This window comes from Gobius niger (genome assembly GCF_951799975.1).
Source record: "Gobius niger genome assembly, chromosome: 2".
Classification (NCBI taxonomy): Eukaryota; Metazoa; Chordata; class Actinopteri; order Gobiiformes; family Gobiidae; genus Gobius; species Gobius niger.
The window spans coordinates 44986370-45130548 of record NC_136853.1 but is presented as its reverse complement, the minus strand read 5'-3'; the positions used below and the strand labels follow the sequence as shown (position 1 = coordinate 45130548).

Below are 144179 nucleotides of genomic sequence, written 5' to 3'. Positions count from 1 at the left end.
CACAGCACTGAGACAGCTCTGATCAAGGTGACAAATGATATCCGCATGAACACCAACGCAGGTAAGGTCTCAGTTTTAGTTCTGCTGGACCTGAGCGCTGCCTTTGACACAGTGGACCACGGGATCTTACTTCACGGGTTAGAAAACTGGGTGGGAATCTCTGGCACTGCTCTAAACTGGTTTAAGTCCTATCTCGAGGACAGGACATACTTTGTTGAAATTGGCAACTGTGTCTCAGACAAAATTGCCATGACCTGTGGAGTCCCCCAGGGGTCAATCTTGGGACCCCTCTTATTCAACTTGTACATGCTTCCATTGGGTCAGCTAATAAACAGCAACAATGTGTCGTACCACAACTATGCAGATGACACTCAAATCTACGTGTCACTGACGGCTGGTGAACATGGGCCTGTAGATACACTCTGTCACTGCATCCAACAGATCAGTCTGTGGAGGCAAAACAACTTTCTCCAACTAAACTCAGACAAAACTGAGATCATTGTTTTTGGCCCACAGGCACAAAGACAAAGTGTTATCAGTCACCTTGAGTCTCTCTCTCTAAAACCAAAAAATCAGGTTAGAAATCTAGGAGTGATCATGGACTCAGACCTGAACTTAAACAGCCACATCAAAGCCATAACATCAGCAGCTTTTTACCATCTGAAAAACATTGCTAAGATCAGAGGAACAGTGTCAAAACCAGACTTAGAGAGACTTATCCATGTGTTTGTCTCCAGCAGGTTAGACGACTGTAACGGCTGCTCACTGGCCTCTCTAAACGAGCTGTCAGAGCTACAGTACATCCAGAATGCTGCTGCTCGAGTCCTGACAAGAACCAGGAAATACGACCATATTAGTCCAGTGCTCCGGTCTCTGCACTGGCTTCCTGTCACTCAGAGAATAGACTTTAAAACAGCTCTGCTTGTGTACAAGTCATTTCATGGTTTAGCTCCAAAGTCCATCTCTGACATGTTACAGCCGTATGAACCATCTCGGGCCCTGAGAACCTCAGGGAGGGGCCTCCTGGTGGTTCCCAGAGTCAGGACTAAACACGGTGAGGCTGCGTTTCAGTTTCATGCAGCTAAAATCTGGAACAGTCTTCATGAGGATGTGAGACAGGCCTCAACTCTGACAATGTTCAAATCCAGGCTGAAAACAGTTCTTTTTACCCGTGAATATGACTGAAAGTATTATATCTGCACTCTTGCCTTTTACTGTAATTGATTAATTTTATATTGATGTCCAGAGGAGAAGGAGCGACAAAAACAGAGGTTAGGTAACTTACTTTTGAACGAGCAAGAAAAATAGTGCTCAAGACAGAGCGAAATAGTGCTCAAGACAGAGCGAGTCAAAACAAGACTTAAAAATGCATATAACTGAAAGTATTTTATCTACACTCTCGCCTCTTACTGTAATTGATTAATTCTATGTTGATGTTTTATTGATTGTATTTGTTTTATGCAACTGTGAAGCACTTTGAATTGCCTTGTGTATGAATTGTGCTCTACAAATAAACTTGCCTTGCCTTGCCTTTGGCAATGATGAAAATCGGCCTCCACGTCCTCCCCCTGACCTATATTATGCTATTTTAAGAATAGTTAAGCTTTACACTTGTTTTGCACTTTACAAGCCTGTATTACCAAGTTTCTCAAAGCGCTGCCCTGTCGTCATTATTCATTCACTCCATGTGGTAAGCTACTGTTGTAGCCACAGCTGCCCTGGGGTAGACTGATGGAACCGAACCACCAGCCACTCATTCCCCCAGGCTTCCTGACGTTCCCAAACGGTCTCACTTCCAAACACCGACCGGGCCCTTCCCTGCTCAGTCTCCGAGATCGAGCAGAGCGACGGGGGTGCGGCCATTTTAGCCATAAACTGTCAGCGTTTATTTGATATATTGCACCTTTACCACTGTGGGGTTCTCAGTATTTTCTGGGGTTCTTTTTCCAACCCGGAAGTCGAGACGCTGTTTTCATAATTCAGCGTTTGTTTTTCAATAATTAGAGAGAGTTTAGATTTTTCTCCAAATTGAATTCCCCCTTAACTGTTTTCAAACATGACCATATAAGGGCGATTCCTGCGATAGATACAGACGGCATCTCGTCATAGAAGGGGGCGTGGCTTCGCCGAGGGGGAAAATAGAATCTTTAAAGAAACACAATTTTCACTCTTTTCAGCCATTTTCTGGTGGAATATGAACTTATTTATCACATAAATAAAGTCAAGTGTAAATCAGGCCCATATGGATATTTTCTCACAGCAGATTGTTCAGTAGAAGTGAAAAAAACGCAGTTGTAGCAAGCGCTAGCTAACCATTAGCATTAGCCCGATGCTAACATGTAGCATCAAGTTAGCATTCTCCGTTATTCATCCTACTTATGGGCTGTTGAACCACTTTGCTCCTCCCCATGTCTTTGTATCTTTATTTAGTAGAAACTATATTCATAATTCAGCGTTTGTTAAAGTAGTTTTTGAATAATTAGAGAAAGTTTAGATTTTTTCAAAATTGTTTTCCCCCTTAACTGTTTTCAAACATGACCATATATGGGCAATTCCAGAGATGCCGTCTCTATCTATATAGCCACGTGGTAAATGGACAATGGAGTGTGGGGTGAATGAATAATGACCATGTAGCACTTTGAGGAGCTTGTGACACAGGCTTGTAAAGTGCAATACAAGTGTGAGCCGTTATTAAAGAAGCTATAGTCGAGACTGAATCACGGCTTGTTATTATGATTCATTTATTGGAAACATGTTCTCTCTTACATGCGGCCCGTTACCCGCTGTGGGAGCTGAGTTTTGGCCCACGACCCAAAATGAGTCTGACACCCCTGCAATAAATATTTCATGATAATTGCCATCAAGAGACTCTGGGAAGAGCAACCAATTATATTTTCAAACTCAAGTAACAGTTCTGTCATGTCAAGATACTTAAAGAGGGGGTGTTCTGCTTTTTTCAGTCACATAGCACCAGTCTATATCACACTACAATGATGACAAACCTTCTGTTGGTCTGTAAATGCAGTAAATTAGAATAACTGCCTTGTATAAAATGTCTCTCTCAAAATGGCTGTAGTGAATGTCTTGAAATAGGCCTCTGTCTCTTTAAGAACCTCTGAGCCTTTAGACACGCCCCCTCCACACGCTGTCTGTGGCATCAGTGGGGAGGGGGTTCTGCTGAGGAGCAGTGGTCGGTTACTCGGCCGGTGACGAAAGCTCGGAGGCGTCTCCAGGAGGTGGGGGCGTTCCTAGGAGGACTCAGGCAAACCTCTCCCTAAAATGGCCGCCATCAGAGTTTTTACAGATTACTCAGAAATACGTGAATGTGCCAAGGTAACGCTTCAGGCATGTTTTTAATGAGGGAATGACAGAATAACATGATGGAAAGCTTGAAAAAGTCCCTTTTGCATAATACCCCCGCTTTTTTTTTCTAGCAGTGGAATCAAAAACACCGCACATTTAATCATAAAGCATTTGTATCCATTTCATGAACTTACAGGCCCCTAAACTCGTCCTTGTGGAGAACCGGGATGCAGCAAATATGTAAGGAATGAGTCTGGACCACAACACACACCTGAAACAAAATGAATGCTTGTATTTTATTCTATCTATTGGTTTAGCTTCACGTCAATGTTAATTTTGACAACATATTTTAGTTTTAGTCTTTTGACCAAAATGTAATTTAATTTTAGTCTAGTTTTAGTCGACTAAATTTAAGACTAATTTAGTGGACTTTGCATTGATGATATTCATGATAATCATATTTAATGTTGTTCCTCTGCTTCATGGAGCTGATCCACATGAACAAAGCTCAGAGCTGATCCTTTAAACATGATCTGAGGCTCTTTCAGACGCTCAATAGAAGTTTGGATGATTTTAGTCTCTCCTTTTCATTTTTATTTAGTCTGATTTTAGTCGACTCAAATATCTGGACATTTTAGTCACAGTTTTAGTCTCATGAGAAACTTTTAATTTAGTTTTGGTCCAATTTTAGTCGAAATTGATTGATTGAATATTTTATTTCGAGCTACACAAAACAGAAACAAAAGCGAGAAAAACAATAATAATAATAATTACAACAACAACAACAAAAACATCATTCTAGCTCGAAAAGGAGTGGGAAGAAGACAAACTCATTAACTCCCGCCCCCTTTTCACTTCAATAATAATGTGGCTGCAATAATAACATATGGTTATTACATATTTACAGCAAATGCAACAACGCATTACATTAAATCAACAATCAAAGTATGTTACACTTTATAACAAGTGTATAATTTTATTTATTTTTATTTATTATACGGCTCTTCACAACGTAAGTAGAAGCTCCGTTGATTTGAATGGGATTTCCCAACGTTCTCCCGGTCATTATTTTCTGATAAAGGACGTCTGAGAAAAATAATGACGCTGCCAATGGCAACGGAGTTGGTGCTTTCATATCACTCCGCACGTACGTAGCAGCGACACTATCTGTCCCGTCACTGCGAGAGAAGTCGGGGAAAATTGCTCGTGAAGTTAGCGTGAGTTTGACTTTACCCAGAGATTCACCACCATTCCTCCAACTGCACCTTCAACTAAGTAGCTAGGCTAGCTGCTAGCCTTGCTGCTCCTAGCTTAGCAAAACGTTGCCAAACGCGCAAACTTTTGGGAACTATTTGTCGCGGAAGTCATTAAATAAACCTTTGGGCCTTCATAAAAGTGTATGAAGTTTATGTTGTGTGTGTTCAGTTGGAAAATGGCCGAATAATAAGCGGGAAAATGTATAGAACGCTGGTCATTATCGGGAAAATAAGCACCTTCAGGGCGAAACAAGACCGGTTCGTCCTGTCGGTGCTTATTTTCCCGATAATGACCAGCGTTCTATACATTATCCCTTACATATTTTTTTCCTTATGCCTTATTTATTACCATGTTAGTATCACTGTTATTCATCATCACCATCATCATCATCACAACCCATGTAGCATTACTTGTGTCAATGTGCATGAATAATACATAACACACTCTGCATTTATTCATGAAAGGTATTATATTAACTGACTGACTGCTCATGATAACATATTGATCTCACTTAAAAGGAATCGAGGTTCTGTTGTCTTTCTTTCTGAAATGAACACTGCTTCACGTGGAACTTGGGGATACAAGTACATGGGTAAAAGTACTCGCCTCTGAATATAAACTCACTGAAATCTAATGTTCTCTCCCAGACTGAGGGCAGATTTGAGCATGACTCTTTCAGAACATTCACAAAGCAGCATAAACATGTCGCTGAACAGAAGTTGAGCGTTTCTGCCGAACTTCACCTCCATCCCTTTTCCGAGCGCGGGGGGAGGACGAGCGCCCGACAGCCCTGACCTCCGCCTGAGAAACCCGAACCCGCTCTGAAATATTTAGAGGCCGGTTTATCCGCACTGCGTTGGCCGAGTGGAGCCGCAGCCTCCATGACGTAATGCCCCAGCGTCACGCCGCGCTCCCATTGGCCGACGCGGGGCAGGGCGATCACGTGACCCCGGTGCCGCTCTGGCCTTTTAAGGGCATCATCACCGCCGCGATGCTCCGTGTCTCCTGTGATGCCCGCAGTGACTGGCAGTGCGGCGTCGAGCCGGCTCCATTACGTTATCGTCAATTCAATATTTAACAAAAGTGAACGCCGTGTTCTCTGAGACGCCACGGCAACGCTGGACACTTTAAAAGGAAGCTTAAAAATCATAAACCTGGGACCAATTAAGGCGAGACACTGCAGGTGAATAGGGAAAAAATGTATATTTACAGATATCAATTTGAAACTGTTGCTGTCGATCACTGGCATAAATGTGAGAAAAAAACACATTGCAAGTTTTCTGTCATTTTATCTTTTCATATAAGAACAAGGTGTTTTATGCCTAAAAATGCCCCAAATTTCCCATCTTTTCGGCGACGAGATCTGAATAATGGACAGAGCTACATTCAAATTTATTGTTTCATTTTATTGATGAATGAGTTACCAAGACTTTCTCAGAGGGGATTTAGGATTTCTTGTTTAGTTTTAAAATAAGCAGTTTTTTTAGTGGAAAATTTTGTAAAAATTTAATTTTCGCCTTATTTTTTGACATTCAAAACTCAATAAATGGGGCTTAAGGGGAGACACTACAGGCAAAACTCACTTTTTTCAGTTTTCAGGTTTTGGGACAAATTGGTCTCTGAACATATAAGTTTTCACCCAGAAACAGAAAATATGCCTAATCTTCACAATAACATGTTTAAATATTGCACTGATTCAATGTTCCCCCATAGACTTATATGGGAGAATGCAATTTCAAGGGCCTTTTTCTCAAAACACATTTTTCTGTCATTGTGGCGACACTATGTCCACGTCAGTCGGACCTAAAGACTTCACATTTTCCAGCCTTGGACTGAACAATATTTGGAAGATTTTTTCAGAGGGATTTTTTATTATTTAATCCCTTAAGCCCCATTTATTGAGTTTTGAATGTCAAAAAATAAGGCGAGAATTACATTTTTACAAATTTTTCCACTAAAAAAACAGATTATTTTAAAACTAAACAAGAAATCCTAAATCCCCTGTGAGAAAGTCTTGGTAACTCATTCATCAATAAAATGAAACCATAAATTTGAATGTAGCTCTGTCCATTATTCAGATTTCGTCACTGAAAAGATGGGAAATTTGGGGCATTTTTAGGCATAAAACACCTTGTTCTTATATGAAAAGATAAAATGACAGAAAACTTGCAATGTGTTTTTTTCTCACATTTATGACAGTGATCGACAGCAACAGTTTCAAATTGATATCTGTAAATATACATTTTTTCCCTATTCACCTGCAGTGTCTCACCTTAAGGGATTAAATAATAAAAAATCCCTCTGAAAAAATCTTCCAAATATTGTTCAGTCCGAGGCTGGAAAATGTGAAGTCTTTAGGTCCGACTGACGTGGACATAGTGTCGCCACAATGACAGAAAAATGTGTTTTGAGAAAAAGGCCCTTGAAATTGTGTTCTCCCATATAAGTCTATGGGGGAACATTGAATCAGTGCAATATTTAAACATGTTATTGTGAAGATTAGGTATATTTTTTGTTTCCAGGTGAAAGCTTATATGTTCAGAGACAGATTTGACCCAAAACCTGAAAACTGAAAAAATTGAGTTTTGCCTGTAGTGTCTCCCCTTAAGAGCAGCTCAAGACCCACCTTTTTAGCTTAGCTTTAAGGCGAGACACTGCAGGTGAATAGGGGAAATAAAAAAATGTAGAGATGTCAATTTGTAACTTTTGCTGAACATCACAGATATAAATATGAGAAAAAAATATATTGCATTTTTTTTCTGTCATTTTATGTCATTTTGAGCATTAAAATGGCCAAAATTGCCTATATTTTGGGCAACGAAATCAAAATAATGAATTGAGCCAGATTAAATGTTATGGTTTTATTTTATTGACATATTAGTGACTAAGATTTTTTCAGAGGAGATTGTGGATATTTTGTTTAGTTTTTCAATAAACTAATCATCAGTGAAAAAATCTGTAAAAACTCCAATTCCGCCTGTTTTTTTGTTTGTTTCAAAGCTGAATAAATCAGGCTAGGAATTAGATATTAAAAAATCCCTCTGAAAAAACCTTCAAAATCTTGTTGTGTCTCAGCCTGTAAAGTGTGGAGTCTGTGGGAGCTTCTATAAGGGCTCAGGCTCTGCCCGAGTGCGGCTTCTCTCATTCAGAGAAAACCAGCCCTGAAGTTTTGTAGCGAGTGCGCATGCTCGGCCCGTTCTTCCACTTTTCCGCTCCAGCGTCTCGTAGGAGGAAAAACACCATATTTGGGTGAAAGCGTCATCACGGGGCCCCTTAGCAGGACACGTGGATGTCAAATCTGTCAATATTTATGAATGAAAACCCGCGGGAAAGACGGCCTTTCTACTTCCGGGTCGCCCCCACCTCGCAGACAAAACATCATCAAATAAACATCATCATTTTTATATCTGACATGAAAACTGAGATGTAAAGGGAGGAAAACAGATACAAATCTCCACTTCCACCACTGCGGGAAACATCAATACTTTCACCTGCCGTGTCTCGCCTTAAACTGACTAATCTATTTATTTAATCCTAATATATAAACTGTATATATATGGGAGGTTGTTCCAGGCGCGTTGTTTTAAATGTTGTAATCTGTAAAGCGCTTTATAAATAAAGTTTGATTGATTGATGTGTGTTTGCTATGATAATATTCTTCTCTGTGCGACAGTAACCTGAAATAACATTCAGGCCCATCGATAGGTTTCACTTATGACTTTTCCCTGTTACTGTACGGACGCCATTTTGAGGACTCATAGATACAGACGGCATCTCTGGAATCGCCCATATATGGTCATGTTTAAAAACAGTTAAGGGGGAAAACAATTTTGAATTTTTGTTGAATTTTTGTTGAAATTTTGTCACATTTTTGTTGATTTTTTGTTGATTTTTTGTTTAATTTTTGACTTTTTTGTCACATTTTTGTCTCATTTTTGTCACATTTTTGTTGATTTTTTTGTCACATTTTTGTCACATTTTTGTTGATTTTTTTGTCACATTTTTGTTGAATTTTTGTTGAATTTTTGTTGAATTTTTGTTGAATTTTTGTTGAATTTTTGTTGAATTTTTGTTGAATTTTTGTTGAATTTTTGTTGAATTTTTGTCACATTTTTGTCACATTTTTGTTGAATTTTTGTTGAATTTTTGTCACATTTTTGTCACATTTTTGTTGAATTTTTGTCACATTTTTGTCACATTTTTGTTGAATTTTTGTCACATTTTTGTCTCATTTTTGTCTCATTTTTGTCACATTTTTGTCACATTTTTGTCACATTTTTTGTCACATTTTTGTCACATTTTTGTCACATTTTCATTGCGTTTACATCCTTGTTTTCTTCTCATTTTTTGTGGCTACTTTGGTGCTTTTGTCCCAAGAAGCTTTTTGATTAGGGTAAAGCCAAACTGGAGAAAATGGGGTCCGTTCAGGTGGGAGTTCAGAGGTTAACTAACCCTAACGGCAGGTAACAGGTTAAATCACCAAACCCTACTTTCCAAACCAATGCTCTGGGTCACTGCTTTTCACTTCAACATTTGAGTAAAATACATAAATGTTACTCTAAGTATTTGGCTATACTTTCCCCACCTCTGAGTCTGTCCCGACGAACCCAGAATGTGAGTCTGGACCCTAATGTAAAGAACACCATTCAGTAACCCCCCCCCCCAGTCATTTGCTTTGATAGAAAAATAGGATAAATGAAGTGTATCCTGCAGGACAAGGTGAGCGTCTCACTCTGGGTAACCCAAATCCAGCCGCCGTATTGTGTGTGGAGCCTGTTAATCAGCGGGTCATGCATTAGTAAAGTCGTGGGGTAATTGTGTCGCCTCCTCCCTCCTCCCCCGTCGGCGCGCGAATGAAACGGAGCCCGAAACACGAGCGGGACACCGGACACTGCCTCACTGACCCGGGATGGGGGCCGGCTCAGGTGGGCCGGGATCCTGGCAGCAGATTGTAGGTTCAGACTGTTCAGACTCCAACCTCTTTCCATTAGTCGGGTTTAGGCTGTTCCCAAAACGTATGTCCTTTTGGTGAGTGAGCGTCCTACACTTATTATCATCAAAAAACCCGAAATGTGGGGGGAGAATTTCAGAGTTATTCACATCCATCCCGGATCTTTGGGTAAAGGAAGTGACGGACGAAGAGGGACATTGGAGAAAAGTCCAGAACATGCGACCATGTCATTGATGTCCTACCTGGGGCTGGACTGGGGGGTTAGGGTTAGTTAACCTCTGAACTCCCACCTGAACGGACCCCATTTTCTCCAGTTTGGCTTTACCCTAATCAAAAAGCTTCTTGGGACAAAACCACCAAAATAGCCACAAAAAATGAGAAGAAAACAAGGATGTGAACGCAACAAAAATGTGACAAAAATTCAACAAAAATGTGACAAAAATTCAACAAAAATTGAACAAAAATGTGACAAAAATGTGACAAAAATGTGACAAAAATGTGACAAAAATTTAACAAAAATTTGACAAAAAATTGACAAAAAATTGACAAAAAATTGACAAAAATTCAATAAAAATGTGACAAAAATGTGACAAAAATGTGACAAAAATGTGACAAAAATTCAACAAAAATGTGACAAAAATTCAACAAAAATGTGACAAAAATGTGACAAAAATTCAACAAAAATGTGACAAAAATTCAACAAAAATTTAACAAAAATGTGACAAAAAATCAATAAAAATTTCACAAAAATGTGACAAAAATGTGACAAAAATTCAATAAAAATTCAACAAAAATGTGACAAAAATTCAACAAAAACAGCCCGGGACTCTGACCAGCCGGGCCCAAATCAGCGTAAATGTGCCACTCACCCCCCCCCCGCCTTAACTGAGCGCATTTCCTCCAGTTCGGCTTTACCCAAATCTAAAAGCTTCTCGGCTGGAGAGCAACACTGTAACGGCAACGAGTGATTGTAACTTTTTGTCAAGTCGCCGCTTTTTTTTGTCATAGTTTTGTTGTTTCTTCATTACTTTTTGTCACTTTTTTGTCACATTTTTTCCATCATTCCTTTGTTATGGTTTTGTCACGTTTTTGTGGCCTTTTCGTTGCTTTGTCGTCGTGTTTTTGTTGACTTTTCATCCCATTTTTTGTCACTTTTTTGTTGCTTTTCCGGCACATTTTTGTTTTGTTTTCATCCTCTTTTTTGTCGCTATTTTGATGCTTTTCTTTTTAGCTTTTAGATTAGGGTAAAGCTCGGTTGAGGCGGGACCGGTGGCCCCTCTGTGCTCTTCCAGAATGGACACATGGCCGGTCCGCCCCTGTGTCCTACTATAGCAGCAGTAACATGGCCATAGACGGTAAAATAAAGAAAGCACTTATTGTGGCCGACTTCTTCCTGTAGCCAAAAGGAAACGGCTCCTGTGGACTCAGCACTGAAAGGTTAACTGCAATATTTGTGCCGTGTACGACTAACAGTTGTTCTGTGGACAGTTTCCCCCACCGGAGCTGCGTCTCTCCGCAGTTCATCCAGGGTCATCACAGGCTTCTTGGTAACAGCTGTGGTCAGTGCTGTCCTTGTTCGGTCAGTGAGTTCAGGAGGAGCCGGGTCTTGGCAGGTTTATTTCCATTCCTGTATGGTTTATTTAACTGTACTTTGAGCTGTGTTAATTTTGACAACATATTTTAATTTAGTTTTAGTTTTAGTCTTTTGACGAAAATGTAATTAAATTTAGTCTAGTTTTAGTCGACTAAAATTGCAAGTAAACTTAGTCGACTGAATTTAAGACTAATTGAGTGGACTTTGCATTGGTAATATTGATTCTAATCATATTTAATGTTGTTCCTCTGCTTCATGTTTCTGCTCCACATGAACAAAGCTCAGAGCTGATCCTTTAACAGAGAATTTACATGATCTGAGGCTCTTTCAGACGCTCAATACAAGTTTGGATGATTTTAGTCTCTCCTTTTCAATTTTATTTAGTCTGATTTTAGTCGACTAAAATATCTGGACATTTTAGTCACAGTTTTAGTCTCATGAGAAACTTTTAATTTTTGTTTTGGTCCAATTTTAGTCGTCAAAAATATCACTTTGACTAAAATTAAGACTAAATATTTTAGTCGACGAAATGAACACTGACTTTGAGAGACGTTTAAAGCTTTAGAAATCTTTTTATAAGCAAACTCAGGTTTATGCTTCTCAATAACTTTATCCCGGACCTGTCTGGTGTGTTCTTGGACTTCATGAAGCTTCTGCTCCACAATAGTCTCTTACAGACCTCTGAGACCATCACAGAGCAGCTGTGTTTGAACTGACATTAGAAACACATAGACTCTGTTTAGTCATTAGGGCAACATGTGATCATTCAGAAATCATCAGGAAACTTCTGAAGGAAACTGGTTTCATTAGCAATGAACGCTGTGGGTCGCCCTCCGTCCATCGTCCATTATTTAACTGTCTTTATTATCCGGCTCTTCACAACGTAAGTAGAAGCTCCGTTGATTTGAATGGGATTTCCCAACGTTCTACCGGTCATTATTTTCTGATAAAGGACCTCTGAGAAAAATAATGACGCTGCCAATGGCAACGGAGTTCGTGCTTTCATATCACTCCGTACGTACGTAGCAGCGACACTATCTGTCCCGTCACTGAGAGAGAAGTCGGGGAATCGCTCGTGAAGTTAACGTGAGTCTGACTTTCAACTTACCCAGAGATTCACCACCATTCCTCCAACTGCACCTTCAGCTAAGTAGCTAGGCTAGCTACTAGCCTTGCTGCAAAACGCGCAAACTTTTGGGAACTATTTGTCGCGGAAGTCATTAAATAAACCTTTGGACCTTCATAAAAGTGTATGAAGTTTATGTTGTGTGTGTTCAGTTGCAAATGGCCGAATAATAAGCGGATAGTGAATAGAACGCTGGTCATTATCGGGAAAATAAGCACCAACAGGGCCGGTTCGCCCTGTTGGTGCTTATTTTCCCGATAATGACCAGCGTTCTATACATTATCCCTTACATGATCATTCAGAGCGTTGAAAATTCCATGATGGTAACTATGGTAACCGTCAAAATGCAGATTATTATTATGACGTGAGGAAAAGTTTCCGTCACTTTTGTAGGTCTTAGCTTTCAAATGAGGCGTTACATTGTTGCTCTCCAGTCGAGAAGCTTTTAGATTTGGGTAAAGCCCAGTATTAAAAAAACATGAATCCAAAAACAATTCCGTGGAGTATGGTGCACCACAAGGTTCAGTTTTGGGACCGTTATTATTTATTATTTATATGAATGATTTTGCTTCTGTTTCTACGACCGCCTTTCCCGCTCTTTTTGCTGATGATGCCGATCAAAAAAATAATAATAAAAAGCAGAACTGGGGAAAATGCACTCGGTTTAGGCGGGGGGTCAGAGGTTAAAATATGTATTTGTGGAAGTGTCACAATTACGCTAATTTGGGCCAGGGCTGTTTTTCAGTCCCAGTCCAGCCCCTGCAGCAAAGGCACGTCTGTTTATACATTTATGAGGTATTTTTCCACTGATGAAAATATCTGTCATAAAATAAATGCTCCTATTTCAACTTTATTTAGTGGCTTTAAGAGCTACATGGAACATTTATTCCACTTCTCGAGCCGAATATGAAAGATTAAAGATTATTTGTTCTGCCTTTAAGCGCACGTGCATGAACAGCCCTGGGACTGATCAACTCCTCTATCCGCCCTTTTCCACCAAGCTGGTGCCGGTGCTGGTGCCCGGTTACTCTGCCGATCACTGGACAGCACAGACACTCGAAAACGGTACATTATTTGTAAGGATTAAACAATGAGGAGCTGCATTAGACGGTTATAATGCACGACGCGGAGTCGAGAACACCACGACACAGTGTTGTTCCTCCTGCATTAAAACGTCTAACGCGGCTCCTCGTTGTTTAATCCGCTTATACCAGGGTCCCACAAACGTAACATTTATAATAAATGTTTTTTTCATTGACTAAACTCACTAAATCTGCCAGACTACGGGACTATTTTGTGTGGGTTATTAGCCGGTCACTGAAGGCTGGTCTCAGAGCGAGTCATTCTCCGCAGCTATTACGAGGATCTCAGTCAGGCTCAACGACACAACATCAGCACAGAATCACAACACAACAGGACTAACCCGGAAACACTTTTCCCTGGAAGGAAACACCGATATGCGGCACTCGTGGGCAGGAGTTATTTACCTTTTACGCTGTTTAACCTGAAGCTAGCTAATGCACCAGCCAATCAGGATCCAGTATTCACCCAGACCATGGTATAAGTCAGGGGTGCCCAAAGTGTGGCCCGGGGGCCAAAGGCGGGCCTGAGACCAATCTTTGGTGGCCCTCAGACTACTTGTTGAATTTCTCCAGAGATAGTACTTTTTACTCCACTTTGCCCCTCCACGCCGTACACACTTCAATATGCGGCCCTTGATGATAAAGGTTTGGACACCCCTGGTATAAGTGGATAATAATGCATTTGTTTAAAAAAAAAAACAACTATAGGTGAAGTTGGATAACTTCCTAAGGCACAGCAGTATCTCCCTGAAAAACACTGGAACAGGAAACAGAGGGTAAATGCTGAACACTTCCGGTCTCCTAGTGATGATAACACTTTATTTCATGTTACCACCTTAACCAGAATGTACAGTGTATTCCCTAATAACAGCTGCCTCTGCTCAGACCTGCTCATCATTCGATCCGCTCCTCTCTCCACTTGAGCGCGCGTGTCAGGAGGACGCGCCGTTGGCACCTGCCGCTCCACCTGTGCCCGCGCGCGCGCCTCTGAAATATTCATCCGAGCCCGTATACTCATGTCCCACGCGATCCTCGGCTCGCGTTTCACGTTTTCCAGGTGGAAGCCGCGTACGTCAGCCCCCCCCCCCCCCCCCCCCTGGCACTGGCGCTATTCACCGCGCAGGAGTGTAACCGGAGCGCGCGCGCCGCATCGCCTCTAAATATTACACGAGCGCGGCCCCTCCGGTTATCGGCCTAATTATCAACAGCAGGTAAACGGACTCTGGTGCGCGGGCGGCCCATATATTAGGCCTCCCGCGCGCTCTGCTCCACGCACACCGACGAGGCCGGCGGGGAGCGCGAGGAGGCACGAAGAGAGAGAGAGAGAGAGAGGGGTCCACGTGAGGGGGGGCCACACTCTCTCGGCTTTCGACGCTGAAGCAGGTATGATTTAACCTCTTACCCCCCGCCTTAACCGAGGGCATTTTCTACAGTTCGGCTTTACCCAAATCTTGTGAACAAAGGGGGAAAAAAGAGGACAAAAAAATACCTTTAATTCATTATGGAATTTTAGACATGCTGTAACTGATGAAGGCGTTTTGATATATTTTGAGAAAGTGCGTTTTCTAAAAGATTCTTGCCTGGGAGTTCACAGCCCATAGACCAGGGTCACGCCTCATTTGAAAGCTAAGACCTACGAAACTAAATTGATCTTTTTCCCCACGTCAGATTTTTTTTTCATCACTTTTTTGGTTGGGCAGGCGTCTCATTTTTGTCACTTTTTCGTCAAATTATTCGCATTTTTTAGTCAAATTCTTATCACTTTTTCGTCCATTTTTTCCTCCATTTTTCGTCCATTTTTTCTCACTTTTTTGTCATTTTTTTGTCAAATTTTCGTGATTTTTTTCTCTATTTTTTGTCACATTTTTCCACTTTTTTGTCACATTTTTGTCCATTTTTTGTCAATTTTTCGTCATTTTTTTCTCACTTTTGTCACATTTCCATCCTTGTTTTCGTCTCAGTTTTATTGCTATTTTCACACCTTTTTTCCAGAAGCTTTTGGATTTGGGTAAAGCTGAACTGGAGAAAACGCACTCGGTTCAGGCGGGAGGTAAGAGGTTAACATGTCGTCTGAACGTTTTTTCCTTTATTAACCTCTTAACTCCCGCCTGAACCGAGAGCATTTTCTCCAGTTCAGCTTTACCCAAATCCTGTAGGCCAGTGTGACGCCTCATTTGAAAGACCTACAAAACTAAATGGATCTTTTTCCTCACGTCATCAGATTTTTTTTCAGCACTTTTTTTGTTGGGCAGTCGACTCATTTATGTCAAAATTTTGTGACTTTTTTGTCACTTTTTCGTCAAATTTTGTCAAATTTTTCGTTTTTTTGTCCATTTTTTCCTCAATTTTTCGTGAAATTTTTCTCACTTTTTTGTCAAATTTTCGTGACTTTTTTGTCATTTTTTTGTCAAATTCTTGTCACTTTTTCGTCCATTTTTTGCCAATTTTTTGTCATTTTTTTCTCACTTTTTTCACATTTTCCTCATTGTTTTCGTCTCAGTTTTGTTGCTATTTTCACACCTTTTTTCCAGAAGCTTTTGGATTGGGGTAAAGCCAAACTGGAGAAAATGTGCTGGGTTCAGGTGGGAGTTAAGGGGTTAATTGTTGTGGTCCGAGCTCATTCCTAACATAACAAGACACATATCCTATAAAAAGCTGCTCTAGTTCACGCTACACAAAACGGCACAGCTTTCAAATATCTGCTTTTTTTTACTTGTACGTCAGACATTTTTATTGCACTGAAGGGCCTAGGCTTGACCGTGTGAAACAAACACTGGGATAAAGCTCGGGGTCTCCGCTGGCAACTGACGCAATCAAGATATACATGTCCAAAAGTGGTGCCATCCATAAAAAAAATAATAATTCGGGGCCCTATAATCCCTACTAATAGGCTTTCCCTCCCCCCCTTCTTAAACCGACCACATGAAACAATCCAAAGTGTGAACGCGACCTGCACGCGCGCGGCGAAGACGTCACCTCACGGTCCGTTCTGGCCTCGAGGCGTCCGCACAGGCCCGGGCTGTGCAGCAGCAGCAGTAGTTACGCGCTCGGCCCATCATCGTTAGCCATCTGGACCCGGTCACTTGATCCTGCAGCATCTCCACGAGAAGTGCAGCCTCGACAGCATCAGCAGCTCAGAGGAGGGGGGGGCGGGGATTACGTGTCAAATTATAGGCCTTTGTATATATAGGAGAAAAAAACCCACCATATTCGGTCAGTATTGTTTGTTTGAGTAGTTTTACGCATTCCGTTTTACGCATTCCGTTTTACGCATGGGTTCACCCGCGCGCACCGGCAGTTCTGGGCCTTTTGGAAGTCTCGTGAGTTGCTGTACAAATTGGATAAATGAAGGATTAGGATGTCAGTAATTCCCCCACCACTTTTTTTTATTATTTTTTTAAACAAATCTGGTATATTTTTGATTTCTCCTTAAAAGCTACAGGCTGTGTTTACACCTTTGTCCACCGCGGGTCCATAACGCTGAATGCGCGGTTTGGGGACATCCTAAAGAAGGGGGGGCGGAGGTGTGTGTGTGTGTGTGTGTGTGTGTGTGTGTGTGTGTGTGTGTGTGTGTGTGTGTGTGTGTGTGTGGTGGGGGGGTTTGGTCCAAATTATTCGTCAGGAAATCGTTTAATCCGGAGAGACACAAGCAATCCTTATCCGCTCAGAGCTGATGGCGCGCGGGGTTAAAGCAGCGCCTCTATCGCGCCGCGGTCCCCCCCCCCCCCCCCCCCCCAGAGGCGCTCTTTTACCCGAGGCCCGCACTCACAGCGAAGGCCCCCCCCCCCCCCCTCCCTCCTCCTCTCCCCTCCTGTAGTCCCGCCGTCGCCCGTGGAGCAGGAGCCGGGCAGGTGAGAGCGAATGGGAGTCGTGGCGCGCGGCCAGAGCGCTGAGGTTTAGGCCGGGCACAGACAAGAAGGCTTTGTGAGCGGGTTTTTTTTCTTTTACCCTTCCTTTTTTTCCCTTTTAGGCCGCAAAATGTTAAAAGAAATAGAAAATATTTAGGGCACGTAAGCCATGCCCTGCCAGTGCGTGCTCTGAGGGGGGGGGGAAGAGAAGCTCGTTGTGTCTCTTTACGCACAGAGCTCGCGCAGGTAAAAAAAAAAGAGGAGGAGGCGCCCTGGAGAGAGAGAGAGAGAGAGAGAGAGAGAGGGAGAGAGGGAGGAACGGGGAGAGACAGAACAGAAGCGCGCGCGCCTCACATTGACATTTGATACTCAGGAAGTCGAGGACGCCGCTTGGATTTCTTTTGTTTGATTGTGATTCCGCAGTGCTGCCGCTGCGGGCGACGCGCTCTCAGCCCCGCTGTCCCGACGCCGCGTCACAGCAAGAGCTCCGAGCCCCTTTTCCCCCCCAAGTCCGGCCCCGGCGCCCGGACCCCGACGGGACACCGGGGACGAGCGACCAGGTACGGCACCTTTTTATTTCCCCCTCCTTTTTTTCTTTTCTTTTTTTTGTTTTCTTTTTTTTACCCCCTTCCTCCTCCTCCTCCTCCTCTTCCTCCTCTCTCGGCCCGTACAGGCAACGTGTGTTTTAAACAGGTTCTTTTCAATATAAGCCAGATCCGCCGCAGTGACTTTGGGAGTCAGGGGCGCGTGAAACAGTGGAGGCTGAGGCCATGTTGCTTTTTCTGTGGGATACGAGCAGATGCCACACGGATTTATACGAGGAAGGAAAGAAAGAAAAGAAAAGAAAGAAAGAAAGAAAGAAAGAAAGAAAGAAAGAAAGAAAGAAAGAAAGAAAGAAAGAAAGAAAGAAAGAAAGAAAAAGAAAGAACGAAACGGTTAATCATAGTCATATATTATAGTCTTAACCTATATATGGGTAAAGCCTCCGTTCAAACTCACTTCTCCCTCTCCAGGCCAAACACGCGCAGCCACAGCCGCGCGTTTCTGCCCGATGTCCGGGGGGATAATTTGCCGTTTGCGCCGCCCTGGACCGCGCGCACCTGCTACAAACGGCCCCCGTAAATAAACAGCCACCCTATAATTATCTACATAATCTCGTTCGTTTGGGATAAAGTTAAACATTCCCACCCCCCACCACCACCTTCGAAGGCCCGTGTGCGCGCGCTCGCTCCGTTAAAAGGCCCGGTGCTCGCGGTTTCGCATGAGATCCCGGAGAGAGAGAGGAGGAGGGGGATAAATCCTCCTGAAATAAACCGTGGAGTTGCGGACGCCGTTCTCACAAATGCGATTAAGAGTTGGGGCCTCGGAGTGAAGGGACAGCGCGGTGATGAAAACAGTAAAGTCTTGTTGTTCCTCTGGGCCTGGACCGTTCGTTCGTCTTTGGGGACTCGTGCGTAAAAGGCGCGCGGCCGCGTCTTTGATTCGACTCTGAATCTGGGCAAAATGTGTTTTATTTTTTAGGAAACAAGTGGGGATTTTGCGCTAGATTTACAATTGGAAGTTGTTCGGGGCCTTTGTTGATCATTCACACGACACAAAGTGATGTATTGATGAAATAAAATGACGTTTTTAAGTAAAATAATCAGTTTTTCTTAAAAGATCCTGAAAAAATCCAGGAAAAAAAACCCCATTTAGGCCCAATTAGATGTTTTTTTTTTCTTTTCACTTTAAATCCACTTTAAATGCAAACAGCAGATCATTTTAATCCTCTGTTTCAATCAAGAAATGTGTTGTTATGTCTCAAAAAATCATCCACAAAAACGACCTCCGCACGTCTCAGATCCATAATGACGTAAAGTTCATTTGGATTGTCGACGATGAGTGTTTTTTTTTAAAAGAACAGGTTCCTCTCAGCCCCCCCGGCTTTTTAGACGTATTGATCGGGGGCGCAGGAAATGGGCCCTTTCTACTCCAGGAGCCATTTGGGGCGTCTGAGGAATCACTTAAGTGCGAGGTTTGATGTTGGATCAATGCCGCCGCTCCTCCTCGCGCTGCGGCATCACAGGAGCGGCTAATGCGAGAGCCGGGGCAGGGGCGCGGCCCGGATGCCGGAGATGCGCCAGCCAGCCCGTCGTCGGCCGCCATTATCGGTGACAGGGGTCCAGAAGTTTGGGGATCGCGTCAGAGAGGCCCCCCGTCTTTTACTCAATGATGAATGTTCAACGCCGAGTTATTGTCACTGCGATAAATCGACATCAGGTCCTTCGTCTGACCCGGATCAGGCTGAGGGAAAAACACTTCAGCTTAAATATGAGCAAAAGTTCAGCTTAAGTCAAGATTTTCCTCACTTTGTACAGCTTTAGCCTCATATAACAGATACATATAAAGTACACGACTCAGGATGACACATACTTTCAGATACTCGTACTGCGTCACCGGCTTCCATCCAAAGTCAGGATCTTCAGTCATTTTCCCCTGACCTTAACCATTGCCCAACGCAACCTTGACACACACAGCATCCATTCGGGCGCCCCTAACGGGAAACAAGCGGTGAGGAACGCGTCGTTTGGTGGATTTAGTTTGAAAAAACGCCCAATGGAAGTGTTGCGAATGATGAACAGCTTCCTGGTGGTTCCGTTGGCGTCGATCGCAGGGACATTCGAAACTTATCCGAGCGACAGAGAGACTTAAAACGACTTCTAGCACAAGCGGATGAACTTAAAGAGGAGCACCACCTCATGACATCAGCAGGTGAGGAGCCAGTGTTGCTTAAAGAGGGGGTGTTCTGCTTTTTTTCAGTCACATAGCACCAGTTTATATCACACTACAATGATGACAAACCTTCTGTTGGTCTGTAAATGCAGTAAATTAGAATAACTGCCTTGTATAAAATGTCTCTCTCAAAATGGCTGTAGTGAATGTCTTGAAATAGGCCTCTGTCTCTTTAAGAACCTTTCAGACACGCCCCCTCCACACTCTGTCTGAGGAGCAGTGGTCGGTTACTCGGCTGGTGACGAAAGCTCGGAGGCGTCTCCAGGAGGTGGGGGCGTTCCTAGGAGGATTCAGGCAAACCTATCCCTAAAATGGCCGCCATCAGCCAAAAATTCAACAAAAATGTGACAAAAATTCAACAAAAATGTGACAAAAATTCAACAAAAATGTGACAAAAATTCAACAAAAATGTGACAAAAATTCAACAAAAATGTGACAAAAATTCAGCAAAAATGTGACAAAAATTCAACAAAAATGTGACAAAAATTCAACAAAAAAATGACAAAAATGTGACAAAAATGTGACAAAAATGTGACAAAAATTCAACAAAAAAATGACAAAAATTCAACAAAAAGTGACAAAAATTCAACAACAAAAAAGACAAAAAAAAGACAAAAAATTGACAAAAATTCAACAAAAAGTGACAAAAATTCAACAAAAAAAAAGACAAAAAAAAGACAAAAAATTGACAAAAATTCAACAAAAATGTGACAAAAACCTATCCCTAAAATGGCCGCCATCAGAGTTTTTACAGATTACTCAGAAATACGTGAATGTGCCAAGGCAACACTTCTGTTTTTAATGAGGGAATGACAGAATAACATGATGGAAAGCTTGAGAAAGTCCATTTTGCGTAACACCCCCCCTTTAAGATTCCACGTTAGGCGAAGCTCCAGGGAAACAACTTCATAGAAAAAGGCGTCGTTCCAGTTCCGAAGGCGGTCGGCGATTCTCCGAAAGTCATCGACTGGACTTTTCCCGGTAAATCTACAGGAGGCTCTAACGTGCGACTATTTATAAACCGGGATGTTCGGCGCCGCACTCTTAAGACACTATAACCCCTGACCTTGTTACTCAAGGCAGGATCAATGCCAGGCAGACGGTTCAGGCAAGTGCAAGGTGCCCTTCGGAGGCGACCCTATATCGATCGAGCCGCTTTCCGCTCTCCAACTCCAACACGATTCATCCGAAATGTGGAGAAACTGAACTCCAAGATCTCGTCCCGGACCCGGTGGCTCCTCTGGAACCGGAGTCTTTCATTTAAGGGCAGGTTTATTGGTGCTTTTTCGAAACCTTTTGGGAGTTTTTATCTGGTTCCTTAGCGCGAAAGATTAGGATGGCGTGATCAACCCGAGACAAGCACAATAAGCTAATAATCCACCAGAGCAAGTGAGTAATTTATACCTGAAGATTATTTTGGGGGGAAATCATGCTCCTGACAAAAATGTGACAAAAAATGTGACAAAAATGTGACAAAAAATCAACAAAAAATCCACAAAAATTCAACAAAAACAAAACAAAAACTCAACAAAAACTCAACAAAAACTCAACAAAAACTCAACAAAAAATCAACAAAAAAATTACAAAAATGTGACAAAAATGTGACAAAAATGTGACAAAAATATGACAAAAATTCAACAAAAAATAAAAAAAAAAATCAACAAAAACTCAACAAAAAAGTGACAAAAATTCAACAAAAATTCAACAAAAATTCAACAAAAATTCAACAAAAACTCAACAAAAAATCAACAAAAATTATACAAAAATTATACAAAAAATCAACAAAAATTCAACAAAAATTCAACAAAAAAAAAAAAAAAATCAACAAAAATGTGACAAAAATGTGACAAAAATTTGACAAAAATTTGACAAAAATTTGACAAAAATTTGACAAAAATTCAACAAAAAATCAACAAAAATGTGACAAAAAATCAACAAAAAATCCACAAAAATTCAACAACAAAAAAAAAAAAATCAACAAAAACTCAACTAAAACTCAACAAAAACTCAACAAAAAATCAACAAAAAAATTACAAAAATGTGACAAAAATGTGACAAAAATGTGACAAAAATATGACAAAAATTCAACAAAAAATAAAAAAAAAATCAACAAAAACTCAACAAAAACTCAACAAAAAAGTGACAAAAATTCAACAAAAATTCAACAAAAATTCAACAAAAATTCAACAAAAATTCAACAAAAAATCAACAAAAAATCAACAAAAATTATACAAAAAATCAACAAAAATTCAACAAAAATTCAACAAAAAAATAAAAAAAATTCAACAAAAATGTGACAAAAATTTGACAAAAATTTGACAAAAATTTGACAAAAATGTGACAAAAATTCAACAAAAAAATCAACAAAAATGTGACAAAAAATCAACAAAAAAACAACAAAAAAAACAACAAAAAAAACAACAAAAATGCAACAAAAATGTGACAAAAATGTGACCAAAAAGTGACAAAATTCAACATAAAAGTGACAAAAATTCAACAAAAATTCAACAAAAATTACTCAAGATTATTTGGGGGAAAATTGTCTCTGTGGTTCCTGACATTCCCACTGATGGGTCAAAAGCATCATAATCCCGTCTCTTTCTTCTGTCTCTTGAATTCCTTCTGCTGCACGACTTCCTCTCTATCTGTTTTTTTGATGTCAATAAATTGTCTCTCTCTCCTGTCTCCTCTCAGGCTGTAGTCTCTTTGTAGTCTTTTTTGTTTTGTTTGTTTTTTGGCGCTGATCGGTGGGTTAGGGGGCCTCTTCGAAACCTGTGGCCGACTTTGTACCTCCTGTTCTGTGTATGGCACTGGTAGAATTCACTGTGACAGCTCGATATCAGTGAATTACCATAGGGCCATAAACGGAGCAGAGAAAGATCCTCTGAGGAAAAACTGAGGTCTCCGTGGGGCAGGGAGGGGAGGGCGAACTCTTTCCACACAGTCTATACGCAGTCCCTCGAAACTCAAGCAGATCTTCCAGTCTTAGCAATACGTTTCTTCAGAGGGATTTGTCCTAATGCCTTATTCCTAACACCACGCCATTCCACCTGGGCTCTACCTTCTCCCCCAGCAAGTTTGAGAACCCACCGCTCCATAGGGCCATAATCAGGGAGGAGGGGAAAAGAGCCTCCCTGGGAATGATGCTCCGGGCCCTCCCTCTCCCCTCTCTCTCCTCCGTGGGTGTGGCGGCGTGATGTAACGTCTACTCCGCAGTTGCATTGGGCTTTTGCTGCTGTTGCTTTTCGACTCTCAAATAACAACATGCCCCCCCCCACACCCTTTTCCTGGTCGCCACCCCCCACCTCCCCGTTATACCTGCGCGCCTCTTCTTTGCCCATTTTGGCACTAGCACATTTTTGCTTCTGTATATCTACTTTGAGCAATTATGTGTAGTGCCAATATAGGACGAGACAGACTGTCGACGTTTTGCGCCGCCATTTTGTTTTTGATGATGATGATGTCACTCTTCCAGGAGCCGGCGGACTCGCATCGACTTTTAAATATGAAAAAGAAAACTGCGCGAATGTTAATCCCGAGCATTTTTTTTGGAAAAGACACAAGATCCGACATCCTGCCAGTGTTCGCCCGACATACTGTATTACAACACAAGCCCGGAGGATGCTGGGATGTCATCCGAAACCCACTTCCCGGCATCGATTATATGCTTCTTCTTTTTTTTTCTTCTTTTTTTTACAGTACGATGCAAAGATGAATCTAAATATGAGTTCTTGCAATGGGAATGTTTGACCTTGATTTGACTGGGTAAGTGAACTTATCTCCCAATGTCACCTAATCGTACCTGAAATGAGATTAATTGTCTTTTTTGCTCGATAAATCTCATTTTAATATAGTTTAATACTCCAGGCTTGTGTGAGAAAAGCTCGAATATCGAACTTACTGGGAAAGGTTGTTGTTTACACTGCAAAAAGTAAATATCAAGCTTTGGCTTAAATGACTTGAATTGAGGAAATGTTTCTTGTTTTGAGCGGTTTTCACTCATTTAGACACTTTTCCTGATCGGACCGAGTTTCCTTTGCTCGTTTGAGGACATTTCACACCAGTTCTAGGGTAAATCTCGCTTGAAATAAGAAAGTAAAATCACCAATGAGATAAGACCAATTTTCTTTCCCCATTGGCAAAGAAAATGACCTGAAATAAGGACAAAATGTATCGAAACGAGTCAGAAACATCTCAGAACAAGTGAAATAATCCATGACAAATGCCCAAGAACTTCTCAACTAGTCAAAACAACTAAAAATTGGATTATTATGATCAAATTGAGATGTTTATACTGATCTAGTTAACTACATTTTGCAGTGTATAGCAGTGGTTCTCAACCTGGGGGTCGCGAGACAAATTTGGGGAGTCACCAGATCATGTAATAATATTTTTTGTAGCTTGTGTTTGCTATTTTACCAGAGGGCCATCACATGTTCATAATCTGATGAATTTTATTTTAGCCATTTGTTTTTTTCTTCGTTTTTTAAGAATTACATAGGCTAATGTTCCGATTCCGGGGGTCACGAACCCCTTTAACTGTTATTAAGGGGGTCGCGGCTCCAAAAGGCTGAGAACCACTGTTTTATGCCGCATTGTTTTGTCCTTTTTCGAAACCATTTATGAGCTAAAAACGGTAAAGGCCGGACACGGCAGCGGACGAGGAAACAATATGAGTTAAAACAAATACTGCGTTCAGTGTTTTCTAATAGATTTGTGGTATTATTTTATGTTTTTGCAAAGAGCAGGGGTGTCTAAACTTTCTTCACTGAGGGCCACAAACAGAAAATATACAAACAACTGGGCCGCACTCAGGTCAGGTATATGACTTCTATTGTATTAAAGCAGCACTAAGTAACGTGTTTACTTTAATAAATCCTCCCCGTCGTCCCTGTGGGGGTGATACAAGTGTTTATGGGAGGATTGGAGGGTCTTTCATCGCCCCCTGGTGTCTCTGGACAGAAAACCATGTTTGCAACTTTACAGCCACCGGTCCGGAGAAAGCAATACACACTAATGGAATCACGAAGAAGAAGCTAACAGGCTAACGGGCAAAGCTAACTGCGGCTAACGTCACTTTAAACAGTATTTACAGCAAAGTTTGAGTGAAAAAAAATATTTCCATTGTATAATTGGATGCACAGTAACCCTCTCTCCCTTCGCCTTTCCTGTCAGCGTAGTATTTACTCTCCAAGACAATTAATACGTTAAAAAATTGTTACTTGCTACTACACCTGCAGTTGCACTTATGGCCTCTAGGGGGAAGAGTTACTTAGCACTGCTTTAAAGTGAGCAAATTCAATATAATGTTAACTATGCTTTTTAATTCATTGAATCACAGCTTTCTATTATTGGATTTTCATTTATTTTATATCTATACATTCAATTAAAGCAAAAAAGCAAAAAAAAAAAAATCTATTTTGTTTTTAGAAATGGCAGCGGGCCGATTAAAAGTGGGCCGCGGGCCGCAGCTGGACCGCGGGCCGTGGTTTGGTCGGACACCCCTGTCATAGAGCCATGTTTAAATGTTTGTGTCTGTTTTGTTGACATGTTTAATCATGTTTGTTATTTGAAAATGGTCTGTTTTTCTTTTGCCGTAATCAAGGCCGTGGGAACCCAGGGTGCTGAGGGCGCTGCAGCACCCCCTGGTGGATAGTTTGCGAACTGCAGGCAATATTAATAAATAGGAAATACGCACAGAAAAAGGGTAAATTTTGTCCCTCACAGTGTTAATTTCGTCGACTAAAATATTTAGTCTTAATTTTAGTCAAAGTGATATTTGTGACGACTAAAATTGGACTAAAACTAAATTAAAAGTTTCTCATGAGACTAAAACTGTGACTAAAATGTCCAGATATTTTAGTCGACTAAAATCAGACTAAATAAAAATGAAAAGGAGAGACTAAAATCATCCAAACTTGTATTGAGCGTCTGAAAGAGCCTCAGATCATGTAAATTCTCTGTTAAAGGATCAGCTCTGAGCTTTGTTCATGTGGAGCAGCTCCATGAAGCAGAGGAACAACATTAAATATGATTATAATCAATATTATCAATGCAAAGTCCACTAAATTAGTCTTAAATTTAGTCGACTAAATTTACTTGCAATTTTAGTCGACTAAAACTAGACTAAAATTGAATTACATTTTCGTCAAAAGACTAAAACTAAATTAAAATATGTTGTCAAAATTAACACTGGTCCCTCAGCACCCCCTAACTAAAATATCTTCCCACTGTTGTTCATTTGTTGTTTTGAGATTAAAAGTACGGAGACATGTACTGAGTTTAAGGAATGATATAAGAACTATATTTCTTTGCTTTCAATCTGGCCCCAAATCTGTGAGAAAAGTAGTGTCTCCTGCATTGTCTCACCGTGAATCACGTTTAAATTCTGCTTTCCAAAGTGGCGAGTGGTGGGGTTGGGTTCGGTTGGGCCTTCAGCAGTTCTCTGGTGGTGTTTGGCAATGGTAGAACTCACACTGGTGAGGTAGAAGGATCCGGTGGTTCTAGACTTGCCAACTACTGCCTGAGAGCGTCCTCCGGCGACGACAGACGGACGGCGGACTGACGTCACCAAGTCTGTACCAGGAGAGGAGGAAAAGAAGAAGAAGAGGAGGTGTTTGTTTGTGTTGGTCGCTGAGTGAGTGGCTGATGGTGAGGAAGGCGGAGGTTTTGCTGAGCTCTCCCCTTCACACCTCGGGCCTCATAGCTCCATGACTGATGTGGGAGACGTGCGAGATGGATGACGGGGTTATTTCAGTCCAGATCTGAACCCCGTTGAGAAGCTTGGTGATGTGCTGGGGATGCCTTTGCGTAGTGGTTCGACTCTCCCGTCATAGATACGCGTCAAACAGGGGGGCGTGGCCTAGGCGGAGGGGAAGAAAACCTCTCCTTTAAGCCGTTTTCTGTCAGATTACAAATATATTTATCTCACACCAATAAAGTCAAGCCAAAATCGGGTCTATATGGATGTTTTTTCACAGAGAAATGTTCAGTAGAAGCACAATCGTTGCTAATGTTAGCATGTGTAGCATGAAGCTAGCGTAGCTTCCTGGTTAGAATTGTCCATTTTATAAGTAGCTGTTGATCTTTTAATTTTATTTTTTTGTATTTATTTACATAATTACCTTTAATGTTACCCACACAACCATTTAAAAAAACAGAGTATTTTATAGCCATTTGAGAGACAACAGTTTTTTGTTTTTTTTTACCGGTCCAAACCTGATCTAAATCCTTCTAAACCTGGTCTAAACCAGTCTAAAAGTTGTCAAAAGAAGCATAAACCAGTCCAAACTTGATCTAAACCAGACCAAACTTGATCTAAACCAGTCCAAACCTGATCTAAACCAGTCCAAACTTGATCTAAATCAGTCCAAACTTGATCTAAATCAGTCCAAACTTGATCTAAACCAGTCCAAACTTGATCTAAATCAGTCCAAACTTGATCTAAATCAGTCCAAACTTGATCTAAACCAGTCCAAACCTGATCTAAACCAGTCCAAACCTGATCTAAACCAGACCAAACCTGATCTAAACCAGTCCAAACTTGATCTAAATCAGTCCAAACTTGATCTAAATCAGTCCAAACTTGATCTAAACCAGTCCAAACTTGATCTAAATCAGTCCAAACTTGATCTAAATCAGTCCAAACTTGATCTAAACCAGTCCAAACCTGATCTAAACCAGTCCAAACCTGATCTAAACCAGACCAAACCTGATCTAAACCAGTCCAAACTTGATCTAAATCAGTCCAAACTTGATCTAAATCAGTCCAAACCTGATCTAAACCAGACCAAACCTGACATAAACCAGTCCAAACCTGATCTAAACCAGTCCAAACATGATCTAAACCAGTCCTAACTTGATCTAAACCAGTCCAAACCTGATCTAAACCAGTCCAAACCAGCATAAACCAGTGAAAACTTGATCTAAACCAGTCCAAACCAAGTCTTTACCAGTCCAGACCAGCATAAACCAGTCCAAACCTGACATAAACCAGTCCAAACTTGATCTAAACCAGACCAAACTTGATCTAAACCAGTCCAAACTTGATCTAAACCAGTCCAAACCTGATCTAAACCAGTCCAAACTTGATCTAAACCAGACCAAACTTGATCTAAACCAGTCCAAACTTGATCTAAACCAGACCAAACTTGATCTAAACCAGTCCAAACTTGATCTAAAACAGTCCAAACCTGATCTAAACCAGACCAAACCTGACATAAACCAGTCCAAACCTGACATAAACCAGTCCAAACTTGATCTAAAACAGTCCAAACCTGATCTAAACCAGACCAAACCTGACATAAACCAGTCCAAACCTGATCTAAACCAGTCCAAGCTTGATCTAAACCAGACCAAACTTGATCTAAACCAGTCCAAACTTGATCTAAACCAGTCCAAACTTGATCTAAACCAGTCCAAACTTGATCTAAACCAGTCCAAACTTGATCTACACCAGTCCAAACATGAGCTAAACCAATTCAAACCAGCATAAACCAGTCCAAACTTGATCTAAACCAGTCTAAACCTGATCTAAATCATTCTAAAACTGGTCTAAACCAGTCTAAAAGTTGTCAAAAGAAGCATAAACCAGTCCAAACTTGATCTAAACCTGTCCAAACCAGCATAAACCAGTCCAATCCAGCATAAACCAGTCCAAACCTGATCTAAACCAGTCCAAACTTGATCTAAACCAGTCCAAACTTGATCTAAACCAGTCCAAGCTTGATCTAAACCAGTCCAAACTTGATCTAAACCAGTCCAAACTTGATCTAAACCAATCCAAACCAGCATAAACCAGTCCAAACATGATCTAAACCAGTCCAAACCTGATCTAAACCAGTCCAAGCTTGATCTAAACCAGTCCAAACTTGATCTAAACCAGACCAAACCTGATCTAAACCAGTCCAAACTTGATCCAAACCAGTCCAAACTTGATCTAAACCAGTGCAAACCTGGTCGAAACCAGTCCAAACTTGATCTAAACCAGTCCAAGCTTGATCTAAACCAGTCCAAACTTGATCTAAACCAGTCCAAACTTGATCTAAACCAGTCCAAACTTGATCTAAACCAGTGCAAACCTGGTCGAAACCAGTCCAAACTTGATCTAAACCAGTCCAAGCTTGATCTAAACCAGTCCAAACCTGATCTAAACCAGTGCAAACCTGATCTAAACCAGTCCAAACTTGATCTAAACCAGTCCAAACTTGATCTAAACCAGTCCAAACTTGATCTAAACCAGTCCAAACCTGATCTAAGCCAGTCCAAACCTGATCTAAACCAGTCCAAACTTGATCTAAACCAGTCCAAACTTGATCTAAACCAGTCCAAACCTGATCTAAACCAGTCCAAACCTGATCTAAACCAGTCCAAACTTGATCTAAACCAGTCCAAACCAGCATAAACCAGTCCAAACTTGATCTAAACCAGTCCAAACCTGATCTAAACCGAATGGCCACTTAATAATCCTAATTAAACCCAAATTACTCCCTCACCATGATAATAACTCACTCCATTTTAAAGACTACATCACATTTTGTCCCTGAATTTGACAAAAGAAATCCCCCACACTGGAACAAAGCTAAAGATTCCAGTTTGATTCCAAGATTCCAAACTAAAGTGACCAAATATATGCAAACCTTACATTTGATTTCTGTGCTCGAAACATCGCCCCAATAAAAACACCAGTTCTGAAATGGACGCCTGTTTGTGTAATTATTCATTTATTTCTTTTTTTTTTAACATTGGGTGAAATGTCGTGGCTTTGAGATGTGCGTTTGTCGAAGATGTCGCTCGTACATCGGCCTCTCCGGCGACTGCGGGGCCTCTTTTCCCTCAGCTCCGCGGTGTCACCTTACCCTCCTCTTTCAAAGCAGCCTTTTTCTGTCGGGCCGTTCCAAAGCGGTGGGCCGGGGTGGGGGTGGGGCGGGCCAGGGAGACAATGATGACCCATTATCGTTTGGTTTTTACTTTATTTCGGTCAAAAGTTTACACAAATTATTTACATTCTGTGAAGTTTTAATCTGTCTCGTTGTCAAGATAATATTAAGGGGAGACACTTCAGGCAAAACTCATTATTTTCCACATGTAAACAACTGGAAACAAACAAACAAACAAACAAACAAACAAACATGATTGCACTGATTCAATGTTTTGCAGTAGATTTAAATGGGAAATTGTAACTTCAAAGGCCACTTTTTCTCACATTGATAATCGCACCGACACTTTTCCAGCTTTGAACTGAACGAGGTTTTTTGTCAGAGGCGAAAAAATTCAAAGGTGAAATTTATATTTTTACTGATTTACTGAAGATCCAAAAATCGCCTCTGAAAAAGTCTTTCTAACTAATATGTCAACATACGAAGGAGCATTGTAGTCAGTGAAAAAACAACAACTCTGTTTTCACGAGAAAAGTTCTGTTTTAATGAGAAAAATTCTGTTTTGACGAGAAAAGTTCTGTTTTAAAGCAGCACTAAGTAACTTATTTACCTTAATAAACCCTCCCCGTAGTCCCTGTGGGGGTAATACAAGTGTTTATGGGATGATTGGAGGGTCTTTCATCGCCCCCTGGTGTCTCTGGCCAGAAAACCATGTTTGCAATAATGTAATCCCGAAGAAGAAGCTAACAGGCTAACGGGCAAAGCTAACTGCGGGTTAACGTCACTTTAAACAGTATTTACAGCCAAGTTTGAGTGAAAAAAATATTTCTATTGTATAATTGGATGCACAGTAACCCTCTCTCCCTTCGCCTTTCCTGTCAGCGTAGTATTTACTCTCCAAGACAATTAATAAATTAAAAAATCGTAACTTGCTACGACACCTGCAGTTGCGCTTATGGCCTTTAGGGGGAAGAGTTACTTAGTACTGCTTTAACGTGCAAAATAAATCCTGCTTTAACGAGAAAAGTTCCTCTAAGCAAAGTCCAGTATCCACTGTCTGTTTTACAAGAACTAGCATAAGCTGAATAGGGTTTCACTATCTCTCTGCCGACGCGAAAATGTCACAATTAAGCAGTTTAATTAGCTTTTATTTTGATTTAGGCTCACGCCATAGCGGTTCACGGCTGGGAACCCTTCACTCTCGTGGACCAACGTGCTTTACTGGAACAGCATGTTGGCTCCATGGATGACTCTCTGTTTTGATTACGCCTCTCGGAGAATATCACGTTGATTTCAATAAAACATGGTTTAACTCTAACAAAACTTTTCTCGTAAAAACAGGATTTATTTTGCTCATAAAAACAGAACTTTTCTCGTAAAACAGGATTTATTTTGCTCATAAAAACAGAAACTTCACTCGTGAAAACAGGATTCATTTTGCTCATAAAAACAGAAACTTCACTCGTGAAATCAGGATTTATTTTGCTCATAAAAACAGAAACTTTTCTCGTAAAAACAGGATTTATTTTGCTCATAAAAACAGAAACTTCACTCGTAAAAAACAGGATTTATTTTGCTCATAAAAACAGAACTTTTCTCGTTAAGACAGACTTTTATTTTTTTTTCACTGACTACAATGCTCCTTCGTATCAACACAATAAAACCATACATTTAATAAATTTAATTCACTGAAAATATGGGAACCCTTTGACATTTTCTTATTTTGCCTGAAAGGGACAATACTGAGTTTAAAAATGTTAAAATGAAGTATTTTCCTCCCCCTACATGTTCCTCCATGTCCTGATGTGTAGAATGAGCTCAGACCTGTTCACCACAACTGCCTCTAAAATCCTGCACTGTCAGAAAGTTGTTACTTCGGGTCTGAAGTGCCGTCATGCACGAGCTTAATATAGAAGCTGCAGTTACACGCATGACCTGAGGGGGCAGTAGTGAGTAAAAAAATAGCCAACTTGCATCTAGTCTCTTTAAAAAAGACAAGTAAACAACAGCAAACACTTCAAATTGATATCTCTAGATTTAAAAAGTCTCTATTCACCCGCAGTGGACAAATAATGTATGACTTAATTATAGACGTAAAAACATTGGTAGCATTGGTATTTTGCAATTTGTATTTGGAAATGAGCAATACAGAAGTAGAGGCTATACCGCAGGGGTCACCAACCTTATTTCAGCTGAGGGCGACTTTAAGAGCATTGCGTTGTTGGAGGGCGACCAGTTAAAAACAAATCCTAAAGACTTAAACGTACTGTTCACTTATAGGATATTGACCCCATATTATATTAAAATAGCTTTAGTTTAAACTCATACTGAGTCACAAGAACCAAAATAACTGTAATTTTAAGAATTAGATTCAAGAAAATGAAGTGTTTTACACTTTAGAAAAAGTCCCAAGGGCTACTGGACACGCCCCAAAGGGCCCATGGGTGCCACGTTGGTGACCCCTGCTGTAGCGTCTTTCACACAGTCACAAAGCACTTTACATGAGACATTTCTACATTCACTCCACACTCGGGGGTGTTGAGTTTCCCCTGGGGGAGACTGAGAAGCGCTGTCTCCACTGCACACGTCTGCGCCAACGGTCCCTCTGACCGTTCACTCACACATCATTCATCCTGGCCTATTGTACATGTTTTTACTGGAAGGGGAAACCGGAGGAAACCTACGCAGAAACAAGGGGAACATGCAAACTCCTCACAGAAAGACCCCGCCCAGGTGGGAATCGAAAAGCAACTTCCGGTTTTGATTAACGACGTGGTTTACAGCCTCACGGCGCGATTAACTCACTTTGGATTCAAGACGACTGTCATCCTGAATCCAAAGACTAACCATATAACTGTCTCTGTCGATATTGTATTTAAAATACCTTATATTTGAGCAGCTTCTGCTTCGTGGTTGTATAAGCTACGCAGCGGCCATTGTTAATTTCGTCGACTAAAATATTTAGTCTTAATTTTAGTCAAAGTGATATTTTTGACGACTAAAATTGGACTAATTTAAAGTTTAAATTAAAAGTTAAAAGTTTCTCATGAGACTAAAACTGTGACTAAAATGTCCAGATATTTTAGTCGACTAAAATAAGACTAAATAAAAATGAAAAAAGGAGAGACTAAAATCATCCAAACTTCTATTGAGCGTCTGAAAGAGCCTCATATCATTTAAATTCACTGCCAAATGAACAGGTTTGAGCTTTATTCACGTGGAAGCAGCCCCATGAAGTCGAGGACCTTGATTAAATATGATTATAATGATTATTATAAATGCAAAGTCGACTAAATTAGTCTTAATTTTAGTTGACTAAAACTAGACTAAAATTGAAACGCTTTTTTTGACTAAATCTCGACTAAAATTAAATTACATTTTAGTCAAAAGACTAAAACTAAAATAAAATATGTTGTCAAAATTAACACTGGTAGCCGCGGAGTGATCTGCTAGAAAATAGTCCCTCAAAATGCGATCTTTCATGTGATGCAGGTCAGTTATATTCCAAACATGATTCTATGGACACAGACATTTATATGGTTAGTCTGGTGTTATAAGTGATTTGCCTCAGGTGCTCTGTGGAGCGGGTCACACTGTTTTTAATGCAGGCTAGCTGATACCATAGACATGCACTAGCCTTGCATTAGCCTAGCGCCACGAAACTCTTCAAATATAAAAACTGCATGAATTAGAAAAACACTCTGGATAACGAGGAAATGAGGCCCTATGTCAAAAACCCTGAAACATCCCTTTAATGTGTGTCGTCCTGATCAAATAAATAAGTACAGCACGAAGCGCTGGCACAGTAGAAGAAGAAACAGCTCAATTTAACAGCCAAGGATTTCCCAAAACCGCATGAACGCGGTGGAAAAACTTCTCCATTTTTGTCTTTGACGAAGAAACAAGCTCAAAAAAGTCGATTTTGCACGATAGCTTCACTTCGCATACAATCCTTTTAGCTTCAGTCTTATTCCCGTCTGCGAAAACTCCATGGAAATTCAGGACTTAATCTAAAACCAACTGAATAGACTTGACTTTTGTGTCATTTTAGTTGAATATTACTACTGTGGGAGAAAGGGGGGGGAGGACAGAGATGCATGAGCAGATAGATGGACGGATAGATGGATCTGTGTGCGTCGCTTTGGGATTTTCCTGGGCGTTGAAAAGCAGCTGCAGCGAGCGGAGGCCAGATCTGGGTCAGGAGCTGCAATGTAGGTGACAGGGGGATCTGCAGATTAAAACCTCTTCATCTGCCTTCGCCTAAATCCCGCTTTATAGCCTCTGCACTGCAGCGCCGGCTAATATGATTTACATTGTTACCAGCGCGACCTTAGTATGTGAGAGGTGACGAATGTAGAGTAAAATAAATGAATAAAATAAAAGCCGCTTCTCGGATCTGACGTGTGTGGGCATTTTTGTTTTTGTTCATGTCTTTCCTCACTTTTTTGTCATGTTTTCATCCTCGTTTTCGTCGCCATTTCGATGCCCTCGGTTCAGGCGGGGGTTAAGAGTCAGAATCCCCGGCGCCATAACTTTGTCCAATTAGACAAGCTTTCCTGTGAGCCGGCAGGTCCAATCAGGAGGGGAGGGGGAGGGAGCCTGATTATCCCGCTCTTAAAGGAATAGGCCACCGTTTTTACATACTATATTGTGAGGCGTAATGATACGAGGAGCAAAACGTCCGTAACGTCAGTAACTCCTAATGGTTATTGACGGAAGTGAGCGGGGGGAGTCTTTAGGAGTTACTGCGCGGACGTTTTGCTCCTCGTATCATTACGCCTCACAATATAGTCCCCCTTTTTATCTGCTTATAAAATCGACATGTTACATTTCTGTGTAAATATACTTCGCATGAAAACACTTCACGTAACTTTATTTAAATAGGGAACACGTGGAAGAGCTTGGTAGCTTCTATCGTGAGCTTTTTTGGAGCTATATGACATGTGGGAGAGGCTGTGCTCTGTTTGCCTGGCAGAGCGCACGGACAAAGACCAGACGGGGATATATGAACTCGGCTAAAGTGAGCTAAGAACATATCTTAGTATGTAAAAACGGTGGCCTATTCCTTTAAAGGGATATTTCAGGATTTTTGACATAGGGCTTTATCTCCTTGCTATCCAGAGCGTTGTTGATTTCTGGAGGTATATTTTATTGAAGAGTGTAGTGGTGCTAGGCTAGTGCTAGTGCATGTCTATGGGAACTAGTAGCCTGCATTAAAAACACTTATTATACGGCTATATTATAAGTAGAAGCTCCGTTGATTTGAATGGGATTTAACAACGTTCTCCCGGTCATTATTTTCTGATAAAGGAGCTCTGAGAAAAATAATGACGCTGCCGATGGCAACAGAGTTGGTTCTTTCATATCACTCCGCACGTACGTAGTAGCGACACTATCTGTCCCGTCACTGAGAGAGAAGTCGGGGAATCGCTCGTGAAGTTAGCGTGAGTCTGACTTTCAACTTACCCAGAGATTCACCACCATTCCTCCAACTGCGCCTTCAGCTAAGTAGCTAGGCTAACTGCTAGCCTTGCTGCTTCTAGCCTAGCAAAACGCGCAAACTTTTGGGAACTCGCGGAAGTCATTAAATAAATCTTTCGACCTTCATAAAAGTGTCCGAAGTTTATGTTGTGTGTTCAGTTGGAAAATGGCCGTATAATAAGCGGATAATGTATAGAACGCTGGTCATTATCGGGAAAATAAGCACCTTCAGGGCGAAACAAGACCCCTCCGTCGGTGCTTATTTTCCCGATAATGATAATGTCCTTATATTTGAGGAGTTTAGCGGTGCTAGGCTAGTGCTAGGCTAGCGCATGTCTATGGTAACTAGTAGCCTGCATTAAAAACAGTCTGACCTCACAGAGCACCTGAGGCAACACCAGACTACCCATATAAATGTCTGAGTCGACTGAATCATTTTGGAAATATCACCATTTAGCCTTTAAAATAACTTATATTTGAGCAGCTTCCTGGTTGTAGCGACGCAGCGGCGGAGTGATCTGCTCGGTTACCGGATCTACAGTAGTTTGTTCATCTGCGGCCGCCATTACTACACGTTATTACACACAAAGGAGCTTCTACAAGTAAGGATTAAACAACGAGGAGCCGCATTAGACGGTTCTAACGCCAGAGATTCACCACCATTCCTCCAACTGCGCCTTCAGCTAAGTAAACGTTTGGGAACTATTTGTCGCGGAAGTCATTAAATAAACCTTTCGACCTTCATGAAAGTGTACGAAGTTTATGTTGCGTGTGTTCAGTTGGCAAAAGGCCGTATAATAAACGGGATAATGTTTAGAACGCTGGTCATTATCGGGAAAATAAGCACCTTCAGGGCGAAACAAGACCCCTCCGTCGGTGCTTATTTTCCCGATAATGACCAGCGTTCTATACATTATCCCTTACTTATAAAATCACTTATAACACCAGACGACCCATATAAATGTCTGTGTTGAGTGAATATTTTTTGAAATAGAACCATTTAGCCTTTGAGCAGCATCAGGCAAATCACTGTGTTGACTTCCTGGTTGTAGCTACGCAGCGGCGGAGTGATCTGCTCGGTTACCGGATCTACAGTCGTTTGTTTACCTGCGGCCGCCATTACTACACGTGGAATTCACAAAGGAGCTTCTACAAATCAGATGTGGCAAAGTTTGGAGGACGAGCCCATGATTTTGAAGAGGTTTTTAAAGCAGGCTAATAGTTACCATAGACATGCGCTAGCCTAGCACTAGCCTAGCACCACTAAACTCTTCAAATATAAGAACTGCATGAATAAAAGAGAAAAATAATCTCCAGAAATCAACACAGAAAACGGGACTTCTTATGGTTTTCCTTTAAAAATGCACTATAGAACAAACCACATGAGTAAAGTTTCATCTTCTAACATCATGTAAAGGGTTTTCAAACGTGAATCATCTCCGTTACCGTCTCCATCTCTCCGTCCCAGCTCCAGATCCATTGTGTTCGTCTGCTCTGCCGGTAACGATCCCCTCCGCAGCAGAAGTGCATTGTGGGATGGCTCTTGTCAATGCGAGGCCTTCTCCAGATGGGCCACAGAGCTCGGGTTACACCGCATTTCTGATGGAGCGGGAGGGGGTTTGACTCTCTCTCTCTGTCTCGCTCTAAAACAAACCAAAAAAAAACAGGTTACAATCTAGGGAGGATGATGTGATCGTGAAATGAAATAAATATGTTTAAACCGGCCTTAGAGCGAGTAATGTATGCGTGATGCAGGGCCGTGGGAAGATGTTTTGCCTTGGGGGGGCTGAGAGACAAGATTGTCCCCAAAAACGCTTATTTCCTATGTATTAAATATTGCCTGTAGTGCAGGGGGGCCCAAACTTTTTGTCTCCGAGGGCCAAAATGAAAAAGTGCCTGTGGGTCGCGGGCCAAACACAGCGATGTCAAGCGTGAAACATATAACTGCAAATAATAAAAGTTGCTTTATTTTCTTTTTTGGTATAGCTTTGCATTTAATTCAGTCTATACAATTAACCTCTTAACTCCCGTCTGAGGATCTTTTTCCTCAGATTTTTTTTCCATCATTTTTTTTGTTGGGCATTCAACTCATTTTTGTAACTTTTATCTCATTATTTTGTCATTTTTGTCACATTTTTGCCACTTTTTAGTCAATGTTTTCTCACTTTTTTGTCTCATTTCCATCATTGTTTTCGTCTCAGTTTTGTTGTTATTTTCACAGCTTTTTTCCCAGAAGCTTTTGGATTGGGGTAAAGCCAAACTGGAGAAAAAGTGCTCGGTTCAGGCGGGAGTTAAGGGGTTAAACATGCTACAAAAGCCTAGTTTTAGTAGAACAAAATCAATTATTGTGTATAGAGCAAAATGGAAACAGCACCACCTTTACCTGCAGTGACTTTAGCTCATTCATGTCTTTAAGTCAAAGAAAATGCCACATTACATCATTTTGAAAGTGTCAGTTCAGCATAAATTCTTTTATAAGTCATAGATGTCGAAGATTTTTGCAAAAAAAAAGTTAGAAAAATGGGAAAGTTGATGCTATGACGCTCTGTGATTCATAAATACCAAGACACCAGAACAGTGTTTCCTTAACTTTGCGAAAGGAGGGAAACAGCGCCCCCCAATTTTACGCTTGTGGTCAAAAAGTGAACTGCATCCATATTTACCATTGAGAATGAACGGGAGAGAGAGTTATTAACCAGATGCGGCGCAAAAGTAGGTCACCCTCTGGCGGGCCAACAGAATTTTTCCCCACTTTGGGCACCCCTGCTGTAGTGCGTAAATGATCCACCAGGGGGTAGCGCCCTAAGCACCCTGGGTTCCCACGGCCATGGCGTTATGTCTCCAGCAGGTTAGACTTCCATAACGCGGTAAGAAGCTGCAGTACATCCAGAACGCTGCTGCTCGAGTCCTGATTTGTGCCAAGAAATACCACCATATTAAGATAAGATAAGGTGGGGGGTGTTGTCCATGATGGAGGTGAGCTTGGCTAACACCCTCCTGTACCCCAGGGGGCAGCCCAGGACGGAGCTGGCCCTCCTGACCAGCTCGTTCAGTCTGTTCTTGTCCCGCTCTGTGCGGCCCGGGGCCCAGCACACGGCAGCGTAGTGGAGAGCAGAGGCCACCACAGAGTCATGGAGAGTCAGGGAGTTGGTGTTGTGGGACCAGTCCAGTTTATTGTTGAGGCGAACACCCAGGTACTTGAAACTCCTCCCCCTGGATGTTCAGCGGTGTGTGCGGTAGTGTCTTCCTCGTGAAGTCCATCACCATCTCCTCCGTCTCACTGATGTTCAAGCACCGGTGGTCGCGCTCACACCAGTCCACAAAGTCTGTGATGACTGACCGGTTCTCCAGGTCGTCCAGTGCTCTGGTCTCTGCTGGCACGTTTAGAGCCACATGAAGGGTCCCGGGTTGTGAGAACGTCAGGGTTTCAGTTACAGACGTGAGACAGGCCTCAACTCTGATAATGTTCGAATCGAAGCAGAAAACAGGTCTTTTATTGTTGTGACAACTGAAGGGATCCTATCCAGGCCCGCTTTAATGCACCCACAGGCCCCGGGGCTTAAACAGAATTGTAGGCCCCCACCCCCCGTCAGCGCAAACCCTAACCTATAACCCTAACTAATCCCACAAAAACCCTACCCCTGCTACTCCTACATGTGTCCCTCTGGCCAGGCAGGGCGGGGCTACTCCAGGTACACACTGTGGGCGATTCCACAGGAAATATTAAAACTCTAAATGTACATAAGGTCTGACTCCATAAGATCATTTTAAACACATTTAAACAGTTTAAAGTATTAAAGTATCAAAAAGGTCTCGCCAGCGTGTTCGTTGATCCCAAGGTCCGAGGAGAAACCACCAGAATTCAGCAGCTTTAGTCAAAGAAGATTTATTCCCTATAACAATTACAATTTCTAAACACAGGATATCTGAATGATAAAGTCCCGAACAATATACACGGTGCTCGAACGGGGCGTCCCAGGAAACGGCACCGTCTACCTGCGCTCTTACAAATATTTATCATAAAATGTGACGTTCACGAAGAGATAGGAGATGTGGAGCTCGGGCCGAGGTCATCAGGCCTTTCTCTCAGTAGTTTTCCACTAGAAGTGTCTTCCTGTTGCCTTATTAGGAGATATTTTTCCACATCTCCGGTGAGGGCGCCGAACGTCTCCACAGGTTTGAGCAAAAGAATGCAAAAGCAAGAAATGTGGTATTGTTACAGCGATGTGCGTGTGAAAAGATTGGTTCCAACTGAAAAGCACATAGATTAAAGGAACAGGCCACCGTTTTTCCATACTGAGATATGTTCTTACCTTAGCTTTGACGAGTTCTTTAGGACCTGTCTGATCTTCCCCCGTGCCTTCAGTCACGTAAACACAGCGCAGACGGCGTTATTATTTATTTATTTATTTATATAGCGCCTTTCACAGACATATAGTCACAAAGCGCTTTACATGAGACAATTGTACATTCACTCCATACTCGGTGGTGGTAAACTACGTTTGTAGCTTCAGTTTCCCCTGGGGGAGACTGTCAGAGGCGCTTTCGCGACTACATACGTCTGCGCCAACGGACCCTCTGACCACCACCATACATTCACTCGCACACATCATTCATCCTGACCTATTGTGCATGTTTTTAGTGGTAGGGGAAACCGGAGTACCCGGAGGAAACCTACGCAGACACGGGGAGAACATGCAAACTCCACACAGAAAGGCCCCGCCCTGGTGGGAATCGAACCCGGACCTTCTAGCTGTGAAGCGAGAGCACTAACCGCTGCGCTACCGTGCCGCCGTTAGCATTTAGCCTCTCCCTCTCTCCTCTATAGCTCCAAAACAGGTCAAGATAGAAGCTACCAAGCTCTTCCACGTTTTCCCTATTTAAATATGGTTACGTGAAGTGTTCCACTACAAAGTATAATTACACACAATTAAACAATGTGGATTTTCTAAGCGGATAAAAGGGGGGACTATATTGTAAGGCGTAATAATACCAGGAGTAATTTGGCATCCGCACAGTAAAGTGAAGGTTACTGCGCGGATAAAAGTTTAATTGAATAAAAGTTTAAAAAAATCTCCAGAAATCAACAACACTCTGGTTATATATTTTAAGGCGGGGGATTAAGAGATTAATGTAATTAATGAATGATCATATTAATGTTTTATGAATTTATTCGATCAGGCTTCTTTGTATACGATGTGTCCTCTACAAATGAACTTGCCTTGCTTCTCTCTTCTCTCTTTTGCAGTCTGAGTGAATGTATAACTGTCTCATGTAAAGCGCTTTTTGCCTATATCTATGAAAGGAGCTGTATAAATGAACCTCTCCCTCCCCTCCCTCTCAGACAGTGGATGGACTTCCTGGGGCCTGTGGGCAGTGCAGTCCTGTGCGGTCCTCCCAGTGCCGGCTGCACAAGCATTAGCCAAATAAGATTAGCTCCTACGCACTGTCTGGGCTGAAGGTGGACGAAGGTGTGGGGCGGACGGGGAGATGAAGCTTCCATTATCAGACCATTAGGTGAACATTACAGCTCAGCTTGCTCGATCAGCAGCGGTGGGTTTAGTATTGACGGCGTTAAAGGGCGGAAAGTGCAATTTTGTTTTGCTGTCGGATAGAAAAGAGTGAAGTTTGATGAATTTTTGTACCTGGGTGGGTTCAATTCAGAAGCAAATTTCCACATAATGACAAGATTAAAGGAACAGGCCACCGTTTTTACATACTGAGATATGTTCTTACCTAACCTTAGTCGAGTTAATATATCCCCGTCTGGTCTTTGTCCGTGCGCTCACACATACGCAGCCTCTCCCACATGTCACATAGCTCCAAAAAAGCTCACGATAGAAGCTACCAAGCTCTTCCACGTGTTCCCTATTTAAATAAAGTTACGTGAAGTGTTTTCATGCGAAGTATATTTACACAGAAATGTAACATGTCGATTTTATAAGCAGATAGAAAGGGGGACTATATTGTGAGGTGTAATGATACAGGAGCACAGCGTCCGCACAGTAACTCCTAAAGACTTCCCCGCTCACTTCCGTCAGTAGAAAAAAGGAAAAAGAAGAAAAATCCTGTTCTGCCAATGTTTAATAAACCTAAACCTAAAAACACTGATAATATATAAAAACACTGATAACACTGATAATATATATATATATATATATATATATATATATATATATATATATATATATATATATATATATATATATATATATATATATATATATATATGCACCTAACCATGCACGGAGGGTTCTACCCCAAATCCAGCACCCTGAGACTGTACGCTAGCCGTAAGGAAGGAGGCCGAGGACTAGTGAGTGTGAGAGCCACTATCCAGGATGAAACATCCAAGATCCATAAGTACATGAAGGACAAGGCTCCGACAGATGACGTGCTCAGTGAATGTCTCAGACAATGGGGAACAGAAGATGAGGTGCTGGAGGTCCCGTCATGGGAGGACAAGCCCCTACACGGCATGTACCACCGAAACATAACTGAAGTGGCGGATATACAGAAATCCTACCAATGGCTAGACAGAGCAGGACTAAAGGACAGCACAGAGGCTCATCATGGCTGCACAGGAGCCTTGAGCACCAGAGCAATAGAGGCCCAGATCTACCACACCAGACAAGACCCCAGGTGTAGACTGTGCAAAGAGGCCAATGAGACAATCCAGCTTTACATAACTGCAGGTGTAAGAACATAACTGCAGGTGTAAGAACATAACTGCAGGTGTAAGAACATAACTGCAGGTGTAAGATGCTGGCAGGGAAAGCTTACATGGAGCGCCATAACCAAGTGGCTGGTATAGTGTACAGGAACATCTGTGCAGAATATGGGCTGGAAACCCCAAGGTCAAAGTGGGAAACACCTCCAAAGGTGGTCGAGAATGACCGAGCCAAGATCCTGTGGGACTTCCAGATACAGACGGACAAAATGGTAACGAACCAACCGGACATCGTGGTGGTGACAAAGAGCAGAGGAGCCGCTGTGGTCGACCTAGCAATACCAAGACTTCAACATCAGGAAAAAGGAACACGAGAAACTAGAGAAATACCAGGGGCTCAGAGAAGAGCTGGAGAAAACCTGGAGGGTGAAGCATCAGTGGTGCCCGTGGTCGTTGGGGCACTCGGGGCAGTGACCCCCAAACTGGAGGAGTGGCTCCAGCAGATCCCAGGAAATACATCAGACATCTCGGTCCAGAAAAGTGCAGTTCTAGGAACAGCAAAGATACTGCGCAGAACCCTCAAGCTCCCAGGCCGACGGTAGAGGACCCGAGCAGGAGGAGAAAGAGAGCGCCCGCGGAGGTGAGGAAGAGTTTTTAAAAAAAATATATTTTATATAATTGGAAATAAATTCAGGTGTCAAGGGGTTAAGTATCCAGAATATCCTGAAGGACAGTTCCTCTCCTCTGCACACCTGGCCAAGAAGAGCCACACAAAAAACTGTGCCTTTTATCCCACAAGCTTTGAAGGAGCTACACCTATTTGTACAAAGAAACAGGGTCACTCACATTTCAAATTGCTATTTTCTGGTCCAAACTCATCTCAGACTTTCCTAATGCATTTACACACTGCCTTTTTTAAAATCTTCTTTTTTAAATAATTCTTTCACATTCTTTTTGTAACATTTAACACCAGGAGTAATTTGGCATCTGCACAGTAAAGTGAAGATTACTGCGCGGATTTCGAACTCCTCCTGGTATTATTACGCCTTACAATATAGTTCCCCCTTTTATCCGCTTAGAAAATCCACATTGTTTAATTGTGTGTAATTATACTTTGTAGTGGAACACTTCACGTAACCATATTTAAATAGGGAAAACGTGGAAGAGCTTGGTAGCTTCTATCTTGACCAGTTTTGGAGCTATAGAGGAGAGAGGGAGAGGCTAAATGCTAACGCCGTCTGCGCTGTGTTTACGTGACTGAAGGCACGGGTGAAGATCAGACAGGTCCTAAAGAACTCGTCACAGCTCAGGTAAGAACATATCTCAGTATGGAAAAACGGTGGCCTGTTCCTTTAAAGCTCCTGGATGCGTCTAAAATAGACATTGTGAGCTGATGCTTGATCGTAAAACACACTGCAAATCTAGATTATATATAATACTAGTTATTGTGTAGCCTTATATCACATCCGCTGAGTCACAGGGCTGCAGGACTGGGACATGAACAGCAAAGAACAGAAGCAAATATTCTCAAATATTATTACGTCATGCAGAGGATAGGGCGCAGCAGAGTATTTCTACTGCAGCTTTGCTTGGTAAGTAGTACTCTGCATGACCCTACAGTGGTTGAGGTTACGGCCCGTCCTGCCGGTCCAGGAGCGGGACACCAGCTTACTCTGGGTGGGGGCCTGCACCTTCATGTGTCGGGCCAGTGCGTGCAGCAGCGCGAGGGCCGGCATGCGCGTATTAAGAAACGATTAGAGAAGATTAAAGGCCTGCCGTGGGGGAGTCGGCCGCACAAGTCCAGGGAACAACCCCCCCCCCCCTGTTCTCCCACAGAGACGAGACATGTCCGCCGTCCCGGGCCAATCGATACTGACACCACTCTGCCCCTGAGCTGCCAAAACACCATCCAATCAGCTTCAAAGGGACCGGAGTGAAGCGACAGAGAAGACTTACACACATATAAAAAACAGAGACACACATTCATCTCTGATTCTGCATCAACGTTTAAACTTTCCATCAGGCTTCGTCTCTGGAAGTGCGATCCTGGCCATTTTCAGATATCATCACCATTAAACAATAAGCCACACATCCTTTTTATCTGTCCACAGTCAGACCGGAAGTGTGTCTCTGCAGCGATGGCTCGGTAGATTAAGGGCCCGCCTGCCCCAGTGAGCCGCGCAACAGACGGGACGGCCGTAAATCCCGCTTTAAACCAGGGGCGGTTCTGTCTCGGCTTACGTAACCCGGGGCCTTGTCTGCCCTAAGTGTGAAGGAACATGGATGGAAGTGTTTCCTGGTCCTTGATTTTGATTCGCTCGTCTTTCTTTGCGTGTTCTTCCCGTGTGGGTTTCCGCACAGTCCCAGAGCGAGGTTTTCCACTTTTATAAACAAGATTTCCAATAGGTTCCCGGTAATTGGGTTTAATCAATGGTAAAGGCTTGATGAATTCACAGGATGGGGCATTGAGGCCAGTTTAAGTCCCACTTAAAGGGATACTTCAGGATTTTTGACATAGGGCCTCATTTCCTCGTTATCCAGAGTGTTGCTGATTTCTGGAGATATTTTTTTTTGTTGCACAATGTGGCTACGCTAGTTCCTCTGAGCTGAAGCTGTGGGCGCTAGTACTTCCTGTTCGTATTCATTTCCATTAAAGCGAGACACTGCAGGTGAATAGGGAAAAAATGTATATTTACAGATATCAATTTGAAACTGTTGCTGTCGATCACTGACATAAATGTGAGAAAAAAATACATTGCAAGTTTTCTGTCATTTTATCTTTTCATATAAGAACAAGGTGTTTTATGCCTAAAAATGCCCCAAATTTCCCATCTTTTCGGCGACAAAATCTGAATAATGGATAGAGCTACATTCAAATTTATGGCTTCATTTTATTGATGAATGAGTTGCCAAGACTTTCTCTGAGGGGATTTAGGATTTCTTGTTTAGTTTTAAAATAAGCTGTTTTTTAATGGAAAAATGTGTAAAAAAATAATTTTTGCCTTATTTTTTGACATTCAAAACTCAATAAATGGGGCTTAAGGGATTAAATAATAAAAAATCCCTCTGAAAAAATCTTCCAAATATTGTTCAGTCCAAGTCTGGAAAATGTGAAGTCTTTAGGTCCGACTGACGTGGACATAGTGTCGCCACAATGACAGAAAAATGTGTTTTGAGAAAAAGGCCCTTGAAATTGCATTCTCCCATATAAGTCTATGGGGGAACATTGAATCAGCGCAATATTTAAACATGTTATTGTGAAGATTAGGCATATTTTCAGTTTCTGGGTGAAAGCTTATATGTTCAGAGACCAATTTGGCCCAAAACCTGAAAACTGAAAAAATTGAGTTTTACCTGTAGTGTCTCCCCATAAGAGCAGCTCAGACCAGTGAGTTCCTGGTAGAAATATTTCCATAGACGAGACGTTTATGTTTGTGAGGATCAGTGAGTTTGTCTTGAAGCTAAAGGCTAATTTAACCTCTTAACTCCCGCCTGAACCGAGAGGATCTTTTTTCCTCACGTCATCAGATTTTTTTTTCCATCATTTTTGTCACTTTTTATTTTGTTTTTATTTTTTCGTCAATTTTTTATCACATTTTTGTAATTTTTTTTGTCACATTTTTATCACATTTTTTGTCATTTTCGTCAATTTCTTGTTTTCTTTTCCTGGAATAATAATCATATTTTCTAAAGATTATGTTGTGGGCGGTGAGTTCCCGGTAGATCATCATTTACTGTGTTCAAATCATGAAGTTCAGATCAGAGACGCCTGTGATCATAAAGGACTGAGAGTTTGTCTTGAAGCTAAAGGCTTACTATGAAAAACAAAGTAGGTTTTCATCAAAAATACTACATTTTCATGTCAGTTTTGCTCTATTTGCGTCTGTGTGAACCAGAAAACGATTAATCGCTTACTAAAATAGTTGTCGACTATTTCAATGATCGATTAGTCGTTGATTAATCGATTAATCGTTTCAGCCCTACATAGCAGTACAATAAAAAAACAACACGAGACATTCAGGAAGTGTGAACAGCAGCCAGTTTATTTGGTCATTTTTGAAATATACACAATGAAGTGAACGTGTCATAGCTGCACTAAAAGAAGCCGTACTTAACACATGAGTAAAGCAAAAAGTCAACATTTTTACAAAAAAGAAAGAAAAAAAAAGGTTTAACCACAAATCGTGGACTGTTATAATCAATGCAAGTGGTACACGTTAAACTCATGTCACAAAAGAACATTATAAGGGTGACTCTAGCCTTGCACTTCAACAAACTGGGTAGAAAACATCCGCCAAAGGATTAGTGGAGGAAAAACAGCGTTAAAAACAGGGGTTAATCACAGTCGAGCTGAAATTGCAACTTGAATCTGCAGTAGGTTTGGAAAAAATAAGGGTTAATGAGTCAGTGTTCTCTCGCGGTTTCTCATCTTATCTAAAGTCAAAGAAGGAGGAAATCATCACGACAAGACGCATAGGAGTGGTTTTTAAATACAGAAAGTGGGGAAAAAGGGACTTTACTTTTAGTGGTGGGAACATGAACACCAGAAAAGACGAATAGGTTTGGTTCGTGGTAGAATTTGACCTCGATATTGCAGATGTAAGGCGAGTGAAGCAGGTGTATAGTTTGGAAAAGACAGAGAATTTCAGATATTAGATTTTAGTTTTTATATGTGTGTGTGTGTTAAGGACCTCACTGCAGGGAAAAACCTCTGGAGACGACGCACTGATCACTCAAAGATGTGCTAGAGACTCTAAACACGACTCCTGGTGTGTTTCTGATGAGAGAATAACTGTGATAAGAGATGCACCGATCCAGTTTTTTTTTTGCTGCCGATACTCAGGGGCGGACCGGCCATGTGTCCATTCTGGAAGAGCACAGAAGGGCCACCGGTCCCGCCTTAACCGAGCTTTACCCAAATCTAAAAGCTAAAAAGAAAAGCATCAAAATGGCGACAAAAAAGAGGATGAAAACGAGACAAAAATGTGCCGGAAAAGCAACAAAAAAGTGACAAAAAATGTGATGAAAAGTCAAGAAAAACACGACGACAAAGCAACGAAAAGGCCAGAAAAATGTGACAGAACCAAAACAAAGGAATGATGGAAAAAATGTGACAAAAAAGACACAAAAAGTAATGAAGAAACAACAAAACCATGTTACAATCACTCTGTAGGTCTCAGCTTTCAAATGTTGCTCTCCAGCCGAGAAGCTTTTAGATTTGGGTAAAGCCGAACTGGAGAAAATGCGCTCGGTTAAGGCGGGTGGTGAGTGGCACATTTACGCTAATTTGGGCCCGGCTGGTCAGAGTCCAGGGCTGTTTTTCAGTCCCAGTCCAGCCCCTGCCGATACTGGCGTTTGAGTATCGATATTTGCCGATACCAAAAGCGGCTTTTTCTGAGTGAAAAATTGAATAAAGTCATATTTTATTGTCATGATGTTACAGATCAATTACATCTATTGATAAACTAATGGATAATCATTTAACAAGGATCACTGGACTTTTCCACACTAAACATCCTTGGGTATGACAGGCTTTAGGTCACATCAACACAAACACCTCACATTAAATAATCTGATCATTACAAATATGTGAGATCAGTTATTTCTTAAACTAAAACACAAACACTCGGCTTCAGCAGTGGTTACTTTATTATATTTGGCGACTTTAGGTATTTCTATCATAGTTTCTGACCCAGCCTTGATTAGTTTTCGTTAGCGTTAGCATCCGCTAGCTTTAGCATGCTATCGCTAGCGCAGCATTTTGCGCGGCGATCGAAAATACATTCGCGGAGGTTAAAACTAACGAAGCGGTTGGATTCCCCTGGTTCTTAGCTTTACAATGATATGCAGCATGTCCATATTCACTGAGATTTAAGTGGGAAAAGTTGTGTTTTTAAGGCGTTGAGAGACAAAACTTGTAGCCGATCGGTGCGGAAAAAAAAAAAAAAAAAAAAAAAAAATTCTAACTGGTAGGTTTTTCATTTTGACTTTTTTTTGTCCACTATCCATAAAAAAAATAAAATTAAAAAAAACGACATGAAATTCACAAATCAAAACATCTGCAATAGTCAAAGGCGAATTCTATCACAAAATCACGTGGGATTTTTTTTTTTTTTTGCAGCCAAGTAAAATGCGAGAACAATAAATAACACTTAAAAACAACAAAAGAAAAGCTAAAAATCAAACAAAAACAACAACAACACACAAAGTAAACAATCCGCCGATCGCTCTCCTTTCTTTGTACACTTGAAAGACGTTATGTGACACAGAGATTTCGGAAACGTGTTGAATCAGAGCTTTAGGGTCGACCTTCTCACGGACTCAGGAACTGTTTGGGATTCACCGATACCACTTTTCCTAAAACCGATACGAGTACTTTGATTTCAGTACTTGCCGATACCGAAACGAGTAAAAGGCCATTTCTTCCACATACGTTTTGAAGTGAATACACGGTTTATAGACTGACTTTTTCACAGCAGATTGGTCAGTAATAAGTTAATTTACTCATTTACACTTTTAAGAGAAGTTACATCAGAATTGAACAGATGCCATTTTATTTATTTATTTTTCATTCGATATTATTTTACATTTTTATTGCACTGTCCATCAGCTCATGTCCATCAGCTCCTCAGTGCCTGTGCTTTATTCATTTATGTATTTTTATTTAACAATAGTATTGAGATGTTACTTATTACTGCAGCTAAATGGTGTCTTCTCGCCTTTACTGCAGCTCAGGGTAGATTTTCTCGTGTGTTTATAGTCACATATCCAGTAGCTTCAGCATTTTCATTTTTTACTGTATGTCTTTATTTTGGATTTTCTGAGGACTTTTTAGTCGCTGGGTTAGTTTTTCAGATGAATAAACCCCTGGGCATAAAACTGTTTTTAGCTATTTTGGTGGAATATTAACTTATACTTACAAGTCTAAATCGGGTCAACATGGATGTTTATTCACAGCAGATTGTTCAGCAGAAGTGAAAAAACAGCAGTTATAGCAAGCGCTAGCTAGCGTTAGCATTAGCACGACGCTAACATGTAGCATCGTGATTTTTTTAAATGTATTTATGGGCTGTTGAACCACTTTGCTCCTCCCCATGTCTTTGTATCTTATTTTAGTAGAAAACTATATTCATAATTCAGCGTTTGTTAAAGTAGTTTTTGAATAATTAGAAAAAAAGTTTGATTTTTCCCCAAATTGTTTTTCCCCCTTAACTGTTTTCAAACATGACCATATATGGGCGATTCCAGAGACGCCGTCTGTGTCTATCTTTTAGACGCTGCAGCACTAACAACATTAAGCTCTGGTTAAATCCAGCACAGACTCTGATTTAGGGAGTGTCGTCTGTAATAAAGTCAGATCTATGTGGATTATTCCATTTCCATGAAAGAATTCTCCATCTTTGTTGCTATTTTCTCAGCTGAGAGCTGCGCCGGCCGCACGACAAGTGGTATCGGTTTCTGGTATCGGGACCTCATTAGTTAGTACGAGTATGAGTACAAGCATGTGGCATCGGCCCGATACCCGATACTGGTATCGGTGCTGCGTTCCTGTGGTCCTTTTGGGAACTGGAGTTTTACCCAATTGACAAATGCACTCACTCTATGTGACTAATGTTCATCTACCATTTAATATGAGCTTTTCAGTTAAACGCAGTGTTAATTTTGTCAACATATTTTAGTTTTAGTCTTTTGACTAAAATGTAATTTAATTTTAGTCGAGATTTAGTCCAAAAAAACTTTTCAATTTTAGTCTAGTTTTAGTCGACTAAATTTAAGACTAATTTAGTGGACTTTGCATTGATAATATTCATTATAATCATTTAATGTTGTTCCTCTGCTTCATGGAGCTGCTCCACATGAACAAAGCTCAGAGCTGATCCTTTAACAGAGAATTTACATGATCTGAGGCTCTTTCAGACGCTCAATACAAGTTTGGATGATTTTAGTCTCTCCTTTTCATTTTTATTTCGTCTTATTTTAGTCAACTAAAATATCTGGACATTTTAGTCACAGTTTTAGTCTCATGAGAAACTTTTAATTTAGTTTTAGTCCAATTTTAGTCACAAAAATATCACTTTGACTAAAATTAAGACTAAATATTTTAGTCGACGACATTAACACTGGTAAAACGCTGCAGCCTTTGTGAGTTCACTGAGAGTCGTCTTTATAAATGAATATTTGTCAGTGATGAAAAAAACGAAATCAAAATCCCCACTTTCGGACAAAAAAAGCCAAAAGGAAACAAATCTGTGGGAAAACTGTCTCCCCCGACGCTGCTCGCTGACGACGTCGTGTGAAATCTACGAATGGACATTTTTTCCATTGAGTTTCTGCCAAGGGTTTCAAGGGGTGTCAGCATTAATAGTGATCATAGATGAAACAAAAGTACGTGATTGCAAATGATCTGTACATAAACAAACATGTGTCCGGCGGGCGCTCGATGTTGAATTTTGATTTATTCATGCTGGTCACATAATACAGAGATGAAAGATAAAGAGCGGATTTCTTTCACTGTGTTTTTTCCAAGTCAATATATTCAATGAATTCGGATCGGGCTGCAAAACTAATTTCAAATATAAAACCACAATTTCGACGGCTGCACCGAGCGGATCGCAGAGGCTTTTTTTCTCACACCGAACTCGATCACGTACAAACCGGAGACAAATATAAGGGGAAAGGCGTGTGATTCTTGTTGTTAGATAAGCAGTTCACATTTCAGTCTTCTCTCAAACGTTAATGCTCGTTTAAACTGTGAACAGAATCTGGATTATAAAACATAATTACAAACCTAATCGCGAGGCTTTCTCAGAAGAAACGGCAATAACTTTCAAAACTCATGCAGCCCTAAACTGTGAAAACCGTAAAATCCCGAGCTTCCCACGATCACGGCGACACTCAAACATGGCACATCCTTACTGTGGAAAGATGGCCGCCGCGCTCCGTCGTGGCAGCGGTTTGCGTGTCCACTCTAGTGTCATATGTCTCTGTGCTGAAGCTCAGTTTCTCCGTCGTCACTGCTCCAGGGTCACGACCTCCACGGCCTGCCCGTCCAGCGTCATAGTGTTGTCTATTCGAGTGGCCACCGGCGCCATGGCCACCTGCACCGGCCGGTTCCCCTGCGCCAAGCTGGTCACCACGGTCTGGTACATGCTCACCGGGATCTGCACCAAACCTGCGGAGAGGAGGAGGAGAGGCGGGGTTTAAGATGACTGTGGTGAAATCTGTGGACATGAGAAGCACATTTTCACATCGGTTACAGCTCATTGTTTTTAGTTTGTGCGAGTGGAGTTTGGACTTCGAGGAATAAAATGGCACAAAAAGCGCAAGAGCGGAATCCAGCGGTGCTGAGACACTGCCTGTAGGTCAGGGCAATATGGCCCAACATGTACAGGTGAAACTCTGGAAATCTGGATATCGTTCAAAAGTGCATTCATTTCTGTAATTCATATTAAACTGTGAAACTAATATATGACACACTCATTACATGCTAAGTGAGATATAGCCTTCATTTGTTATAATTTTGATTATTATGGCTCAGCTTGTAAAAATTCCAAATCAAAAATCTCATAAAAGTAGAATATTTTGAAAATGGACTGTAAGCAAAGGCTTGACATGTGTCACTGTGCATGTACTGAGACTATATCATGTATTAGATTCACATTTTAAAGCAGTATTAAGTAACTCTTCCCCCTAGAGGCCATAAGCGCAACTGCAGGTGTCGTAGCAAGTTACGATTTTTTAACTTATTAATTGTCTTGGAGAGTAAATACTACGCTGACAGAAAAGGTGAAGGGAGAGAGGGTCACTGTGCATCCAATTATACAATGGAAATGTTTTTTTTTCACTCAAACTTTGCTGTAAATACTGTTTAAAGTGACGTTAGCCCGCACTTAGCTTTGCCCGTTAGCCTGTTAGCTTCTTCTTCGTGATTACATTAGTGTGTATTGCTTTCTCCGGACCGGTGGCAGTCAAGTTGCAAACATGGTTTTCTGGCCAGAGACACCAGGGGGCGATGAAAGACCCTCCAATCATCCCATAAACACTTGTATTACCCCCACAGGGACGACGGGGAGGGTTTATTAAGGTAAATAAGTTACTTAGTACTGCTTTAAGTTGAATTTCAGAAATAAATGAACTTTTGAACGATATTAAAGTTTTCAGAGTTTCACCTGTGTATCATGATATAAAAAAGGAAATATTGTGATAACGATATATTCGACGATATTGACACAGACGGCATTGCGTCATAGAAGGGGGCGTGGCCTCGCCGAGGAAACACAATGTTTCACTCTTTTTAGCCATTTTCTGGCGAAATATAAACTTCAAGTCAAGTCTAAATCGTGTCCATGTGGATGTTTATTCACAGCAGATTGTTCAGTAGAAGCGAAAAAAAACTGCAGTGATAGCTAGCACTAGCTAGCGTTAGCATTAGCACAACGCTAACATGAAGCATCATGTTAGCATTCTCCATTATTTATGTATTTATGGGCTGTTGACACACTTTGCTCCTCTCCATGTCTTTGTATCTTTATTTAGTAGAAAATTATATTCATAATTCAGCATTTGTTAAAGCCATTTTTGAATAATTTGAGAAAATGTTAATTTTTCTCCAAATTGTTTTCCCACTGAACTGTTTTCAAACATGACCATATGTGGGCGATTCCAGAGATGCTGTCTGTGTCTATAGTAATCAGTAGAACATTTAAGAGGACTTTTCAGGGGGAGAGTCGAGCTTTACGTGTGGCCTTCAGGAGCAGCCAATGGTCCTGCTGGCTGAGAGAACCACTTTGTTGGACTTAAACTCAGCCCCAAACAGAAAACTCCATCAAAAGTCTTAACTTAAAATATTGTATATGAAAATATGAAAGACTGATATATCAAAGAAACATTTATTCCCCATGACCAGACTATTCACCTGCAACATCCCGCCTTAAAAGCGCTACAGTTAAAGTCCTTTATTTTCCACTGAGAGCCACCACCAGTCCTTGCACAATGGAAATCCTCATTTGCTCGTCTTTCTTTCCCCGTCCCCAGCTGTGTGTCGCCTGCAGGGATTAGAGCTTCAGTCACGTGGGCACTGCTCCACCCAACAAGCTGCCAGTGTCACAGGCAGACACAGAGGTCAGCGCCGGGGAGGGAGGAGTCTGAGCGAGCCGCCCCCCCCGGCACCTCGGCCACATGGATGATTCCACATTCTGTTTGGTGTCAATACAGGCATTTAAAATAATATATATGTTGGTATTTATTACGAAAGGCCCATGATTTAGGACGACAATAACCTGCTTCTATTGGATTTAACCTCTGTTCTTGTCGTTTTTTTTGGGTTGTGTTTATGACGTTTTTTGGTTGCTTTTTCATCGCTTTTTTTGTCATTTTTGTGTCACTTTATTCGTTTTGCTGTTGTCGCTTGTTTATTGCGTTATTGTTGTTTTCCCGGCCCATTTTCGTCACTATTTTCATGCTTTTTTAAAAGAAGCTTTTAGATTTGGGTAAAGCCAAACTGAAGAAAATGTGCCGAGTTCAGGTGGGAGTAAAGAGTTAACAGACCTGGTTAGTAGTAAAAAAAATCGAGTTTGTCAGTCAAATCAATGCACATTTTCAGAAAATCTTTTTTTTTTGTATTAAAGGAGGGGGGTATTATGCAAAATCGACTTTTTCAAGCTTTCCATCATGTTATTATGTCACTCCCTCATTAAAAACATGCCTGCAGTGTTGCCTTGACACATTCACGTATTTTTTAGTAATCTGTAAAAACTCTGATGGCGGCCATTTTAGGGATAGGTTTGCCTGAGTCCTCCTAGGAACGCCCCCAACTCCTGGAGACGCCTCCGAGCTTTCGAGTAACCAACCACTGCTCCTCAGCAGAACCCCCTCCCCACTGATGCCACAGACAGCGTGTGGAGGGGGCGTGTCGGAAAGGCTCAGAGGTTCTTAAAGAGACAGAGGCCTATTTCAAGACATTCACTACAGCCATTTTGAGAGAGACATTTTATACAAGGCAGTTATTCTAATTTACTGCATTTACAGACCAACAGAAGGTTTGTCATCATTGTAGTGTGATATAGACTGGTGCTATGGGACTGAAAAAAGCAGAATACCCCCTTTTTAATAATTTGGATGTTTAAAACGTTTTTGTTTTGTTTACAGGGATATTTTTGGGTTTGTTGATGCACTTTAACTAAAAACAATAAACATACACTGTGTATTTAAAACATAATTACAGTCAGCACAGCAGATATTTTGTTTTAAATGGGGGGAGTAAATATCAAAGTTTCTTTTTGATGAGATTCTTGTATCGAGCCGTTCATTTTTCACTCATTGCTCTCGTGAAAAAGCTTGTGAACTAAATCCTGATTGTAAATATAAACATAGAGAATCTAATCGCAATCGCAGAACTTGACAGGAAATTGCAAATTGATGTTTTCTCCGAAATGATTCGGACCCAAATATCAAAAGTTTCAGACACGAAATGATTGTGATGGAATTTTGACAACGTTATTCTCCATGAACCACTGGTAGTGTTTTTGTGACGGTCCCTGAGGTGTGGGGAGGGTCTGGGGGGGAGGGTGTCGTTTTATTGAGATGATCATTTTGTAGTAAACATAAGTAAAGCTGTTTTGACATAAGTGTAAAGCTGTGTTAATTTCGACATGTTTTAATTTAGTTTTAGTCTTTTGACGAAAATGTAGTTCGATTTTAGTCGACTAAAATTGCAAGTAAATTTAGTCGACTACATTTAAAGCAGTACTAAGTAACTCTTCCCCCTAGAGGCCATAAGCGCAACTGCAGGTGTCGTAGCAAGTTACGATTTTTTTACTTTTTAATTGTCTTGGAGAGTAAATACTACGCTGACAGGAAAGGCGAAGGGAGAGAGGGTTACTGTGCATCCAATTATACAATGGAAATATTCTTTTTCACTCAAACTTGGCTGTAAATACTGTTTAAAGTGACGTTAGCCCGCAGTTAGCTTTGTCCGTTAGCATGTTAGCTCTTCTTCGTGATTCCATTAGTGTGTATTGGCGACTCCGGTCCGGTGGCAGTCAAGTTGCAAACATGGTTTTCTGGTCAGAGACACCAGGGGGCGATGAAAGACCCTCCAATCATCCCATAAACACTTGTATTACCCCCACAGGGACGACGGAGAGGATTTATTAAGGTAAACACGTTACTTAGTGCTGCTTTAAGACGAATTTAGTCGACTTTGCATTGATAATATTCATTATAATCATATTTAATCTTGTTCCTCTGCTTCATGGAGCTGCTCCACATGAACAAAGCTTAGTCTCTCCCTTTCATTTTTATTTAGTCTTATTTTAGTCGACTAAAATATCTGGACATTTTAGTCACAGTTTTAGTCTCATGAGAAACTTTTAATTTAGTTTTAGTCCAATTTTAGTCGTCAAAAATATCACTTTGACTAAAATTAAGACTAAATATTGTAGTCGACGAAATTAACACTGGTGTAAAGCTGTTTTGCACGACTTGAAAAGGACTTTTACAGGAAATACAAAAAAGTGAGATATTTTAAGGTCAAAGAAAGTGCACTGGATGTTTTTTGTTGCCGGTGTTTTTACATCTGATTAAGAGTGGACAATAACCCTCGTAAACGGCCCGCAGAAGCTGCCACAGTCAGTCCTTAGTCACTATTGACCTCAGCTAATCACTGTGGAGCTGCTTTTGGAGTGGAGTGCTCTTTGAAGGGCCGCACAATCACTGGCTTGTGTAAGGCCCGCCGCGCCGGCCGCTTCCCACAATGCACCAGGCTGTGCCCTTATGCGTGAACAGCACTCGAGTCTCCGGCTCTAAACGAGAGCGCGCCCTGAACCCTCCCCTCTGTAATCCGGGCTGACGCAATTACAGCGTGTTCAAACTGGACGTAAAGTAGACAATGGGATCAAATCAAGAGTCTGGAAGCTCCGTTCCCCCGACTTTAAGGGAAACAGGACAATGAGCCGTGTGCTGTTGGTGTGTGTGATTGATTAGCGGTGAAGTGACCGAGCAGACCAAAGGAGGGGGTGTGGAAAAAAAGATGGTGATGTGTCCGTGTGGCGAGACACTGCAGGTGAATAGGGAAAAAATTTATATTTACAGATATCAATTTGAAACTGTTGCTGTCGATCACTGGCATAAATGTGAGAAAAAAATACATGGCAAGTTTTCTGTCATTTTATCTTTTCATATAAGAACAAGGTGTTTTATGCCTAAAAATGCCCTAAATTTCCCATCTTTTCGGCGACAAAATCTGAATAATGGATATAGAGCTACATTCAAATTTATGGTTTCATTTTATTGATGAATGAGTTACCAAGACTTTTCTCAGAGGGGATTTAGGATTTCTTGTTTAGTTTTAAAATAAGCTGTTTTTTAGTGGAAACATTTGTAAAAATTTAATTTTCGCCTTATTTTTTGACATTCAAAACTCAATAAATGGGGCTTAGGGATTAGATAATAAAAAATCCCTCTGAAAAAATCATCCAAATATTGTTCAGTCCAAGGCTGGAAAATGTGAAGTCTTTAGGTCCGACTGACGTGGACATAGTGTCGCCACAATGACAGAAAAATGTGTTTTGAGGAAAAGGCCCATGAAATTGCATTCTCCCATATAAGTCTATGGGGGAACATTGAATCAGCGCAATATTTAAACATGTTATTGTGAAGATTAGGCATATTTTCTGTTTCCAGGTGAAAGCTTGTATGTTCAGAGACCAATTTGGCCCAAAACCTGAAAACTGAAAAAAATTGAGTTTTGCCTGTAGTGTCTCCCCTTAAGCAAAGAGCAGAAAATGTGAGACTCAATACCCTCAGGTCGCCCATGCCTACCTTCAGCTACGCACTGGTGACGGACAGGCACAGAAAGAAATGGAACCTCACATTTATTTATGCTAGGTTGGAGTGAATCGATTGCCGGGCTGGGTGGGGCCTGTGTGTGTGGAGTTTGCATGTTCCCCCCCCCATTACAAGATGGGTTTCCTCGAGGTGATTCCTTCCATCAACCCAAAACCCGCACAGTTGGGTAAAACGTCCGGCGAGGTACAGCAGGATCCTGGTGCAGGGTCGAAAGCTGGGTCTCTGGGCGCTGCACTGCGGTCGCCTACTCAAGGTGAATGGGTGACTTGCAGGACCATGGGGATAATAAAGTCTAATTAAAAAAAAAAAATTATATTCTGTTTTTCCTTTTTATTATTTATATGCCTATATTTCTGCCCTTTAAAGCAGTACTAAGTAACTCTTCCCCCTAGAGGCCATAAGCGCAACTGCAGGTGTAGTAGAAAGTTACGATTTTTTAACTTATTAATTGTCTTGGAGAGTAAATACTACGCTGACAGGAAAGTCGAAGGGAGAGAGGGTTACTGTGCATCCAATTATACAATAGAAATATTTTTTTTCACTCAAACTTTGCTGTAAATACTGTTTAAAGTGACGCTAGCCCGCAGTTAGCTTTGCCCGTTAGCCTGTTAGCTTCTTCTTCGTGATTCCATTAGTGTGTATTGCTTTCTCCGGACCGGTGGCGGTCAAGTTGCAAACATGGTTTTCTGTCCAGAGACACCAGGGGGAGATGAAAGACCCTCCAATCATCCCATAAACACTTATATTACCCCCACAGGGACTACGGGGAGGATTTATTAAGGTAAACACGTTACTTAGTACTGCTTTAAAGCTCATTGTAGCCACGCCTTTCAGTCATGTGACTTTTATTGTTTTGGCGGCCATTTTGAATACCGAAGTAGAATTATGCAGTACTACAACATATAACAATACCTCTACTCCAGATCATTCCTCAAGAAGATAACAGTAAAAACACGGCCCCAGAGAGCGTGCGTTTATGTGAAGAAACCAGTGAGTCAGTGTTTGGGCTGCTCAAAACGTTAGCATGCTACCGGTTAGCATTTAGCTTCAACAGCTGAGCTCTGACCTCTCCAACAGAACGCCCTGAACCAGACTCCAAACATCTGACCTGAGTTACAACATGTGACAGAGGTCAGAGCTGTTTCTGTTTCGATATGAGCCACATGTGTTTATCATGTTGTAGACCCTGACAGTTGCTAACCGGTAGCATGCTAACGTCTTGAGCAGCTTCAACACTGACTCAGACTGAGAAAGTAAAAAAAATTAATTAACTAGATCAGTATAAACATCTGAATCTGAGCACAATAATCCACATTTTAGTTGTTTTGACTAGTTAAGAAGTTCTTGGGCATTTGTCCTGGATTATTTCACTTGTTCTGAGATGTTTCTGACTCGTTTCGATACATTTCGTCCTTATTTCAGGTCATTTTCTTTGCCAATGGGGTAAGAAAAACGGTCTTATCTCATTGGCAATTTTACTTTGTTATTTCAAGCGAGATTTACCCTAGAACTGGTCCGAAATGTCCTCAAACAAGCAAAGCGAACTTGGTCCGATCAGGAAAAGTGTCTAAATGAGTGAAAACCGCTCAAAACAAGAAACATTCCCTCAATTCAAGTCATTTAAGCCAATGCTTGATATTCACTTTTTGTAGTGTGTTTCTTCAACAATGATTACGCATGTATAAAAATGCCTCCGTCAATCAGTTGTCTTTTATTTTCATCCTGAGTAGAGATATTGTTAAGTTACATGTTGTAGTATTCAAAATGGCGGCCGGAACTATACGTGATGTCATTGGAAACGCGTGTATATAAGATACCTCTGGTTACTATCACTTGATTGCACATTTCCTGTCTATTTGCTGCCCCTGAGTGTTTCTTGAGAGCTGATATAACAAGTTAATCTCATCTTATCTGAAATGCAAAAAAAAAGAAAAGAAATCCACATTGCACCCGCGCAGTACATTGTGTTTGTAGACATTTGTGTTTTGTGTATTGCGTGTATTATAATGGTGGTATCATTGACAAGTAGGGCTGCTCGATTATTGAAAAAATAATAATCACGATTATTTTTGTCATAATTGAAATCACGATTATTCAAACGATTATTTGTTGCCTTTAAAAAAAATCCATCAAAAAAGTGACAAAAATCCATCAAAAAAGTGACAAAAATCCAGCAAAAAAGTGACAAAAATTCAGCAAAAAAGTGACAAAAATCCAGCAAAAAAGTGACAAAAATCCATCAAAAAATGACAAAAATCCATCAAAAAAAAAGTGACAAAATCCATAAAAAAAAGACAAAAATCCAGCAAAAAAGTGACAAAAATCCAGCAAAAAAGTGACCAAAATCCAGCAAAAAAAAGACAAAAATCCAGCAAAAAAAGGTGACAAAAATCCATAAAAAAAAGACAAAAATCCAGCAAAAAAGCTACAAAAAACCAAAAATTAAAAATAATTTTTTTTGTTGAATTTTTGTCATTTTTTTGTTGAATTTTTGTCACATTTTTGTTGTGTTTACATCCTTGTTTTCTCCTCATTTTTGTTTTCTCCAAGAAGCTTTTTGATTGGGGTAAAGTCAAACTGGATGAAATGGGATCCGTTCAGGTGGGAGTTAAGAGGTTAATTGAAACTTCATAAGCTGTTTTCACAACAAATTTTTTTGGAAAAATAAAAATAAAAAAAATAGAAAAAAAATATTAAAATCATTTTTTGCGATTATGCTAATTTTGTAACCGTTTACTGTTGTAATCGAAATCGTAATCGAATTTCGATTAATTGCACAGCCCTATTGACAAGTCAAAATAAACAGGCTCAATTATCTTTTTCCCTTTGAAAATGGGAAAAATGAGGCGCAAAGCCTTTAAAAAGACTTACATGTGCGCACTCTTCTAAATGGCTGAACTATGAACTGCTAATGGAGTGGGTCAAAGTGCCCCGGAGGTCTCTCTGGGAGCTCGTATAGGTTTTAGCATTAATATTTTAAGCTTCTGAGATTTAAAGAAACACTAAAGAGGGAGCGACCGCTTGATAAAAGGACTATGTGTCTGTATTGATCGTGTATTGATCTGTAGTTTGATCTGTGCCATTACATTCAGTGCGGTGAGAATTACCTTGTTCCTCGATGTATTGATCAGAGAGAGATCACTGTCCTCAGCTAATCAGAAGAAAACCAGATCTCTTTGATTGGATTCCGGACGCAGCCGATCGAGGTCACTGCCTTTAGTATTAATTTAAAGTGCATTCACGGATTTTATGTCAGTGAGACCAAAACTGCACTTTAAGGTTGCACAACACAGCGCAAAATGATTGTTACTCCAATATTAGGTGATGCTTTATCCATATAAATCACTAAGGCCTTTCATCCCACAGAGATTTACACTTTCTTTAGTCGAAAACAAAAACATGTTCAAAGTGTGCACAGGTCTGGTTTTAGGCAAAATTGTTTAAATAAAGTTTCATTTTTGCTTTGTCCAGATTTTACATTTGATGAATAAACGTTTGCTCATGATTTTGTCTCATTTCTTGGCAATTATCTTGTAAAATATTGCAATAATATTGTTATCGGGCTGCCCTGTTCCACGGTCAAATTGCTTATACATGCTGGGGACATAACAAGCAATGCATCTCCACTGACTGAAGTCAAAATGCTACATCCAAAAACATGCAGAGCCTTAGAAAACATTTAAATTTGATGTGTTATAGTAGCAAAGCCTAACCTGGATAACATGGATACAGCTGTTGAGCTGTATCGAACCACACACCTTTACAAAGAGGGTTCATAGATGCAGGGGCGGGACTGGGACTGAAAAACAGCCCTGGACTCTGACCAGCCTGGCCCAAATTAACATAATTGTGACACTTCCACATATACATATTTTAACCTCTGACCCCCCTTTATTTTTATTATTTTTTTGATCGGTATCATCAGCAAAAAGAGCGGGAAAGGCGGTCGTAGAAACAGAAGCAAAATCATTCATATAAATAATAAATAATACCGGTCCCAAAACTGAACCTTGAGGTGCACCATACTCCACGGAATTCCTTTTAGATTCATGTTTTTTTATACTGGGCTTTACCCAAATCTAAAAGCTTCCCCACTGGAGATCAACAATGTAACGCCTCATTTTTGTCATATTTTTGTTGTTTTTTTAATCATTTTTTCTATCATTTTTTTTCCGTGTTTTTCTCGCTATTTTGATGCTTTTCTTTTAGCTTTTAGATTTGGGTAAAGCTCGGTTGAGGCGGGACCGGTGGCCCCTCTTCCAGAACGGACATATGGCCAGTCCGCCCCTGACCATGAATGGTGAGGAGATTGAGGGTGTGACCTCCTATAAACATCTTGGGCTGCAGGTGGATGAGGAGGCTCTTTTAACCTCTTACCTCCCGCCTTAACCGAGTGCATTTTCCCCAGTTCGGCTTTTTATTTTAATTTATTTCTTTATTTTTATCATCAGCAAAAAGAGCGGGAAAGGCGGTCGTAGAAACAGAAGCAAAATCATTCATATAAATAATAAATAATAATGGTCCCAAAATTGAACCTTGTGGGACACCATACTCCACGGAATTCCTTTTAGATTCATGTTTTTTTATACTGGGCTTTACCCAAATCTAAAAGTTTCTCGACTGGAGATCAACAATGTAACGCCTCATTTGAAAGCTAAGACCTACAAAAGTGACGGAAACTTTTCGTCACGTCGCCACATTTTTGTTGATTTTTTTCATTATTGTTTTTTGTTTCTTCATTATTCTTCTCTATGTTTTTTGTTTTGTTTTTCCTCACGTTTTTGTAGGTTTTTTTTTATCCGTGACTTTCTCATGTTTTTGTTGCCTTTTCATCACATTTTTTGTTGCTTTTTTGTTGCTTTTCCGGCACATTTTTGTTTTGTTTCCATCCTTTTTTTCTCGCTATTTTGATGCTTTTCTTTCTAGCTTTTAGATTTGGGTAAAGCTCAGTTGAGGCGGGACCGGTGGCCCCTCTTCCAGAACGGACATATGGCCAGTCCGCCCCTGGCCATGAATGGCGAGGAGATCGAGGTGGTGACCTCCTATAAACATCTTGGGCTGCAGGTGGATGAGGAGGCTAGTCTCTTAACCTCTTACCACCCGCCTTAACCGAGTGCATTTTCCCCAGGTCGGCTTTTTATTTTTATTTATTTTTTGATCGGCATCATCAGCAAAAAGAACGGGAAAGGTGGTCGTAGAAACAGAAGCAAAATCATTCATATAAATAATAAATAATACCGGTCCCAAAATTGAACCTTGTGGTGCACCATACTCCACGGAATTCCTTTTAGATTCATGTTTTTTTTTTATACTGGGCTTTACCCAAATCTAAAAAGCTTCTCGACTGGAGATCAACAATGTAACGCCTCATTTTTGTCATATTTTTGTTGTTTTTTTAATCATTTTTTCTATCATTTTTTGTCCGTGTTTTTCTCATGTTTTCATCCTCTTTTTCTCGCTCTTTTGATGCTTTTCTTTTAGCTTTTAGATTTGGGTAAAGCTCGGTTGAGGCGGGACCGGTGGCCCCTCTGTGCTCTTCCAGAACAGACATATGGCCAGTCCGCCCCTGGCCATGGATGGCGAGGAGATCGAGGCGGTGACCTCCTATAAACATCTTGGGCTGCAGGTGGATGAGGAGGCTCTTTTAACCTCTTACCACTCGCCTTAACCGAGTGCATTTTCCCCAGTTCGGCATTTTATTTTAATGTATTTCTTTATTTTTATCATCAGCAAAAAGAGCGGGAAAGGCGGTCGTAGAAACAGAAGCAAAATCATTAATATAAATAATAAATAATAATGGTCCCAAAATTGAACCTTGTGGTGCACCATACTCCACGGAATTCCTTTTAGATTCATGTTTTTTTTTAATACTGGGCTTTACCCGAATCTAAAAGCTTCCCCACTGGAGTCAACCCGCCTCATTTGAAAGCTAAGACCTACAAAAGTGATGGTAACATTTCGTCACGTCGCCACATTTTTGTTGATTGTTTTCATTATTGTTCATTATTCTTCTCTATGTTTTTTGTTTTGTTTTTCCTCACGTTTTTGTAGGTTTTTTTTTGTCCGTGACTTTCTCATGTTTTTGTTGCCTTTTCATCACATTTCTTGTTGCTTTTCCGGCACATTTTTGTTTTGTTTCCATCCTCTTTTTCTCGCTAGAATGGACATATGGCCGGTCCGCCCCTGCGTAGATGTGTCACAGATGTGTTTACTCTGTAGGGGCTAAATGCTACGTGCTATCAGCTACCGCGGTCGGAACTCTAACCCACAACTCGGAGGATGGAGCAATATTCTGCAAATGTATTGGGTTTAAACGAGTATTCGAGTACAAAGCTTTACGGTAATTTCTCTGCCTCGTCACCAAAGTCAGTTTTCTTTGAATGGCTCTTCCATCGTGCGGCGTCATGTTTCACCCGGACTGAATTCATTGACGCGCCTCACTCTCTCACGTGGACAACGGTGGAGTGCGAAAAGTGTGGGACCATTTTTACGCTTCGCGAGGCGGACAACGTAGTCCAGTGTATATACTGTAAAATGTATTTATCCTACCATTACAGTACTTCCACGATGCTGCAGGACCTGAAATGAAAACATTGTTCTGTTTTTTAGATGATACAACTATTTAAAGCAGACATGCCCAAAGTCCGGCCCGCGGCGTCATTGAATGTGGGACTACACAGTTTTACAGACGAACATTATGTACGGTTAATGTGTGCGGGTTCTCTGTACGTGCACGTGGTGACTGAGAGGCGTCAGAGCCGGTTCTTCAGACGACGCAGCGCTTTCTAGTCGCTATTACCTCTCTTAAAGGGGGGGTATTCTGCAAAAATGGACTTTTTCAAGCTTTCAATCATGTTATTCTGTCACTCCCTCATTAAAAACATGCCTGAAGTGTTGTCTTGGCACATTCACGTACTTTTGAGTAATCTGTAAAAACTCTGATGGTGGCCATTTTAGGGATAGGTTTGCCTGAGTCCTCCTAGGAACGCCCCCACCTCCTGGAGACGCCTCCGAGCTTTCGTCACCAGCCGAGTAACCAACCACTGCTCCTCAGCAGAACCCCCTCCCCACTGATGCCACAGACAGCGCGTGGAGGGGGCGTGTCGGAAAGGCTCAGAGGTTCTTAAAGGAACAGGCCACCGTTTTTACATACTGAGATATGTTCTTACCTGAGCTTTGACGAGTTCTTTAGGACCTGTCTGATCTTCAGTCACGTAAACACAGCACAGACGGCGTTAGCATTTAGCCTCTCCCTCTCTCCTCTATAGCTCCAAAACAGGTCAAGATAGAAGCTACCAAGCTCTTCCATGTTTTCCCTATTTAAATATGGTTACGTGAAGTGTTCCACTACAAAGTATAATTACACAAAATTAAACAATGTGGATTTTCTAAGCGGATAAAAGGGGGAACTATATTGTAAGGTGTAATAATACCAGGAGTAGTTCGAAATCTGCGCAGTAATCTTCACTTTACTTTTAGGGAAAACGTGGAAGAGCTTGGTAGCTTCTATCTTCACCTGTTTTGGAGCTATAGAGGAGAGAGGGAGAGGCTAAATGCTAACGCCGTCTGCGCTGTGTTTACGTGACTGAAGATCAGACAGGTCCTACAGAACTCGTCAAAGCTAAGGTAAGAACATATCTCAGTATGGAAAAACGGTGGCCTGTTCCTTTAAAGAGACAGAGGCCTATTTCAAGACATTCACTACAGCCATTTTGAGAAAGCAATTTTATACAAGGCAGTTATTCTAATTTACTGCATTTACAGACCAACAGGTTTGCTCATCATCATAGTGTGATATAGACTGGTGCTATGGGACTGAAAAAAGCAGAATACCCCCTCTTTAAATGCGAGCGGGCGCAAATGAAAACACGGACAACAAGGCTAAACTACGAAAAGGCGCATCGTTGAACGGAATCATGAACGTCACAACACAGAAGCGACGACCATGTGTCTCGTTTTTTTGTTGTAGTTTGTGGGGAGGATTCGCTCTCGCTGAAGCATCACGTCTTAAAGGCCACTGCGCTGGACAGTTTCTCCGCCTTCGTAGTTTAAAAAAAGCAGCGACTTCGAGGTAAAGGCGAGGCCCGTCTGTTGTTGATGTCTTTTCAAAGCGCGCACTAAACTCATTCACATCGATAAACGTTCTGTGCTGGTGTAAGAGTGGCTGAAGCTGAATAAATCGATGGCGCTTTCCTGCGGAGTCTTCCTGTATTTAGGCAGACCTCATAAAGTCTGGTCTTGGAGCACAGCAGCTCCACAGACAGGTGCATGACCCGCCTCTGTCTGCACAGCTGTGGGAGCCATGAGGCCGTTCCTCCTTTCGCCTTCGTGATTTGCTAATTGCGACCATCCAAATTGAGATCTCTATTAATCACCCTCTCCTACCACAGACACGAGTGCTGCTGCTCTTTCCAGTCGCAGGTCTAAACGCGACTAAACCTAAATGGTACGGACTTCATCATTGTGCCATCTGGCCCGTCAGCACGCGGCAGATTATCGGGAGTGGGGCCTCGAGAGCGACTGAGGAGGCTTATTCTGACACATTAATTACATCTCGACTGAACCAAAGTCTTAAGGTTCAGGGCTCCGCAATCAATCGCAATCAGAGCAAAACCTCAATTTGAACGGTTAAGACTAGGCAATGCAATATATTTAGCAAACAACACGATATCCTGTGTCCACGAGGTCTTGTTATGTGTAAAACCTGCGAACCCTGCAGCTTCTACTTGACTTGTTTTAGATTTCCAGTCATTTTGGTGTGGTCTACGGCTAATATGGGTGTTTTTTTTCTGTTAAACTTACCTTTCTTTCAGTAAATTGACTAATTATTACACATTTATTTCATTGTATCATTTGTAGACTTTCTATATATGAACATTGTAGCCTAGTGTGGCACCATTAGAGTGTGGAAATTCAGGAGCAACATATACATACATTTCTTTTTATAAAACTCTGTCCCCCAGTTCGGTCTTTTCTTACTTGAATATGTACCTGTGGCGTCCTGCACCCCGGCCAGTGCCCCGACCGCCGCGGCCGTCTCTGCCAGGACGATCTGCCCGCCTCCCTGCAGCGTCGCTTCAGCTAACGTGGCCACGGCGTGAGCTGCCGCCTCACTGCAACACAAAACAAGGAAACCGTCAATATTATGTATACAAGTGGACGACTCATATTAACCTCTCACCACCCGCCTGAACCAAATGCATTCTGTCCTCTTTTGGCTGTGGAACACCTCGTTTGAAAGCTAAGACCCACAAAACTGACTTTTTTCCTCGTGTTGCTGTGTTGTGTCACCTTTTGTATGTTTTTTTTTCTTGAGTTGAATTTTTGTCACTTTTTGGTTGAGTTTTTGTTGAATTTTTGTCACATTTTTTGTGAATTTTTGTAATTTTTTTGTTGAGTTTTTGTCACATTTTCGTTGAATTTTTGTTGAATTTTTGTTGAATTTTTGTTGAATTTTTGTCACTTTTTGGTTGAGTTTTTGTGACATTTTTGTTGAATTTTTGTCACATTTTTTGTGAATTTTTGTAATTTTTTTGTTGAGTTTTTGTCACATTTTTGTTGAATTTTTGTCACATTTTTGTTAAATTTTTGTCACATTTTTGTCACATTTTTGTTGAATTTTTGTCACATTTTTGTTGAATTTTTGTCACATTTTTGTCACATTTTTGTTGAATTTTTGTCACATTTTTGTTGAATTTTTGTCACATTTTTGTTGAATTTTTGTCACATCTTTGTTAAATTTTTGTCACATGTTCGTTGAATTTTTGTCACATTTTTGTCACATTTTTGTTGAATTTTTGTCACATTTTTGTTGAATTTTTGTCACATTTTTGTTGAATTTTTGTCACATTTTCGTTGAATTTTTGTCACATTTTTGTTGAATTTTTGTCACATTTTTGTTGAATTTTTGTCACATTTTGGTTGAATTTTTGTCACATTTTTGTCACATTTTTGTCACATTTTTGTTGAATGTTTGTCACATTTTCGTTGAATTTTTGTCACATTTTTGTTGAATTTTTGTCACATTTTTGTTGAATTTTTGTCACTTTTTTGTTGAATTTTTGTCACATTTTTGTTGAATTTTTGTCACATTTTTGTTGAATGTTTGTCACATTTTTGTTGAATTTTTGTCACATTTTTGTTGAATGTTTGTCACATTTTTGTCACATTTTTGTCACATTTTTGTTGAATGTTTGTCACATTTTCGTTGAATTTTTGTCACATTTTTGTTGAATTTTTGTCACATTTTTGTTGAATTTTTGTCACATTTTTGTTGAATTTTTGTCACTTTTTTGTTGAATTTTTGTCACATTTTTGTTGAATTTTCGTCACATTTTTGTTGAATTTTTGTCGAATTTTTGTCGAATTTTTGTCACATTTTTGTTGAATTTTTGTCACATTTTTGTTGAATGTTTGTCACATTTTCGTTGAATTTTTGTCACATTTTTGTTGAATGTTTGTCACATTTTCGTTGAATTTTTGTCACATTTTTGTTGAATTTTTGTCACATTTTTGTTGAATGTTTGTCACATTTTCGTTGAATTTTTGTCACATTTTTGTTGAATTTTTGTCACATTTTCGTTGAATTTTTGTCACTTTTTCGTAGAATTTTTGTCACTTTTTTGTTGAATTTTTGTCACATTTTTGTTGAATTTTTGTCACATTTTTGTTGAATTTTCGTCACATTTTTGTTGAATTTTTGTCGAATTTTTGTCGAATTTTTGTCACATTTTTGTCGAATTTTTGTCACATTTTTGTTGAATTTTTGTCACATTTTTGTTGAATTTTTGTCACATTTTTGTCGCATTTTTGTCACATTTTTGTTGAATTTTTGTCACATTTTTGTTGAATTTTTGTTGAATTTTTGTCACATTTTTGTTGAATTTTTGTCACATTTTTGTCGCATTTTTGTCACATTTTTGTCGCATTTTTGTCACATTTTCGCTGAATTTTTGTCACTTTTTTGTTGCGTTTACATCTTTGTTTTCTTCTCATTTTTTGTGGCTATTTTGGTGCTTTTCCCCCAAGAATCTTTTTGATTAGGGTAAAGCCAAACTAGAGAAAATGGGATCCGTTCAGGTGGGAGTTAAGAGGCTTGATAAAAAAATAACAAAAAAGCACAGAAAGCGTCTAAACTCTTTTTAACGGTGAAACTAGCCTGGATCACTGAGAACGGGAGGAACATTTATTTTTAAAGGGCTTTACAGGCTTCAAGAGGGACAATTACTCATCCGCTCCATTCTCAGGGGTGGTATGCCATACAGCCACAGCTGCCCTGGTGTGGATCGATGAAAGCGAGACATTAGACCCTTCAACCATCACCAACCACTCCTAGTACCAATAACTAACAACATACAGTCCCCTACACCCTCACAGACTTGATCAGTGCCCGGGCTCTGCATAGGAGGCACGCCCACGCAGATAAAGCCTGCTGTCTGTGCTTATTAGGAGCCTGGGGTGGAGAGGAAGAGGCGCTAAGAGGCTTTTCTCGTCTGGACTTATGGAGAATCTGTTACATCTCCCTAATGGCCAGGTGCTACGCTCTGAACAAAGCAGTTTGATTGAGCAGATCTACACACAGGACTTATCCACCCACGAGCCTATTACACGTCAGCCTCTTGATAAGGTAACACAAGCGTCTGCAGCTTGGTTCAGAGTCACTTTGCAGTAAGGAATACAGAAAGTGGAAGAACTTTAAGGTGAATGTAACGAGTTTGGATTCCTTTGTGATTACTGCGGCGGCTCCGGCCTGCAGTGGTGCAAGTTTGTACTGCATTTAGTGGCTGTTTAACCCCTTAACTCCCACCTGAACCGAGCACATTTTCTCCAGTTTGGCTTTACCCCAGTCCAAAAGGTTCTGGAAAAAAAGGTGGGAAAATAGCAACAAAACTGAGACGAAAAGAATGATGGAAATGTGAGAGAAAAGTGACGAAAAATTGATGAAAAAGTGGCAAAAATGTCACCAAAATGTCACAAGAAATTGACAAAAAATGGTCGAAAAAATGACAAAAATGTGATAAAAAAATTGACGAACAAATGACAAAAATGTGACAAAAAAGTGACGAAAAATTGATGAAAAAGTGGCAAAAATGTCACCAAAATGTCACAAGAAATTGACAAAAAATGGTCGAAAAAATGACGAAAAATTGACAAACAAATGACAAAAATCTGACAAAAAAATAACAAAAATTTGAATAAAAATGACGAAAAAATAACAAAAATGTGATAAAAAAATGACGAAAAAAATGACAAAAATGTGATAAAAAATAGACGAAAAAATGACAAAAATGTGATAAAAAATGGACGAAAAAATGACAAAAATGTGACAAAAAAGTGACGAAAAATTGATGAAAAAGTGGCAAAAATGTCACAAAAATGTCACAAGAAATTGACAAAAAATGGTCGAAAAAATGACATAAATCTGACAAAAAAATAACAAAAAATTGATTAAAAATGACAAAAAATAACAAAAATGTGATAAAAAAAATGATAAAAAAATGACAAAAATGTGATAAAAAATTGACGAAAAATTGATGAAAAAGTGGCAAAAATGTCACCAAAATGTCACAAGAAATTGACAAAAAATGGTCGAAAAAATGACAAAAATGTGATAAAAAAATTGACGAACAAATGACAAAAATGTGACAAAAAAGTGACGAAAAATTGATGAAAAAGTGGCAAAAATGTCACCAAAATGTCACAAGAAATTGACAAAAAATGGTCGAAAAAATGACGAAAAATTGACAAACAAATGACAAAAATCTGACAAAAAAATAACAAAAATTTGAATAAAAATGACGAAAAAATAACAAAAATGTGATAAAAAAATGACGAAAAAAATGACAAAAATGTGATAAAAAATAGACGAAAAAATGACAAAAATGTGATAAAAAATGGACGAAAAAATGACAAAAATGTGACAAAAAAGTGACGAAAAATTGATGAAAAAGTGGCAAAAATGTCACAAAAATGTCACAAGAAATTGACAAAAAATGGTCGAAAAAATGACATAAATCTGACAAAAAAATAACAAAAAATTGATTAAAAATGACAAAAAATAACAAAAATGTGATAAAAAAAATGATAAAAAAATGACAAAAATGTGATAAAAAATTGACGAAAAATTGATGAAAAAGTGGCAAAAATGTCACAAAAATGTCACAAAAAATTGACCAAAAAATGACCAAAAAAATGACAAAAATGTGACAAAATCTGACAAAAAAATAACAAAAATTTGATTTAAAATGTGATTAAAAAAATGACGAAAAAATGACAGAAATGTGATAAAATGTGACTTAAAAATGACAGAAATGTGACAAAAAAATAACAAAAATGTGATAAAAAAAATGACAAAAAAATAACAAAAATGTGATAAAAAAAATGACAAAAAAATGACAAAAATGTGATAAAAATGACAAAAATGTGATAAAAAATTTGACGAAAAATTGATGAAAAAGTGGCAAAAATGTCACAAAAATGTCACAAGAAATTGACAAAAAATGGTCGAGAAAATAAAAAAAAATTGACAAAAAAAATGACCAAAAAAATTACTAAAATCTGACCAAATCTGACAAAAACAAAACAAAAATTTGATTAAAAATGTGATAAAATGTGACTTAAAAATGACAGAAATGTGACAAAATGTGACTTAAAAATGACAAAAAGTTACAAAAATGAGTTGAATACCCAACAAAAAAATGATGGAAAAAAAATATGATGACGTGAGGAAAAAGATCCTCTCGGTTCAGGCGGGAGTTAAGGCCCGGTGACAGCGGGACTGAAGACTGTGCAGATTGAGCAGGGGCGAATCCGAGCATACAGGGGCTGGGGCGTTATAGGGGAACCCCGGACTCACAAACGGTCAGAATGAGTAAAAATCAAGACTGGATGGAAAGGCAGCTCATGTATAAAGACTCTTGCTTCATTATTTTTTTAAGTAGCCACCCGGGGCCCCCGCCTTAAAATACTGTCCTTGTGTTTTAACCAATTGCGCTGCTTTACGACCACGACGCTAGGGGCCGACTTTGCTGCAGTACCTCCATATACGGGCGGTAGAACAAGCTAGTCTTCCGTAAGCTAGCATTTACAATTTTAAAGCCTGGTGCCTGATTTTCCGAGATATTCCCCCTGTGATAACGCTGGGTTAGGCACAATTACAGGGACCAGGCTGGTTTTCATAAGGAACATTTTAGAAATCTCGTACACTAATGAGGCCGTTAGCATCAGAGCTAATGGCGCAGGCGCGGCTACGACCGAACTACACATCACGCGACGGCCGAGTCTACAGAGAAGATCTCGCACTTATGCCCTTTTTAGGAACATGCTATGTCAGAGCTGGGGAGGAGGAGTCTGTACATCCGCCATGATTTCCCGCTCGAACATGGTTATTATGGCAAATGGGGAGAAGTGAGGAGACATAGTCTATTAATATTATGTCTTTGGTTTGAACCCCTTTGTTACATCGACTGGAGCCTTCAAAATACATGTTCTTTTATTTGTGACTATATCAGCATTGGCTAAACTTAAGATTCAAACACATTAGATTTTGTAAAAGTTTCATATCATCCTAAATGTTAAAATGGAAGCTCTTGCACATTTGCATATTTTCAAGCAGATTAAACATATTGGGCCAGATCTTGTGGCGGCGCACGGGACGGCGCAGGCTCCTGGCGGCGCTATATGTGCCATTCGCCTCCGCCACCTGCAGGGGGCGTCACAAGAGGAGGCGACTGCACTGATGGAAACACGGCTGACATTCACTTCCTGGTTTACATTGCTCTGTCTTGCATTCTTTCTTAAGCCTTAGGCTCTCACAGGTCAAACTAAAAACTTTATTTACCCATCGTGAGCTAAACCATGTTCACGTCTCCAGAGAAAAAGAGCTACAGCGTCCGCTGTGGTGCGGATCGGCCGCACTTGGCGTGAACGCGAAGTAAAACAAAAGCACATGTTCACCCCCCACTCCCACACAACCACTCTTCTGGAGGCGGAGTCGATCTGGTTGGAGGAAAATGTGTGTCTCCACCCACTTAAATGCGCTAAGTCTGGAGTGGCAAGATCACAAAGTGCTGCTACTGAGGCAAAATGTCACGCTATCGTCTGCGTTTTGATGCACAAGATCGGGCCCAATATATTTTAAAAATAAGTTGGTAAGTTATGCAGCGTGTGTGACTTGACCCCATGACCAACTGACTTGGACGTAATTGGGACTTGGAACTTCACGACTTGGACTTCAGACTTACTTCCTTCCACCTCTGCATTTATTTAAAAATATTGTTCTTCTTTGTATTTCTACTTTTCTCATGGTGTTTTTCCTCAAATGTAATTCCTCTTCCAGACCCACCCACAGAGTTGTATCCAGGTCGGTGTCGTAAGGACGTGATTCCCAGTCCTCATGTTCGCCACAGTTACCTGCACGCTTTCAAAATTCAACCAAAACATGCGGGGAATCGTGAAGAGCTCACCAAAGCGAAATGGAGGCGCTCTACACTGCCTAACCTTCACCTTCCTCTACCGCTCTCACCACAAATTTAGCTCCTGGTTCCCGTGGGGGGCGAGAGGGCGGTCGCTAGGCAAAGGCAAACACGGAGGATCCCGGCGGGAGCAGGTAACAAGCCCCAAAGGAACACGCCCGACTGGAATCTTTGTCATGACACAACCGCGGTGAAAACCTGATCATAATTGCGCATCTCTTTGGGTTCTGCTAATGAAATACGGTCCGGCACACGTGAGGCAGAGCGAGGGAGTCAGCGAGATGGGGGGAAACCGGCAGCACAGACTTGTAAAGATAGAAATAATTGATTTTTGTTTCTCGGCCTGAATGGTAAATTGTAAGTGATGAGTTCCGAAAGGGTCGACATACGTAATCGTTTTAATGAGATTTGTATCTATTTTTAGGGCTGTGCAATTAATCGAAATTCGATTACGATTTCGATTACAACATTAAACGATTACAAAATTAGCATAATTGCAAAAAATCGATTATAATTTTTTTTTCCCCATTTTTTTTTCAAAATGTTTTTTTTTTTACATTTTTTTTTTCTAATTTTTAATTTTTGGATTTTTGTCTTTTTTTTAATGGATTTTTGTCATTTTTTTTGACGGATTTTTGTCACTTTTTTAATGGATTTTTTTCACTTTTTTAATGGATTTTTGTCATTTTTTGAAGGGATTTTTGTCACTTTTTTAATGGATTTTTGTCTTTTTTTTGACGGATTTTTGTCACTTTTTTAATGGATTTTTGTCATTTTTTTTGATGGATTTTTGTCACTTTTTTGATGAATTTTTGTCATTTTTTTGATGGATTTTTGTCACTTTTTTAATGGATATTTGTCTTTTTTTTATGGATTTTTGTCATTTTTTTTATGGATTTTTGTCACTTTTTTGATGGATTTTTGTCACTTTTTTAATGGATTTTTGTCATTTTTTTGACGGATTTTTGTCACTTTTTTAATGGATTTTTGTCTTTTTTTTTGACGGATTTTTGTCACTTTTTTAATGGATTTTTGTCACTTTAATGGATTTTTGTCATTTTTTGAAGGGATTTTTGTCACTTTTTTAATGGATTTTTGTCTTTTTTTTTTGACGGATTTTTGTCACTTTTTTGATGAATTTTTGTCATTTTTTTGATGAATTTTTGTCACTTTTTTAATGGATTTTTGTCATTTTTTTTTGACGGATTTTTGTCACTTTTTTAATGGATTTTTGTCATTTTTTTGATGGATTTTTGTCACTTTTTTGATGAATTTTTGTCATTTTTTTGATGAATTTTTGTCACTTTTTTAATGGATTTTTGTCATTTTTTTTTGACGGATTTTTGTCACTTTTTTAATGGATTTTTGTCATTTTTTTGATGGATTTTTGTCACTTTTTTAATGGATTTTTGTCACTTTTTTGATGGATTTTTGTCACTTTTTTAATGGATTTTTGTCACTTTTTTGATGGATTTTTGTCACTTTTTTTATGGATTTTTGTCATTTTTTTTTATGGATTTTTGTCACTTTTTTAATGGATTTTTGTCATTTTTTTGATGTATTTTTGTCACTTTTTTAATGGATTTTTGTCATTTTTTTGACGGATTTTTGTCACTTTTTTGATGGATTTTTTTAAAGGCAACAAATAATCGTTTGAATAATCGTGATTTCAATTATGACCAAAATAATTGTGATTATTATTTTTTCAATAATCGAGCAGCCCTATCTATTTTCCTCCCTTTACATCTTAGTTTTCATGTCAGATATAAAAATGATGATGTTTATTTGATGATGTTTTGTCTGCGAGGTGGGGGCGACCCGGAAGTAGAAAGGCCGTCTTTCCCGCGGGTTTTCATTCATAAATATTGACAGATTTGACATCCACGTGTCCTGCTAAGGGGCCCCGTGATGACACTTTCACTCAAATATGGTGTTTTTCCTCCTACGAGACGCTGGAGCGGAAAAGTGGAAGAACGGGCCGAGCATGCGCACTCGCTACAAAACTTCTGGGCTGGTTTTCTCTGAATGAGAGAAGCCGCACTCGGGCAGAGCCTGAGCCCTTATAGAAGCTCCCACAGACTCCAAACTTTACAGGCTGAGACATAACAAGATTTTGAAGGTTTTTTCAGAGGGATTTTTTAATATCTAATTCCTAGCCTGATTTATTCAGCTTTGAAACCCAAAAAAAAACAACAGGCGGAATTTGAGTTTTTACAGAGTTTTTCACTGATGATTAGTTTATTGAAAAACTAAACAAAATATCCAAAATCCCCTCTGAAAAAATGTTAGCTACTAATATGTCAATAAAATCATAACATTTAATCTGGCTCAATTCATTATTTTGATTTCGTTGCCCAAAATATAGGCAATTTTGGCCATTTTAATGCTCAAAATGCCTTATTTTTGTGTGAAAACATAAAATGACTCGATCATATTTATATCTGTAATGTTCAGCAAAAGTTTCAAATTGATATCTCTACATTTAGCTTTTCCCCTATTCACCTGGAGTGTCTCGCCTTAAGTTATCAAAAGGGTTAGTGCTAGATCGTCTGCTCCGGAGGGACGGTCTGCTGTGATTTTGTATAGATCTATGAGTTGGTTTGTCTAAAAATACAAATAATCCTAATCCTTAAGGTTAACCCCTTAACTCCCACCTGAACCGAGCACAGTTTCTCCAGTTTGGCTTTACCCCAATCCAAAAGCTTCTGGAAAAAAGCTGTGAAAATAGCAACAAAACTGAGACGAAAACAATGATGGAAATGTGACATAAAATTGATGAAAAAGTGTCAAAAATGTCACAAAAATGTCACAAAAAATTGATAAATAAATGACAAAAAATGACAAAAAAATTGATGAAAAAATGTCAAAAATGTGACAAAAAAATGACAAAAATTGATTTACAAAAATGACAAAAAAAATGACAAAAACGTGACAAAAAATGGATTCAAAATTGACGAAAAAATGACAAAAATGTGACGAAAAAATTGACGAAAAAATGACAAAAATGTGACAAAATGTGACAAAAAAATGACAAAAATTGATTTAAAAAAATGACCAAAAAAATGACAAAAACGTGACAAAAACTGATTTAAAAAAATGACAAAAACGTGACAAAAAATGGATTCAAAATTGACGAAAAAATGCCAAAAATGTGACGAAAAAATTGACGAAAAAATGCCAAAAATGTGACAAAATGTGACAAAAAATGACAAAAAATGATTTAAAAAAATGACAAAAAAAATGACAAAACGTGACAAAAAATAGATTCAAAATTGACGAAAAAATGACAAAAACGTGACAAAAAATGGATTCAAAATTGACGAAAAAATGACAAAAATGTGACGAAAAAATTGACAAAAAAATGACAAAAATGTGACAAAATGTGACGAAAAAATGACAAAAATGAGTTGAATACCCAACAAAAAATGTTGGAAAAAAAATCTGATGACGTGAGGAAAAACATCCTCTCGGTTCAGGCGGGAGTTAAGAGGTTAACCATTTCCCTGGCCCTATCCTTAATTTGTGTCATGTTTTCACAGCAGACTGTCCCTCCGGAGCAGACGATCTAGCACTAACCTATCAAAAGCTTGCTCCTGACCTGTTGATTGCCATGGTAACGGTGGCTCCCGGCTGGATCTCTTGGCCGGCGGCGACGGCGGCGGCTTCGGCTAAAGATGCCACGGCCTGCGTCGCCTCCGAGGCCTGGGTCGTCTGGATCGTCATCTCTCCGCCTTGAAGAGTCGCCCAGTTCTGCCCAAACACACGAGGGTGAATCGGTGCCGCTCGGCGAAACAAAAGAACAGCGGGATCGTGGGCGTTACCTCTCCGTCCACAGTGGAGTAGTTGACCTGGGCCACCGTGACCCCGGGGAGCTCGGAGGCGTCTGCCAGAGTGGCCACGGTGTGTCCTGTGCCGACCTGGGGAACAGTACGGAGATCATGCAGACGTGTACGGGTGACATATTATATAAATAACAACGTAAACCTCTGGGAGTGCACGAAAGCTTAGCACTAGGAACAATTTCGTATTAAAAAAATAAAAAAGGCAATTTATTTTTGCAAAGTAAAATATGTGATTTCTTGTTTGGGGTTTTTACAAGCTGAGCCATAATAATCAAAAAGGCTAAACATATCTTTAAATGTAATGAGTCGATCTTATATTAGCTTCACAGGTTAAAGCAGCACTAAGTAACTTGTTTATCTTAATAAATCCTTCCCGTAGTTCCTCTGGGGGTAATACAGGTGTTAATGGGACGATTGGGGGGTCTTTCATCTCCCCCTGGTGTCTCTGCCCAGAAAACCTCACTTGAGCACCAATGCACACTAATGGAATCATGAACAAGAAGCTAACAGGCTAACGGACGGATATTCTCTAAGTATCGGAAGAAAATCTCCGACTTTTCATGTTCAGCTGTTGTAAACCTGATGTTGATTGGTAAGGAGTATTTCACACTGTATATGACAACTTGATTTAGATCACATTGCTCAAATTATTGTTTTAAGGAAGCCTACAAAGTAAATAGAACAAGAGACTGACAGTACTTAAAAGGGGTGGGACTAAATAAGTGTTTACTTCCCCCCACTCCTTTTCGGACAGCCTCATTTCAAATGGGCAAAAGGTAAAACAAAATTGTTTGTACAAAGACGGAAATGTCTTGAGCTGCACATGTGAAATTGAGCTCACAACTCCCTCAATCATGGCAGGTTGTATTTTGAGTTCGTATGAGTTTGTGTTTTTATGTTTGGTTTATGGTCCAAATAAAATCTTACAAAAAAAAAAACGGGAAAAAGCTAACTGGGGGCTAGCGCCACTTAAAGCAGTACTAAGTAACTCTTCCCCCTAGAGGCCATAAGCGCAACTCCAGGTGTAGTAGCAAGTTACGATTTTTTAACTTATTAATTGTCCTTGAGAGCAAATACTACGCCGACAGGAAAGGCGAAGGGAGAGAGGGATGTTGTACATCCAATTACACAATGGAGTTATTTTTTTTCAATCAAACTTGGCTGTAAATACTGTTTAAAGTGACGCTAGCCCGCAGTTAGCTTTGCCCGTTAGCATGTTAGCTTCTTCTTCGTGATTCCATTAGTGTGTATTGCTTTCTCCAGACCGGTGGCAGTCAAGTTGCAAACATGGTTTTCTGGTCAGAGACACCAGGGGGCGATGAAAGACCCTCCAATCATCCCATAAACACTTGTATCACCCCCACAGGGACTACGGGGAGGATTTATTAAGGTAAACAAGTTACTTAGTACTGCTTTAAACTTAAAGTATTTACAGGCAAGTTATAAAAAATGTATCTTTCTTTGTGTAATAGGATGTAGAATATCCCTCTCTCCCTTTGTCTTTTCTGTCAGCGTAGTATTTACTCTCAAGGACAATTAAAAAACCGTAACATGCAACGACACCTGCAGTGGCGCTTAAGGCCTCTAGGGGCATGAGTTGCTTAGTACTGCTTTAACCTCTTACCACCCGCCTAAACCAAATGCATTCTGTCCTCTTTTGGCTGTGTAACACCTCATTTGAAAGCTAAGACCCAAAAAACTTATCTTTTTCCTTGCGTTGTTGCTGTGTCACCTTTTGTATGTTTTTTTTTTTTGGGGGCATTTTTTATGAATTTTTGTCTTTTTTTGTTGTTAAGTTTTTGTCACATTTTTGTTGAGTTTTTGTCACATTTTTGTCGCGTTTACATCCTTGTTTTCTTCTCATTTTTTGTGGCTATTTTGGTGTTTTTTTCCCAAGAAGCTTTTTGATTAGGGTAAAGCCAAACTGGAGAAAATGGGATCCGTTCAGGTGGGAGTTAAGAGGTTAAGTTGAACAACAGAAATGAATGCAACCCGAGTTTCACCTGTACGTTCACATTTCTTAACATTTAACCAGAAAAAGACACTAGAGTTACAGCTGTAAAGACGTATCATGTGAAAGTACCTGGATGAGCGAGACCGTGCCGTCGGGGTTGTTGATGGTCTGGACCACGGTCTGCGAGGGGACCAGGTGAGCGATGCTCTGCGCCGCCGTCAGGTGCGTGTGGGCGGTGGGGGCCGGGACTTGCTGGTCTTCAAAGGCGTACAGCAGATCCTCGCGGCCGTGCTGCTTGTAACAGTTCTTGACGATTGTGCGGAGAGCCTGCGTCCACGACACCTGCGGGAGTCGGTCGGGTTCACGGTCAGGGTTCAGCGGCACATTTTAGGGTTTACAGAAGCAGCAGGCCTAATCGTGCAATGGAAAGGATTTGAAAAGGGGGAACAAAAACACACAGCTGGTACTTAAACTTAAGCGCACCTGCTAATATTTCTGAAAGGCTTTTTAAGTTGTCATCTGTTCTGGATTGACACAGAGCACATAATGTGTTCGAAAATCCTTTATGACTGACTCACAACATTTTACAATCTATTATTATTTACTTTGTAGAAGGATGTAGAGAGGCACCAATCCAACTTGTTTTGCTTCTGATGCCGATACTCGGAGTTTGAGAATCTGCCATGATTACTCGATACCAAGAGACCTTCTAAAGCATGGTGTTCTCTGGGTGAAAAACTGACTGGTCCTCTTTTCTCCAGTATGAGATTAATGAAGTCTTTTAAAGAGGGGGTATTCTGCTTTTTTCAGTCCCATAGCACCAGTCTATACCACACTACAATGATGACCAAACCTTCTGTTGGTCTGTAAATGCAGTAAATTAGAATAACTGCCTTGTATAAAATGTCTCTCTCAAAATGGCTGTAGTGAATGTCTTGAAATAGGCCTCTGTCTCTTTAAAGGAATAGGCCACCGTTTTTACATACTAAAATATGTTCTTACCTCACTTTAGACGTGTTAATATATCCCCGTCTGGTCTTTGTCCGTGCGCTCTGTCACGCAAACGGAGCACATACGCAGCCTCTCCCACATGTCATATAGCTCCGAAAAAGCTCACGATAGAAGCTACCAAGCTCTTCCACGTGTTCCCTATTTAAATAAAGTTACGTGAAGTGTTCTCATGCGAAGTATATTTACACAGAAATGTAGCATGTCGATTTTATAAGCAAATAAAAAGGGGAACTATATTGTGAGGCGTAATGATACGAGGAGTAAAACGTCCGCGCAGTAACTCCTAAAGGTTATTGACGGAAGTGAGCGGGGGAAGTCTTTAGGAGTTACTACGCGGACGCTGTGCTCCTCGTATCATTACGCCTCACAATATAGTCCCCCTTTTTATTTGCTTATAAAATCGACACGTTACATTTCTGTGTAAATATACTTCGCATGAAAACACTTCACGTAACTTTATTTAAATAGGGAACACGTGGAAGAGCTTGGTAGCTTCTATCGTGAGCTTTTTCGGAGCTATGTGACATGTGGGAGAGGCTGCGTATGTGCTCCGTTTGCGTGACAGAGCGCACGGACAAAGACCAGACGGGGATATATTAACACGTCTAAAGTGAGGTAAGAACATATTTTAGTATGTACAAACGGTGGCCTATTCCTTTAAGAACCTCTGAGCATTTCCGACACGCCCCCTCCACACGCTGTCTGTGGCATCAGTGGGGAGGGGGTTCTGCTGAGGAGCAGTGGTTGGTTACTCGGCTGGTGACCAAAGCTCGGAGGCGTCTCCAGGAGGTGGGGGCGTTCCTAGGAGGACTCAGGCAAACCTATCCCTAAAATGGCCGCCATCAGAGTTTTTACAGATTACTCAGAAATACGTGAATGTGCCAAGGCAACACTTCAGCCATGTTTTTAATGAGGGAGTGACAGAATAACATGATGGAAAGCTTGAAAAAGTCAATTTTGCATAATACCCCCCTTTAATCTCTTAGAAATGAGAAGTAACATCATTTATCAATTTACTTTATTACTTTAGACCCAATAGTTTCTGTCCCGGCCTGGAGTAATTACTGCTAACGTTAGCACGCTAAAGCTAGCATTAGCATGCTGTTGTTAGCCATGACATGCGTGTTTTAAAAAACGGTGAGAGCCAAAACAGGTATAGATACAGACGGCGCCTCATCATAGAAGGGGGCGTGGCCTCGCAGAGGGGGAAAATAGAAAGACAGTTTTTCACTCTTTTTAGCCATTTTCTGGCGAAATATAAACTTATTTTTCACATACAAATAAAGTCAAGTCTAAATCGGGTCCATATGGATGTTTATTCACAGCAGATTGAAGTGTTTGATTCAATTGTTCAGTAGAAGCAAAAAAACAGCAGTCATAGAGACGCTTACAAGTAGCATCACGCTAGCATTGCCCGCTTTTTTAAAATTTATTTATGGGCTGTTGAACCACTTTGCTCCTCCCCATGTCTTTTTATCTTTATTTAGTAGAAACTATATTCATAGTTCAGCATTTGTTAGTATCTTTGTTAATATAATAATTAGAGAAAGTTTAGATTTTTCTCCAAATTGTTTTCCCCTTAACTGTTTTCAAACATGACCATATATGGCCAGAGATGCCGTCTGTATTTATCGGTTCAGTATGGAATATTTGGAAGAGAGTTCGGGAAAATCCACAATTACCATGGAGATCCGCCATGTTTGCAGCTGTTAGCATACATTTTCACTAGACTAACCTTAGCTAAAAAAAGTATGAAAAGTGGAGAAAAAGCCGTGGAACAGCTCCGTTAGCTGCTGAGTTACTGCTGGTAAATACATCTAACTCACTGCGGTGTCCAAGTGTTTTAATGTGAACAATAACTCCAGTACTTTAACTTTTAAAATCATTAGTTTACAGTAACGGCTGCTCCTCCCATGATGCTTAGCGATATATTTCTCACCCTCTGCTTCTGCTCTTCTGTGCGGACGTCGCTGCGCACGTTGGCCCAGGGGATGTCCTCGGGCCACCACACCGGCTTACAGCTCTCCTTGCCCCAGCCCGGCTTCCCGCGGCCCGTCGAGTACTTCAGCATCTCCGGGATGAAGGCTCGCAGCTGGGCCTGCAACAAAACATCGCAACATAATTATATAAGAATCACGTAGTTATCAGTGCATACACTCAAGGACCCAAAAACATGTCCATTGTTATCGTCTCGTTTTTATCTTATTTATTTTATTATACTTATGCATGTCCCTAAAGCCTTATAGTTTAAAGTTTATAGCTTATTTTTTATCTAAACTCGGTGTTATATGTTCCTATGTTTAATGTTGCAAGTCTCACCAAGAAAAAATCCTAGTTTGTGAAGCTGCTTACAAACAATGGCAATAAAGACTATTATGATTCTGATATCGAGATGAAATTACACATACATTTCCTCCACAAAATAGAACAGAATACAATACATCCCATGTGTGTGATGGGTTCATATTCCAGTTTGAATCCAGGTGAAACTCAGAATATTTGAATATTGATTGACATTGATATAGACTCATTACATGCAAAGGGACATATGTCAAGCCTTTGTTTGTTATAATGTGGATGATTATGGTCTCCCAATTTGTAAAAACCCCAAATTCCAAATCTCAGAAGAATAGATTATTGTGAAAAGGGACTAAAATGTAGCTCAAAGTGTCTCCTTTCATCAGCTAATTCATCCAGAACACCTGCAGAGGGTCCCTGAGGCTTTAAATGGTCTCAGTGGTTCAGAAGAATTCATCATCATGAGGAAAACTGCTGACCTGAAAACCATCATTGACATCCTCCATCAGGAGCGAAGGCCTCAAAAGGCAATAGCAAAAGAAGTTGGATGTTCTCAAAGTGCTGTATCAAAGCACATTAATAGAAAGTTAAGGAAAAGTGTGGAAGAAAAAGGTCTGGGGTGAGACAGTCCTCTCCAGATGAGTCTGGAGAGGACTGTCAGAAAAAGGCCATTCAAAAGTGTGGGGGACCTTCATGAGGAGTGGACTGAGGCTGGAGCATCAAGAGCCTCCACACACAGAAGGATCCTGGACATGAGCTTCAAAATGTCAGATTCCTCTGGTTATTTCTTTATTTAAGGATCTCCACTAGTCTTTACCAATGCAAAGACTACTCTTCCTGGTCCATGGTTAAAGCATCCTGGTCTTCAGTAACACCTCAGCAGTGCCACAGGCTGAGAGCATCCCTGCCACATTAAAGCAGTCATTCAAGTAAAAGGGCCTGGACCAAGCACCAAGTACCTGATTATAGTTTTCAGAGGGCCGACGTTTCTCTGTTTAAAATCATTTATCTATTTATTTCATGTAATATTCTAATCGTCTGAGATTTTTACAAGCTGTAAACCATAATCATCATAATTATAACAAACAAAGGCTTGACATATGTCCCTGACATATGCCATGAGTCTATATCACACATTAGTTTCACATTTTAAGTTGAATTACGGAAATAAATGAACTTTTTAACAATATTCTAATTTTCCGCGTTTCAGCCGAATTTAATGACTTTTAAGGCCTTCAATTTGGCACAGTTCATTTAGTGACTTTCAGTAGGGCTGCTCGATTATTGAAAAAATAATAATCACGATTATTTTTGTCATAATTGAAATCACGATTATTCAAACGATTATTTGTTGCCTTTAAAAAAAAGTTTATCTTTATTTTATTTATTTATTAATCAAAACACTACACTACACTTTATGTTTTCTGAACAGTCATAAAAGTACAAATGATTTCAAGTACGCCTTGATTAAAGAGAGGTCCCTGTTTCACACCTGCCCCCTGCTGGCCAGCCCTCACACCTGCCCCCTGCTGGCCAGCCCTCACACCTGCGCAAGCAAACTGAGCAGCGCGGCCTGATGACATCATCACACAGCGCCGTTTGTTTTTATGTCAGACAAAAGCATGAGCCACGGCACGTGAAAAGCAAAGGGAAAATAATCCCAGCAGCCGGAAATAACGCAAGTCTGCTTTGCAAAAAAAATAAAAAATGAAAAAAAAAAATGTGGAAAATAAAAAAATGAAAAAAATTAAATAAAAAAAAATTATAATAATAATAAGAAAAAAAAAAATATATTAAAAAAAAATATATATATAATCGTTTTTTTGTGATTATGCTAATTTTGTAATAGTTTACTGTTGCACAGCCCTAACTTTCAGTGCTCTTTACCCCCCCACAGGAACCCTGCACAGCTATTTCCTAAGCAGTTATTCATCAGTGATTGCATTTGGTTTCTCCGTGCAGGCCTCGTCAGACACCGACTGCCTCCCGCCCTTGAGAAAGGAGGCGCGCATTGATCGGACCTGCCCAAACGGTCTGACGCTGCAAATAGAAACCGCCTTTCCAAAAAGAGAGCACGCTAATGTTTATTAACAGACCAATCTATGGCTCTGGCTCCGGCCTGATGTGACAGAGAGACACAACACCGGCTTTAAATCATCCAACTCCAGTCGACTGGCAGAGCCCCGGGGCAGACACCGCTAAGGACAAGGACAGTGTTCAGCAGCGTTAGACTGTCCCACACCGGCCAGCAGATCCCGACATCCACTGTATGGAGACAGTGTTTATCATAACATCATCTCTCATCAGTATCAGGAGCGCTGACATATAACAATGCGGTTTTTCAATTTAGATACAACAAAGCACACTTAAAACCCACCCATGAGAGAAGACAAAAGAATGAACTGCAAAGTTAAACAGAACATGAGCGCTCGAGGCTCACAGCTTTTAGGTTTGATTCCCGTTCTGCGCTCGGCCTCGGAGAAAGAAAGGTAGAAATACTGTCAATACACCCAATTAGGTCAATTAAGTGGCAAGTGGTAAATAGGTAAGTGGTATAAATCTACTTGAAGTAACAGATGAAAGGTTTAAAGGGACTATAAGGAGTTTAAAAATGTTAAAATTAAGTATTTTCTTCCCCCTACATGTTCCAGCCATGTCCTAATGTGTAGAATGAGCTCAGACCTGTTCACCACAACTGCCTCTAAAATCCTTTACGGTCACTCAAAAATGTGTCACTTCGGCCCGAATTGCCGTCATGCACGAGCTTAATATAGAAGGTGCAGTTACACATATGGCCTGAGGTGGCAGTAGTGAGTATAAAATGGCGAACTTGCTTCCAGCCCCTTTAAGTAGATTTGGTCTGTACTTGGGCGAGATAAAACCTCTTGTAGTCGTTATTCTCTTAATTCAGATCATTTTGTGTCATTTAAAGTGAAAAACAATGATTTCTCTGATTTCAAGTGGGTTTTATTCTTGTTCCGTTGGCGCTATAGCATTTGTATCGTGGATCAGTTCAAACCAACTCAAATTCAACATAGAAGAACTTTTATTCAAGCAATTTTAAGTCATTTATCTCATTTAAGATGGTCATTTTTCCAGTGTTGTGCTTCACTTTGGGCTAATAATCAGCGGCTTCGGCCCTCGGTCTGTCTATAATAAAGAAAATCGGCCCTCCACCAAGAAAACTGGCCTACCCCTGATGTAGAGGGATGAAAATACTTGGTTTTAACAATTTAAAACTCTGTATAGTCCCTTTAATGTGTATATGATACATAAGTATAGCTTGCGAAGTAACAAAAGTGGCAATAATATTTCCAAGAAAGCGCTTTACCACTTTTAACTTTGGTTAAACGTAATCAGATACCGTATTTTCCGGACAATAAGTCGCACTTTTTTTCATCGTTTGGCTGGGGGTGCGACTTATACATAAAATACATAATTTCACATGTTTGTTATTTTCACACTGACAGCCTCTGGAGGGCGCTCTAGGCTTGTGTACCAGTAACTGCTACTCCTGTACCATTGAAGATAAAAAAAAACGGTAATCGAGCAGCAGAAAGAAAGGCAGGAGTGAGCGCGAAGCGGAGGCGACTCTTACTGCAATGAAGAAAACAAAATAAGCTAATCGTGGGGTAAAAGCGGAAAATGCATCTCAACATCTATATTTTTATCATATATTGTGCAGATGAACAGGTCTAAAGCAGTGGTTCTCAACCTTTTGGCGCCGCAACCCCCATTTTAACAGTAAAGGGATTCGTGACCCCCGCTCGGGTCACAGCGTGAGAAATAGGAATAGTAGCCGACATAATTCTTAACCTCTGAACTCCCTCCTGAACCGAGAGGATCTTTTTCCTCACGTCATTACATTTTTTTTCCATCATTTTTTTGTTTGGTATTCAACTCATTTTTGTAATTTTTTTCGTCAATTTTTGTCAAATTTTTGTAATTTTTTTGTCAAATTTTTATCATATTTTTGTCATTTTTTTGTCACATTTTTGTCATTTTTTGGTCAATTTTTTGTCACATTTTTGTCATTTTTTGGTCAATTTTTTGTCATTTTTTGTCACATTTTTGTCATTTTTTGGTCACATTTTTGTCCTTTTTTTGGTCACATTTTTGTCATTTTTTGGTCATTTTTTGTCTTTTTTGTCACATTTTCGTCATTTTTTGGTCATTTTTTTGTCTTTTTTTGTCACATTTTTGTCATTTTTTTGGTCACATTTTTGTCATTTTTTGGTCATTTTTTTTGTCACATTTTTGTCCTTTTTTTGGTCACATTTTTGTCATATTTTGGTCATTTTTTGTCACATTTTTGTCATTTTTTGGTCATTTTTTTGTCTTTTTTTGTCACATTTTTGTCACATTTTTGTCATTTTTTTGTCCATTTTTTGTCCATTTCTTGTGACATTTTTGCCACTTTTTCATAAGTTTTTCCTCACTTTTTTTGTCCCATTTCCATCATTGTTTTCGTCTCAACTTTTTTCCAGAAGCTTTTGGATTGGGGTAAATCCAAACTGGAGAAAATGTGCTCGGTTCAGGTGGGAGTTAAGGGGTGAAACAAAAAAAGCAAAAAAACAAAAAAATGACAAAAATGAAATTCATCAAACTACAAACAAATAATGGCACTCTGGTAAAATAGCACACACATGCTACAATAAAATATCAGATAATATGCTAATGAAAATGTGGCTATTTTATCTTAATGATCCACTGGTCTAAACTAAAGGGTTAGCAGCTACATGATAACCGCGGATAAAGGTTCTTTCTTTTCTAAAAGTCTTTGCAACGGCTATTCTTTTCATTTATTAATATACAACGTCATAATTCACTTGGTTATCGTGGTGTGCGGTGACTGTAAGCAGGTTATGTAAACTCAAGGACAGTTATGGTTCTAGTTGCGGATCCCAGTGCCAGCGCTGGGTCCCGGGCTGGGTGGGGTTTAGCAGTGTCCTCAGTGTCCTGGTAATATGCTCGCATCACCGGGGGATTATATTGCACAATCAGCCACTGCAGCGTCTGCCTGCCTTGACATCAACAGCTAAATTTGGTTCCAGGAGAAATAAATCCTCCCCCTCCTCCACCACCAACCCAATTTCAAACTAACCCAGAATTCTGCGGGCGTCCGAGCAAATGTGTGAAGCGGATTTTGGTGGGAGGGCAAAAAAAAAAAGTGCTGATTGTAAAGTTAGCAATTACAACTACATTTCAGGGGTGGGCAGTTTTATACATACAAGACCCAAAGGGGACAGCACTGTGTTATTACATGGGGTTGTTTTTAGTCTTTTAGCTTCTTTTTAATGAGCAAAATTACACTTTTCTGTCCGTAGTGAGATAATACTGTTGCATTACATTATCTACAGCTTTTGTGCCTTTGTGGCTATAGTGGGGTTTCACAATATTAGGTGAACAAGCAACAATATATCACAAAATTGCTGAAAAACCTCATTTAGTTCCATTTTAGCCATCCTGAATTGGAATAATTAGGTCTTGTGTCGTCGCAATTTGAAGAAAAAAACTCAAGTGGTTACAATTTTTGCTTAAATTTCAGTTTTCATATTGTGCAGCCCTGGTATTTAGAACATACTCTATATAAACGGTTATTTCTTCTGTCTAGAACGGGGTGTCAGCCTCATTTGGAGCGAGGGCCAAAAATGTAAACAGTATTTAGTCGGGGCCGGAACAGAAAGTCTGTTTTGAGACTAAATATTAACCTGTTACCTGCCACCTTAGGGTTAGGGTAAACAATTATACATATCCAAATCTCACAGCACTTTGACCTGGGAGCTTAAGACCTTCAAGTTTCTAAAAATATGTGTCAAGACTCTGTGGAGTGAAACACAACCTACATTACATTTTGCTGTTCTTAACTACGTAACAGGTTTTTATTGTTTGACATAATATAAAACCGGCCCTTCATCATCAAACTCTGGCCCTCGAGATGATTTTGAGAAATATTATGACCCAAATCAGAGATCGAATGCCTGTTAAAGTACTCTAGAAATGTGAAAAATACTGTCAATTCCGTAAAATGTCTCAGCAGAGCATCCTTTAAGGCCATAATCCTAAAAGAATAATCATCTAAAAGGAAGAAATGACTTAAATCTACTTTAATTAAGAGGTTAAATCTAACGTTTGAGTAGATTTGGTCTGGCCTTAGAGCAGATAAAACCTATTCTAGCAAGTTTTTTCTTCAAGTTTTTTCTTAATTCAGATTATTTTGTATAATTTCAAGTGAAAAAGAAATGTTTTTTACAGTAAAAGTTAATTTGTCTGATTTCGAGTCATTTATCTAATTTAAGATGGACATTTTCCTAGTGTATATGAGGACATTGCTGGAGCATGTGGGGGGAAGAAAACACATTTTTAAACTCCATATAGTTCCTTTAAAGGGGGGGGTATTATGCAAAATGGACTTTTTCAAGCTTTCCATCATGTTATTCTGTCACTCCCTCATTAAAAACATGGCTGAAGTGTTGCCTTGGCACATTCACGTATTTCTGAGTAATCTGTAGAAACTCTGATGGCGGCCATTTTAGGGATAGGTTTGCCTGAGTCCTCCTAGGAACGCCCCCACCTCCTGGAGACGCCTCCGAGCTTCCGTCACCAGCCGAGTAACCAACCACTGCTCCTCAGCAGAACCCCCTCCCCACTGATGCCACAGACAGCGTGTGGAGGGGGCGTGTCTAAAGGCTCAGAGGTTCTTAAAGAGACAGAGGCCTATTTCAAGACATTCACTACAGCCATTTTGAGAGAGACATTTTATACAAGGCAGTTATTCTAATTTACTGCATTTACAGACCAACAGAAGGTTTGTCATCATTGTAGTGGGATATAGACTGGTGCTATGGGGCTGAAAAAAGCAGAATACCCCCTCTTTAACAATGTTATTCATATCCAAATCTCAAAGCACTTTGACTGGAGAGCTTAAGACCTTCTAGTTTCTAAAAATATGTGTCAAGATCTGTTGGAGTGAAACACAACCTACATTACATTTTGCTGTTCTTAACTAAGTAACAGGTTTTTATGGTTTGATATAATATATAGGTGCCCCGATCCGATCAGTCACCGATCATGTTCATTTTCATGTTCACAGACAATATGCTATAAAACAATATGCTTTTAAATAGACAGGACATAACCCGTCCCCAATTCTAGAGGCAAGTTGTCATTTTTAAACAGCGGTTACCTCGCAGCTAGAACGTCCCGGGTTCGATTCCCACCTGGATGGGGCCTTTCTGTGTGGAGTTTGCATGTTCTCCCCGTGTCTGTGTAGGTTTCCTCCGGGTTCTCCGGTTTCCCAACCACTAAAAACATGTACAATAGATTCCCCTCTGGGGCCAGGACTCCCCTGAAAAAGAGATTCTTAATCTCAGTGGGACTATCCTGGTTAAATAAAGGTCAATAATAAAAATAATAAAAAACTCACTACTGCCACCTCAGGTCTTATGCGAAACTGCAGGTTCTATATTAAGCTTGTGCATGGCGGCTTTTTGAGTGACAGTGCAGGATTTTTGCGTCAGGTGCGAATAGGGCTGGGCTCATTCTACACATGTGGACATTGCTGGAGCATGTGGGGGGAAGAAAACACATATTTTTTTTTTTTTTTTATTCCGTATAGTCCCTTTAGGCTTCTAGGGCTTCATAAGGCTAATATTTGTTGTACTTTGTTAGAAATCCTTTGTAATGAGCTCATGTTTGCTAACAATCCATGTATTGCTAAGTAGTAACACAGTAACCAGCATCAGACTGAGTATTTCATCAGCTGAGGGGAAATGTAGTTCTAATGTGTTTAATACAAGTTAATAATCAAGCCGGGGGCCTTTAGTTTGAAATGCATGGTCTAAATCTAGTTTCATTGGGGTCTGATTGTGCAAACTGGTTGTTCAGACCTCCATAAACATGTTCTGAAATGTGATTCTTGTTAATGGTGGTCAGTTATTGTGTAATTCTCTCAAACGTTCCTGCTCCTGGACGTGTAGCTGTAGCTGTAGATTTTTCCCGTAAAATGTTCAGCTCCGTCTAAGGCTAATCTACAGAGGACAGATGGCCTAATTACAGTGGGCGACTGAGTTAAGTGGCATGTTGTTGTTACACCCGTCACACTAACCCCCCGAATGCTAATCCTCAGAGTAACAGTCCAATCAGCATCTAGGACGAGGGCCATGCCGTCCCGTACCAGGCCTAACAAGGCCAGTGGATGATTATGGGCTCAACGCAGACCACCTGCAGCAGATCGATGTAAAAGTCTGAAACAGTCACGAAACTTTACTTTACCTGTGAGAACATTCATTAACTTACATCTCAGGAACTCACTGACGATACATGACAAACCATTACATTTCTCTCAATACCGGCACTTTAACAATACTTTTTCCGATACCTATGCTAAAATATTTGTCATATAGATACAGACGGCATCTCTGGAATCGCCCATATATGGTCATTTTTGAAAAAACTTTCTCTAATTATTCAAAAACTACTGTAACAAACGCTGAATTCTGAATATAGTTTCTTCTAAATAATGATGCAAAGACCTGGAGAGGAGCAAAGTGGTTCAACAGCCCATAAATACATGAATAACGGAGAATGCTAACTTCATGCTACATGTTAGCATCGGGCTAATGCTAACCGTTAGCTAGCGCTTGCTACAACTGCCGTTTTTTCACTTCTACTGAACAATCTGCTGTGAGAAAATATCCATATGGACCCGATTTACACTTGACTTTATTTATGTGATAAATAAGTTGATATTCCACCAGAAAATGGCTAAAAAGAGGGAAAATTACGTTTCTCTAAAGATTCTATTTTCCCCCTCGGCGAAGCCACGCCCCCTTCTATGACAGATATTACTACAACCACAGCACAAAATACAACTCCAACTTAAAAACGTCGTACAAAATAGGCTGACCTTCAAGCACCTGAAACTCCGAACCTGCAGCTCAGTGTCTGTTCTGCATTAAAGTGAGACACTGCAGGTGAATAGGGGGAAAAAAAATGTAGAGATGTCAATTTGAAACTTTTGCTGAACATCACAGATATAAATATGTCATTTTATGTTTTCACATAAAAATAAGGCATTTTGAGCATTAAAATGGCCAAAGTTGCCTATATTTTGGGCAACGAAATCAAAATAATGAATTGAGCCAGATTAAATGTTATGGTTTTATTTTATTGACATATAAGTGACTAAGATTTTTTCAGAGGGGATTTTGGATGTTTTGTTTAGTTTTTCAATAAACTAATCATCAGTGAAAAAATCTGTAAAAACTCAAATTCCACCTGTTTTTTTGTTTCAAAGCTGAATAAATCAGGCTAGGAATTAGATATTAAAAAATCCCTCTGAAAAAACCTTCAAAATCTTGTTGTGTCTCAGACTGTAAAGTTTGGAGTCTGTGGGAGCTTCTATAAGGGCTCAGGCTCTGCCCGAGTGCGGCTTCTCTCATTCAGAGAAAACCAGCCCTGAAGTTTTGTAGCGAGTGCGCATGCTCGGCCCGTTCTTCCACTTTTCCGCTCCAGCGTCTCGTAGGAGGAAAAACACCATATTTGGGCGAAAGCGTCATCACGGGGCCCCTTAGCAGGACACGTGGATGTCAAATCTGTCAATATTTATGAATGAAAACCCGCGGGAAAGACGGCCTTTCTACTTCCGGGTCGCCCCCACCTCGCAGACAAAACATCATAAAATAAACATCATCATTTTTATATCTGACATGAAAACTAAGATGTAAAAGGAGGAAAATAGATACAAATCTCCACTTCCACCACTGCGTGAAAAATCAATACTTTCACCTAAAGTGTCTCGCCTTAGAGGTAGTGGAGCACCGTGAACATCACCAAGTCCTGGGTTTTCCCTCCTCGGTGATGCTGTGCCGAGCCTTTTCTGCACTTCTGTGATCAAATCAAGTCAAACCCGACACTCAAAACTTAATTTCAAGTTCTTAAGCAGGTTTAAAACGACAAACAATCAAAGTTCTGAGAAAAAAACAAACGCTCAGCATCGATTAAAGCTTGGAAAATAGAAAGAGCCTTCTGTAATCGACTCCTTGTGTTTGAACATCCCTCGGAAAAAGGAACTCCTGAACATTTCTTTGTGGCATTTTCGATTCCTCACAATAATCTCATTCAAAACACACACAAAAACAACCAAGCAGCGACTTCCACCTGCTCCCCCAGGACTGAGCCGGGCCTCAGGTTGGCTGCAGGTCCCGGCAGCTCTCTCCGAGGACCGGAGTCGCTGCCTTGTGCTCCGGTGATGATCGGCGGAGCGCGTCAGCGGCCATGGTGCGGCCCGGTAAACAAGCCCCGCTCCCCCGAGAGAAGACACGACCGGAGGAGCCGCCGTTGCCATGAGGAAGCCAAACACAAGCGGCCGACACAGCACAACGATGGCACAATTAATGCCTCGCCGTGCCTTACAGCGCCATGTTTGTTTGTACAAGATGGAAACGGCAGGGCTCTATGTGGGTTATAGAGGAAACCCACCACAAAAATGACAAAAATCCAGCAAAAAAGTGACAAAAATCCAGCAAAAAAGTGACAAAAATCCAGCAAAAAAGTGACAAAAATCTATTTAAAAAAAAGACAAAAATCCAGCAAAAAAGTGACAAAAATCTATAAAAAAAAGACAAAAATCCAGCAAAAAAGTGACAAAAATCCAGCAAAAAAGTGACAAAAATCTATAAAAAAAAAGACAAAAATCCAGCAAAAAAGTGACAAAAATCCAGCAAAAAAGTGACAAAAATCCAGCAAAAAGTGACAAAAATCTATAAAAAAAAGACAAAAATCCAGCAAAAAAGTGACAATAATCTATAAAAAAAAGACAAAAATCCAGCAAAAAAGTGACAAAAATCCAGCAAAAAAGTGACAAAAATCTATAAAAAAAGACAAAAATCCAGCAAAAAGGTGACAAAAATCTATTAAAAAAAAAGACAAAAATCCAGCAAAAAAGTGACAAAAATCCCCAAAACAAGACAAAAATCCAGCAAAAAATCCAGCAAAAAAGTGACAAAAATCTATAAAAAAAAGACAAAAATCCAGCAAAAAAGTGACAAAAATCCCCCCAAAAAAGACAAAAATCCAGCAAAAAGGTGACAAAAATCCCCCCAAAAAAGACAAAAATCCAGCAAAAAGGTGACAAAAATCCAGCAAAAAAGTGACAAAAATCCATAAAAAAAGTGACAAAAATCCATTAAAAAAAAGAAAAAAATCCATAAAAAAAGACAAAAATCCATTAAAAAAAAAAGTGTTTGTTTGTACAAAATGGAAACGGCAGGGCTCTATGTGGGTTATAGAGGAAACCCACCACAGTCTGTTCAAGTTCTGTCCGAAACCATCGCCAGAACGCATGTGCCCAGCCCGAAAGTATTAAAACTTTGATCTGCATTTACATCCATTCATCCCACAGTGAACTGAACAATCCTGAGAGCTGAGAGACTGAACCATGGTCCTGTTTCTTTGATGAATACATAGATACAGACGGCATCTCTGGAATCGCCCATATATGGTCATGTTTGAAAACAGTTATGGGGGAAAACAATTTGGAGAAAAATCTAAACTTTCTCTAATTATTCAAAAACTACTGTAACATAGGGCTGCTCGATTATTGAAAAAATAATAATCACGATTATTTTTTGTCATAATTGAAATCACGATTATTCAAACGATTATTTGTTGCCTTTAAAAAAAAAAAAAAATCCAGCAAAAAAATTACAAAAATCTATTAAAAAAAGACAAAAATCCAGCAAAAAAGTGACACAAATCCCAAAAAAAAGAGACAAAAATCCAGCTAAAAAGTGACAAAAATCCAGCAAAAAAGTGACAAAAATCTATAAAAAAAGACAAAAATCCAGCAAAAAAGTGACAAAAATCTATAAAAAAAAGAGACAAAAATCCAGCAAAAAAGTGACAAAAATCCAGCAAAAAAGTGACAAAAATCTATAAAAAAAGACAAAAATCCAGCAAAAAAGTGACAAAAATCTATAAAAAAAAAGAGACAAAAATCCAGCAAAAAAGTGACAAAAATCCATTAAAAAAAAGTGACAAAAATCCAAAAAAAGTGACAAAAATCCAGCAGAAAAAAGACAAAAATTAAAAATTGGAAAAAAAAACATTAAAAAAATAAAAAAATAAAAAAACATTAAAAAAAAATAAAAAATAGAAAAAAAATATTATAATAGATTTTTTGCGATTATGCTAATTTTGTAATCGTTTACTGTTGTAATCGAAATCGTAATCGAATTTCGATTAATTGCACAGCCCTACTGTAACAAATGCTGAATTATGAACATAGCTTCTACTAAATAAGGATACAAAGACATGGAGAGGAGCAAAGTGGTTCAACAGCCCATAAATACATGAATAACGGAGAATGGGCTAATGCTAACGGTTAGCTAACGTTAGCTACAACTGCCGTTTTTTCACTTCTACTGAACAATCTGCTGTGAGAAAATATCCATATGGGCCCGATTTACATTTGACTCTATGTGTGATAAATAAGCTCATATTCCACCAGAAAATGGCTGAACACAGTGGAAAATTGTGTTTCTCTAAAGATTCTATTTCCCCCCTCGGCGAAGCCACGCCCCCTTCTATGACGAGATGCCGTCTGTATCTGTGCACATGTTCCTAACTGTTCCACATCTGCACACTGGGCAACGGAGGATTTTCAGGTCTTGTATCGGTCCTTAGCTGCAACGTCACCGAGATCTTCCAAACAAATGAAACTGGAGTTATTTACTAACAAAAACACATTTAATTTAGAGCTCTTCAGCCTTTAAAGTTTGATCATTTCTACGTCTTGCTTGGACACAATTGAGGGTATACACATTTCCAATCTAAATAAACTAAAGTGTATATAATATATAAAGTGTAAATAAACTGAGTGGCACCTCACACACAGCCTGTTGAGTTGCTCTGTTATGACATCACCACAGACTGCAGAATAGTGATGGACAAAGTGAGGGTGGCTTCCCCCACAGCGTTCAGCGTGGGCTAACTGAAGCTTGTTCATGCTAGCAGTTTGGCCAGGTTTTTGGAGCCAGCCTTTAAGTTTAGAATTGGGTGAAAATAAAATAATGAGCCAGTGGATAAAACCTACTGCACGTTAAGACAAACACCTGGAGATCAGAATGAGAAGCAAAAAACCTTTCCGTGGAAAGTCCATTACAGCTCGGAGCTTCCGGAGCCTGCCCACATCAAAATCTAAACTGGATTGATTTTCACAAAGGCTGCAGTCGGAGGCTGAGGTCTGAGGATCAGAACCTTCTCATGGTCCTTCGTACTCGTTTCAGGAGTAGAGGAGATCGCTCCATCCAGGACGTCTGGAACGATCTTACACTTTCCTTGCACTGACTTGATTCTGTTGATGTTTTTTTAGAGCAAACTGAAAACCTTTTTGTTTCAGAAAGCGTTATAATTCTGACTGTAAAGCACTTTGTGACTTCCCTGTCTGTGAAAGGTGCTGTAAACGTTACTTACTACTTACTTATTGATGCATAGTGTTGGGTAAGTTACTTTAAAACTGTAATATATTCTATATTAGTAGTTACAGCTATAAAAATGTTATGTCATATATTCCGGTATTTTGAGTAAGTAATATGTTATATTCCTTAGATACTGAAAAAAGAAATATATTTTTGTAACTCGTTACTTTGGTAATAGGTTAGTGTTAATTTCGTCGACTAAAATATTTAGTCTTAATTTTAGTCAAAGTGATATTTTTGTGACTAAAATTGGACTAAAACTAAATTAAAAGTTTCTCATGAGACTAAAACTGTGACTAAAATGTCCAGATATTTTAGTCGACTAAAATAAGACTAAATAAAAATGAAAAGGAGAGACTAAAATCATCCAAGCTTCTATTGAGCGTCTGAAAAAGCCTCAGATCATTTATATTCACTGCCAAATGAACAGGTTTGTGCTTTGTTCATGTGGAAGCAGCTCCATCAAGCAGAGGAACAACATTAAATATGACTATAATGAATATTATAAATATTAGTCGACTAAATTAGTCTTCATTTTAGTCGACTAAAACTAGACTAAAATTTAAAAGGTTTTTTTGACTAAATCTTGACTAAAATTAAATTAAATTTTAGTCAAAATACTAAGACTAAAACTAAATTAAAATATGTTGTCAAAATTAACACTGGTTACCCAACACTGCTTATGCAATATGATGCCTCAACAACTAAATATTCTGTATCTCTAGTGCTAGATTCATATTTAGGTCTTTAACAAAAGGTTCACACTCCTGGAAGTGTTTGAAATGAGAATAATTACATGTCTTCAATCAAAAAAAAAAAAAAAAAGTCTAATCTAATATAAATTCTGTAATTCCGCAGCCCCCAGAGCCAAAGTTAGACTTGGCAGGTTTGCACTGGACGGCATTACTGTCCCATAATTCCTCTGCTTGAGTTGGAACATTTTAATGGGCAACATAAATCAATAACAGAATATGCTCTTACACCGCCCACTGCACTATAGGATTCATGAATATGGTTGCTGCTCACCAGCGCCCTCTGCTGAGAGAAACAGGTCCTACTTTATTTGTCCCTGTGAAGATGGAACATGACCTTGTGTCCTTCAATGACTCTGCAGGGAAAATCTCTCTCTTTTAAAGCGCTTCAGAAGGCGTTCTTCACATCAAGGAAACTTTCACCTATTTCTCACGCAAAAGGAATAGATGAGGAGTCAAAATACCTACTCAAGTAAGAATAATGTACTTTAAAAATGTTTTACTCATGCATATGTAAAGGTATGAAAAAGTACTATGTGGGTACTTATGGTTAAGTGTTAAAATAACCCAAAGTTAAATATGAAAAAATGCTATAAAAATGATAAAATAAATAACTTTTCTTTCATGTTAACGTAATGCTTTTGCAATTCAATAGATGTAAACACTTATCTTTTTGATTTGATTTAAGAATAACCTTCGTCAAGTAGAAGTTCATAGTTTCATAACATTACCCAAGTACTTGTAAATGCCTGTTCTCATAGACACTTCCACATAACCTCACAGCGGCTGTATCTATATCTGTGATGGACCCCCCAAACCGCCTCATGTTTATAAATCAGGACAAACCAGAGCGTGATTAAAGGGAGGAGTCCTGACCTGAGTCATCTTGTCCACAGACACTGGGATGCCGTCGATGGTGAGAGGAGGGAGGTCAGACGCCAGATCTCCCCCGGCCGGGGCGTGCTCGGCCAGGGCGTTCTCCAGGTCCTCCAGCATCATGCCTTTGTACTTCCTCACCTGGGAAACAGTGGGAGAAACATCTGACTCTGAACAGCTGCTCTAAACCTTCAGCGTGAATGAGAGAAAGTCCCTGGACATTGTGCTTGGCTTGTACAGCGCTTTGGTTATTAACATACTTTAATAAAAGCACCTGAAGGCCTCCGTTCTCTTGAAAAATTTAACCACATACAAAATGAAAAGTCCTTCCAGTGCACTCAAGGTGGAACAGCTGCGCCTGTTTGTGAACCGTACTTTCCGGTCTATAAGTCGCACTCTTTTTCATAGTTTGCCAGGGGGTGTGTCTTATACTCCGGAGCGACTTATATGTCATTTTTTCCCCTCCTTTTTTCAAAACACGGGCTAAAAGCTCGATGGCCACAGCTACAGGAACGAGTTTGCAAATGAGAGCTTGAAAAACGTGCTGCCGGGAGAGGCTTGTCGATGGTGCAGTTACGCCTCCGTGTCCAGGTTGTTGCCATGGTGACTGTTCAGAATTGACACTGAGGATGAAGATTTCAATGGATTTCGTGATTTGGAGCGAGATCAAGACTATTCAGCCTGTTGTTTTTTTCTTCATCAGGAATTTTTGGCTAGTTTGACTTAATACAGTACGGAAAATACGTATATGTGTACTATTTTTGTTTCTTTATACATTTTATTGGTGCGGCTTATATTCAGGTGTGATTCAGGTTCAATAGTCTGTAATTTACGGTAGTGCAATGTTTAAAAAATAAGAGAGATTTAAACATATAAAATACTTAATTAAGCATTCATGTTTATTATAAATAATGCTAAAATGCATTAGCGGTCAGTAACCTGGCAGCTAACAGAGTTGCCGCTCTTTTATTTACTTTTTTTATTGGTTTATTTGGTCCGGACATGTTAATGAACATACTGTACATGGGTCGCAATATATCTCTTAACCTCTTAACTCCCGCCTGAACCGAGAGGACCTTTTTCCTCACGTCATCAGATTTTTTTCCATCATTTTTTTGTTGGGTGTTCAAGTCATTTTTGTAACTTTTTTTGTCATTTTTTCGTCAATTTTTGTCACATTTTTTGTCAAATTTTTATCACATTTTTGTCATTTTTTGTTACATTTTGGTCACTTTTTTGTCACATTTTTGGTCATTTTTTGGTCAATTTTTTAGCATATTTTTGTAATTTTTTGTCACATTTTTGCAATTTTTTGGTCATTTTTTGTCACATTTTTATCACATTTTTGTCATTTTTTGTTACATTTTGGTCACTTTTTTATCACATTTTTTGTCATTTTTTTTGGTCATTTTTTGGTCAAATTTTTAGCATATTTTTGTAATGTTTTGTCACATTTTTTGTCAATTTTTAATCACATTTTTATCACATTTTTGTAATTTTTTGCCTTTTTTTTGCCTTTTTTTTGCCTTTTTTTGTCACATTTTTATCACATTTTTGTCATTTTTTCGTCCATTTTTTATCACATTTTTGTCACATTTTTTGTCATTTTTTTGTCATTTTTTGTCAAATTTTTATCACATTTTTTCTTACATTTTTTCTTACATTTTGGTCACTTTTTTTGAGAAAATGTGCTCGGTTCAGGTGGGAGTTAAGGGGTTAATATTGTTCTGGCAAATGCTTCTATATGACTTCTATATTATTTCAGTTAAAGGGCATTTTTTACTAACAATATGAAGGTTTTTGGCCATTTGGAAACTAGTCAGGTCGTCTTCTCCCGAGTCATGAGGGCCCTGGGTGTGAACTCTGAACTCAGTAGCACTGGCTCTGATACTGACCACATTCTCGAGGGGAGCCGCACCAAACACTTTGAACACGGGGTTGGGTTTGGACGGCGAGATGCACAGCACGATGGCCTGCTGACCCACTCTGGTCGTGTACTCGTCGAGTGTGGCCCGGAGTTTCCTGCAAACGCAAACATGAACAAAAATAGTGAAAAAACAAATCAATGTAATCACAAATAACTCTAGCTTCAAGGCAGATGATGCTCGCGTTTACCGTAGCAGTCGTGTTTGTTGCCTCTTACGGATCGAGGGGTTGGATTCAAAAATGTGAGGCCTTTTCCTTTTCTTTCCTGTGGCCACAGCTGCAGCAGCCGCCATGCCCACAGGTCCTGAAGGAGAGAGACGGAATTAAAGGCCCCATATTGGATTGTTTCTGCCAGGGGCGGACTGGCCATATGTCCATTCTGGAAGAGCACAGAAGGGCCACCGGTCCCGCCTCAACCGAGCTTTACCCAAATCTAAAAGCTAGAAAGAAAAGCATCAAAATAGCGAGAAAAAGAGGATGAAAACATGAGAAAAACAGGGACAAAAAACACAACAAAACTGGAAAAAATGATTAAAAATTCAACAAAGATGTGACAAAAAAAGTGACAAAAATGTGACAAAAATGTGACAAAAATGTGACAAAAAATTAACAAAAATTCAACAAAAAAGTGACAAAAATGTGACAAAAATGTAACAAAAATTCAACAAAAATGTGACAAAAAAATAACAAAAATTCAACAAAAATGTGACAAAAATGAAAAAGAAAAAAACAAAACAAAAGGTGACACAACACAGCAACAGCGCGAGGAAAAAGGTCAGTTTTGTGGGTCTTAGCTTTCAAATGAGGTGTTACACAGCCAAAAGAGGACAGAATGCATTTGGTTCAGGCCGGGGGTAAGAGGTTAAAACATGTATTTGTGGAAGTGTCACAATTACGCTAATTTGGGCCAGGCTGGTCAGAGTCCAGGGCTGTTTTTCAGTCCCAGTCCGGCCCTGGTTTCTGCGATGACTGTTTAAGTATGAGTTTCACAACATTCAGGTCGCGGTGCTGAATACTTTTGCTCTTTGAATAAGCTAAAGGTCACACTGAATTTCATTTCATTACTAAAAAAAGAATAGGTGCAAGCTTTAACTATGTCATTTCCAGGCAATCTCTGTCAGGTTGGTAGAGGTATATGAAGCAATCCAATGGTGCCATCTGCTGGTCAACACCGGACATTACATTTATCTTACACTGCACAAAACTACCCAACTGTAAAGTTTAATGTGACTCCATATGCCCTTTTTTTGTATTTTCTTACCATTTGGAGGACAAACATCAATGTTATTAGTTTATGTTTATTCAATTTTGCCTGTTATTTTTACCTCTGAGTTAAACCTGATCTAAACCAGCAAACACCAGTCCAGCCAGACCTGATCTAAACCTTGTCTAAACAAATCAAAACCTCCTCTAAACCAGTGAAAAACAGCTCTAAACCGGTTAAAGCCAGCATAAACCAGTCCAAACCTGGTCTATACCAGCCTAAAACTGCTCTAAACCGGTCCAAACCAGTCCAAACCTGTCCAAATCTGGTCTAAACTGGTCAAAACCAGGTCTATATCAGCCTAAAACTGCTCTAAACCGGTCCAAACCAGTCCAAAACTGCTCTAAACTGGTCCAAACCTGGTCTAAACTGGTCCAAACCAGTCCAAACCTGGTCTACACCTGTCCAAACCTTTCCTAAACTGGTCCAAACCTGGTCTAAACTGGTCCAAACCAGGTCTATACCAGCCTAATACTGCTCTAAACCGGTCCAAACCAGTCCAAAACTGCTCTAAACTGGTCCAAACCTGGTCTAAACTGGTCCAAACCAGTCCAAAACTGCTCTTAACCGGTCCAAACTAGGTCAGAACAGGCCAAAACCTGCTCCAAACCAGCATAAACCAGCCCTAACGAGCCCAACCCCAACCTATACAAGTCCAAACTTGAACCAAATGTTGAGCAAACTATTAAAGGGTTAAAATTGACATTTAATGCAAAGAATAAAAATGTTGAGGACTTCCAATGTTTTATTATGTGATGTTATAGAGACAGATAGAACCCAGAACTGTCCTCTACATTATTATTTACAGAGATACAGGGATTTGAATTACTATGCAACAGTGAGGGTCCTGAGAGTTCAATGACTCCAGGTTAAGAACCACCTCTGGACTTACCAGCGGCAGCCAGATGTGCAGTGATCTCATCCGTCCCCGCCGAGTTGAGGATGTCCGTGTCGTCGTACGGGTCATCGTCCGGCGACGACGTGGAGTCTTCGTCAGCGCTCAGCATCGAGGCTTCTGTGAACGTGGCTACGTGCACCTGGACAAGATCAGGACATTAGGATCAGGGGCGGGACTTTAACGTGTTCATTTAGATTCATTCATTACAAAGAATTTAACACGTACATTTTCAAAACGCAATTAATCGTATTTCTAATGAACTAACGAGCCGGAACCCTTCTATTTACGTTGTTTCTGGTACGCCCGTATATCTGACGCACATCTGCCCACAACAATGGAAGGAGATGCTAAATAGCTATAAATGCACTTTGCCTCTGGTACTTGAATAACTATTGCTGGGTTGCAAGCGACATCACAGCGTTCTAAAGGCCTATACCATTATATAGAGGAAAAATAATTTTGTCTTTGAGGACATTTCTGGTCTTGTACAGAGAGATCATGGACCCAGTGACTGATATTAATGATCATTTTACTAATCCATACATTTTCTTTTTAGCTACAACTTGTGGAAGTGTAATGCTGTTAATAGGGCTCCTCCCCCCCCCCCACTGGGTCCGGTGACATCATCATATCATATTCTAGAACCTGCAACCCAGCAATAGATATGGACGGAATCTCTGGACTCGCCCATATATGGTCATGTTTGAAAACAGTTAAGGGGGAAACAATTTTGAGAAAAATCTGAACTTTCTCTAATTATTCAAAAACTACTTTAACAAATGCTGAATTATGAATATTGTTTCTACTAAATAAAGATACAAAGACATGGGGAGGAGCAAAGTGGTTCAACAGCCCATAAATACATAAATAATGGAGAATGCTAAAATGATGCTTCATTATGCGTCGAGCTAATGCTAACGCTAGCTAGCGCTTGCTACAACTGCCGTTTTTTCACTTCTACTGAACAATCTGCTGTGAGAAAATATCCATATGGGCCCGATTTACACTTAACTTTATTTGTATGTGATAAATAAGTTCATATTCCACGAGAAAAATCTATTTCCCACCTCTATGACGAGATGTCGTCTGTATCTAAACAGATTAACAACAATAAATACATTTCATGTTGATCTCATGTTTCTCTCTAATTTTTTAATAATTTAGGTGCCAAAAATGGTTGTTTTTGGTTTTCGGTTAACATGCGATTAATTGTGATTTATTGTGATTAATTAGATTAATTAGGAAGGATTCTGCAGTCAGTGTTGTGTGTGATGTCATATTGCTGGGTTGCAGGTGACATCACAGCATTCCAAAGGCCTATACTATTATATAGAGGAAAAATTATTTTGTTTTTGAGGAAATGTTTGGTCTTGTACAGAGAGATCATGGACCCAGTGACAGATATTAATTATATTTTTTCTAATTCATACATTTTCTTTTTAGCTATGACTTGTAAATGTGTAATGCTGTTAATAGGAAAAACTGGCTCCTGCCCCCCCGCTGGGTCCAGTGACATCATCACATTCTAGAACCTGCAACCCAGCAATAGCAGATGTTTATGATTGAATTGTTTGGTTGACATTGACAGTTGCTGGGTTTGAAGAAACATCGCAATTTTCTCGGCAGGTAAAACAATGTGGTTAATATGGAGACTTTTTGTGGCGATTTTGACTAATCTGATTTGTTCGCCCCGTCAAAGTGGAACGGGGCGAACACGAACGATGTGGAATCTGGCAGTGAGGCTGTTGAGTCAATTTCTTCACAAAAACTTTGCCAGTGAACACTTTTGGTCTACTGTTATATCATAGATTTCTTTTAAAACTCTCTAAAACGACTGCTTCTTGTGTCCACCTAAACCTTCTCCACACACCTGCTGTACCTGTGTGACCGCCCCGGCCTCGATGGTGGTCATGTGCTCCGTCTGGTGAACGGTGTGCTCCTCCATGTTGGCACAGCGCGTCGATCACAGCTCAATGCAACAGGAAATGACTGAGGGGCAGAAAACATAAAGGATCACACATTCAAATATAAATCAGAAGAGAAAACAGGAGCTTCACTTTCACCCATTCAAGGAAACTAGGAAAAACTACATACAGTAATTACAGACCTCATATTAGCGATACTTTCTCATTTATTATAGCCTGGGAATCCTCCACTCCATCATTTCGAACTAGGGCTGGGCGATATATCGATATTTAAGATATATCGGTGTATTTTTAATGAGATATCGGGAGATTTCAAATTCAGATAAGATATTAAGTTACCAAAAAGTCTATCTTAAACTGAGATTATTTTGTCATCTCTTTATAATTAAACGCTGCCCTTAGAAAAAGATTGTGTTATATTATTATTATTTATTTATATAAGATTATATTTTCTAAGCTAAGCAAGAAGAGCCGGGTCGGTGCTTGGATGGGAGACCGTTTGGGAAGCCTGGCGAATGTAGTGAGTGAGTGGTTGGTGGAGGTCGGAGGGGCTGATGGCGCAGACTGGTTGCCTCGCTTCCGTCAGTCTAACCCAGGGCAGCTGTGGCTACAATAGCAGCTTACCACCACCGAGTATGGAGTGAACGAATAATGCAATGTAAAGTAGGGCTGCTCGATTATTGAAAAAATAATGATCACGATTATGTTTGTCATAATTGAAATCACGATTATTCAAACGATTATTTGTTGCCTTTAAAAAAAAGTCCATCTTTATTCTATTTATTTATTAATCCAAACACTACACTACACTTTGTTTTCTGGACAGTCATAAAAGTACAAATGATTTCAAGTACGCCTCGATTAAAGAGAGGTCTCAGTTTCACACCTGCCCCCTGCTGGCCAGCCCTCACACCTGCGCAAGCAAACTGAGCAGTGCGGCCTGATGACATCATCACACAGCGTCGTTTGTTTTTATGTCAGACAAAAGCGTGAGCCGTGGCACGAGAAATGTGAAGGGGAAATAATCCCAGCGCCCTGAAATAACACATGTCTGCTTTGCAAATAAAAAAATGGCCAAAGAAAAAATAAAATTGAAAAAAAATAAAAAAATAATAATTGATTTTTTTGCGATCATGCTAATTTTGTAATTGTTTACTGTTGTAATCGAAATCGTAATCGAATTTCAATTAATTGCACAGCCCTAATGTAAAGCGTCTTTGAGTGTCCAGAAAAGCGCTATATAAAACTGAAGCATTATTATTATTATTATTATTATTATTATTATTATTATTATTATTATTTACATGTGCACCTTACGGAGCTTTGTTTTACGGTATACACTACATTTTATAGTGAGTTTTCAATAAAATTACTCGTATGTGGCTTTGAATTTGACTGAACATTTCATTTCACAGCTCTCACTTTGTGGAAAAAATATCGGGATATATATCATATATCGATATTGATAATCAACCAAAATATATCGAGATGTGACTTTAAGTCCATATCGCCCAGCCCTAATTCGAACTGCACAACAGTCTGGGGACCAGGGCCGAAATGTTCGCATTGATTTGGAACCAACAGAAGATCAGACGGTGACACTATTCGACATACGGAAGCTTGTAGTTTGTTTACGGATAAAACATTTTTTTAAAGAAGTTTATTTGATCAAGCTTTATACCGTGTTCTAAATAGTTTAGCTCGATGCTTTACAGCAGGTACGTCATACGTCGTCTGATACAATAATACGATTGGCTGTGGCGACTGTAGCAGTGTTAATTGCGTCCACTAAAATATTTAGTCTTAATTTTAGTCAAAGTGATATTTTTGACGACTAAAATTGGACTAAAACTAAATAAAAAGTTTCTCATGAGACTAAAACTGTGACTAAAATGTCCAGATATTTTAGTCGACTAAAATCAGACTAAATAAAACTGAAAAGGAGAGACTAAAATCATCCAAACTTGTATTGAGCGTCTGAAAGAGCCTCAGATCAGGTAAATTCTCTGCCAAAGGATCAGCTCTGAGCTTTGTTCATGTGGAGCAGCTCCATGAAGCAGAGGAACAACATTAAATATGATTAGAATGAATATTATCAATGCAAAGTCCACTAAATTAAGTCTTAATTTTAGTTGACTAAAACTAGAGTAAAATTGAAAAGTTTTTTTTGACTAAATCTCGACTAAAATGAAATTACATTTTAGTCAAAAGACTAAAACTAAAATAAAATATGTTGTCAAAATTAACACTGTACTGCAGATACATGATAGGCATTTGTATCGCCCAATAAACGGCTCTGGACGATCGTAAACCACACTCTCCTACGAGAACATGAACTGGTCCCCAGACTAAATATCACTTGTGATATTTTGTGATTTTATGGAAAAGCTGTAAAATCATGTGATGGTGCAAGTGTTTGATTGTGCTTAGGTGACACACGTATAAACTCTCTTTTCTATTTTAAATTACTGGCCAAAATGGGTGCATAACTACTGACAGAGGCAGCTTTAACCTCTAAACCGAGCACTTTTCATCCAGTTCAACTTCATACAAATCTAAAAACTTCTCGGCTGGAGAGCAAGGGTAATGTCTCAGTTGAAAGCTAAGGCCAACAAAACTGAATGTGTTTTTGTCACATATTGGCAGCGTTTGTCATGTTTTTGTCGCTCTTTTGTGGCTTTTTCATCACTTTGTTTTGGTTGTTCTTGTGTCGTGTTTTCATCACGCTTTCGCAGCTTTTACATTTTTGCTATGGCACGTTTTTATTGCTCTTTCAACACTTTCTGTGGTCATTTTTGTTTCTTTTTTCATCATGTTTTTGTTGCACTTTCATCGTCGGTTACGTCTCTATTCTGATGCTCTTAAGGAGAAGCTTTTAGATTAGGGTAATGCCTGGACTCCTGGATAATAACTGAAAATCTGCCCGGTTATGGTGCGGGTCAAGAGGTTAAAGGAACAGAACACCGTTTTCACATACGGAGATATGTTCTTAACTGAGCCTAGACGAGTTCATGTGTACCTGTCTGATCTTCCCCCGTGCCTTCAGTCACGTAAACACAGCGCAGACGGCGTTAGCATTTAGCCTCTCCCTCTCTCCTCTATAGCTCCAAAACAGGTCAAGATAGAAGCTACCAAGCTCTTCCACGTTTTCCCTATTTAAATATGGTTACGTGAAGTGTTCCACTACAAAGTATAATTACACACAATTAAACAATGTGGATAAAAAGGGGAACTGTATCGTAAGGCAGGGGTCGGCAAGTTTGTGTCCTGGAGGGCCGGGTTTCATCATCGTCAAATCACCAAGGGCCGAACCTCAACAATGAAGCCCAAAGAACCATGTTATGCAAAGCCAGTGTTTTACATTATACATGTTTTTTTTTTAACCTCTTACCCCCCTGAGAGCTAAGGCCTCCGTTTTTTTTGTCACATTTTTAAAGTGTTTTTGTAGGTTTTTTGTCCTGGTTTCTTGTCACTTTTTTCTCGCCCTTTTGTCATTTTGTCGTTATTGCTTTCTGGCATGTTTTACTCGCTCATTTTTTTGTCACTTTTTCTTTGTCGTCATGTTTTCATCCACATTTTCGACACCATTTTGATGCTTTTTTTTTTCAAAAAGCTTTTAGATCTGGGTAAAGCCAGACTGGACGAAATGTGCTCAGTTCAGGCGATTTTTGAATCCCAAAATGGACTATATATACATAGTAACATTTTGTATTTATATGGTACAGTTTTTACACAATTACCACCAAAGCATCGTCCCCCTCTCTCCCTGACTTTAGCAGCTATTTGATCTCTTATTTGTGATAATATTTATCGAATTCATCTTGGGGGCCGGAGGTTTAAAGGAACAGGCCACCGTTTTTACATACTGAGATATGTTCTTAACTGAGCTTTGACGAGTTCTTTAGGACCTGTCTGATCTTCCCCCGTGCCTTCAGTCACGTAAACACAGCGCAGACGGCGTTAGCATTTAGCCTCTCCCTCTCTCCTCTATAGCTCCAAAACAGGTCAAGATAGAAGCTTCCAAGCTCTTCCACGTTTTCCCTATTTAAGGGAGGAAGGGGGAACTATATTGTAAGGCGTAATAATACCAGGAGTAGTTCGAAATCCGCGCAGTAATCTTCACTTTACTGTGCGGATGCCAAACTACTCCTGGTATTATTACGCCTTACAATATAGTTCCCCCTTTTATCCGCTTAGAAAATCCACATTGTTTAATTGTGTGTAATTATACTTTGTAGTGGAACACTTCACGTAACCATATTTAAATAGGGAAAACGTGGAAGAGCTTGGTAGCTTTTATCTTGACCTGGTTTGGAGCTATAGATACAGACGGCATGTCGTCACTCTTTTTAGCCATTTTCTGGTGGAACATGGATTTATTTATCACATAAATAAAATCAAGTGTAAATCGGGCCCATATGGATATTTTCTCACAGCAGATTGTTCAGTAGAAGTGGAAAAACGGCAGTTGTAGCAAGCGCTAGCTAGCCGTTAGCATTAGCCCGATGCTAACATGTAGCATGAAGTTAGCATTCTCCGTTATCCATGTATTTATGGGCTGTTGAACCACTTTGCTCCTCCCCATGTCTTTGTATCTTTATTTAGTAGAAACTATATTCATAATTCAGCATTTGTTAGTAAGTCGTTTTTGAATAATTAGAGAAAGTTTCGATTTTTTCAAAATTGTTTTCCCCCTTAACCGTTTTCAAAAATGACCATATATGGGCGATTCCAGAGATGCCGTCTGTATCTAAGAGGAGGAGAGGCTAAATGCTAACGCCGTCTGCGCTGTGTTTACGTGACTGAAGGCACGCGTGAACCCCAGACCGGTACAAATGAACTCGTCTAAGGTAAGAACATACCTCAGCGTGTGAAAACGGTGGCCTATTCCTTTAAGGATCAAAAAGGGGATCTTTAGATTAATGCTGGATGGATATTAAAACGGATTAATTCAAACGTAAATGACAGTGTAGACTTGTTTTCAATTCCATGCATTCATTGCAGGAGAGATAACAGTGCCTCTTCCCTCTAACCACGTCTAAAAGGATGGCTACAAACTGCGATATTTCTTTTTTTAATATCCAAAAGTATCTCATGTTCCTGACAACTAGAAATTGTTAATACTTCTGCAATCATTTGGCAAACCCCCCCTGTGATGTAGCATCTCCTCTCTCCTCTGCTCACATCTTTGCTAGGCTAACACTGCCCTAACGTTCGGCTAACCAGCTAGCCGGCTAACCAGTCAACGGCAAAACAACGGCGATCTAACGTGACAATAACCGACAAAGAGGCGGCGATCGGTGCCCAAACACCCCCCCTGACACAAACACATCCCGGGCGCCCCCCGGAGCCGTGATCCCCGGCGACACGGAGCCGCGGCTAGCACGAAAACCCCGCGCGCGACGTAAAACAAAACACTGCCCGCGACAAAACACAGGCCCCGGCCCTGCTACGTCTTCTCCACAGCCCCTTCACAACGACACACCAACGCGCGCCTAAAAATGTGCGATTGTGCGCGAAATCGCCGTGCAAAAGTGCGACGTGTGGGCTCCGGGGGGACGCGTACGCAGCCTGCAACGCGGCCAGTGCTGCCGGGTGCGGTGATGCGGCTGCGCCAGGGCTGAAATACATGGAGATTGCGCGGTAGGGCACTAACCTCAGAGCGGCTGCGCTACTCCGGGCCTGCGCTGTACGGATGGGATCCAGCTCGAATGGAGGACGGGTGGAGTCCGCGCAGCGCCCACTCGGAGCTACTGCAGCCGCCGAGCAGCGCGCGGGGGGGCGTTCAGGGAGCCCGCGCCGAAGTCTGCAGACAGGGAGCGCGCGGGGAGGCGTCGGGACAGTAACACGCGGGGGAAAAGGGGATTTGAGTAAAGAAGAGGAACACAAAACGTGAAAGAGTCAACGCGTTAGTGGGCGGATTAACTTTGCTGTGGAATGTGTGTTAAATCCAGACTTTAAAGGCTCTAAAGGCGCCGCGCTCGGGCGAGGAGGCGGTTTTTGAATGTTAAAAACGTCGCGTGCGCTGCTTTGCTGAATCCTCCGCGCTTTATCACAGTGCAAGTTATTACTGTGTTTGAAACAGTTACTTGCGAAATGTTTTAGCGGCTGATATACAGGGAATCAAGCTTTTTATGATCCCGAGTGCGATACGTCCCACAGCGCGTGAAGCAAACACCCACATGTGCGAAAGGGCGCCCTCTTGTGCACAAAGGGAGGTTTGTCACCCTTTGGTCATTTTGCATCTTGTGGAAACCGAGTATGTTCACTGGTGGAATGGGAGCAGCTTCATGCAAGAAAATAGACGTGAATTTTAAGGTGGATTTCGATTTAGTCGACTAAAATAAGACTAAATAAAAATGAAAAGGAGAGGCTAAAATCATCCAAACTTCTATTGAGCGTCTGAAAGAGCCTCAGATCAGGTAAATTCTCTGCCAAAGGATCAGCTCTGAGCTTTGTTCATGTGAGAGAAGCTCCGTTAAGTCGAGGACCTTGATTAAATATAATTATAATGAATATTACACCATGGTCTGGGTGAATACTGGATTCTGATTGGCTGGTGCATTATTTTGGTGTAACCGCACACGTAGTCCGGTAGTTAAATCACTGGGATATCACTCCGCTGTGGCGTCGCCATAGCAACGCATGACACAGCTGAATCAGATAAAGGCGTAATTAGTGACTGACAGGAACGTATGAGATGGATTTAGTGTTTGCTAAATGTTTGTAGAGGAGAGTGAGCAGCTAGGTTAGCTACTGTTAATAACATATGAGCTTTACATTTCTATTGGAAACGGTTAAGGCTATTCATCATTTTCAGGCGTACATAAAATGATCCTGCATTGAAGCATATTTGTCTGGATTAGTAAAGTCAAACATAAAAGTTTGAGTTGGGGGGGCCCAGGTGTGAGCGACTCCACCGCAGCTGTTTCCATAAACAGTTGAGCTGGTTGAGCTAGCTAGCTTTAGCTTCAGGTTAAACAGCGTAAAAGGTAAATAACTCCTGCCCACGAGTGCCGCATATCGGTGTTTCCTTCCAGGGAAAAGTGTTTCCGGGTTAGTCCTGTTGTGTTGTGATTCTGTGCTGATGTTGTGTCGTTGAGCCTGACTGAGATCCTCGTAATAGCTGCGGAGAATGACTCGCTCTGAGACCAGCCTTCAGTGACCGGCTAATAACCCACACAAAATAGTCCCGTAGTCTGGCAGATTTAGTGAGTTTAGTCAAAGAAAAAAACATTTATTATAAATGTTACGTTTGTGGGACCCTGGTATAAGCGGATTAAACAACGAGGAGCCGCGTTAGACGTTTATAATGCAGGAGGAACAACACTGTGTCGGGCGTTAGAATCGTCTAATGCGGCTCCGAGCTGTTTAATCCTTACTTATAAATATTAGTCGACTAAATTAGTCTTAATTTTAGTCGACTAAAACTAGACTAAATCTCGACTAAAATTAAATTACATTTTAGTCAAAAGACTAAAACTAAAATAAAATATGTTGTCAAAATGAACACTGTTCGACAGGACCAGTTCAGTTCACTTGAGATTGGTTCATTTACGGTCGGAGGCTCCAGTTCACCCACAAGTTTTTTTTAATTTATTTTAAAAGCAATATTAGCTTAATAGCTTAAAAGCTTGATATTGAGGACACTTCTTGTATCTCGATTTCTGTCTGTATAGTTCAAAAGAATTCAAAAGTGTACATGTTTTTGATTTATTTAACACCATCAACAGTAAGGAGGTTTTAATTGGAATAGTTTTCCTTGGTGGAAGGAAATGCTAAGTTTTTTCACAGATCTAGGTAACAAAGTGAGAGACTATTACACTCCTCCTTCACAGTGGCGTGTTGTGCGTGTAGCCATAGCCAGGGGCGGACTGGCCATATGTCCATTCTGGAAGAGCACAGAGGGGCCACTGGCTCTCGGGCCACCGGTCTGGCCTCTCACTTTACCTTATACCCTCACCCCCGGGCGAAACCGAGCTTTAGCCAAATCTAAAAGCTTAAAAGAAAAGCATCCAAAAACAAAAATGTGCTGGAAAAGCAACAAAAAAGTGACGAAAACGTGACGACAAAGCGATGAAAAAAGTGATGAAAAAAACAACAATAACATGAAAAAAAAAACGGAAAAACAAGAGACGAAAACACAACGAAAAAGTGACGAAAAAGTGACAAAAAAGTGACAAAAAAGTGACAAAAAAGTGACAAAATGTGACAAAAACGTGACGACAAAGCAATGAAAAAAGTGATGAAAAAACAACAATAACATGAAAAAAACCCGGAAAAACAAGAGACGAAAACACAACGAAAAAGTGACAAAAAAGTGACAAAAAAGTGACAAAAAAGTGACAAAAACACGACAAAATGTGACGAAAACGTGACGACAAAGCAATGAAAAAAGTGATGAAAAAAACAACAATAACATGAAAAAACCCGAAAAACAAGAGATTAAAACACAACGAAAAAGTGACAAAAAAGTGACAAAAAAGTAATGAAAAAGCAACAAAAATATTACAAAAATGCAGCGACAACTTGATAAAAAGTTACCATCACTTTTCTAGATTTGAGCTTTCAAATGAGGCGTTACAATGTTGCTCTCCAGTCAAGAAGCTTTTAGATTTGGGTAAAGCCGAACTGGAGGTAAGAGGTAAGAGGTTCACATATGTATTTGTGGAAGTGTCGCATTTACGCTAATTTGGGCCAGGCTGACCAGAGTCCAGGGCTGTTCTTCAGTCCCAGTCCAGCCCCTGGCCATAGCTGCCCTGGACAGAAACAGAAACAGAAACCCAAGGCGGCCAATGTGCGGCATCACCAAGCACAGCTCCATTCATGCAACATTCACACATAGATGGGGGGGGGGTGTCTTTAGGGTAAAGTGGGTCGTTATGAGAGTGGCCCAGGACATTTATATTCATGTGGCAACAACAACAGCCTGATCACCCTGTGCTTTAGTCCTGCATCAAAACACCTTTGTATCTGCAACATGTGGCCATTAGGAGGACAGAGACTCATCAGCAAAATGTACTGTGTAGTTATTCTATATTAGGCCCTTTATATTGAGCAGCGATAAGAAAAATCTTATGTGAATGTTTCCCTGTCATAATTTATAAAACGGACTTTAATATAGCCCAGTTCTCATCGGCCTCTCGGCTCAATCCAAACAGAAGCTAAAAACTGTGAACAAGTCATGATAGAGCCTGGTTTAACCCCTTAACTCCCACCTGAACTGAGCACATTTTCTCCAGCTTTAAATCCAGTCCAAAAGCTTCTGGAAAAAAGGTGTGAAAATAGCGACAAAACTGAGACGAAAACAATGATGGAAATGTGAAAAAAAAGTGAGGAAAAAATGGACAAAAAAATGGACAAAAAATGGACAAAAAAAGTGAGAAAAATTTGACGAAAAAATGGACGAAAAAGTGATAATAATTTGACCAAAAAATGCAAATAATTTGACGAAAAAGTGACTAAAAATTGACGAAAAAGTGACAAAAAATTTACAAAAAATTTACAAAAAAATGACAAAAAATGGACAAAAAAATGCGAATAATTTGACGAAAAAGTGACAAAAAAGTGACAAAAAAATTGACTAAAAAAATCGAAAAAAGTGAAAAAAAATCTGATGATGTGAGGAAAAAGATAGATGTAGATCTTAGCTTTCACATGAGGTGTGACACTGGCCTACAGGATTTGGGTAAAGCTGAACTGGAGAAAATGCTCTCGGTTCAGGCGGGAGTTAAGAGGTTAAATTCGTGAAGAGAGAGAGAACTTTGAATATGCAAAGCCGACTATTGCCTTTCAAAGCCCTGCCCGATCAGAGCGGTGACAAGCCCCCCCTCCCCTCCAGACCCCATGGCTGAAGTGGTCTGGGACGGTTTGGACCCCCCTTTGGGAGCGGACCGGTTCACTTTTGGCTGTGGAAACACCCTCAAACTGCTCCGGTCCGGTCCGTTACGGTCTTGTTGAAGAGCCCTTAGTTGAATTTTGTGCATCGTGAAGAAAAGAAAAAGAAAGATCACATCCATTGTTCTTTTTCCATCTTGTGTAGGCTTTCTATTTATCTATTTGACAGGGACATTGCACAACAAATGTGTTGCACAGACCAGAGATGCTACAAGCTAATTTTCATCTGTCGTCCCGGGGCAGAGGCAAAGTGACCGCAGGTTTAAACAGTGACCAATGAGCATCTGACTTTAGAGCTCGTTCACAATATAAAATACACATAAGGCACCGGCAAAAGGATCACCTCAAACATTCAGATACAATATTTACAGTATTTACAATTACAATTATATACAGTTTTTTTTTAAAACTTGTACCTTCTCATATTTACTACTACCCCGTGTTAATGCTCACAAATCTGACCGTCTTTCAACCACTTCTTCAGATTAAGTTTGAACTGTTGTAAAGAGCTGCTCTCTCCAACAGTTCCACATCCCTGCAGCTTTTACGGAGAAACAGTTCTGTCCAAACGTGGAGGATCTAAAGTTCACAGAGCCGTCTCCTCTGGCCGAGGCTCGCCTTGTTCTACGTCCTGCTTCGTCACAAACATTCTCAGGGGCTGTGGGGCCAAATCATGAAGAATTTTAAACACTAAACTGACATTCGAAAACAAAATGAAATTTTTCAAACATTAATAATTTGTATTTCTTCACAATGTTACAGTAGTGTATGAAACAGGTTTTTTATCTAAAATGTTCAGTGGCAGTTTGTACAGGCTTTGGAGCGGCTCTAATGCAGTGTTGGTTGATAGAGACCATGTTGTAATGCAATATGTAAGGTGTGAAAATATCATCGCCTGCACGTAAAGCCTGGCTGCGTCTGTGCTCATTTGAGGGCGAATAAATCTGAACTGCGATAAATTGAATTTGACAGTTTTTATCAGTTTTGAAACATGCTTTTTAAACGACAGTGTCCAACACTACGCCTAAATACTTAACAGACTCTGCTAAGTACAGTGTGTTGATGGTGGAATGGGAGCAGCTTCATGCAAGAAAAGAGACATGAATGAAAGAAAACACAGCTCCCTCCTGTACATGTGGATGACTGGATTAATAATGAATGCGTTTGGCAGCGTGATGTGGGCCGGTTCCTGAGTCGGTTCAAAGAAAATGTGAAAGGTTTGAACTGAAAGAAGTCTTCCTGTGGAGCAAAGATAAGTCACCTTGGGATGAAGAGATCCGGAGTGTCTTTGCTGATGTACGACTGCAGGGTGTGTTTCATAATAATGTGTCTGTGGTGTTAATGAACTCAGAGCAAAAGGAACGTCTCACTTTGTGGATAAATGACTGAATGAGATTAAGCTGCTCATTTCTTTACTTTCAACACTGTTTACACTGTGTGATTCTCATTGAAGGCACTAAACTGAATGAACATGAAGGCCGCAAACTTAGTGACAGGGTGAGGAGGAGCTCAGTTACCCGGGAGGAGCTCAGAGTAGAGCTGCTGCTCCGTCACGTCAAAAGGAGCAGCTGAGGCGGCTCGGGCAGGGCCTCAGGAGGTGTTCCAGGCACGTCCTATTGGGAGGAGGCCTCGTGGAAGACCCAGGACACCAGTGTTAGTTTTGACAACATATTTTATTTTAGTTTTAGTCTTTTGACTAAAATGTAATTTAATTTTAGTCGAGATTTAGTCAAAAAAAAACTTTTCAATTTTAGTCTAGTTTTAGTCGACTAAAATTGCATGTTAATTTAGTCGACTAAATTTAAGACTAATTTAGTCGACTTTGCATTGATAATATTCATTATAAGTAAGGGATAATGTATAGAACGCTGGTCATTATCGGGAAAATAAGCACCGACAGGGCGAACCGGTCTTGTTTCGCCCTGAAGGTGCTTATTTTCCCGATAATGACCAGCGTTCTATACATTATCGCTTATTATTCGGCCATTTGCAACTGAACACACGCAACATAAACTTCGTACACTTTTATGAAGGTCGAAAGGTTTATTTAATGACTTCCGCGACAAATAGTTCCCAAAAGTTTGCGCGTTGCTCGGCAACGTTTTGCTAGGCTAGAAGCAGCAAGGCTAGCAGCTAGCCTAGCTACTTAGCTGAAGGTGCAGTTGGAGGAATGGTGGTGAATCTCTGGGTAAGTTGAAAGTCAGACTCACGCTAACTTCACGAGCGATTCCCCGACTTCTCTCTCAGTGACGGGACAGATAGTGTCGCTGCTACGTACGCGCGGAGTGATATGAAAGCACCAACTCCGTTACCATTGGCAGCGTCATTATTTTTCTCAGACGTCCTTTATCAGAAAATAATGACCGGTAGAACGTTGGGAAATCCCATTCAAATCAACGGAGCTTCTACTTACGTTGTGAAGAGCCGTATAATAATCATATTTAATGTTGTTCCTCTGCTTCATGGAGCTGCTCCACATGAACAAAGCTCAGAGCTGATCCTTTGGCAGAGAATTTACATGATCTGAGGCTCTTTCAGACGCTCTATAGAAGTTTGGATGATTTTAGTCTCTCCTTTTCATTTTTATTTAGTCTGATTTAAGTCGACTAAAATATCTGGACATTTTAGTCACAGCTTTAGTCTCATGAGAAACTTTTAATTTAGTTTTAGTCCAATTTTAGTCACAAAAATATCACTTTGACTAAAATTAAGACTAAATATTTTAGTCGACCAAACTAACACTGCAGGACACGGTGGTGGGACTATGTCTCCGAGCTGGCCTGGTGTGGCCTCGGGGTCAGAACAGCTGGAGGAGGTGTGTGTGGATCGGGAAGTCTGGGCGTCTCTGCTGAGACGCTGCCCCCGCGACCCGGCCCCGGATAAAGCGGAAGAAAATGGATGGATGCGGCCTTTGTTTTTGGCATTTTCTTTTGCCATTTCGCTGAACTGGTTTTCAACAGCCTGTGAAGTGAAAACCATTCCTTGTGACTACATAGCGATTGAGAAATGTTAAAAGTTTACTTCCCCCTCTTTTTTTTTTCTCCTTTCTTTTCTTTTTCTTTTCTTTTTTACATTTCCAAAAAAAAAACTTCACGGTATGTATGTGTGAGTGCATTTCTGTTGTTTTTAACTCTACTATATCTTTTTTTGCTCATTCCTTTATTTTGCTCCTTTACTCTTTTCTCTTCTACTGTCCTTTTTTTCTCTTTTCTATTTTCTTCCAATCTTTTTCTTTCTAAACTTATTTTCTACTGCTTCTTTTTTCTTCCTTTTCTCTTGACTCTCGCCTTACGGGCTTTCCTTTCTTTCAGGCTCCTAGCAGATGGGGGAGGGGAAGGGTTTAGCGAATGGGTGGCAAATCCTGCCTGTGTGAAATTTAAAAAAGGCTAATAAAAATAATTAAATGATGAAAAGTGCACAAAGCAGAACAAAGGTGGCTCTTTTGAACCTTTTAAAAAGAAAACATGATTCCATATGTTCCTTCAGTGAGAATCTACAATGTAAATAGTCTTGAAATGAAGGAAAAATCAGTACATAAGAACTTGTTTCCAATCTTGTGACGGATACTGTATGAAATGAATAAAATAGGGCAGCACAATAGCTCACTGAGCGCTCGTGCTTCAGCTCGAAGATCCGGGTTTGACCCCCGGCCGGACGGGGCCTTCCTGTTCCCCGTGTCTGCGTAGGTTTCCTCTGGGCCAGAAATAATGCAATGTGGGGGTGAGTGGTTGGTGGTGGTCGGCAGTTTTCATTTTGACATATTTTAACATATTTTATTTTAGTCTTTTGTCTAAAATGTATTTTAATTTTAGTCGAGATTTAGTAAAAAATAAAATTACATGTCAATATAGTCGACTAATTTTAAAGCAGTACTAAGTAACTCTTCCCCCTAGAGGCCATAACCGCAACTGCAGGTGTCGTAGCAAGTTACGATTTTTTAACTTATTAATCGTCTTGGAGAGTAAATACTACGCTGACAGAAAAGGCGAAGGGACAGAGGGTTACTGTGCAGCCAATTATACAATGGAAATATTTTTTTCACTCAAACTTTGCTGTAAATACTGTTTAAAGTGACGCTAGCCCACAGTTAGCTTTGCCCGTTAGCATGTTAGCTTCTTCTTCGTCATTCCATTAGTGTCTATTGCTTTCTCCGCACCGGGGGCAGTCAAGTTGCAAACATGGTTTTCTGTCCAGAGACACCAGGGGGCGATGAAAGACCCTCCAATCATCCCATAAACACTTGTATCACCCCCACAGGGACTACGGGGAGGATTTATTAAGGAAAACACGTCACTTAGTACTGCTTTAAGACAAATTTAGTGGACTTTGCATTGATAATATTGATTATAATCATATTTAATCTTGTTCCTCTGCTTCATGGAGCTGCTCCACATGAACAAAGCTCAGAGCTGATCCTTTACATGATCTGAGGCTCTTTCAGACGCTCAATAGAAGTTTGGATGATTTTAGTCTCTCCTTTTCATTTTTATTTAGTCTTATTTTAGTCGACTCAAATATCACTTTGACTAAAATTAAGAAATGAACACTGGTGGTCGGAGGGGCCGATGACACAGACTGGCTGCCTCAGTTTAACCCAGGGCAGCTGTGGCTACATTAGTAGATAACCACCACCGAGTAAGGACTGACTGAATGATGACTACAGTGTGGCGCCTTGAGAAAGTGTAAGCCATTATTATTATTATTATTATGAAGGGAAGAAGGACGTGTAAAATCTGTAATTGCTCCTTTGTTCAGGCAACAGGAAACTTTCCTTAGAAACTGGAAGATCTTCTCAAAGACACGTGTTTGGTGAATGCTGTTTGCTTTTGTAAAGGAAAAGAAACATACTGTAATTTTGTAAGAACAAGCTTTAAAATGAGAGCTCTACATGTTTTACAGGCTTGAAAAGTGTCCACTAGAGGTCACTGTTGCTCCACGGATCCACCTCAGGCTGTTATTTACCAGGGGTTCATTCACAGTTAGGCTGAGATCATTTGGAAACTTTATCCAGCCTTTTACTGTAAAATAAAATAAAATTAAAGCTCGTTGAGTAAAGTGAACAGGATTTACTCTGATGATCACTTACTTCCTCATTTTGTGAGGTAAATATTTGGCTTATGCTGAGTTTGGTATTTCCAGAGCTGACATTTACAAGTTGTTTGCTCTTTAACTGTGACGTCAAAACAGTCATGAACAAATATTAATGTTTGGAATTTGAAAAAACAAATATTCATTTTGCGCAGAGAACGAAAGAACAAGATCTGAGGTTTGGTAAACTTTAAAATCCTCATTGTTGGACACGGCCTCGTCGTCAGGGCACACAAAGAGCAAAGTGAAAACGAAATCGGCGCAGTCACGTGATCCCCATTCACAAATACATCAATGGTAAAAGCGAAAAAAATAAATAAAGACGGGTAAGAAACATAGAAGAAACTCCACACAGAGACCGCACAATGTAAACATATGTGAGCGCTGACGGTAGAAGAGTCTGCCATGTACTGTCATCTATTCTTTGCACTGAATAAAACCATGGATCCATCAGCCACAATCCAAATAAACAAGGCAAGGCAAGTTTATTTGTAGAGCACAATTCATACACAAGGCAATTCAAAGTGCTTCACAGTTGCATAAATACAAGAAAGCAAATAGAATCAATAAAAACATCAACATAAAGTTCATCAATTACAGTAAAAGGCGAGAGTGCAGATAAATACTTTCAGTCATATGCATCGGTAAAAAGAACTGTTTTCAGCCTGGATTTGAACATTGTCAGAGTTGAGGCCTGTCTCACGTCCTCATGAAGACGGTTCCAGATTTTAGCTGCATGAAACTGAAACGTAGCCTCCCCGTGTTTAGTCCTGACTCTGGAACCACCATGAGGCCCCTCCCTGAAGTTCTCAGGGCCCGAGATGGTTCATACGGCTCTAACATGTCAGAGATGTACTTTGGTGCTAAACCATGACAAGACTTGTACACGAGCAGAGCTGTTTTAAAATCTATTCTCTGAGCGACAGGAAGCCAGTGCAGAGACCGGAGCACTGGACTAATATGGTCGTATTTCCTGGTTCTTGTCAGGACTCGAGCAGCAGCGTTCTGGATGTTCTGCAGCTCTGATAGCTCGTTTAGAGAGGCCAGTGAGCAGCCGGTACAGTCGTCTAAACTGCTGGAGACAAACACATGGATAAGTCTCTCTAAGTCTGGTTTTGACACTATTCCTCTGATCTTAATGTTTTTCAGATGGTAAAAAGCTGCTGATGTTTTTGCTTTGATGTGACTGTTTAAGTTCAGGTCTGAGTCCATGATCACTCCTAGATTTCTAACCTGATTTTTTGGTTTTAGAGAGAGAGACTCAAGGCGACTGATAACACTTTGTCTTTGTGCCTGTGGGCCAAAAACAACACAGTGAAGTCTACAGTGGCCTGCGGGGCCTCCATCCAAAAATATTAATTTAGTTTTGAATGTAACAAATGACCATGTACGGAGGACTTTAACAATAAACAGTTGATTTAAAAAGGCTTATTGGCCCATTTACATGTAAGACTGTGATCAGTGGACATTAAGGCTATTGTTTTAGAGCTTCCTCTTGATTGTAATGTTAATATTATTATGAATTAAAAGTATGTAAACAAAAATTCATATACATTTTTTAGTTTATTGGTTTCTTTGGTAGGGACAGTGCATGTTAATGAATAAGTCACACTGGACTGTAGCCTGAAAGGGGAGGTATTCTGCAAAATTGACTTTTTCAAGCTTTACATCATGTTATTCTGTCATTCCCTCATTAAAAACATGCCTGAAGTGTTGCCTTGGCACATTCACGTATTTCTGAGTAATCTGTAAAAACTCTGATGGCGGCCATTTTAGGGATAGGTTTGCCTGAGTCCTCCTAGGAACGCCCCCACCTCCTGGAGACGCCTCCGAGCTTTGGTCACCAGCCGAGTAACCAACCACTGCTCCTCAGCAGAACCCCCTCCCCACTGATGCCACAGACAGCGTGTGGAGGGGGCGTGTCTAAAGGCTCAGAGGTTCTTAAAGAGACAGAGGCCTATTTCAAGACATTCACTACAGCCATTTTGAGAGAGACATTTTATACAAGGCAGTTATTCTAATTTACTGCATTTACAGACCAACAGAATGATGATCGGAGGGTCTGTCATCTCCCCCGGTGTCTCACTTGCAACTTGACTGCCACCGGGTCGGAGGCTCCAATACACACTAATGGAATCCCGAACAGGCTAATGGGCAAAGCTAACTGCGGGCTAGCGCCGCTTAAACAGTATTTACAGCCAAGTTTGAGTGAAAAAAATTGTGTAATTGGATGCACAATATCTCTCTCTGCCTTTGTCTTTTTTGTCACCGTAGTATTTATTCTCACGGACAATTGATAAGTAAAAAAACACAGCTTGCTACGACACCTGCAGTGGCGCTTATGGCCTCTAGGGGCATGAGTTACTTAGTACTGCTTTAATGCAACATTAGATCTTTGGACATTGCAGAAACAACATCACAGCGGATGCAGGTGTAACACAGACACAGTTTCTGTATACCTCGCTCTCACCTTCTCTCTTCCATCCATGAAACAACACAGCATCTTGCAAATCAACATCAAACCACGACTACACAAGCTACACAACCATGCACTGCAAAAAGCGCCCTCCTAAAAACAAGGACAAAAATCTTAAAATAAGACATTTTGTCTTGTTTTAAGGAAAAAATTCTGCCAATGGGGTCAGCATTTTTTTCTTGCTAAGAATTCTTTTTTCAAGAATATTTTTCTGATCATAAAACAAGAAAGAAACACTAAATTTAAGCAAATAAATAGCTAGAATTAAGCAAAATGTTCTCAGAAAATGGAATAATTTAAGGAAAACATTCTTATTTAGTGAAAAATTGTGGGATATTTTACTTAAATGTTGCTTGATTTGAGCAAAATGTTCTTAATAAATACTAATATTTAAGGAAAGTATTTCCCGCGCCCGGAGACCCGTCTCCATGATGTGGAGCCAGATGGTCAGAATCACCCATTGTACATGTTTTTAGTGGTAGACACGGGGAGAACATGCTCCACCCGGGACCTTCGAGCTGTGAAGCTGAGGCTCTAACCGCTGTGCCATCGAGCCGCCCACTTTAAAGAATGGAATGTATTATCTCTCTGTGAGAAGCAGTTCTTACATTAAGAGTTGTTGTGATCTTAGTTTTTCCTAAAATAAGAAAACAATATTCTGCTGAAGAAGATTCAAAAAGTTTTTCTTGTTACAAGAAAAATTATCATGTTTTTAGCAAATATATCTGAACAAGAAATGGCCAGATTTTATTTCCTAAAATAAGTAAGTAAGACATTTTTTACTTGCTTAGAATCCACTTTTTGCAGTGCAGCTCTGAATCCTGCTCTATTAAACTAGTCAGATCTGAGCAATTACTGGACACAAAACATTTATTCCCGGCCTCTGTGGTGAGGTGTTGAGGCACTTTGCACTCGGGCCCCACGGTGCTCTCACGCTGGAGAAGCTCTCGCACCATCTGCTGCCTTCCACCACCGCGTCATCTGTAGATAGGAAGTAATTGGAAACAGAGGACCAGTGTGTGTGGAGCGAGGCGCAGACTAATGCCTTTAATACACGCCCAAGTATATGTCCTAATCCTCACACAAGCTGCTACCAACATCAAACTTTAGCTTGTTTATTAAAGACATTCCAGGTGTGTGCGCAAATCATAAGCACAATCTCATACATAAGAAAACATGCCGGCAATGCAGTGTTAGTTTCGTGGACTAGAATATTTAGGCCCAATCTCAATTCTCTTTTCTACCCCTACCCCTTCCCCTAGCCCTAGCCCTTGCCCTTTCCCTACACCCTGAAACCAAGGGCGAAGGGCGAGGGTTGAAAAGACTGCCTTAAGAAATGGGACAGCCCTCCATTTGACTGCATTTACTATTAACACAGATGAGTTTGGCTATGTAAAAAAAACAACAACTACTGAACCAGTTCATCACTTGGCCGACACTGTTCTGTAACACCTAAACAACAGGACTCGTCTCATCCTAAACCCAACAGATTTTCATCTGTTTCTGCTTCATTCGGTGCTACATTCTCCTTCCCCCGTCCGTGTGTTGCGGCTTCTACCGTGAGTCGCTGTGGCTGCAGCCAGAGCTGCAAGAGATCCGCTCATGTAGCGCACTCAGCGGGGATGGACAGAGGTAGACCCGCTCGCAGTGCGCACAGGGCGGGGACAAGCACCCGCAGCCTCCGCTCTGAGCCCGGGCTTGAGCGGAGGCTGCTGAGGTGCGCTCAGACCGGGGACAGACAGCCTTGGACCCGGGCTCAGAGCACGGCGGCACGGGGAGACAGACAGCCGGGAGACAGCGGGCGCAGCAGCGATGAACCCCGTGTGTCATGGCATTAGCGACGTATCGAAAGTTTGGAAAGAAATTGCAAAAGTCGCCAATACAGCGCAAATAAAGCGTTCGCAGCAGCAAAGCGAAAACGTAGAACTGACACGTTTAATGCAATAGACTGTTAATTGTTACACAAAGTGAATAAAGTCATGAACGAAGAGTTCTGCAACTTTGTAAGAGTGCTTAGTGATGATGTTCGTGAATTCATTTCGCAGCTTATTTCCGTGTTTTGTCAAACTCCTCCTACCCCTTCGTCTGAAGTGTGCATCAGAAAAACCCTCGCTTGAAGGGCTATGTGACCCTCTCCCTCACCCCTACCCCTCGCCGCAAAATAGAATTGGGACACCCCTTCGTCTCTCGTGCACGCGCAAAACGAAGGGAAAGGGCTAAGCGGAGGGCTAAGGGGGAGAATTGAGATTGGGCCTTAGTCTTAATTTTAGTCAAAGTGATATTTCTGACGACTAAAATTGGACTAAAACTAAATTAAAAGTTTTTCATGAGACTAAAACTGTGACTAAAATGTCCAGATATTTTAGATTGAGCGCTAGGCAAAGCCTTCATCCCCACTGCTGTCAGACTGTACAATAAGACTGTGAAGTAACATGTGCAATAATCTCTGTATCAGCTGCACTTTATTCCCTGTACCAGCATCACTGATAGGGCTTTTCCACCAAGGTGCTGGTTCAGAGCTGGTTCTGGTGCCGGGTTGGTTCCATACTGACTTGGTTTCCCACCAAAATGAGAGCTGTGCCTATTGTCATAGCAACACTTTGGGAAGTCAACATCAAAAATGGATAGCAACATCTCACTACAGCCACTTCTGGTTATAAAATACAGAAAAATAAGTTTATGTTTCAGTCACAGCAGCCGTTAACATTTTGATTTCTTCTTTCTAGCTCTTGTTTTAGCTAAAGAGCAACAGTTTCCTCCACAGAGACTGTTTTGGCTTGCTAATGGCAACTAATATTGATTGTTTGTTGGAGGAGAGAGCCACGCCCCCAGCCGCTGACATCACTGCTGCTCGTTTCTTGGTCCAGCTTTTAACTGGTTCCCGTCCAGCACCAGATTTTGGAACCAAGAGCCGGCGTTTTTTCCGTGTAAAACGAAAGAACCGGTTCTGAAACTGGAACTGGCCCAGAACCAGCACCGGCACCAGCTCGGTGGAAAAGGGCTTTTATTGACATCCTGCACTAGGACTGTAACTTTTTTGACCTGTTCTAGTTTTTATCCTATTCTTATTGTTGTTGTTCACTTATTGTTGTATTTCTGCTGCTTGTTGTACACAAGATACCTCGTTTTTATTCTATTTTACTGGTTGCACATTTTCCTGTCTGTTTTTTCCCAACTCTGAGTGAACGCCGACTGTAACAAGTGAATTTCTCCATTGTGAAATCAATAAAGGATTATCTCATCTTATCTTATTATAAAGGAAAAGTCGACCAAAATTGTCTTAAATTTAGTCGACTAAATTTACTTGCAATTTTAGTCGAGTAAAACTAGACTAAAATTGAATTACATTTTCGTCAAAAGACTCAAACTAAATTAAAATATGTTGTCAAAATGAACACTGCAGCAATGGCAAACTCCAAGGCCTCTCAGTCATCCAGAGATCATCCATCATAGTAGAAATTTTCAGATTTGCAAAGCCGTGCCTCTGAGTGGATCATCAGGAGGCGCTGATCTTCCTGCCCCATCATTGTCCGATGAGTTTGTAGCGGCGTCTTGTCCAAATAAAAAAAATAGCTCAGTCTTACATGGTAGACAGTAAGTCTACCATGTAAGACTGATGGACAGTCATCAGGAGCAAAGAACTCACTGGAGGAAACTTCCTGCTCATCACAGTAGGCGGTTCGTCTTCAAGCTAACGGCTAACACTAAACACAAATTGAGCTCTTACACCCCCTGCCTTAAAGGAACAGGCCACAGTTTTTACACACTGAGATATGTTCTTACCTGAGCTTAGACGAGTTCATTTGTATTTGTCTCGTCAGTCAAATAAACACAGCAATCACTAGATAGAAGCTACCAAGCTCTTCCACGTTGAAGTGTTATGGAGTATAATTACACAAAATGAAACAATGTGGATTTTCTAAGCGGATAACAGGGGGGACTATATTGTAAGGCGTAATAATACCAGGAGTAATTTGACATCCGCGCAGTAAAGTGAAGATATTACTGCCTTACATTACACGCTTTAGGTACAAATGAACTCGTCTAAGCTCAGGTAAGAACATATCTCAGTGTGGAAAAACGATGGCCTGTTCCTTTAACCGAGCGCATTCCCTCCACTTGGGCTTTACCCAAATCTGAACGATTCTGAACCTGAGCGCTCACAGCCTGTAGGCCAGTGTAAAACCTCAAAGATTGTAACTTTTTGTAACTGTTTTTTCATCGGTTTAGTTGCTTTTTTGATGCTTTTTTGTCACGTTTCCGTCACATGTTTTGTCACCTTTTTATTGCATTATTGTAACTTTTCCAGGCACAATTTTCTCCGTCTTTTGTTGAGTTTTTGGTAACTTTTTTGACTTTTTTGCTTTTTCATCACTTTTAAGTTGCATTTTTGTTGCTTGTTTCATGTGTTACAGGTAGCGTTCACGTGACATCACAACATTCTAAAGAGCCTATGGTTCCACATTGAGGTGGAGCAACTGATGGTAACTATGGTAACTGTGGTAACTGACAAAATGCATATTTCTATGTCTTTTTTTTGGCTCAAATCTCAGTCATTACTGGAGGAATCCACATGAAACAAAAACTGTCTCAAAGTTCATTGTCTCCTCTGTCAGCACATATGAACTAATGTCCAACTATTTTCTCAGAAAAATGCCAAAAAGTGGTGACAATATGTGAAAAACAAAAATTTGTATAGATACAGACGGCATCTCATCATAGAAGGGGGCGTGGCCTCGCCGAGGGGGAAAATAGAATCTGTAGAGAAACACAATTTTTCACTCTTTTTTGCCATTTCATGGCGAAATTCAAACTTCTTTATCACATGTAATAAAGTCAAGTCTAAATCGGGTCCATATGGATGTTTATTCACAGCAGATTGTTCAGTAGAAGCGAAAAAACGGCAGTCATAGCAAGCGCTAGCTAGCGTTAGCATCAGCACGCTGCTAACATGTCGCATCATGTTAGCATTCTCCGTTATTTATGTATTTATGGGCCTCCCCATGTCTTTTTATCTTTATTTAGTAGAAAACTATATTCATAACTCAGCATTTGTTACAGTAGTTTTTGAATAATTAGTGAAAGTTTAGATTTTTCTCAAAATTGTTTTTTTTTGCGCTAAAATCTTTTTTTTAAACTCTTTGTTTAATAAACTGCACTCAGGCGGGGGTAAGAGGTTGAGGTTGAATGAGTCTCTCACAATAACAATGGGCCTGTCTTTAGTATAAATACTTTGCAGTTGTTTCATTTTTTGTGCTGTTGTTTTTTTAACACTAGCTGTCAGTTCTGAGATTAAAAAGTTCGGCCTCAGTGAACTCAGTGAATTTACCTCCAACGTGATGTTTTTAACAGGAACTCACTGTCCGTTGAGTTGTGCAACATCACCAGTCCACTCGGAAGTCACATGGAATCAAAATAGAGACATAATGATAATAAATAATAAGGAGAGTGCTGCTCTGTTGTGGTCCTTTGAACTAACAGAAAAAATATATATAATAAAACATCTTCCGCCAACATTTCATTTCCCGTTTCACTTGTTCAAGGACACTCAAAGACTCTACACCAGACGGAGCTGGGATCAAACCGCAGAGCAACGAGCTTACACGTTCATAAAACAGCTCACAGAAAGGTAGCGCCAGAGAACGCAGCGAAAACAAGCAGATACACTTTTGATTATGCATAAGTACACGCTCTATTTCCAATAACGCGGCCGCTTCGATAACAACACCGGCAGCTGTCTTCGCGTCGCTCTCCCTTACGCACCCTTCTCGCATCACGGAGTGTTCCCGAGTCTAATTGAAAACGTAGTACAGGTAATGAAGCTGTTTATGGGCTCGTTATTGCGATATTCTGCTGCTATGGCGCTGAGCGAGGCGTCCAGAACAAGGGCAGGGGAAGAGAAGAAGCAAAGATCTGCAGGATTCACACGGGGCCAGGGGGGAAGGAGGAGGCGATGTTTGTGATCTGAAGGGCGTCGGGTCGTGGAGTGGCTCTTCACACGTACGGAGCTGATTGGGGACGGCATCGCGATCGGGTCCCGGTAGTCGCTTCGCTCCGTAGATGCTCATTGATAAAACGCGTGGGGAGTTTGGCCGTGGAAAACCGGCAACAGAAGGTTCCCGTTTTGATTCCCAGACAGACCACACTGCAAAAAGTGGATTCTAAGCAAGTAAAAAATGTCTTACTTTAAGAAATAAGTTCTTATTTTTTCCCTAAAAAGTAATAATGTTTTGCCGAGCAAAGTTTTCTTGAGAAAAAAAATCTTGTTTTAGGAAATAAAATCTAGTCATTTCTTGTTCAGATATATTTACTAAAAACATGCTAATTTATCTTGTAACAAGAAAGAAAAACTTTTTGAATCTTCTTCAGCTTTAGACAAAGAACATTTTTTCTTATTATAAGAAAAACTAAGATCACAACAACTCTTAATGTAAGAACTGATTCTCACAGAGAGAATTGGTGGCACAGCGGTTAGAGCCTCCGCTTCACAGCTCAAAGGTCCTGGGTTCGATTCCCCCCAGGACGGGGTCTTTCTGTGTGGAGCATGTTCTCCCCATGTCTGCGTATGTTTCCCCACCACTAAAAACATGTACAATAGGTGATTGTGACCATCAGCCTGGCTCCACATCATGGAGGCGGGTCTCCGGGCGCGGGCAATATTTTCCTTAAATATTAGTATTTATTAAGAACATTTTGCTCAAAAATGTGTGTAATTTAGAACATTTTACTTAAATCAAGCAACATTTAAGTAAAATATCCACAATTTCTCACTAAATAAGAATGTTTTCCTTAAATTATTCCATTTTCTGAGGACATTTTGTTTAATTCTAGCTTTATTTGCCTAAATGTAGTGTTTCTTTCTTGTTTTATGATGAGAAAAATATTCTAGAAACAAGAATTCTTAGCAAGAAAAAAATGCTGACTCCATTGGCAGAATTTTTTCCAATTTTTTAAAACAAGACAAAATGTCTTATTTTAAGATTTTTTTCCTTGTTTTTAGTAGGGCACTTTTTGCAGTGCACGAAGGGCCATTTCTCCAGTTTAATCGTCCTGCATCCTGACAGGTTATGACAATAGACCGTTATTGAGCTGATACCAGGTCACTGTGAACTGATTCGATGATGCTGATAAACAGTGGAGGTTATTGCGCTAGTTGTGGATGAAGATGGTTGGAACCAATACCAAGGCCTGACCAAAAAAAGAGAAAAGAAAGGTCACATGCAGTGTGGCCGGACTGCCCCTTGCTCTAATTACAGCAGGCATTTGATTTGATGTCACGCAAGATCTTGTCCAGATGATGGGAGAGAGTGTGAGCACTGAGCATCTCGGCGGGCGACGGTGGTGGAGTGGGTCGCCCCGTGATCGGAAGGCCGTGGGTTTGAATCCCAGCTGTCCTTGGGCAAGACACTTCACCCGACTTGCCTCCAGTGTCTGCGCACGTTGGTGTATGAATGAGAGAGTGAATGGGTGACTGGTTCCTGACCAGGGGCGGACTGGCCATATGTCCATTCTAGAAGAGCACAGAGGGGCCACTGCCTCTAGGGCCACCGGTCTGGGCCTCTCACTTTACCTTATACCCTTACCCCCGGGCGAAACCGAGCTTTACCCAAATCTAAAAGCTTAACCTCTTAACTCCCGCCTGAACCGAGAGGATCTTTTTCCTCACGTCATCAGATTTTTTTCCCATCATTTTTTTGTTGGGTATTCAACTCATTTTTGTAACTTTTTTGTCATTTTCTTTGTCATTTTTTCGTCATTTTTTGGTCGAATTCTTGTAATTTTTTTGTCATATTTTTATCACATTTTTTTTGTTTTTTTGCCACTTTTTCATCAATTTTTCGTCACTTTTTTGACACATTTCCATCATTGTTTTCGTCTCAGTTTTGTCGCTATTTCCACAGCTTTTTTCCCAGAAGCTTTTGGACTGGGGTAAAGCAGAGCTGGAGAAAATGTGCTCGGTTCAGGCGGGAGTTAAGGGGTTAAAAGAAAAGCATCGAAAAACAAAAATGTGCTGGAAAAGCAACAAAAAAGTGACAAAAAAGAGACAAAAACACAACAAAATGTGACGAAAACGTGACGACAAAGCGATGAAAAAACAATAACATGAAAACCCCCCGAAAAACAAGTGACAAAAACATGGCAAAAAGCCACAAAGAAAGTAGTGAAAAAGCAACAAAATCAAGACAAAAATGCAGCGACGTGACTTTTCTAGATTTTCGCTTTCAAATGAGACGTTAGTGTTGCTCTCCAGTCAAGAAGCTTTTTGATTTAGGTAAAGCCAAACTGGAGAAAATGCTCTGGGTTAAGGTTTGTAACGTGTAAACAGGCAGCAACCTCCCTCTCTCTTGCTACAGCTGCATTTTTTGCCCTTTTCTGCAAGCTGCGTTTGTGTTTCTGTGCTCCACATTGTTTCACTGGATAATTTTGTATGTCTTTGCCTTGTTTTGATGAGGTTCAGTGGATTTTTTTTGCTGCAAAGAATCCATAATGGTCCTGAGCAAAGCAGCTTTTTAAAAGTAAACAATACGTTAGCTTATAGATACAGACGGCATCTCGTCATAGAAGGGGGCGTGGCTTCGCCGAGGGGGAAAATAGAATCTTTAGAGAAACACAATTTTTCACTCTTTTTAGCCATTTTCTGGTGGAATATGAACTTATTTATCACATAAATAAAGTCAAGTCTAAATCAGGCCCACATGGATATTTTCTCACAGCAGATTGTTCTGTAGAAGCGAAAAAATGGCAGTTGTAGCTAGTGCTAGCTAACCGTTAGCATTAGCCCGATGCTAACATGTAGCATCAAGTTAGCATTCTCCGTTTTTTTTTAATGTATTTATGGACTGTTGAACCACTTTGTTCCTCTCCGTGTTTTTGTTTCTTTATTTAGTAGAAAACTATATTCATAATTCAGCGTTTGTTAAAGTAGTTTTTGAATAATTACAGAAAGTTTGTATTTTTCTCCAAATTGTTTTCCCCCTTAACTGTTTTCTGTATCTATACAGACGGCATCTCTGGAATCACCCATATATGGTCCTTTTTGAAAACAGTTAAGGGGAAAACAATTTTGAAAAAAATTATATTTTCTCTAATTATTCAAAAACTACTTTAACAAATGCTGAATTATGAATATAGTTTCTACTAAATAAAGAAACAAAAACACGGAGAGGAGGCAGGAGTTATTTCACTTTTACGCTGTTTAACCTGAAGCTAGCTAGCTCAACCAGCTCAACTGTTTATGGAAACAGCTGCGGTGGAGTCGCTCACACCTGGGCCCCCCCAACTGAAACTTTTATGTTTGACTTTACTAATCCAGACAAAGATGCTTCAATGCAGGATCATTTTATGTACGCCTGAAAATGATGAATAGCCTTAACCGTTTTCAATAGAAATGTAAAGCTCATATGTTATTAACAGTAGCTAACCTAGCTGCTCACTCTCCTCTACAAACATTTAGCAAACACTAAATCCATCTCATACGTTCCTGTCAGTCACTAATTACGCCTTTATCTGATTCAGCTGTGTCAGGCGTTGCTATGGCGACGCCACAGCGGAGTGATATCCCAGTGATTTAACTACCGGACTACGTGTGCAGTTACACCAAAATAATGCACCAGCCAATCAGGATCCAGTATTCACCCAGACCATGGTGTAATGACAAATAAATGCTTACTTACTTACTTACAAATCCCGCCCTAGGCCTGTATCATGCCTGCTTCTAAAATAAGATAAGATAAACCTTTATTAATCTCACAAAGGAGAAATTCACTTGTTACAGTCGGCGTTACTTCACAGTCTTATTGCACAGTCTGACAGCAGTGGGGATGAAGGCTTTGCGGTAGCGCTCCGTCCTGCACTGAGGGTGTCTCAGTCTGCCACTGAGAGAGCTGCTCAGCTCCTCTACAGTCCCGTGCAGTGGGTGGGAGGTGTTGTCCATGATGGAGGTGAGCTTGGCTAACACCCTCCTATCCCTCACCTCCTCCACAGAGTCCAGGGGGCAGCCCAGGACGGAGCTGGCCCTCCTGACCGGCTTGTTCAGTCTGTTCTTGTCCCGCTCTGTGCTGCTCGGGGCCCAGCACACGGCAGCGTAGTGGAGAGCAGAGGCCACCACAGAGTCATAAAAAGTCCTGAGCAGAGGCCTGCTCACTCCGAACGACCTCAGTCTCCTCAGAAGGTGGAGGCGACTTTGGCCCTTCTTGTACAGGGCGTTGGTGTTGTGGGACCAGTCCAGTTTATTGTTGAGGTGAACACCCAGGCACTTGAAACTCCTCCCCCTGGATGTTCAGCGCTGTGTGCGGTAGTGGCTTCCTCGTGAAGTCGATCACCATCTCCTTCGTCTTACTGATGTTCAAGCACAGGTGGTTGCGCTCACACCAGTCCACAAAGTCTAGGATGACTGACCGGTTCTCCAGGTCGTTCCCCTTAGACACACAGCCCACGATGGCGGAGTCGTCGGAGAACTTCTGGAGATGACAACTGTCCGTGTTGTATGTGAAGTCCGATGTGTAGATGGTGAAGAGAAACGGTGAGAGGACGGTGCCCAGAGGGGCCCCAGTGCTGCAGACGACCACCTCAGACTCACAGCTGCGCAGCCGCACATACTGTGGTCGGTCCGTGAGGTAGTCGATGGTCCATGCGGTGAGATGTTCATCCACTCCCGCGTCCTCCAGCTTCCCCCGCAGCAGCGCCGGCCTGATGGTGTTGAAGGCACTGGAGAAGTCAAAGAACATGACCCTCACAGCGTTCCCGGCGTGCTCCAGGTGCGTGAGCGCCCGCTCCGACAGGTAGATGACAGCGTCCTCCACTCCGATGTTGGGTCTGTAAACAAACTGCAGCGGGTCGAGGGTGGGGCTCACCACAGAGCGGAGGTGGGTGAGGATGAGCCGCTCCATCGTCTTCATCAGGTGGGAGGTCAGGGCGACTGGTCTGTAGTGGGCCGGTTCCCTGGCGTGCGCTGTTTAAGGAACTGGAATCAGACAGGAGGTCTTCCACAGGACGGGGACCTTCTCCAGGCTGAGGCTCAGGTTGTAGATGCGGCAGAGGACCTCGGAGAGCTGGTCTGCGCAGGTCCTCAGCAGCCTGGGACTGATGCCATCTGGTCCTGCAGCTTTCCCCCGCTTCAGTCGCCTCAGCTCCCTCCTCACCTGGTCCGGTGTGATGGAGAGGGGGGAGTGAGGGGGGGACCGGTGTGGGGGTGGACTGCCGGGGGTGGGGCAGGTGCTAGAGGAAGTCCGTATGGTGGGGGCTGGAGACGTGGGTGCAGGGGGGCTGGAGGCAGGTGAAGGTGGTCGGGGGAGGGGGACAGTGTCCACTGTGCTAGAGACGTGTGAAGAGGAGGGAGTGGGGGGAGAATCAAACCGGTTGAAATGTTCGTTGAATTCATCCGCCCCGCGCTGGTCTCCATCAGCTGTCCCTCTGGCACTCTGTCCAAAACCGGAGATGTTCTTCAGTCCCCTCCATACGTCCCGTGCGTTGCCCTGCGCCAGCTTTTGCTCCAGCTTCTCGCCATAGTCCTTCTTGGCCTTCCTGATCCTCCACTGGAGTTCATGCTGGACTCTCCTCTGCTCCTCTCTGTCCCCTGAGTTGAAAGCCCTTTTCTTTTGGTTCAGGAGGGCTTTAAGTTCAGGGGTCACCCAGGGGTGGTTGTTGGAGAAACACCGTACCTTCCGGGTTGGTACAGTGTTTTCCACACAGAAGTTGATGTAGTCTGTGATGCAGTGGGTCAGGCCGTCGATGTCATCTCCATGAGAGCTGCAGATCATGTTCCAGTCTGTGGTCTGGAAACAGTCCCTAAGTCTCTCTTCAGCCTCTTCACTCCACACTTTCACAGACCTCTTCTGTGCTGGCTCCCTTCGCACCCTGGGTGTGTAATCCGGCCGCAGTAGGACGAGATTGTGGTCTGAGCGTCCGAGCGGGGGGAGGGGGGCAGAGGTGTAAGTGCCCTTCACGTTAGCATACAGAAGGTCCAGGGTCTTATTGTTCCTTGTGTGGCACTTAACATACTGCGTGAGTGTGGGGATAGTGGCAGAAAGAGAGGCGTGATTAAAGTCACCGGTGATGAGCAACCATGAGTTGCTAACAAAGCCTCTACACTACTAAAACACTAAAAACAAATCCAGTACAGATTCTGGTCTGAGAACTTTTGTCTCTGACTTTTGTGTATTTTTGCCCCCTCTGACCTGTCACTGAAAGGTGATTGTTGTTCTTATAGCACCACATAAAAAAAAAAGCGACAGGGCACCCACAACTTTGGCCTGTGCTAATTGAGATCAATACACCGCCATCTTGGGTCCAACAGATGACGCCAAGGAAGCCTTTTCGAATGAGGCAAAACGTCCGGTTGACAACTTTTGCAACAGTATGACTCTTGATTATGATCTTGGAATATGCCCGCGCCATCAGGGAAGAGGAAATCCAACGATGGAACACTTGATCTCTTTCTTTGGGCACATAAGGCTTCTGAACCAAGACCTGACCAGCTGATCGTACCAGTTTAATCCAGGCGCTGACTTTTCCTCTCTCTCTGGTCTGATGTTAGGAAACGTTTACAAGTTAACACAAGACGACCAAATGAACTTTTATTGTGGATTATGAAACAGCTGTTGTTGTCAGAATGCCCCCCTTATACAGCCTTTGATTCCATATTAGCATAAAGAAACATAGATTTGGACCTGGCCCGTCACCAGTCAACGTTCTCCACACAACCCACGTGGGAAGCTCTTTAATCAGTGACTCACTGCACCAGCTGAGGGCCCAGTGTTTTTCAGACACTTCATAAACTTCACAAACTATGAATCATCACTTTTCTCTATGGAGCCAATCCAGTATCTGCTGCCATGAAGATCTGCCGTCCATTAGTGAAGGGAGGAAATGGTTTGCAGCCAAATTGTAGCCAACTTGATAAAACATACTGTTCTTCCTTGAGTGCAGTCAAGAAACATAACTGCACAGTTTTGGAACGTTATCTAACTGTTTTACAATCAATTTTCACTTCTTAGTGCAACCTCCAATGGCAAATTCCAATTGGAACAGATTAAAATTAACAAGGAAATTGACCCGTCTGTGATAATTACGCTGCTCCATTTTTAACCAGGTTGCTGCCCCTGGAAAATAGACCTGGAGTTGTGTTTTGTTTCATTCCTGCATGTTTAAAGAGGTGGTATTCTGCTTTTTTCAGTCCCATAGCACCAGTCTATATCTCACTACAATGATGACAAACCTTCTGTTGGTCTGTAAATGCAGTAAATTAGAATAACTGCCTTGTATAAAATGTCTCTCTCAAAATGGCTGTCGTGAATGTCTTGAAATAGGCCTCTGTCTCTTTAAGAACCTCTGAGCCTTTAGACACGCCCCCTCCACACGCTGTCTGTGGCATCAGTGGGGAGGGGGTTCTGCTGAGGAGCAGTGGTTGGTTACTCGGCTGGTGACGAAAGCTCGGAGGCGTCTCCAGGAGGTGGGGGCGTTCCTAGGAGGACTCAGGCAAACCTATCCCTAAAATGGCCGCCATCAGAGTTTTTACAGATTACTCAAATACGTGAATGTGCCAAGGCAACACTTCAGGCATGTTTTTAATGAGGGAGTGACAGAATAACATGATGGAAAGCTTGAAAAAGTCAATTTTGCATAACACCCCCCTCCTTTAAGTAATCCACCATGTCCAGTCCATCTTCCAGAGCTTGAAACGCTCAGTTCCACCGACTGGTGTCATCATCAGCCTTGTTTCCACTGGCAGGCCCTTCTCAGCCAAGTTCAAATGATGAATCTCATTATCGTGAGGAGGTGGAGAATGTTGTTCAGTGGAGTAGAGAAAACAACCTGCTTCTGAACACTGATTTTTGTCACAATAGGAATCAGTTGCCTGTTACTATACAAGATTCTGACGTGCAGATTGTTGAGAAATGTAAATTCTTGGGTGTGACTCTTTCTCATGACTTGAATTGGAGCTCTCATACGATGAACACTGACTGCGCCTCTTCTTTTTACGCAGGCTTCGAGAGTTTACCCAAAATACAAGGATTCTTTTGAACTTTTTTTATTGTGTAATTGAGAGTGTCCTGACCGGTTGTATTACAGTGTGGTTTGGTCTCACTCTGAAAGAGAAGAAGGCTCTGAACAAAGTGGTTCGCTCAGCCTAAGGACCATTGGCTGCTCTTTGCCGCTCCTGGAGGCCACATATAAAGCTCGACGACTGAATCCAGCTTCACAACTTGTAAATGACGCCTCAGGCCGCCCGGCTCAGGCCTTTTCTGAGATGCTTCCTTCAGGGAGAAGGTATCGCTCCATCATATGTTCTACTGATCGACATATTAACAGTTTCTTTCCTCAAGCTGTGATCACTTTAAACAAGGCACTTTAAACAAGCACTTCTATTATATTTATCTGTGTGTACTTTTATTGTACAATATTTTGCCCTTAGGCTTTTAATATGGCATTGTTTGTTTGTTCTGTTTTTTATATTGTGTCTTTTTACGTGTTTTACATTTCGCACTTTGAGCTCTTCACATCTTTTTCCAATGTGTTTTTTCAAACTGCAAATGGCCAATAAATGAATCTGAATCTGAATCTGAAGTGCCTGGTCAACCCTGTTGGTCGAGCATCTCCACTGCCGAGGCCAGAGCCAAACCGGTCTGACCAGGCCTATGTTTTGGGATCAACCTCTGGCTGTGGCCAAAGCGCTGAACAGAGACCGGCGTGACGAGAACAGACGCCCTCACTATGAACATGCAGGATTTGATATTTCACAACATCACATGAGCAATCGCCTCGGGGTCCCCCCAGAACAGCTGGAGGAGGTGTGTGTGGACCGGGAGGTTTGGGCGTCTCTGCTGAGACTGCTGCCCCCGCGACCCGGCCCCGGATAAAGCGGAAGAAAATGGATGGATGGATGGACATGAGCAATCGCGATGTCGTCACATCCGGGGTGGCATAAAGGTCGGTCAGCAAAACAACACAAGAAAACACCAGCATTTACTTCAACGCAAATTGTGCACAGAAAGTCGTGCAATACAAACGGTGCCACAGGTCGGCCCAGCGGCTCTACCGGACACTGCGTATGTGCCGGAAAATACGGAAGTAAACAACAACAACAGCGATCGCTCGTACACCGCTGTCGAAAAAGGTGATTTAGCCAATGATAACACTTAGCACAACATTAGCACTTAGCTTACCTTCATGTCTTTTAGCTGCTTCTTTCCTCCAGTATTTGCCTTGGCACCTCTGAATGATTCCACAAACGCCGCCATGAGGCAGCATTTGTCCACATTGTTGTCATCGTGGCTCACAAACCTTTTCAGGAGCGCCGCCCACAACAACTGCGGTCCTTGTGTGTAGTGGAAACCCTCGTCTGTACTGGGCAGAATAGATAGGTGACAAGGCGAGTACTTAGACCGAAGCGTGCGGGATACAAACGAGCTTTAAAGGTCCTATATCATGCAAAATCGACTTTTTGGAGCTTTTAGCCATGTTGTTATGCTATTTCCTTATCAAAAACACCCCCAGAGTGGTTTTTGGCTTCATTCACGCAGCTCTCAGTAATCCTCCTGAATCCTGCTCTCTGAGGCTCCGCCCTCTCCTAAGGCTCCGCCCTCTCCTGGTGAATGACTGACCTGCTCAGTTGTGTCGTCACAGCGGAACGGAAGTGCTCAGCGTCTGTAATGTAGTATATAATAGATCCATGGTAGTGCCTTACAGCCTGATTTTAATTTGTAAATCAGCTTTTTAATTATTTCTGTCGAAAGAAAGAAACAAAGAGAAAAAAAATGTAAACAGCGATGGACCAGAGTGGTGAGTTTATCCGAACGCGTGTTAGCTTGTGTGTGTTAGCCATTTATGAAGCTGTGTTGCAGATGTCAACCCCTTATAAACTGCATCGTGAAGTAACGTCACTTATTGCTGTGATATTTATATTGTGGTAAAGTTGTATGTGCGGAGAGAGGGGGCGGAGTTAACTGCATCGAAGCGTTGTGTCTTCCGGGTTTAAAAAAATACCTCCAGAAAATACTTATATTCATCACAGAAATGAGTGCTCAATAGTGGTAGAGGTACAATATATCATATGCCTAGACTTAACTTTGGAATGGCTAAAATAGCATGATATAGCTCCTTTAAGGTCGACCTTCACTTAATCATTTCAGTACCTAAACACACAATAAATAAAGTTATCTAATTGAATGAAGCATTAAATATAATAAGGTGTCGAAGGTGTTATAAGTAGAAAACTTAATTTAAAGCAATGTAGTTACAGCACAGATGAAAACTATCAGGTCTGGGCCCGGACCCTGTGATGCTGATGCTTTGGAAGCAGCAGAGAAAGCGCTGACGGGGGTCGAAAAGTGAGTCGCGTTTTTTAAAGGCCAGCTAGTTTGTGTGTTTGTGTGTGTGTGTGTGTGTGTGTGTGTGTGTGTGTGTCCTCTGTCTAATTGACCCGCTGCAGCTACGTGTTCAGCCTCCTTAAAACCCCATTGATCTCAAGGCCATTTCACAACAGGACCTCAAACTGCTGCGCTTGTAGCCTCTGCTGCAGCCGTCCGCAACACCTCCTCCGCGGGAATCAGCAAACCGTGACCGAGGGAGGGAGAAAAACACGCAGAGACGTATGTGATGTCCACCGGCAAAGACCACGCCCTGGATGAATTCTTTAAAGGGGGATGTCAGGGGAGGGTTGGGTCACATAAGTCATTTCAAAGCAAAAGCTTTCGTCCAGTTTCATTTAAGGCGAGACGCTGCAGGTGAACAGGAAAAAAACTTAAAATGCTGAATTATGAATATAGTTTTCTACTAAATAAAGATACAAAGACATGGGGAGGAGCAAAGTGGTTCAACAGCCCATAAATACATGAATAACTAACACAATAGATACAGACGGCATCTCGTCATAGAAGGGGGCGTGGCTTCGCCGAGGGGGAAAATAGAATCTTTAGAGAAACACAATTTTTCACTCTTTTTAGCCATTTTCTGGTGGAATATGAACTTATTTATCACATAAATAAAGTCAAGTGTAAATCGGGCCCATATGGATATTTTCTCACAGCAGATTGTTCAGTAGAAGTGGAAAAACTGCAGTTGTAGCTAGCACTAGCCAACCGTTAGCATTAGCCCGATGCTAACATGTAGCATCAAGTTAGCATTCTCCGTTTTTTTTATGTATTTATGGGCTGTTGAATCACTTTGCTCCTCCCCATGTCTTTGTATCTTTATTTAGTAGAAACTATTTTCATATTTCAGCGTTTGTTAAAGTAGTTTTTGAATAATTAGAGAAAGTTTTGATTTTTCTCGAAATTGTTTCCCCCTTAACTGTTTTTAAACATGACCATATATGGGCGATTCCAAAGATGCCGTCTGTATCTATGCTACATGTTAGCAACGTGCTAATGCTAACAGTTAGCTAGCGCTAGCTACAACTGCCGTTTTTTCACTTCTACTGAACAATCTGCTGTGAGAAAAACTCCATGATAATAATCCGAGCAGCTGCACAAATGTCAAAATGATGTGTTAAAAAAAACCTCTTCATAAACATCAGTTATTACTAATATTCACCAAATCCTGTCCTGCAGTTCACCACAGACTCACGCGCTAACGTTTGTTTTCACACGGGATCTTATGCAGATTAGCAAAGTGGGCTTAAGTTCTTGTAAAATGTAAACAAAAGTGCGTGTTGTTGCCATAAGTTCGGATAGATTTCCTGAAATAAAACCTTCCGATGCTGCTGTGGCTCTAACGCTGCAGGACCGGCTTTATACTTTCATATATTTAGGACATAGCTCATATTTTCATCATATTTTCTAAACCAAACCAGACCTCCACACTCTCAGGCACCGGTGCGAGTGTTGGCGCCCCGGCTCCTGAGATGAACAGGCTGATCCACAATGCTATACAATGACTTTACAATCATTTATTCAAGCTTTAATACCAACAAATGGCTCTTCTACCCTCGAAATGTTGAATAGATACACAGGGTGAGGAAGCGCGGAAGGTCATAGACTTAAATAGAAAAATATTGTATTGGAACAGTGGCTAAACTCTCCTCATTCAATGTGTCCAACTCAATAAGCCTATACCAGCACTTATCGTGAGAGATTTCCAATGATTAAAGCCACTTTCACCTCATCTCATAAGGCCAAACTCCATTATTCAGTCAAACAAACTGGGCTCAATGGGAGGAGAATCCATCACAAAACTACTGACTACTTTGTCACGTATATATCTGTTTATCTGTGTTCCCTGACACAACATTTTCTCCATATGAATGAGAAACAAAAGTTATACATAAGTTATATAAGAAGTTATACTTTAGTTACTGGCTCAGGGGATGGTTAGGTTAGGTTAATTTATTTATACCCGTGGGTAAATTCCTCTTGCAATTCTGAGAACTAGTCGACACATTAAAACACATTATACAAAGATAAAACATCACATATATTTAAATATAAAGCTTGTAAGTCCACATACTAACAGGATGTGTCTTTGGTACAGAAACAACTGAAGTTTAAGCCACTTGACAGTAACAAAGATAAAAAAGTCGTGTCAGGGGTGATTTGATCCCGACTTGTTCATAAAGGAAAGGGCAGCGGGAACAAAGCTTTTCTTAAAACGGTTCCTGTGGCTCATTGGCTTAAAAAACCGACGCCCAGACGGAAGCATCGAAACTCTGAATGCAAAGGATGCTCAGTGTCTTTACGATGCTTCGGGCCGTCCTCTCTAACTGTCTGTCCTGCAGAAAGTCCACACTGGTCTGAGGCCGAGGACTTTACTGGACCAGCTGATTCAGGGCGTTTTTGTCTCTAACAGAAGAGCTCCCGTACCAGGCGACCAGGCAGAGCTCGGGTCGCTTCGATGAACGCCCGATAGAAAAGTGTCATCACAGTTTTATCTACATGAAAGAAGGACAGTTTCCGAAGACAACACGGTCGTTGGTGGCCCTTTTTACAAACAGCAGCACAGTTTTCATTAAAATTCAGTTTGCAATCAATAATTGTTCCAAGACACCTGTAGGACTCCACACACTCCACTTGTTGTCCCTTTATATATGGCCCTCAACAAATTAAACGAAGACTCATGTAGCGCCCAGTCAGTGAAGCAATAGTTTAGTTTAGTTTATTTATTTATTTGAACAGGGACAGTGTACAATATACATTAACCTCAAAGGGAGAGATGCATTGTACCAGGTTATAGCACTTGTACTAATTTCCACCTGCAGTCCCTGGGCAGACTGATGTCAACAGACAAGGTCATAAAAATACTAATACAGAATAATACATTTCCCCAAAAACAGCATTAAAATCAACACACACTTCATTCATTCCAAAGCATTACATTGCACACTGTTGCACACACACCAATTACAGGACATTATGGGAACAAGTTTGTTTTAAAATAAGCCATTTTTTAGCCTGGTGTGAAAAAGCTTTTAAATGTGCACATGTGGTCAGCTCTGTTGGAACATATTCCACTGTTTGATGCCACACTGGAGAAAGCGGAGCTGCGGATTTACAGTGGGGGGTCCTACACTCGCCCCCAACAGTCGACCGAGTCAAGGCCGTGGGAACCCAGGGTGCTGAGGGGGCTGCAGCACCCCTTGGTGGATAGTTTGGGAACAGCAGGCAATATTAATAAATAGGAAATATGCGCAGAAAAAGCGTTTTGGGGGTAAATTTTGTCCCACAGCACCCCCTAACTAAAATATCTTCCCACGGCTCTGGACCGAGTGGCTCGAGATGAAATTTCTGAGCTCAGTGAAATAAACCTTTTTAATGGAGGAGCTGCAGTAACATTAATTATGGTATAATACAACAGACAGAGATTTGATTATATGATTATGTTTTCAAAACTCAATATACTATGTTTTTTAAGAATATGACAGTGATGATATAACCCAGATTTTTTGTCATGAACTTTAAAGGAACAGGCCACCGTTTTTACATACTGAGATATGTTCTTACCTGAGCTTTGACGAGTTCTTTAGGACCTGTCTGATCTTCCCCCGTGCCTTCAGTCACGTAAACACAGCGCAGACGGCGTTAGCATTTAGCCTCTCCCTCTCTCCTCTATAGCTCCAAAACTGGTCAATATAGAAGCTACCAAGCTCTTCCACGTTTCCCCTATTTAAATATGGTTACGTGAAGTGTTCCACTACAAAGTATAATTACACAAAATTAAACAATGTGGATTTAAGCGGATAAAAGGGGGGACTATATTGTAAGGCGTAATAATACCAGGAGTAGTTTGAAATCCGCGCAGTAATCTTCACTTTACTGTGCAGATGCCAAACTACTAAAAACGGTGGCCTATTCCTTTAACAACATGGCTAAAAGCTCCAAAAAGTCGATTTTGCATGATATAGGACCTTTAATAAGTAGGAAATATCCACAGAAAAAGCGTTTTTGGGGGCAATCTTGTCCCTCAGCAGCCCCCAAACCAAATGAATGATTGGTTGATTGATGACTGACCTTGTGGGATTGAAGCACGGGTCAAACACAGTGAACACATTTCCACACGGTGACAATAAAGCAAAACCATATCGTACCTTAAACTATCCGAAAAAGCGATTCTATACTTCCCCCGTGTGATTTTGAGATTCCGATTGTGCAAAGCCAGTGTTTTCTCCCATTTAACTTTGACCCCGCTCGTCCCGTACAGCTGCCTGTGGATCCGGGCCGAGGTTAGGGCCATTAAAGCGGACTTAATAAGCTGCGGTGCCACCTCTGCGCGCCCTGAAGGTCCAGCGGAGCTTAGAAGCGGCCACATCAGCACAATCACACTATGGATGATTCAGCAGCGAGCGCGCACAGACCCCTCGCCACCGTCTGTGTCATGGAGAGGGCTTTTCTGCTTCTCATTTGCATTTAGTTAGTTTCTTTAGCCGTCTTGTCTTATCGGTCTGTCTGAGGCCCCGCAGAGAGGCTTCACAACAGACTTTCTCAAACTTTTTCAGTCCCGTTTCGTCTTCGTCAGTCTCAAACAACATACGGAGCAGTAGCAGCGTCAGCCTGAAGGGGGCAGTGTGTCAGTGTTGGACAGAAACAGGAAAACAACATTAATGTGGCTTTTGTGTTGTGTAGTGTTTATACTTTGTTGTTAGCAGTGTTAGCAGCAGGGACGGACTGGCCATGTGTCCGTTCTGGAAGAGCACAGAGGGGCCACCGGCTCGAGGGCCACCGGTCCCGCCTCCACCGAGCTTTACCCAAATCTAAAAGCTAAAAAGAAAAGCATCAAAATAGCGAGAAAAAGAGGGTGAAAACGTGAGAAAAACACGGACAAAAAAACACAACAAAAAATGATAGAAAAAATAATAAAAAATTCAGCAAAAATGTGACAAAAATGTGACAAAAATGTGACAAAAATGTGACAAAAATGTGACAAAAATGTGACAAAAATGTGACAAAAATGTGACAAAAATTCAACAAAAATGTGACAAAAATTCAACAAAAATGTGACAAAAATGTGACAAAAATTCAACAAAATGTGACAAAAATGTGACAAAAATTCAACAAAATGTGACAAAAAAATGACAAAAATTCAACAAAATGTGACAAAAATTCAACAAAAATGTGACAAAAATTCAACAAAAATGAAAAAGAAAAAAAAAGAAAGAAAAAAAAATACACAAAAGGTGACACAGCACAGCAACAGCGCGAGGAAAAAGGTCAGTTTTGTAGGTCTTAGCTTTCAAATGAGGTGTCACACAACCAAAGAGGACAGAATGCATTTGGTTTAGGCAGGTGGTAAGAAGTTAAAACATGTATTTGTGGAAGTGTCACAATTACGCTAATTTGGGCCAGGCTGGTCAGAGTCCAGGGCTGTTTTTCAGTCCCAGTCCGGCCCTGGGTAAATGTAAAGGTAAAGGTGATCAAAGAAGTCACACCGTCTAGAACTGTGGCTCCAGAACAAGTGAGACGAGTTCATGTGTTGGCACTGTGGCAGAGCGGTCAGCCCACAAACAGACATCATACCCTCCCTGTGTCTGGCGGGTTTCCCCAAATGTTTGCTCTACGCGAACCCTCCAGCTCCGAACTGCCATATTGTTCCTGGTACTTTGCAGTCACAGTACATTAAAAAGTGCATGTAGATGTGAAGGTGTCGACCTCCTTCGTGTTTAGCGCTGCAGTTTGCTGTACAGTTGCCCGTGAGTCGATGAATTTTTAATGTGGACTTATTTTCAGCTGAATAATTTAGCGCGTGGTCAGCAGTGGGGGTAATCTCCATTCGATGACCCGAGTGCACTGAAACTTTGAGCAGACCTGAACAGGCTGGAGCGCCATCGATGCACTGGCTTATCTCTTTGTTTTAAGTGTTATTTAGTTTGTGTTTTGTGATGCCAAATACTTAAGTCTCGTTTATGCTCCGGTTTCAAATGCAAACAGACTCACACTTCAGGCTTTTTCTGCTGCCCAGCCTGTGTTGAGTGGATCAAAACAGAGGAAATAGAGCAGAGATTAAACCCACCACATGTCCTAGAAAACAGACAAGAAAATAAACTGAAAGTGGGGATGGTTTGTGGTTTGTTTGCAGAAATTTCTGATGATTTAATGACATTTTGTAAAGGTTTAGATGTTTGTCCTGTTTCCCCAGTTGAGCTTTGTGTGATGGCGTCCCCAGAGTTAAGCCATTCGTATTTCACATTTGCAGCACTAATAATACGCACAGTTTCTCATTGTAAATCAGGAGCAACACGCCCACGCACTAATTTGAAGTACTACTCGCAATACAGCTCCAGGCTTAGTGAATGACCCCCTGTGTAGTGAGTTTGTGTCAGCTAAAGATCCATCCATCCATTTTCTTCTGCTTTATCCGGGCCGGGTCGCGGGGGCAGCAGTCTCAGCAGAGATGCCCAGACTTCCCGATCCACACACACCTCCTCCAGCTGTTCTGACCCCGAGGCCACACCAGGCCAGCTCGGAGACATAGTCCCACCACCGTGTCCTGGGTCTTCCACGAGGCCTTGTCCCACTAGGACATGCCTGGAACACCTCCCGCGGGAGGCGACCAGGAGGCATCCGGAACAGATGCCCGAGCCACCTCAGCTGGCTCCTTTTGACGTGAAGGAGCAGCGACTCTACTCCGAGCTCCTCCCGGGTAACTGAGCTCCTCACCCGATCTCGGAGGGTGCGCCCAGCCACCCTGCGAAGGAAACTCATTTCGGCCGCTTGTATTCGCGATCTCGTCCTTTCGGTCATGACCCAAATCTCATGACCATAGGTGAGGGCGGGAACGTAGATCGATCGGTAAATCGAGAGCTTTGCCCCGACTCAGCTCCCTCTTCACCACGACAGACCGATACAGCGACACTACTGCTGACGCCGCACCGATCCGTCTGTCCATCTCACGCTCCATCCGCCCCTCACTGAGAACAAGACCCCGAGATACTTGAACTCCTCCACTTGAGGCAAGGACTCCCCACCGACCTGACGAGCTAAAGATAAAAATATTAATTGTCCAGCGTTATTTCACTTCAAAAACAAAAGTATTTGCAGCACTAGTTTATTAACACAGTTGACAAAAAACTGCCTCATATTCAATGAGAAGGATGAGCTAGAATATAGTAAAAATATAGTATAAAATCATCAGCAAACACAGGTTCAGGTAAAGAAAGTCAGTCTGTCGTGTTCTCTCTGCAGCGAGTGAAACCAGAGAGGACGGCGCATCAGAGCTAAAGAGCGGCTCACGGGTTGACACAAGTCTGTTCTGCTGGTTCCACTATCGGGTGTCAAATCAAAAAGTATATTCAATGTGAATTACTGAGAGACACTACAGGCAAAACTCAATTTTTTCAGTGTTCAGGTTTGGGGCCAAATTGGTCTCTGAACATATAAGCTTTCACCTGGAAACAGAAAATATGCCTAATCTTCACAATAACATGTTTAAATATTGCGCTGATTCAATGTTCCCCCATAGACTTATATGGGAGAACACAATTTCAAGGGCCTTTTTCTCAAAACACATGTTTCTGTCATTGTGGCGACACTATGTCCACGTCAGTCGGACCTAAAGACTTCACATTTTCCAGCCTCGGACTGAACAATATTTGGAAGATTTTTTCAGAGGGATTTTTTATTATTTAATCCCTTAAGCCCCATTTATTGAGTTTTGAATGTCAAAAAATAAGGCGAAAATTACATTTTTACACATTTTTCCACTAAAAAACAGCTTATTTTAAAACTAAACAAGAAATCCTAAATCCCCTCTGAGAAAGTCTTGGTAACTCATTCATCAATAAA

At 40.8% G+C, this 144179-nt stretch overlaps 1 protein-coding gene and 1 long non-coding RNA gene across 5 annotated transcripts; both read right to left on the bottom strand.

Annotated features, from left to right (window-relative positions):
* Positions 1-28566: 28566 nt before the first annotated feature.
* LOC306960199 lies at positions 28567-29331 on the bottom strand. Its single transcript, XR_013792659.1, has 4 exons — positions 29287-29331; positions 29151-29181; positions 28899-29076; positions 28567-28824 (listed from the first exon to the last, which is right to left on the bottom strand). It is a non-coding gene; the product is annotated as an uncharacterized lncRNA (long non-coding RNA).
* A 21599-nt stretch (positions 29332-50930) lies between these two features.
* nrf1 (nuclear respiratory factor 1) lies at positions 50931-108208 on the bottom strand. Of its 4 annotated transcripts, XM_079552475.1 has the most exons (13): positions 108166-108208; positions 102455-102573; positions 100579-100723; positions 98612-98726; positions 98392-98518; positions 96497-96637; positions 81029-81187; positions 78208-78420; positions 76104-76199; positions 75881-76032; positions 65801-65922; positions 63359-63388; positions 50931-51134 (listed from the first exon to the last, which is right to left on the bottom strand). In XM_079552475.1, the coding sequence occupies exons 2-13, from the start codon at positions 102527-102529 to the stop codon at positions 50974-50976; spliced, it is 1536 nt and encodes a 511-aa protein (XP_079408601.1). In that variant the 5' UTR covers positions 102530-102573; positions 108166-108208; the 3' UTR covers positions 50931-50973. The 4 variants fall into 4 exon arrangements, with proteins under 4 accessions (XP_079408601.1, XP_079408603.1, XP_079408602.1 ...); XM_079552477.1 differs by lacking the exon at positions 63359-63388 and having other exon boundaries at positions 65789-65922; XM_079552476.1 differs by lacking the exon at positions 63359-63388.
* Between the last annotated feature and the right edge of the window lie 35971 nt (positions 108209-144179).

Excerpts from the sequence above, each read along its gene's own strand:
- nrf1 (XM_079552475.1), bottom strand. The coding sequence starts at position 102,529 with ATGGAGGAGCACACCGTTCACCAGACGGAGCACATGACCACCATCGAG. Across the intron at positions 98,727-100,578 it reads TGCACATCTGGCTGCCGCTG|GACCTGTGGGCATGGCGGCT; the intron begins GTAAGTCCAGAG and ends TCTCTCCTTCAG. Across the intron at positions 98,519-98,611 it reads CAACAAACACGACTGCTACG|GAAACTCCGGGCCACACTCG; the intron begins GTAAACGCGAGC and ends TTGCGTTTGCAG.